Source organism: Oncorhynchus clarkii, chromosome 17 (genome assembly GCF_045791955.1).
Source record: "Oncorhynchus clarkii lewisi isolate Uvic-CL-2024 chromosome 17, UVic_Ocla_1.0, whole genome shotgun sequence".
Classification (NCBI taxonomy): Eukaryota; Metazoa; Chordata; class Actinopteri; order Salmoniformes; family Salmonidae; genus Oncorhynchus; species Oncorhynchus clarkii.
In genome coordinates, this window is record NC_092163.1 from 75,334,283 (window position 1) to 75,466,782 (window position 132,500).

Below are 132,500 nucleotides of genomic sequence, written 5' to 3' on the forward strand. Positions count from 1 at the left end.
CGCGTGTTTAGCAGATGTTATTGGTCACATGCGCGTGTTTAGCAGATGTTATTGGTCACATGCATGTTTAGCAGATATTATTGGTCACATGCACATGTTTAGCAGATGTTATTGGTCACATACACATGTTTAGCAGATATTATTGGTCACATGCACATGTTTAGCAGATGTTATTGGTCACATGCACATGTTTAGCAGATGTTATTGGTCACATACACATGTTTAGCAGATATTATTGGTCACATGCACATGTTTAGCAGATATTATTGGTCACATGCGCGTGTTTAGCAGATGTTATTGGTCACATGCACGTGTTTAGCAGATATTATTGGTCACATGCACGTGTTTAGCAGATATTATTGGTCACATGCACATGTTTAGCAGATGTTATTGCAGGTGTAGCGAAATGGTTGTGCTTTTAGTTCCTACAATGCAGCAATATCTAACAAGTAATATCTAACAATTTCACAACAAATACCTAATACACACAAATCTGAGTAAAGGATATATAAATATATGGACGAGCAATGTCAGAATAATGTCAGAGAATGACACAGACTAAGATACAGTAGATAGTATAGAATACAGTATATAGACATAGGAGAGCAGCCTATAGGCCTACAAACACAGCACAGAGGGACACAATACACGAGACAGGACATGTGGTACGGTAAATATTAGGGAGTCCAGCAGGGTCAGCAGACAGGAGGATGGTGACTAGTCACTGAGTCAGCAGACAGGAGTATGGTGGTTAGGTCACTGAGTCAGCAGCCAGGAGGATGGTGACTAGACACTGAGTCAGCAGACAGGAGGATGGTGACTAGTCACTGAGTCAGCAGCCAGAAGTATGGTGGCTAGGTCACAGAGTCAGCAGCCAGGAGGATGGTGGTTAGGTCACAGAGTCAGCAGCCAGGAGGATGGTGACTAGTCACTGAGTCAGCAGCCAGGAGTATGGTGGTTAGGTCACTGAGTCAGCAGACAGGAGTATGGTGGTTAGGTCACTGAGTCAGCAGACAGGAGGATGGTGACTAGTCACTGAGTCAGCAGCCAGGAGGATGGTGACTAGTCACTGAGTCAGCAGACAGGAGTATGGTGGTTAAGTCACTGAGTCAGCAGCCAGGAGGATGGTGGCTAGGTCACTGAGTCAGCAGACAGGAGGATGGTGACTAGTCACTGAGTCAGCAGCCAGAAGTATGGTGGCTAGGTCACAGAGTCAGCAGACAGGAGGATGGTGGTTACTTCACTGAGTCAGCAGACAGGAGGATGGTGGTTAGGTCACTGAGTCAGCAGACAGGAGTATGGTGGTTAGGTCACTGAGTCAGCAGCCAGGAGGATGGTGACTAGTCACTGAGTCAGCAGCCAGGAGGATGGTGACTAGTCACTGAGTCAGCAGCCATAAGTATGGTGGCTAGGTCACAGAGTCAGCAGACAGGAGGATGGTGGTTAGGTCACAGAGTCAGCAGACAGGAGGATGGTGGTTAGGTCACTGAGTCAGCAGACAGGAGGATGGTGGCTAGTCACTGAGTCAGCAGACAGGAGTATGGTGACTAGGTCACTGAGTCAGCAGCCAGGAGTATGGTGGTTAGGTCACTGAGTCATCAGACAGGAGGATGGTGACTAGTCACTGAGTCAGCAGACAGGAGTATGGTGACTAGGTCACTGAGTCAGCAGCCAGGAGGATGGTGGTTAGGTCACTGAGTCAGCAGACAGGAGGATGGTGACTAGTCACTGAGTCAGCAGCCAGGAGGATGGTGACCAGTCACTGAGTCAGCAGACAGGAGTATGGTGGTTAAGTCACTGAGTCAGCAGCCAGGAGGATGGTGGCTAGGTCACTGAGTCAGCAGACAGGAGGATGGTGACTAGTCACTGAGTCAGCAGCCAGAAGTATGGTGGCTAGGTCACAGAGTCAGCAGACAGGAGGATGGTGGTTACTTCACTGAGTCAGCAGACAGGAGGATGGTGGTTAGGTCACTGAGTCAGCAGCCAGGAGGATGGTGACTAGTCACTGAGTCAGCAGCCAGGAGGATGGTGACTAGTCACTGAGTCAGCAGCCATAAGTATGGTGGCTAGGTCACAGAGTCAGCAGACAGGAGGATGGTGGTTAGGTCACAGAGTCAGCAGACAGGAGGATGGTGGTTAGGTCACTGAGTCAGCAGACAGGAGGATGGTGGCTAGTCACTGAGTCAGCAGACAGGAGGATGGTGGTTAGGTCACTGAGTCAGCAGACAGGAGGATGGTGACTAGGTCACTGAGTCAGCAGACAGGAGGATGGTGGTTAGGTCACAGAGTCAGCAGCCAGGAGGATGGTGGCTAGTCACTGAGTCAGCAGCCAGGAGTATGGTGACTAGTCACTGAGTCAGCAGACAGGAGGATGGTGACTAGTCACTGAGTCAGCAGACAGGAGGATGGTGACTAGGTCACTGAGTCAGCAGCCAGGAGTATGGTGGTTAGGTCACTGAGTCATCAGACAGGAGGATGGTGACTAGTCACTGAGTCAGCAGACAGGAGTATGGTGACTAGGTCACTGAGTCAGCAGCCAGGAGGATGGTGGTTAGGTCACTGAGTCAGCAGACAGGAGGATGGTGACTAGTCACTGAGTCAGCAGCCAGGAGGATGGTGACTAGTCACTGAGTCAGCAGACAGGAGTATGGTGGTTAAGTCACTGAGTCAGCAGCCAGGAGGATGGTGGCTAGGTCACTGAGTCAGCAGACAGGAGGATGGTGACTAGTCACTGAGTCAGCAGCCAGAAGTATGGTGGCTAGGTCACAGAGTCAGCAGACAGGAGGATGGTGGTTACTTCACTGAGTCAGCAGACAGGAGGATGGTGGTTAGGTCACTGAGTCAGCAGACAGGAGTATGGTGACTAGTCACTGAGTCAGCAGACAGGAGTATGGTGGTTAGGTCACTGAGTCAGCAGCCAGGAGGATGGTGACTAGTCACTGAGTCAGCAGCCAGGAGGATGGTGACTAGTCACTGAGTCAGCAGCCATAAGTATGGTGGCTAGGTCACAGAGTCAGCAGACAGGAGGATGGTGGTTAGGTCACAGAGTCAGCAGACAGGAGGATGGTGGTTAGGTCACTGAGTCAGCAGACAGGAGGATGGTGGCTAGTCACTGAGTCAGCAGACAGGAGTATGGTGACTAGGTCACTGAGTCAGCAGCCAGGAGTATGGTGGTTAGGTCACTGAGTCATCAGACAGGACGATGGTGACTAGTCACTGAGTCAGCAGACAGGAGTATGGTGGTTAGGTCACTGAGTCAGCAGACAGGAGGATGGTGACTAGGTCACTGAGTCAGCAGACAGGAGGATGGTGGTTAGGTCACAGAGTCAGCAGCCAGGAGGATGGTGGCTAGTCACTGAGTCAGCAGCCAGGAGTATGGTGACTAGTCACTGAGTCAGCAGACAGGAGGATGGTGACTAGTCACTGAGTCAGCAGACAGGAGGATGGTGGCTAGTCACTGAGTCAGCAGACAGGAGGATGGTGACTAGTCACTGAGTCAGCAGACAGGAGTATGGTGGTTAGGTCACTGAGTCAGCAGACAGGAGTATGGTGACTAGTCACTGAGTCAGCAGACAGGAGTATGGTGAATAGTCACTGAGTCAGCAGACAGGAGTATGGTGACTAGTCACTGAGTCAGCAGACAGGAGGATGGTGACTAGTCACTGAGTCATCAGACAGGAGGATGGTGACTAGTCACTGAGTCAGCAGCCAGGAGTATGGTGGTTACATCACTGAGTCAGCAGACAGGAGGATGGTGACTAGTCACTGAGTCAGCAGCCAGGAGTATGGTGGTTACATCACTGAGTCAGCAGACAGGAGGATGGTGACTAGTCACTGAGTCAGCAGCCAGGAGTATGGTGGTTACATCACTGAGTCAGCAGACAGGAGGATGGTGACTAGTCACTGAGTCAGCAGACAGGAGTATGGTGGCTAGGTCACTGAGTCAGCAGACAGGAGGATGGTGACTAGTCACTGAGTCAGCAGACAGGAGGATGGTGGTTAGGTCACTGAGTCAGCAGACAGGAGGATGGTGGCTAGTCACTGAGTCAGCAGACAGGAGGATGGTGACTAGTCACTGAGTCAGCAGCCAGGAGGATGGTGACTAGTCACTGAGTCAGCAGCCAGGAGTATGGTGGTTAGGTCACAGAGTCAGCAGCCAGGAGGATGGTGACTAGTCACTGAGTCAGCAGACAGGAGGATGGTGGCTAGTCACTGAGTCAGCAGCCAGGAGGATGGTGACTAGTCACTGAGTCAGCAGCCAGGAGTATGGTGGTTAGGTCACAGATTCAGCAGCCAGGAGGATGGTGACTAGTCACTGAGTCAGCAGCCAGGAGGATGGTGGTTAGGTCACTGAGTCAGCAGACAGGAGGATGGTGACTAGGTCACTGAGTCAGCAGACAGGAGGATGGTGGTTAGGTCACAGAGTCAGCAGCCAGGAGGATGGTGGCTAGTCACTGAGTCAGCAGCCAGGAGTATGGTGACTAGTCACTGAGTCAGCAGACAGGAGGATGGTGACTAGTCACTGAGTCAGCAGACAGGAGGATGGTGGCTAGTCACTGAGTCAGCAGACAGGAGGATGGTGACTAGTCACTGAGTCAGCAGACAGGAGTATGGTGGTTAGGTCACTGAGTCAGCAGACAGGAGGATGGTGGTTAGGTCACAGAGTCAGCAGACAGGAGTATGGTGACTAGTCACTGAGTCAGCAGACAGGAGTATGGTGAATAGTCACTGAGTCAGCAGACAGGAGTATGGTGACTAGTCACTGAGTCAGCAGACAGGAGGATGGTGACTAGTCACTGAGTCATCAGACAGGAGGATGGTGACTAGTCACTGAGTCAGCAGCCAGGAGTATGGTGGTTACATCACTGAGTCAGCAGACAGGAGGATGGTGACTAGTCACTGAGTCAGCAGCCAGGAGTATGGTGGTTACATCACTGAGTCAGCAGACAGGAGGATGGTGACTAGTCACTGAGTCAGCAGCCAGGAGTATGGTGGTTACATCACTGAGTCAGCAGACAGGAGGATGGTGACTAGTCACTGAGTCAGCAGACAGGAGTATGGTGGCTAGGTCACTGAGTCAGCAGACAGGAGGATGGTGACTAGTCACTGAGTCAGCAGACAGGAGGATGGTGGTTAGGTCACTGAGTCAGCAGACAGGAGGATGGTGGCTAGTCACTGAGTCAGCAGACAGGAGGATGGTGACTAGTCACTGAGTCAGCAGCCAGGCGGATGGTGACTAGTCACTGAGTCAGCAGCCAGGAGTATGGTGGTTAGGTCACAGAGTCAGCAGCCAGGAGGATGGTGACTAGTCACTGAGTCAGCAGACAGGAGGATGGTGGCTAGTCACTGAGTCAGCAGCCAGGAGGATGGTGACTAGTCACTGAGTCAGCAGCCAGGAGTATGGTGGTTAGGTCACAGATTCAGCAGCCAGGAGGATGGTGACTAGTCACTGAGTCAGCAGCCAGGAGTATGGTGGTTAGGTCACAGAGTCAGCAGCCAGGAGGATGGTGGCTAGGTCACTGAGTCAGCAGACAGGAGGATGGTGACTAGGTCACTGAGTCAGCAGACAGGAGGATGGTGGTTAGGTCACAGAGTCAGCAGCCAGGAGGATGGTGGCTAGTCACTGAGTCAGCAGCCAGGAGTATGGTGACTAGTCACTGAGTCAGCAGACAGGAGGATGGTGACTAGTCACTGAGTCAGCAGACAGGATGATGGTGACTAGTCACTGAGTCAGCAGACATGAGTATGGTGGTTAAGTCACTGAGTCAGCAGACAGGAGTATGGTGGTTAGGTCACTGAGTCAGCAGACAGGAGGATGGTGGTTAGGTCACAGAGTCAGCAGACAGGAGTATGGTGACTAGTCACTGAGTCAGCAGACAGGAGTATGGTGACTAGTCACTGAGTCAGCAGACAGGAGTATGGTGACTAGTCACTGAGTCAGCAGACAGGAGGATGGTGACTAGTCACTGAGTCAGCAGCCAGGAGTATGGTGACTAGTCACTGAGTCATCAGACAGGAGTATGGTGGTTACATCACTGAGTCAGCAGACAGGAGGATGGTGACTAGTCACTGAGTCAGCAGACAGGAGTATGGTGGTTACATCACTGAGTCAGCAGACAGGAGGATGGTGACTAGTCACTGAGTCAGCAGCCAGGAGTATGGTGGTTACATCACTGAGTCAGCAGACAGGAGGATGGTGACTAGTCACTGAGTCAGCAGACAGGAGTATGGTGGTTAGTCACTGAGTCAGCAGACAGGAGGATGGTGACTAGTCACTGAGTCAGCAGACAGGAGGATGGTGGTTAGGTCACTGAGTCAGCAGACAGGGGTATGGTGGCTAGTCACTGAGTCAGCAGACAGGAGGATGGTGACTAGTCACTGAGTCAGCAGCCAGGAGTATGGTGGTTACATCACTGAGTCAGCAGACAGGAGGATGTTGACTAGTCACTGAGTCAGCAGCCAGGAGTATGGTGGTTACATCACTGAGTCAGCAGACAGGAGGATGGTGACTAGTCACTGAGTCAGCAGACAGGAGTATGGTGGCTAGGTCACTGAGTCAGCAGACAGGAGGATGGTGACTAGTCACTGAGTCAGCAGACAGGAGGATGGTGGTTAGGTCACTGAGTCAGCAGACAGGAGGATGGTGGCTAGTCACTGAGTCAGCAGACAGGAGGATGGTGACTAGTCACTGAGTCAGCAGCCAGGAGGATGGTGACTAGTCACTGAGTCAGCAGCCAGGAGTATGGTGGTTAGGTCACAGAGTCAGCAGCCAGGAGGATGGTGACTAGTCACTGAGTCAGCAGACAGGAGGATGGTGGCTAGTCACTGAGTCAGCAGCCAGGAGGATGGTGACTAGTCACTGAGTCAGCAGCCAGGAGTATGGTGGTTAGGTCACAGAGTCAGCAGCCAGGAGGATGGTGACTAGTCACTGAGTCAGCAGCCAGGAGTATGGTGGTTAGGGCACAGAGTCAGCAGCCAGGAGGATGGTGGTTAGGTCACTGAGTCAGCAGACAGGAGGATGGTGGCTAGTCACTGAGTCAGCAGACAGGAGTATGGTGACTAGTCACTGAGTCAGCAGACAGGAGTATGGTGACTAGTCACTGAGTCAGCAGACAGGAGTATGGTGACTAGTCACTGAGTCAGCAGCCAGGAGTATGGTGGTTACTTCACTGAGTCAGCAGACAGGAGGATGGTGACTAGTCACTGAGTCAGCAGCCAGGAGTATGGTGGTTAGGTCACAGAGTCAGCAGCCAGGAGTATGGTGACTAGTCACTGAGTCAGCAGCCAGGAGTATGGTGGTTAGGTCACAGAGTCAGCAGACAGGAGTATGGTGGTTAGGTCACTGAGTCAGCAGACAGGAGGATGGTGGTTAGGTCACTGAGTCAGCAGACAGGAGGATGGTGGCTAGGTCACTGAGTCAGCAGACAGGAGTATGGTGGCTAGTCACTGAGTCAGCCGATAGGAGGATGGTGACTAGTCACTGAGTCAGCAGACAGGAGTATGGTGACTAGTCACTGAGTCAGCAGACAGGAGTATGGTGACTAGTCACTGAGTCAGCAGACAGGAGTATGGTGACTAGTCACTGAGTCAGCAGACAGGGGTATGGTGCCTAGTCACTGAGTCAGCAGACAGGGGTATGGTGACTAGTCACTGAGTCAGCAGACAGGAGTATGGTGACTAGTCACTGAGTCAGCCGATAGGAGGATGGTGACTAGTCACTGAGTCAGCAGACAGGAGTATGGTGACTAGTCACTGAGTCAGCAGACAGGAGTATGGTGACTAGTCACTGAGTCAGCAGACAGGAGTATGGTGACTAGTCACTGAGTCAGCAGACAGGAGTATGGTGGTTAGGTCACTGAGTCAGCAGACAGGAGGATGGTGACTAGTCACTGAGTCAGCAGACAGGAGTATGGTGGTTAGGGCACAGAGTCAGCAGCCAGGAGGATGGTGGTTAGGTCACTGAGTCAGCAGACAGGAGGATGGTGGCTAGTCACTGAGTCAGCAGACAGGAGTATGGTGACTAGTCACTGAGTCAGCAGACAGGAGTATGGTGACTAGTCACTGAGTCAGCAGACAGGAGTATGGTGACTAGTCACTGAGTCAGCAGCCAGGAGTATGGTGGTTACTTCACTGAGTCAGCAGACAGGAGGATGGTGACTAGTCACTGAGTCAGCAGCCAGGAGTATGGTGGTTAGGTCACAGAGTCAGCAGCCAGGAGTATGGTGACTAGTCACTGAGTCAGCAGCCAGGAGTATGGTGGTTAGGTCACAGAGTCAGCAGACAGGAGTATGGTGGTTAGGTCACTGAGTCAGCAGACAGGAGGATGGTGGTTAGGTCACTGAGTCAGCAGACAGGAGGATGGTGGCTAGGTCACTGAGTCAGCAGACAGGAGTATGGTGGCTAGTCACTGAGTCAGCCGATAGGAGGATGGTGACTAGTCACTGAGTCAGCAGACAGGAGTATGGTGACTAGTCACTGAGTCAGCAGACAGGAGTATGGTGACTAGTCACTGAGTCAGCAGACAGGAGTATGGTGACTAGTCACTGAGTCAGCAGACAGGGGTATGGTGACTAGTCACTGAGTCAGCAGACAGGGGTATGGTGACTAGTCACTGAGTCAGCAGACAGGAGTATGGTGACTAGTCACTGAGTCAGCCGATAGGAGGATGGTGACTAGTCACTGAGTCAGCAGACAGGAGTATGGTGACTAGTCACTGAGTCAGCAGACAGGAGTATGGTGACTAGTCACTGAGTCAGCAGACAGGAGTATGGTGACTAGTCACTGAGTCAGCAGACAGGAGTATGGTGGTTAGGTCACTGAGTCAGCAGACAGGAGGATGGTGACTAGTCACTGAGTCAGCAGACAGGAGGATGGTGACTAGTCACTGAGTCAGCAGCCAGGAGTATGGTGGTTAGGTCACAGAGTCAGCAGCCAGGAGGATGGTGGTTAGGTCACAGAGTCAGCAGACAGGAGGATGGTGACTAGTCACTGAGTCAGCAGACAGGAGTATGGTGGTTAGGTCACAGAGTCAGCAGCCAGGAGTATGGTGGTTAGGTCACTGAGTCAGCAGACAGGAGGATGGTGGCTAGTCACTGAGTCAGCAGACAGGAGGATGGTGGTTAGGTCACTGAGTCAGCAGACAGGAGGATGGTGGCTAGTCACTGAGTCAGCAGACAGGAGTATGGTGGTTAGGTCACTGAGTCAGCAGACAGGAGGATGGTGGCTAGTCACTGAGTCAGCAGACAGGAGTATGGTGGTTAGGTCACTGAGTCAGCAGACAGGAGGATGGTGGCTAGTCACTGAGTCAGCAGACAGGAGGATGGTGACTAGTCACTGAGTCAGCAGACAGGAGTATGGTGACTAGTCACTGAGTCATCAGACAGGAGGATGGTGACTAGTCACTGAGTCAGCAGCCAGGAGTATGGTGGTTAGGTCACTGAGTCAGCAGACAGGAGGATGGTGGCTAGTCACTGAGTCAGCAGCCAGGAGTATGGTGGTTAGGTCACTGAGTCAGCAGCCAGGAGGATGGTGACTAGTCACTGAGTCATCAGACAGGAGTATGGTGGCTAGTCACTGAGTCAGCAGCCAGGAGTATGGTGACTAGTCACTGAGTCAGCAGCCAGGAGTATGGTGGTTAGGTCACAGAGTCAGCAGCCAGGAGGATGGTGGCTAGGTCACAGAGTCAGCAGACAGGAGGATGGTGGCTAGGTCACAGAGTCAGCAGCCAGGAGGATGGTGACTAGTCACTGAGTCAGCAGACAGGAGGATGGTGACTAGTCACTGAGTCAGCAGCCAGGAGGTTGGTGGTTAGGTCACTGAGTCAGCAGCCAGGAGTATGGTGGTTAGGTCACAGAGTCAGCAGACAGGAGAATGGTGGTTAGGTCACTGAGTCAGCAGACAGGAGTATGGTGGCTAGGTCACTGAGTCAGCAGACAGGAGGATGGCGACTAGTCACTGAGTCAGCAGACAGGAGGATGGTGACTAGTCACTGAGTCAGCAGACAGGAGTATGGTGGTTAGGTCACTGAGTCAGCAGACAGGAGGATGGTGGTTAGGTCACTGAGTCAGCAGACAGGAGGATGGTGACTAGTCACTGAGTCAGCAGCCAGGAGTATGGTGGTTAGGTCACAGAGTCAGCAGCCAGGAGGATGGTGGTTAGGTCACAGAGTCAGCAGACAGGAGGATGGTGACTAGTCACTGAGTCAGCAGACAGGAGTATGGTGGTTAGGTCACAGAGTCAGCAGCCAGGAGTATGGTGGTTAGGTCACTGAGTCAGCAGACAGGAGGATGGTGGCTAGTCACTGAGTCAGCAGACAGGAGGATGGTGGTTAGGTCACTGAGTCAGCAGACAGGAGTATGGTGGTTAGGTCACTGAGTCAGCAGACAGGAGGATGGTGGCTAGTCACTGAGTCAGCAGACAGGAGTATGGTGGTTAGGTCACTGAGTCAGCAGACAGGAGGATGGTGGCTAGTCACTGAGTCAGCAGACAGGAGGATGGTGACTAGTCACTGAGTCAGCAGACAGGAGTATGGTGACTAGTCACTGAGTCATCAGACAGGAGGATGGTGACTAGTCACTGAGTCAGCAGCCAGGAGTATGGTGGTTAGGTCACTGAGTCAGCAGACAGGAGGATGGTGGCTAGTCACTGAGTCAGCAGCCAGGAGTATGGTGGTTAGGTCACTGAGTCAGCAGCCAGGAGTATGGTGGTTAGGTCACAGAGTCAGCAGACAGGAGGATGGTGACTAGTCACTGAGTCAGCAGACAGGAGTATGGTGGTTAGGTCACAGAGTCAGCAGCCAGGAGTATGGTGGTTAGGTCACTGAGTCAGCAGACAGGAGGATGGTGGCTAGGTCACTGAGTCAGCAGACAGGAGGATGGTGGTTAGGTCACTGAGTCAGCAGACAGGAGGATGGTGGCTAGTCACTGAGTCAGCAGACAGGAGTATGGTGGTTAGGTCACTGAGTCAGCAGACAGGAGGATGGTGGCTAGTCACTGAGTCAGCAGACAGGAGTATGGTGGTTAGGTCACTGAGTCAGCAGACAGGAGGATGGTGGCTAGTCACTGAGTCAGCAGACAGGAGGATGGTGACTAGTCACTGAGTCAGCAGACAGGAGTATGGTGACTAGTCACTGAGTCATCAGACAGGAGGATGGTGACTAGTCACTGAGTCAGCAGCCAGGAGTATGGTGGTTAGGTCACTGAGTCAGCAGACAGGAGGATGGTGGCTAGTCACTGAGTCAGCAGCCAGGAGTATGGTGGTTAGGTCACTGAGTCAGCAGCCAGGAGTATGGTGGTTAGGTCACTGAGTCAGCAGCCAGGAGGATGGTGACTAGTCACTGAGTCATCAGACAGGAGTATGGTGGCTAGTCACTGAGTCAGCAGCCAGGAGTATGGTGACTAGTCACTGAGTCAGCAGCCAGGAGTATGGTGGTTAGGTCACAGAGTCAGCAGCCAGGAGGATGGTGGCTAGGTCACAGAGTCAGCAGACAGGAGGATGGTGGCTAGGTCACAGAGTCAGCAGCCAGGAGGATGGTGACTAGTCACTGAGTCAGCAGACAGGAGGATGGTGACTAGTCACTGAGTCAGCAGACAGGAGGATGGTGGTTAGGTCACAGAGTCAGCAGACAGGAGAATGGTGGTTAGGTCACTGAGTCAGCAGACAGGAGGATGGTGGTTAGGTCACTGAGTCAGCAGACAGGAGGATGGTGACTAGTCACTGAGTCAGCAGACAGGAGTATGGTGGTTAGGTCACAGAGTCAGCAGCCAGGAGTGTGGTGGTTAGGTCACTGAGTCAGCAGACAGGAGGATGGTGGCTAGTCACTGAGTCAGCAGACAGGAGGATGGTGGTTAGGTCACTGAGTCAGCAAACAGGAGGATGGTGGCTAGTCACTGAGTCAGCAGACAGGAGTATGGTGGTTAGGTCACTGAGTCAGCAGACAGGAGGATGGTGGCTAGTCACTGAGTCAGCAGACAGGAGTATGGTGGTTAGGTCACTGAGTCAGCAGACAGGAGGATGGTGGCTAGTCACTGAGTCAGCAGACAGGAGGATGGTGACTAGTCACTGAGTCAGCAGACAGGAGTATGGTGACTAGTCACTGAGTCATCAGACAGGAGGATGGTGACTAGTCACTGAGTCAGCAGCCAGGAGTATGGTGGTTAGGTCACTGAGTCAGCAGACAGGAGGATGGTGGCTAGTCACTGAGTCAGCAGCCAGAAGTATGGTGGTTAGGTCACTGAGTCAGCAGCCAGGAGGATGGTGACTAGTCACTGAGTCATCAGACAGGAGTATGGTGGCTAGTCACTGAGTCAGCAGCCAGGAGTATGGTGACTAGTCACTGAGTCAGCAGCCAGGAGTATGGTGGTTAGGTCACAGAGTCATAAGCAAGGAGGATGGTGGCTAGGTCACAGAGTCAGCAGACAGGAGGATGGTGGCTAGGTCACAGAGTCAGCAGCCAGGAGGATGGTGACTAGTCACTGAGTCAGCAGACAGGAGGATGGTGACTAGTCACTGAGTCAGCAGCCAGGAGGTTGGTGGTTAGGTCACTGAGTCAGCAGCCAGGAGGATGGTGGCTAGGTCACAGAGTCAGCAGACAGGAGAATGGTGGTTAGGTCACTGAGTCAGCAGACAGGAGTATGGTGGCTAGGTCACTGAGTCAGCAGACAGGAGGATGGCGACTAGTCACTGAGTCAGCAGACAGGAGGATGGTGACTAGTCACTGAGTCAGCAGACAGGAGGATGGTGACTAGTCACTGAGTCAGCAGACAGGAGGATGGTGACTAGTCACTGAGTCAGCAGACAGGAGGATGGTGACTAGTCACTGAGTCAGCAGACAGGAGGATGGTGACTAGTCACTGAGTCAGCAGCCAGGAGTATGGTGGTTAGGTCACTGAGTCAGCAGACAGGAGGATGGTGACTAGTCACTGAGTCAGCAGACAGGAGGATGGTGACTAGTCACTGAGTCAGCAGACAGGAGGATGGTGACTAGTCACTGAGTCAGCAGACAGGAGGATGGTGACTAGTCACTGAGTCAGCAGCCAGGGTTATGTCGTGGAAATTTCCTCTATTTACCAAATCATGGGAGCAAACCACACACACAAGTCAGAGTTAGTTATAAAAGTCCATCTTTAATTATATGAGCTCTATCACAACCCTGTGACTCTCAGATAAATTCAGTGTCTCTCAGTGAATTCTCTGAGAGCCCCTTCCACATTTCAAATGAGGTCCTTTATAGTAAAGACACACACACAGGATAAGACAGCATAGACATAATAAATCGTTCAGCTTTGTCTCCTTACTCAAACCCCAGAACCATAAACCAACCCTCCATATCAACAGGCATATATCAAATTGTCATTTAGATGCAACCAACTCTAAATACAACCTCCTGGACAAGCTCACAGAGAGGAGGGTGAGGCTATAGGTTAAGATAGAAACAACATAAGAGGGAGCATAGAATGATTCCAGACACTGCAACCTTCCTTTCCCCACTATGGGAAAGGTAGAGAGTGAAAGATATGTTTACACATGATGACACTTTGACCTCTCCCCTCTCAGCGGCCCAGGCAACTTAGTTTTGACATAGAACAGATAACTGCAACCTCACCACAGAATTACACAAAAATAACATTCTGATGAGAAGTAACTTACACACATATGATAAATATAAAACATCTTACATATGTTACCAACAAATTCTGAATCTTCCCTAACAGTTAGCATCCAACATTATTTAGATGATATTCTATGAGGGGGTGCAATTTTTTTGTGGAGGGTCACGTGAAAATGTTCACATAATATTTTTTATAAACAATTAACAACTTAATTATCTACCATATGTTATTGTCAAACTGTCAACAGAGTAGCAAGCAAGCAACAAGATATGCCAAATAACAGTCTAAAACCACTTGAGGGCAAAACAAAACCATATTTGACCATTCAGACCAGTAGCATGGCCAGAAATCAGATGTGTATCTGTTTTCAAACCACTTACACAGGTGTTTTGAAAGGTGTCTTAAAATGTCTGATTCCAGGAGCATGCACCAGAGCAGCTAGAGCAGGTCCTCTGCCAGATCTTACACCTGGATAAGTATTTTATGTACAGTATCAGCTAGCCACATCATATGTTATAATATTCTGTCAGTCAATGTATACAGTTCATGACGTGGCACTCAACCATTGGTTGATGCGTGCAACATCTGAGCAGGGGAACGCGAAAGAAACTCAGAGCCTTTAATGAGCCGCCATACCTGGGGCCTGTCATCAAGACCTGCCATAAAAGAAAATGTGAGGGTGTAAATTTAAACTCTGCCTGGAAAACGCCTCCATTCACCTTCTATGGCGACAATAACGCCTTTTATTTGCTGCATAATTTGGAACTATTGGCATTATTAGGACATGGAATGGAAAATATTAATCGATGTTCAATATTGAGTTTATCAATAGATTATTGGGTTAATTTAAGCAATAAGGCACCAGGGGCTGTGATAATATGGCCAAAATACTATGACCCATCGCGGAGTGCCTGGACACAGCCCTTAGCCACGGTATATTAGCCATATATCACAAACCCCTGAGGTGCCTTATTGCTATTATAAACTGGTTACCAACGCTATTAGAGCAGGGCTAGATCCACCCAGTTTATAAATATATATATCCTGCCTTGGTATAGGCACTACTGCACGCACAACAACACTGTAGCCCACCAATAATCTATGTACATAGACATGGTATCACTAGTTACTTGAATTTTTTATTTTACTAGGCAGGTCAGTTAATAAGAACAAAATTCTTATTTTCAATGGCGGCCTAGGAACAGTGGGTTAACTGCCTTGTTCAGGGGCAGAACGTCAGCTCGGGGATTCGATCTTTACAAACGTTCTGTTGCTAGTCCAATGTTCTCACCACTAGGCCTTACCTGCCGCCCCAGGTAATGTTTACATACTGCTTTACTCATCTCACATGTACATATTGTATTCCATTCTACTGTATTCTAGTCAATGCCATTACAACATTGCTCATACTAATATTTATATATTTCTTAACTCCATTCTTTTACTTTAGATGTGTGTGTTTTGTTGCGTACTGTTAGATATTACTGCACTGTTGGAGCTACTGTAGGAACACAAGCATTTCGCTACACCCGCAATAACATCTGCTAAATATGTGTATGTGAGCAATACAATTTGATTTGATCTAAACAATTTTACATAAATGACTTGTCTATTTAGATTGTTGACAGAATGTTTTAATCTTTGCAGTAGTTTACACTGTATTTGGAAAATGACTGTGCCAGTTTCATAACGACAAAATCATGGCAAATTGTTGTCCGTTTTTTTTTTATTTCGCCTTTATGTACCCCAACCTAAATATGACGATGGACCGAAATGACTCCTTGCTGTCCCCAGTCCACCTGGCCGTGCTGCTGCTCCAGTTTCAACTGTTCTGCCTGCGGCTGTGGAACCCTGACCTGTTCACCGGACGTGCTACCTTGTCCGGATCTGATGTTTTCAACTCTCTAGAGAGAGCAGGAGCGGTAGAGATACTCTGAATGATCGGCTATGAAAAGCCAACTGACATTTACTCCTGAGGTGCTGACCTGTTGCACCCTCGACAACCACTGTGATTATTATTATTTGACCCTGCTGGTCATCTATGAACATTTGAACATCTTGACCATGTTCTGTTATAATCTCCACCCAGCACAGCCAGAAGAGGACTGGCCACCCATCATAGCCTGGTTCCTCTCTAGGTTTCTTCCTAGGTTTTGGCCTTTCTAGGGAGTTTTTCCTAGCCACCGTGCTTCTACACCTGCATTGCTTGCTGTTTGGGGTTTTAGGCTGGGTTTCTGTACAGCACTTTGAGATATCAGCTGATGTAAGAAGGGCTATATAAATACATTTGATTTGATTTATAGGGCAGAGTTGTCACACCCTGACCTTAGAGAGCCTTATGATTCTCTATGTTTGGTTAGGGCAGGGTGTGATTCGGGTGGGAAAGTCTATGTTTTCTATTTCCTTGTGTTTGGCCGCGTGTGGTTCCCAATCAGAGGCAGCTGTCTATCGTTGTCTCTGATTGGGGATCATATATAAGTTGTCATTTTCCTTTTGGGTTTTGTGGGATCTTGTTTTCTGTTTAGTGTCTGTGCGCTTTTTAAAAATATATATATATATATATATTTTTTTTTTTGGGGGGGGGGGGGTCTTTGTTATTTTGTTTGGTGTCATCAATAAAAAGACGATGTACGCCTACCACGCTGCGCCTTGGTCCACTCTTCATTCTACAAACGAGAGCCGTTACAAGACTGCACATTGTTTTTTCAATTACAGTACTTATAGTAGTTACAGTTATTTGTAGTTTATTTCTCTTCTTGTTGACTTTGTATATATGTTTTTACAGTTCTACTGATATTCATTGCTAAAATTGTTTATTATTTTTTTAACCTTTATTTAACTTGGCAAGTCGGTCAAGAAAAAATTCTTATTTACAATGATGGCCTATACTGGCCAATCCCGGAATGACGCAGGGCCAATTGTGCGCCTCCCCAGACTGGATTGTTGGGAATGAGGAGCAAGAAAAGTCATTTCACTGTACTTGTGCACGTGACAAAAAGTTGAAACTAACTTGATACAGTACATAGGCGACTTCAATATAAAGGATCAGATGTTAAATGTGACTGTATACCATACAGTCACATGGAACCATATTATATACCGTGCTACCTATGATATTGCAAAACTTCAAATACATATAACTGATCTATTTCGTAGCCTACTTGATCCAATTAAATGAGAGATGTACAGTATATCACAAAAGTGAGTACACCCCTCACATTTTTGTAAATATTTGAGAATATCTTTTCATGTGACAACACTGAAGAAATGACACTTTGCTACAATGTAAAGTAGTGAGTGTACAGCTTGTAGAACAGTGTCAATTTGCTGTCCCTTCAAAATAACTCAACACACAGCCATTAATGTCTAAACCGCTGGCAACAAAAGTGAGTACACCCCTAAGTGAAAATGTCCAAATTGGGCCCAATTAGCCATTTTCCCTCCCCGGTGTCATGTGACTCGTTAGTGTTACAAGGTCTCAGGTGTGAATGGGGAGCAGGTGTGTTAAATGTGGTGTCATCGCTCTCACACTCCCTCATACTGACTGGTCACTGGAAGTTCAACATGGCACCTCAGAGGCAAAGAACTCTCTGAGGATCTGAAAAAAAGAATTGTTGCTCTACATAAAGATGGCCTGGGCTATAAGAAGATTGCCAAGACCCTGAAACTGAGCTGCAGCACGGTGGCCAAGACCATACAGCGGTTTAACTGGACAGGTTCCACTCAGAACAGGCCTCGCCATGGTCGACCAAAGAAGTTGAGTGCACGTGCTCAGCGTCATATCCAGAGGTTGTCTTTGTGAAATAGACGTATGAGTGCTGCCAGCATTGCTGCAGAGGTTGTAGGGGTGGGGGGTCAGCCTGTCAGTGCTCAGACCATACGCCGTACACTACATCAAATTGGTCTGAATGGCTGTCATCCCAGAAGGAAGCCTCTTCTAAAGATGATGCACAAGAAAGCCTGCAAACAGTTTGCTGAAGACAAGTAGACTAAGGACATGGATTACTGGAACCATGTCCTGTGGTCTGATGAGACCAAGATAAACGTATTTGGTTCAGATGGTGTCAAGCGTGTGTGGCGGCAACCAGGTGAGGAGTACAAAGACAAGTGTGTCTTGCCTACAGTCAAGCATGGTGGTGGGAGTGTCATGGTCTGGGGCTGCATGAGTGCTGCTGGCACTGGGGAGCTACAGTTCATTGAGGGAACCATGAATGCCAACATGTACTGTGACATACTGAAGCAGAGCATGATCCCCTCCCTGTGGAGACTGGGCCGCAGGGCAGTATTCCAACATGATAACGACCCCAAACACACCTCCAAGACGACCACTGCCTTACTAAAGAAGCTGAGGGTAAAGGGGATGGACTGGCCAAGCATGTCTCCAGACCTAATCCCTATTGAGCATCTGTGGGGCATCCTCAAACGGAAGGTGGAGGAGTGCAAGGTCTCTAACATCCACCAGCTCCGTGATGTCGTCATGGAGGAGTGGAAGAGGACTCCAGTGGCAACCTGTGAAGCTCTGGTGAACTCCATGCCCAATAAGGTTAAGGCAGTGCTGGAAAATGATGGTGGCCACACAAAATATTGACACTTTGGGCCCAATTTGGACATTTTCACTTACGGGTGGACTCACTTTTGTTGCCAGCGGTTTAGACATTAATGGCTGTGTGTTGAGTTATTTTGAAGGGACAGCAAATTGACACTGTTCTACAAGCTGTACACTCACTACTTTACATTGTAGCAAAGTGTCATTTCTTCAGTGTTGTCACATGAAAAGATATACTCAAATATTTACAAAAATGTGAGGGGTGTACTCACTTTTGTGATAAACTTGTACATGGTAATTTGTTGAACCGCTCCTTCGGGGATATGAACCCCTCGTGGCCAGAAAACGTGAGGAATATATTCTGCAATGGAACATTTAATGAATAGGATAACTATTCCCACGACTAATTATAAGATGTATAAACTGTAATGTCATCAATCAAATCCAACTTTATTTATACAGCACATTTCTTACAACGAATGCATTTCAAGGTTTTCATAGTCAGGCATTGAAAGACGTGTCGCTTAACATCCTTCCTGTTGGCAGGTCTCTATAGGTGACCAGGGGATTCTCGACAACATGCGAATGCTCCCGTGGAGCTCATCAGTGTAGCCATGCAGCCTATTTTGGCGGTTCATAATATCGTCCGTACTGATGTGGAATGCGAGTGGAGGAAGCCAGCCGTGGCCCAACCAGTTGCAGTCAGTGGGGGATCTGTACCTGGCCGACGACTTGAACCCTCTGTCCCAAGAGCCCACAGAGGACGATCTTCAGTGGCTAAGGTACCGTCTCCGGGGCAGGTTCAGTGGAATGGCATGGCTCCTTGAACCTGAGCCAGAACAACCGCTACCCTCCCTGTTATCCCAGTCTGTACCAGACATTGTTAAAAAAAAAACAAGGGCACCTGGGGAATGCAGGCATCCTGGTTGGCGTGGTCCTGTCGGTGGAGCAGCAGGATGCTATACGGTAGGCAAAGGTTGGACAGCACACCAACCCCGACTGGCACACCATGAGGAGAGGGAGGTTGACGGCCAGCAGTTATGGACCAGTTAGATCCAAGCGCGTTAAAGTGGGGCAGTAAAGTGATGTCTGTAAAGTGGGGCAGATATCACAAAGAGGAGGGCATCAAGGCATTCAAAATGGCTACAGGGATGGATGTGCAGGAGTCAGGGCTTTGGGTCACGAGGTCTGGGATCCCGGGTGCCTCATTGGATGGTCTGGTGGGTACGACAGCCATGGTGGAGGTCAAGTGTCCCTATGGTGCAAGGAGGCAGTGAAATCGAAATGATTTCTATATCCTCCTCTTCTGCCATGGTGGAAGTGTCTGGAGCCTCCTCTTCTGTCATGGTAGATGTGTCTGGATCCTCCTCTTCTGTCATGGTGGATGTGTCTGGATCTTCCTTTTCTGCCATGGTGGATGTGTCTGGAACCTCCTCTTCTGTCATTGTGGATGTGTCTGGATCTTCCTTTTCTGCCATGGTGGAAGTGTCTGGATCCTCCTCTTCTGCCATTGTGGATGTGTCTGGATCTCCCTCTTCTGCCATGGTAGATGTGTCTGGATCCTCCTCTTCTGTCATGGTGGATGTGTCTGGATCCTCCTCTTCTGTCATGGTAGATGTGTCTGGATCCTCCTCTTCTGTCATGGTGGAAGTGTCTGGATCCTCCTCTTCTGTCATGGTAGATGTGTCTGGATCCTCCTCTTCTGTCATGGTGGAAGTGTCTGGATCCTCCTCTTCTGTCATGGTAGATGTGTCTGGATCTTCCTCGTCTGTCATGGTGGATGTGTGTGGATCTTCCTCTTCTGCCATGGTGGATGAGCTTCCTTTTCTGGTAAATACAGGACCATTTCTCTTTCCCGTCAGGAAAATGGTACCTGCAGACCTGCAGACTACATCCAGTTTGCTGAGTAGAGTGTTGGGAGGCTATTTTATAGATGACTCTTTAACCATATCTACATGTACATACTACCTCAAATCCGCCCGACTAACCAGTGCCTGTATGTAGCCTAACTACTGTGTATAGCCTCGCTACTGTGTGTAGCCTCGCTACTGTGTGTAGCCTCGCTACTGCATATAGCCTCACTACTGTATATAGCCTCTCTACTGTATATAGCCTCTCTACTGTATATAGCCTCTCTACTGTATATAGCCTCTCTACTGTATGTAGCCTCTCTACTGTATGTAGCCTCTCTACTGTATATAGCCTCTCTACTGTATATAGCCTCTACTGTATATAGCCTCTCTACTGTATGTAGCCTCTCTACTGTATGTAGCCTCTCTACTGTATATAGCCTCTCTACTGTATGTAGCCTCTCTACTGTATATAGCCTCTCTACTGTATATAGCCTCTCTACTGTATATAGCCTCTCTACTGTATATAGCCTCTCTACTGTATAGAGCCTCTCTACTGTATAGAGCCTCTCTACTGTATAGAGCCCCTCTACTGTATAGAGCCTCTATACTGTATGTAGCCTCTCTACTGTATATAGCCTCTCTACTGTATAGAGCCTCTCTACTGTATATAGCCCCTCTACTGTATAGAGCCTCTCTACTGTATGTAGCCTCTCTACTGTATATAGCCTCTCTACTGTATGTAGCCTCTCTACTGTATATAGCCTCTCTACTGTATGTAGCCTCTCTACTGTATGTAGCCTCTCTACTGTATATAGCCTCTCTACTGTATATAGCCTCTCTACTGTATATAGCCTCTCTACTGTATATAACATCTACTGTATATAGCCTCTCTACTGTATGTAGCCTCTCTACTGTATGTAGCCTCTACTGTATATATCCTCTCTACTGTATATAGCCTCTCTACTGTATATAGCCTCTCTACTGTATATAGCCTCTCTACTGTATATAACATCTACTGTATATAGCCTCGCTACTGTATAGAGCCTCTCTACTGTATATAGCCCCTCTACTGTATATAGCCTCTCTACTGTATGTAGCCTCTCTACTGTATATAGCCTCTCTACTGTATATAGCCTCACTACTGTATATAGCCTGTCTACTGTATATAGCCTCTCTACTGTATATAGCCTCTCTACTGTATGTAGCCTCTCTACTGTATGTAGCCTCTCTACTGTATATAGCCTCTCTACTGTATATAACATCTACTGTATATAGCCTCTCTAATGTATGTAGCCTCTCTACTGTATGTAGCCTGTCTACTGTATGTAGCCTGTCTACTGTATATAGCCTGTCTACTGTATATAGCCTCTCTACTGTATAGAGCCTCTCTACTGTATAGAGCCTCTCTACTGTATAGAGCCTCGCTACTGTATATAGCCTCGCTACTGTATAGAGCCTCTCTACTGTATAGAGCCTCTCTACTGTATAGAGCCTCTCTACTGTATGTAGCCTCTCTACTGTATGTAGCCTCTCTACTGTATATAGCCTCTCTACTGTATATAGCCTCTCTACTGTATGTAGCCTCTCTACTGTATGTAGCCTCTCTACTGTATGTAGCCTCGCTACTGTATATAGCCTCGCTACTGTATAGAGCCTCTCTACTGTATAGAGCCTCTCTACTGTATATAGCCTCTCTACTGTATATAGCCTCTCTACTGTTATTTTTCGTTGTCTTTTTACTTTTGTTTTTATTTCTTTACTTGCCTATTGTTCGGCGCACGTGACAAATAAACTTTGATTTGAAGTTGAAAGTCACTGAGCTCTTTAGTAAAGCTATTCTCCTGCTAATGTTTATCTATGGTGATTGCATGGTGGTGTGCTCGAACTTACACCTGTCAGCAACGGGTGTGGCTGAAGTAGCCGAATCCACTCATTTGAAGGGGTGTCCACATACTTTTGTATATATAGTGTATGTTAGCTCATTGTTCGTATAGTCAGACTTTTCTCCATGCTAGCTAGTCCACTAGGGCTCTAGAGGTAGAGACGATACATCACACAACACAGCCACAACTGTTTGTAAGACTAGGCCTCTGTCTCTATCTCTACCTTCTTGCCCTTTGTGCTGTTGTCTGTGCCCAAAAATGTTTGTACCATGTTGTGTGTTGTTGTCGTGTGTAGCTGCCTTGCTATGTTGCCTTCCGTCTCTCTTTATGTAGTGTTGTGTTGTCTCTTCTCTCTGTTTGTAAGACAGCACAGAACCACCCTTGCTTCTGATTGACCGAGAGACCTAATGTTAGCTACAAAGGCAAATAAAAAAATGCTAAACAAGAATGCATACAAGAAATACACTATCAATTATTTACACGAGAAACTAAAAAGGCTATAATTACTCGCTAGGTTACTTGCTACTTGTCGATTACATTTTTTCCCACCCTGGACCGTGAGTGATTACGTCAACGCTTGCGACAGGATGTGTAGTTCTGTATGATAGCCACATTAGCGGCTTATCAGCATGTTATCTTTTGTGGGTAAAAGTGGCTTTTACAGGTGAATATATGAGTAAGTTACCTTGTCCAAGAGATTTGCGCAGTTATCAAAACATCACCACAGGGTAAGCCTACACAAAACACAGACCTTTTATGAAGTAAAAAAAACAACAATTTAAACAATTTCCAGGTTTTGCATCTAGGTTTTATGGGTATTGTGACTCATACTGTGGTACTCAATACATGATTTTACTCCATTAAATTATTATAAAGTCAACAAGGGTAATTTTCCTAAATAAAAATTGTGTGATGTGCTTCAGCTGCCCAAAGTGTTGAAAAATAAAGACTAGTAAAACAGTACAAGTAGTGCTATTTTGTTGAAGTGGGATAGTATTCTTCAGTGGAATAATGCCAGTAGAAGCAATGTAGCTAGTTCAAATGCAGTCCATGATCTTAAGTGCAACAAATTTGCAACATTTTGTACGAATTGGATTGTACCATTTCCTACAAATTGCACCAAAAACATTTACACAATTGGATGACATAGTACACAAAAACCGGGGACCCGTTATGACTCATTAGTACCACTTTCAAAACTACTGCCTGAAATTATTATTGTTGCAACTAATCTGAAGAACTGTGAGGTGACGTAAAGCACGGAGATGCGCGAAAACAGTGGTGCTGACACGCAGAAATCCGGAGGCGTGTCGCGTTTTTTTTTGGTTTATTTTTGTATTTTCTTTAATAAAGCTTAATTAAGATTGTCGTTATTTTTGGTTTTAGAAGTTATTTTAGTCACTGTATGCTTTATCTCTGATTTGTCTTTGGTTGGGCCTTCATTGCTTCGTGTACCTCGTTTCACGCGTTGCTGTTTTGAGTCGACAGCGTTTGACAGTGGCTCTCACGGTGAGAGTAGCGTTTGGTTAGCCATTCAGCTAGCTATCCCTCTAGTCCCCCATGTATTGCTAGCTACCGTTATTAGTAACGGGTAAGCCATTCGGAGGGGCGGTTGACAAGAGGTAGCTAACGTTAGCGAGCAAAACCGCATATCTGCATTTCGTCAATGGGCTCATGATAACAGGTGTTGTAGCTAACGTTAGCTAGCTGAATGAGCAGCTGTGAACTGACACCTGGTTGACAGCTACAGACGGAAGAAAAGGCTAAACTTGCTTGCTGCGTATTGTTGTCAGTGTGAGCTGTCCAAATTAAACAGTCGGGAACTACGGCACCGGCAGCTGTTCGCCTGTCTGTGTACAAAGCAGTCGGCACCGTTAGCTGCCTTTCGACTCGAAACAACCCCTCGTCAATAAATAAGAAGCTTTCATCTAGAGAAGACTCACTCTCTTAACGGTAAGCGAGAGGTTTTAAATATTCTACCAAACCACCGAGAGATCAGCTATTCTACCCACACAACACTGAACCAAAGGCTTTTGACATTTTTTATATATTTTTATTTCACCTTTATTTAACCAGGTAGGCAAGTTGAGAACAAGTTCTCATTTACAATTGCGACCTGGAGATGGCCTTGATCTGAAACATTTCAGAGGATTCTCAATGAATTGGGAATAAAAGCAGCACAAAACAACAACAACATTACCACTCACTCATTGTTTTGATGTTGGGTAAACATCACCAACAACAATGCAACAGGATACTTACTGTCTTCTGGTCTCAGTGTTGAGGAGTTGTGAACTACATCTAATTAAACTAGTAATGTAACTATACTGAACAAAAAAAAATGTAAATACAACAATTTCAAAGATTTTACTGATTTACAGTTCATATCAGTCAATTGAAATAAAGTAATTAGGAACTCATCGATGGATTTCACATGACTGGGCAGGGGTGCAGCCATGGGTGGGCCTGGCTGTCAAGTGGGCGGGCCTATGCCCTCTCACCCAGTGGGGAGCCAGGCCCAGCCAATCAGAATGAGTTTTTCCCACAAAATAACTTTATTACAGACAGAAACACTCAGACGAGGCTGCAGGTGAATAGGCTGGATGTGGAGGTCCTGGGCTGGCGTGGTCTGTGGTTGTGAGGCTGGTTGGACATACTGCCAATTTCTCTATAATGACGTTGAAGGCATCTTATGGTAGAGAAATGAACATTAAATTATCTGGCAACCGCTCTGGTGGATATTCCTGCAGTCAGCATGCCAGCATACATTGTTCCTGTACCCAAGAAGGCAAAGATAACTGAACTAAATGACTACCACTCACTAGCACTCACTTCTGTCATCACAAAGTGATTTGAGAGGCTAGTCAAGGATCGTATCACCCACTTCAGTTTGCATACTGCCCCAACAGGTCCACAGATGAAGCAATCGCCATCACACTGCCCACTGCCCTATCCCATCTGGACAAAAATAATACCTATTTAAGAATGTTTATTGACTACAGCTCAGCATTAAACACCATAGTACCCTACATGCTCATCATCAAGCTGGAGTGTGGTGAACCTCAGGATTGCTGAAGAAATGTGGCTTGTCACCCAAAACCCTGACAATTTTACAGATGCACAATCGAGAGCATCCTGGCTGCATCACTGATACGGCAACTTTACGTCCACAACCGTAAGGCTCTCCAGAGGGTGGTGCGGTCTGCACAAAGCATCACCGGGGGCAAAATACCTGCCCTCCTTCCTGACACCTACAGCGCCCGATGTCACAGGAAGGCCAAAAAGATCATCAAGGACAACAACCACCCGAGCCACTGCCTGTTCACCCCGCTATCATCAAGAAGGCGAGGTCAGTACAGGTGCATCATAGCGGGGACCGAGAGACTGAAAAACAACTTCTATCTCAAGGCCATCAGACTGTTAAACAGCCATCACTAACATTGAGTGGCTGCTGCCTACATTGAGACCTAATCACTGGACACTTTAAACAACGGCACTTTTAATAATGCCACTTTATAAAAATGTTTACATATCTTCCATTACTCATATCACATGTATATACTGTATTTTATACCATCTAATGCATCTTGCCTATGCCGCTCGGCCATCGCTCATCCATATATTTATATGTACATATTCTTATTCCATCCCTTTAGATTTGTGTGTATTAGGTAGTTGCTGTGGAATTGTTAGAGATTACTGCACTGTTGGAACTAGAAGAACAAGTATTTCGCTGCACTCGCATTAACATCTGCTAACCATGTGTATGTGACCAATAAAATTTGATTTGAATTGCACTTGAGACATCTGTGGCATTGTGTTGTGTGACAAAACTGCACATTTTTAAAGTGGACTTTCGTTGTCCCCAGCACAAGGTGCACCTGTGTAATGGTCATGCTGTTTAATCAGTTTCTTGATATGGCACACCTGTCAGGTAGATGGATTGTCTTGGCAAAGGAAAAATGCTCACTAACAGGGATGTAAACATATTTGTGCACAATTTGAGAGAAGTAATATGTTTGTGCGTATGGAACATTTCTGGGATCTTTTATTTCCGCTCGTGAAACATGGAACCAACACTTGTTACATTTTATATTTTTGTTCAGTGTTCATTTTGTAGTAACTTGGACTGGTGGCAGTTGAACTAAATTCAAATCTTGGTAGTATTTTCAGTAGTTCATTTTTTTGCTGTGTAGCTAACTACTGGAACCACCGACTACTTAGTTTTTTGTGTACAAAAATTGACTTTTTTACAAGTTTCAAACGGATGCAGTTCTCCCACCCCAACGCTCTACCCGCTAGGCTACCTGCTGCGTTTGCCTGGGTAGATGCTGCCTAGTTCTCTAATTCTAAACTGCAGTCAGGTTGTTGTGGAAAGGCTATGTGGTTTTAGAGAATAAACGTGCACTTTTTTTTTTCTTCTCATCCACCTCAGCTATTGGACTGGTGTCCATAGCCTAACTAGTCTTGGGTATATCAACATTAAACTCTTATGGAAATGTGATATTTCTCTAGTCAAGTTGGACTTACTTTAGCCTGTTTTTTATTTTGAATTGGAAATGATAGAAATGGTCATAAGTTTTGTTCCCTTGATGATTATTTTTTTTAAACTGAAGGGTTTACGGACTAGATGACACAGAACATTGAAAGGCCTAAATAGATGGAAGTCGTATATAGTATTGGAACAAATTAATTTGTGTATTAAAGTATTCAAAAGTTTAGTATTTAGTCCCATATTCCTAGCATGCAACCTCAGCGTAATTATATCATTTAAAATCCAAAGTGCTGGAATACAGAGCCAAAATAACACACATGGTTACTGTCCCAATGCTTCTGGAGCTCACTGTTTATACGGCAGTCAATTAGGCGGCAGTCAATTAGGCTATCCCTATCTCTCCATCAGTTTGTCTACCTGAGATCTGCTTCTGTATCTGTGTGTTTTTTCTCACAGCAGCATAAGCAACAGCATTAGCAACAGCATTAGCAACAGCATTAGCAGCAGCATTAGCAACAGCATTAGCAACAGCATTAGCAACAGCATTAGCAGCAGCATTAGCAACAGCATTAGCAACAGCATTAGCAACAGCATTAGCAGCAGCATTAGCAGCAGCATTAGCAGCAGCATTAGCAGCAGCATTAGCAGCAGCATTAGCAGCAGCAGTTTTAGCATCATTAGCATTAGCATCATTAGCATTAGCATCATTAGCATTAGCATCAGCAGCATCAGCAGCATTAGCAGCAGCAGTAGTAGCAGTCAGAGTTGCTTTCTCTAGAGAGATTTGAGGAGTTATTTATAGATCTCTGCCTAAGCACAGAGCTGAGGTACTACCGCTGCTGCTTCTCTCTTTCTCATGCATTCTTGCTCTCCCATCACTCTTTCTCCCTACTCTGCCCCTATTCTCTCTCCTCGCTATCCTCCTTGGTGTCTCTCCCATCACTCTTTCTCCCTACTCTGCCCCTATTCTCTCTCCTCGCTATCCTCCTTGGTGTCTCTCCCATCACTCTTTCTCCCTACTCTGCCCCTATTCTCTCTCCTCGCTATCCTCCTTGCTGTCTCTCCCTACACTGCTTGCTAGATGTGAATAATTGATCAGAACTGGAGGGAAGAGGTGACTAGTTCCATGTTCCTGGGTCCAGGCTTACATTGTGTGTGTGTGTGTGTGTGTGTGTGTGTGTGTGTGTGTGTGTGTGTGTGTGTGTGTGCGCGCGCGCCTGGTGTTTATTTGGCTACCCATTTAAAAAAACAAAAACATGAGAAGTAGCAAAACACAGTCACATGTAAAATGCAACGATATACAAACAATGCACTGTGTGTGTGTGTGTGTGTGTGTGTGTGTGTGTGCGTGTTGATTGCATGGCCGTGTCCGTCCATTACTGTCACTGCTGTGAAGGAGAGCATAAAGGCAGCGAGACACTCACTGAGACCAGACGTGATGGATTGAGGGAGATGAACTGGATCAGTCGTCACTCCGTCACTATCAGATGAGCCATTCGAGGTCCGAACAAGCAGTACTAAATGCAGCGATTTTTGTTTTGAGCTTTTTCTAAATGGCAGAGAATTGGATTTGGCTGCTGGTCATTTTTGTTATTTTTTTTTTTAGGGGATTGGAAGTTTGTCCATTTAGAACTACTGTGTGGTAAACCATAGTGTAGATCCTGCTAATGTCAATATGCTAACACACTAACACATCTGCTGCCATGCTGTCCCTGACCTAGCCAGCCTATATGGACAGTACAACACACTGCATTTGTCTTACATTTCATTCCTACAAACACCTCCATAAGTTCAAACAGTTGATCTTGTTTGATTCCCTGAAATGCCATCATCGATGACCAAAGCAAGGCGTTTACCAAAAAAGCCCCAGTTGGTGGTTGAAAGCCAACTAGGCCCATCTCACACCCTTATCTTCAGGTTACGTTATGCCCTGGCCTTCAATGCATACAACTATTTTCTGCACTCAAACTACTTTTTTACTCTGTGTTTCATAATGGTTGTATGGCTCCTTAATGACAGGGTTTCTCCTTAAAGCTGTGTATCTGCCAGCCCCTGTTACTGTTAACCAATAAGCATAGTGTTTTTGTTGAGAAGACCGATTTTTTTCGGGATGTTTCATAGCCTGATAAACACTGCTGAAGCTCAGCCATCTTCCATCCATCGCAGATTGGTGTCAATAGACTCTTGAGGAACATGCGGTGCTGCGGTGTGGGCTTGTTGCAGTGCTGTGGTGTGGGCTTGTTGCAGTGCTGTGGCAGGGGCTTGTTGCAGTGCTGTGGCGGGGGCTTGTTGCGGTGCTGTGGCAGGGGCTTGTTGCGGTGCTGTGGCAGGGGCTTGTTGCAGTGCTGTGGCAGGGGCTTGTTGCAGTGCTGTGGCAGGGGCTTGTTGCAGTGCTGTGGCGGGGGCTTGTTGCAGTGCTGTGGCGGGGGCTTGTTGCAGTGCTGTGGCGGGGGCTTGTTGCAGTGCTGTGGCGGGGGCTTGTTGCAGTGCTGTGGCGGGGGCTTGTTGCAGTGCTGTGGCGGGGGCTTGTTGCAGTGCTGTGGCGGGGGCTTGTTGCAGTGCTGTGGCGGGGGCTTGTTGCAGTGCTGTGGCAGGGGCTTGTTGCAGTGCTGTGGCGGGGGCTTGTTGCAGTGCTGTGGCAGGGGCTTGTTGCAGTGCTGTGGCGGGGGCTTGTTGCAGTGCTGTGGCAGGGGCTTGTTGCAGTGCTGTGGCGGGGGCTTGTTGCAGTTTGGGCTTGTTGCAGTTTGGGCTTGTTGCCGTGCTGCGGCTTTATGCATTTTGGACTTGTTGCCGTGCTGCGGTGTGGGCTTGTTGCAGTGTGGGCTTGTTGCAGTGTGGGCTTGTTGCAGTGTGGGCTTGTTGCAGTGTGGGCTTGTTGCAGTGTGGGCTTGTTGCAGTGTGGGCTTGTTGCAGTGTGGGCTTGTTGCAGTGTGGGCTTGTTGCAGTGTGGGCTTGTTGCAGTGTGGGCTTGTTGCAGTGCTGCGGTGTGGGCTTGCTGCGGTGCTGTGGCGTGGGCTTGTTGCAGTGTGGGCTTGTTGCAGTGTGGGCTTGTTGCATTGCTGCGGTGTGGGCTTGTTGCGGTGCTGTGGCAGGGGCTTGTTGCGGTGCTGTGGTAGGGGCTTGTTGCGGTGCTGTGGTAGGGGCTTGTTGCGCTGCTGTGGCAGGGGCTTGTTGCGCTGCTGTGGCAGGGGCTTGTTGCAGTGAGGGCTTGTTGCAGTGAGGGCTTGTTCATCTTTAGGGAATTATCTTTTCCCCCACTAATCAGGTGTCTTGCTTGTTTTTCTAGCATTGTTTGTTTTTATCAGAGATGGAGGGAGGGAGAGGTCTCTGCTGTGCTTCATTCAGAAAAAGAAGTGGGCAGTCGAGGTGTCCTTCCTTCCTCTCGTTTACAAAACCCTTGCAGCGATATAGAAAAGAGTAGCTACGAAGTGTACAGCTCGCTAGGACAGTGGCTGACAGTGGTCCCAGACACTAAAATAAGCTTCAGCTAGCAGTAGCTAGTTAGCTGACAGTGGAGGATGGAATCTCCTCTCTCTCTCTCTCTCTCTCTCTCTCTCTCTCTCTCTCTCTCTCTCTCTCTCTCTCTCTCTCTCTCTCTCTCTCTCTCTCTCACTAGTTTACTGTGACTTCCACAGCAGCAGCTAGTTAGCTGACAGTGGAGGATGGAATCTCCTCTCTCTCCTCTCTCTCTCCTTTCTCTCTCTCTCTCCTCTCTCTCTCTCGTTTACTGTGACTTCCACAGCAGCAGCTACAGTAGAACAGAGCTTTACCTCTTTGTCTCTCAGACACCAGATCCTTCCTACGTCCTGCAAAACCATCTCTGCATGGGAGCTGCACAACTCTAAACACAGTAAGCTGTGTGTGTGTGTGTGTGTGTGTGTGTGTGTGTGTGTGTGTGTGTGTGTTTGTATTTTCTACACACACACGTCAAAGATAAAACTCCTATTCCGTGGACTGCCTTAGCTTATAATTCCGTGGACTGCCTTAGCTTATAATTCCGTGGACTGCCTTAGTTTATAATTCCGTGGACTGCCTTAGTTTATAATTGTGTTGACTGCCTTAGTTTATAATTCCGTGGACTGCCTTAGTTTATAATTCCGTGGACTGCCTTAGTTTATAATTCCGTGGACTGCCTTAGTTTATAATTCCGTGGACTGCCTTAGCTTATAATTCCGTGGACTGCCTTAGTTTATAATTCCGTGGACTGCCTTAGTTTATAATTCTGTGGACTGCCTTAGTTTATAATTCCGTGGACTGCCTTAGCTTATAATTCCGTGGACTGCCTTAGCTTATAATTCCGTGGACTGCCTTAGTTTATAATTCCGTGGACTGCCTTAGTTTATAATTCCGTGGACTGCCTTAGTTTATAATTCCGTGGACTGCCTTAGTTTATAATTGCGTTGACTGCCTTAGTTTATAATTCCGTGGACTGCCTTAGTTTATAATTCCGTGGACTGCCTTAGTTTATCATTCCGTGGACTGCCTTAGCTTATAATTCCGTGGACTGCCTTAGTTTATAATTCCGTGGACTGCCTTAGCTTATAATTGCCTTGAGTCTGTCTCTGTTCTTCTCCTCTCTTCTGTAATGTTGGTACGACTTAGCTCTCACTTTCTGTGCTCCGTAACATCTTGATCGATCCCAAGCTACGGATAGTTTTTTTAGAAAGTACGGTTTGAAAGTCTTTGTAATTATTCTTGTGCAGACGTTAAGCTTTGAAGCTCTGTTCGCCTGCATTGGTTTTTAGATGTTGCTAGGCTGTCGTTTTTGAAAGCTGTGATTTAAAAATATATATATACAAATTAAATTGTAACACTAAGAGACTGCATGAAATCACTGACTATGTACTGTAGGCCAATGGATTGTTCTAGTATATTACTAGTGCATGAAGGCTATGCTGTGTGTGTGTGTGTGTGTGTGTGTGTTGCCACTGACTGACTCACTCACTCTTTGGCGAAGCCAGTGGTGAGGTAATGAGGAATTCCCTGCTACTGCGTCGTGCTGTGGGTGGAGGAGGGGGAGGGAGAGGGAGGGAGGGAGGTGGGGGTGGAGCGTTAACAGGAAGAGTACGTCACTTTGGAACCTGCCATTGAGAGGAGGGGCACTGAGGGAGGGAGGGAGGGAGGGAGGAAGAGAGACTGGGGCACTGAGGGGACCGAGGGAGGGAGGAAGGAAGAGAGACTGGGGCACTGGGGACGGAGGGAGGGAGGAAGGAAGAGAGACTGGGGCACTGGGGACGGAGGGAGGAAGGAAGAGAGACTGGGGCACTGGGGACGGAGGGAGGGAGGAAGGAAGAGAGACTGGGATAGAGGAGGAGCACTGAAGGGACAGAGGAAGGTAGGAAGAGAGACTGGGATAGAGGAGGGGGACGGAGGGAGGAAGAGAGACGTATAGAGGAGGGGCACTGAGGGGAAGGAGGGAGGAAGAGAGACTGGTATAGAGGAGGGGCACTGAGGGGAAGGAGGGAGGAAGAGAGACTGGGATAGAGGAGGGGCACTGAGGGAAAGGAGGGAGGAAGAGAGACTGGGAGGAAGAGGGAAGAAGGGAGAGCCAGGCGAATGAGCGGGAGGGAGAGCCAGGTGAAGGAGCGGGAGGGAGAGCCTGGTGGAGGAGCGAGAGGGAGAGCCAGGTGAAGGAGAGGGAGGGAGAGCCAGGTGAAGGAGCGGGAGGGAGAGCCAGGTGAAGGAGCGGGAGGGAGAGCCAGGTGAAGGAGCGGGAGGGAGAGCCAGGTGAAGGAGCGGGAGGGAGAGCCAGGTGAAGGAGCGGGAGGGAGAGCCAGGTGAAGGAGCGGGAGGGAGAGCCAGGTGAAGGAGCGGGAGGGAGAGCCAGGTGAAGGAGAGGGAGGGAGAGCCAGGTGAAGGAGAGGGAGGGAGAGCCAGGTGAAGGAGCGGGAGGGAGAGCCAGGTGGAGGAGCGGGAGGGAGAGCCAGGTGGAGGAGCGGGAGGGAGAGCCTGGTGGAGGATCGGGAGGGAGAGCCTGGTGGAGGAGCGGGAGGGAGAGCCAGGTGGAACGGGAGGGAGAGCCTGGTGGAGGAGCGGGAGGGAGAGCCTGGTGGAGGAGCGGGAGGGAGAGCCTGGTGGAGGAGCGGGAGGGAGAGCCAGGTGAAGGAGCGGGAGGGAGACCCTGGTGGAGGAGCGGGAGGGAGAGCCTGGTGGAGGAGCAGGAGGGAGAGCCTGATGGAGCGGGAGGGAGAGCCAGGTGAAGGAGCGGGAGGGAGAGCCAGGTGAAGGAGCGGGAGGGAGAGCCTGGTGGAGCGGGAGGGAGAGCCTGGTGGAGCGGGAGGGAGAGCCAGGTGAAGGAGCGGGAGGGAGAGCCAGGTGATGGAGCGGGAGGGAGAGCCAGGTGAAGGAGAGGGAGGGAGGGATTAGGGGCAAGGGCTGCCCGTTTGTGGCTTAGTTAGACAGAGAGGCAGAGCCAGGAGAGAGAGGCAGAGCCAGGACAGAGAGGCAGATGGAGACAGGGAAAGAGAAAAGAGGAGAGCTGGGTAAAGGGGGATACTTATTCGGTTGCACAACTGAATGCATTCAACCGAAATGTCTTCCGTATTTACCCAACCCCTCTGAATCACAGAGATGCTAGGGGCTACCTTATCGACATACCTCATTGGCGCCTGGGGAGCAGTTGTTGTTGGGGTTTAACTGTCTTGCTGCAGATTCTTCCACTTTGCCAGCTCTGGGATTCAAACCTTTCGGTTACTGGCCCATGCTCTTAACCGCTAGGCTAGCTGCTGCCCAGAAGAAGGGAGAGCCAGGAGAAAAGGAAGGAGGTAGAGCTATGAGAGAGAGAGGGAGGTAGGTAAGTAGGTAGAGAGGGAGGGAGAGCTATGAGAGAGGGAGACAGAAACAGGGATAGAGAAAAGAGGAGGAAGGGGGAGAGAGAGAGATTAGGGGCGAGGGCAGCCTGTGGGTGGCTTAGTTGGTTTGTGTATCGGGGGAGGAGGAGGGGGAGAAGAGGGAGAGGAGAGTACACGTAGATGGACAGAGTTTGAGGCAATAAGAGGCAATATGTAGCCCGGTATCCATGGAGATGTGTACTGTAGTTTGGCAGCAAATAGATGTTCCGACACCATGGTGATGAGGAAGAGAGGGGGTGCAGGTGACAGAGAGAGGGAGGGATGAGGGAGAGAGGGGGTGCAGGTGACAGAGGGAGGGAGGGATGAGGGAGAGAGGGGGTGCAGGTGACAGAGGGAGGGAGGGATGAAGGAGAGAGGGGGTGCAAGTGACAGAGGGAGGGAGGGATGAGGGAGAGAGGGGGTGCAAGTGACAGAGGAAGATAGGGATGAGGGAGAGAGGGGGTGCAGGTGACGGAGGGAGGGAGGGATGAGGGAGAGAGGGGGTGCAGATGACGGAGGGAGGGATGAGGGAGAGAGGGGGTGCAGGTGACAGAGGGAGGGAGGGAGAGAGGGGGTGCAGGTGACGGAGGGAGGGATGAGGGAGAGAGGGGGTGCAGGTGACAGAGGGAGGAAGGGAGAGAGGGGGTGCAGGTGACGGAGGGAGGGATGAGGGAGAGAGGGGGTGCAGGTGACAGAGGGAGGGAGGGAGAGAGGGGGTGCAGGTGACGGAGGGAGGGAGAGAGGGGGTGCAGGTGACAGAGGGAGGGAGGAGGGAGAGAGGGGGTGCAGGTGACAGAGGGAGGGAGGGATGAGGGAGAGAGGGGGTGCAGGTGAAAGAGGGAGGGAGGGAGAGAGGGGGTGCAGGTGACAGAGGGAGGGAGAAACGAAACGACCAAGTTCTCAGTATAGTGATTCAGGTTTTTATGCTGTACACATGACATTGCGTTACAACGTTATATTCTGTTTTGTGCTACTCGAGTGGTTTACCCTATCCAGCTGTTCCATTCTCCGTGTATCCTGCTGCTAGAATGGACGGAGGAAGAGGTATCGCTCGAGTCGTAACGAGACGGAGAGGTATCGCTCGAGTCGTAACGAGACGGAGAGGTATCGCTCGAGTCGTAACGAGACGGAGAGGTATCGCTCGAGTCGTAACGAGATGGAGAGGTATCGCTGGAGTCGTAACGAGACGGAGAGGTATCGCTCGAGTCGTAACGAGACGGAGAGGTATCGCTCGAGTCGTAACGAGACGGAGAGGTATCGCTCGAGTCGTTGCGAGACGGAGAGGTATCGCTCGAGTCGTAGCGAGACGGAGAGGTATCGCTCGAGTCGTAGCGAGACGGAGAGGTATCGCTCGAGTCGTAACGAGACGGAGAGGTATCGCTCGAGTCGTAACGAGATGGAGAGGTATCGCTCGAGTCGTAACGAGACGGAGAGGTATCGCTCGAGTCGTAACGAGACGGAGAGGTATCGCTCGAGTCGTAACGAGACGGAGAGGTATCGCTCGAGTCGTAACGAGACGGAGAGGTATCGCTCGAGTCGTAGCGAGACGGAGAGGTATCGCTCGAGTCGTAGCGAGACGGAGCTTTTTAGGGCCTTCCTCTGACTGGTATAGAGGTCCTGGATGGCAGAAAGCTTGGCCCCAGTGATGTACTGGGCCGTACACACTAATCAAATCAAATCAAATTTATTTGTCACATACACATGGTTAGCAGATGTTAATGCGAGTGTAGCGAAATGCTTGTGCTTCTAGTTCCGACAATGCAGTAATAACCAATGAGTAATCTAACCTGAACAATTCCAAAACTACTACCTTATACACAAAAGTGTAAAGGGATAAAGAATATGTACATAAAGATATGAATGAGTGATGGTACAGAACGGCATAGGCAAGATGCAGTAGATGGTATTGAGTGCAGTATATACATATGAGATGAGTAATGTAGGGTATGTAAACAAAGTGGCATAGTTTAAAGTGGCTAGTGATACATGTATTACATAAAGATGCAGTATATGATATAGAGTACAGTATATACATATGAGATGAGTAATGTAGGCTATGTAAACATTATATTAAGTAGCATTGTTTAAAGTGGCTGGTGATATATTTTACATCAATTTCCATCAATTCCCATTATTAAAGTGGCTGGAGTTCAGTCAGTGTGTTGGCAGCAGCCATTCAATGTTTGTGTTGGCTGTTTAACAGTCTGATGGCCTTGAGATAGAACTACCCTCTGTAGCGCCTTATGGATGCTGAGCAGGTGCCATACCAGGCGGTGATGCAGCCAGTCAAGATGCTCTCAATGGTGCAGCTGTAGAACTTTGTAAGGATCTGAGGACCCATGCCAAATCTTTTCATTCTCCTGGGGGGAAGAGGCGTTGTCGTGCCCTCTTCACAACTGTGTTGGTGTGTGTGGACCATGATAGATCCTTAGTGATGTGGACACCGAGGAACATGAAGCTCTCAACCTGCTCCACTACAGCTCCGTCTCTAGTGAGTCTGTCAGATGAGAGCTGGTGTGTTAATGTTGCACTGCTCCTTCTCTGTGTGTGACTGTGACCTAAGGGCTGTCTGTGGGTGTGCTGTGTGTCTGCCTGCTCGTGGGTGTGCTGAGGGATTTGAAGGGTCTGTATTTGTCAGGTGGGAAGGCTGCTGGTCTTTCTGTTTGTTGCTCTGTTGTTTTTGAGCTGGCTGCCCTGCTCTCTCCACTGTCTCCTGGCTCCTCTGTCTCTCTCCAATGTCTCCTGGCTGGTAGCCCTGCTCTCTATCCACTGTCTCCTGGCTGGTAGCCCTGCTCTCTATCCACTGTCTCCTGGCTGGTTGCCCTGCTCTCTCTCTCCACTGTCTCCTGGCTGGTTGCCCTGCTCTCTCTCTCCACTGTCTCCTGGCTGGTTGCCCTGCTCTCTCTCTCCACTGTCTCCTGGCTGGTTTCCCTGCTCTCTCTCTCCACTGTCTCCTGGCTGGTTTCCCTGCTCTCTCTCTCCACTGTCTCCTGGCTGGTTGCCCTCCTCTCTCCACTGTCTCCTGGCTGGTTTCCCTGCTCTCTCTCTCCACTGTCTCCTGGCTGGTTTCCCTGCTCTCTCTCTCCACTGTCTCCTGGCTGGTTTCCCTGCTCTCTCTCTCCACTGTCTCCTGGCTGGTTTCCCTGCTCTCTCTCTCCACTGTCTCCTGGCTGGTTGCCCTCCTCTCTCCACTGTCTCCTGGCTGGTTGCCCTGCTCTCTCTCTCCACTGTCTCCTGGCTGGTTGCCCTGCTCTCTCTCTCCACTGTCTCCTGGCTGGTTGCCCTGATCTCTCTCTCCACTGTCTCCTGGTTGGTTGCCCTGCTCTCTTTCCACTGTCTCCTGGCTGGTTGCCCTGCTCTCTCTCTCTCCACTGTCTCCTGGCTGGTAGCCCTGCTCTCTCACCACTGTCTCCTGGCTTGTTGCCCTGCTCTCTCTCTCCACTGTCTCCTGGCTGGTTGCCCTGCTCTCTCTCTCCACTGTCTCCTGGCTGGTTGCTCTGCTCTCTCTCTCCACTGTCTCCTGGCTTTTTGCCCTCCTCTCTCCACTGTCTCCTGGCTGGTTGCCCTCCTCTCTCCACTGTCTCTAGGCTGGTTGCCCTGCTCTCTCTCCACTGTCTCCTGGCTGGTTGCCCTGCTCTCTCTCTCCACTGTCTCCTGGCTGGTTGCCCTGCTCTCTCCACTGTCTCCTGGCTGGTTGCCCTGCTCTCTCTCTCCACTGTCTCCTGGCTGGTAGCCCTGCTCTCTCTCTCCACTGTCTCCTGGCTGGTTGCCCTGCTCTCTCTCTCCACTGTCTCCTGGCTGGTTGCCCTGCTCTCTTTCTCCACTGTCTCCTGGCTGGCTGCCCTGCTCTCTCTCCACTGTCTCCTGGCTGGTTGCCCTGCTCTCTCTCCACTGTCTCCTGGCTGGCTGTAGGTTGGTGGGTACTAGACAGGGGTTTGTTTTCAAATTATTTGTGTATCTGTGTAATCTGAGGGAAATACGTGTCTCTAATATGGTCATGCGTTTGGCAGGAAGTTAAGAAGTGCAGCTCAGTTTCCACCTCATTTTGTGGGCAGTGTGCACATAGCCTGTCTTCTCTCTCTCGCTCTCTATCATCAATCATACAGTATAACCTCAATCATACAGTATAACCTCGTGTCCATCCGACAGCTTGACTGATGACACTGATCTATTGTAGACTTCAGGGCAGACGGTTTTCAGCCTAAAACACCACACAGTATAGTTGACTTTGGAACAGCTAGTGGTAGGTGGGAGGGTGGGAGGGCTGGCGGTAGCTGGGTGCTGGGAGGGAGGGTTGAGGTAGCTAGGTGCTGGGAGGGAGGAATGGAGGTAGCTGGGTGCTGTGAGGGAGGGATGGAGGGATGGAGGTAGCTGGGTGCTGGGAGGGATGGACGTAGCTGGGATGGAGGTAGCTGGGATGGAGGGAGCGATGGAGGTAGCTGGGTGCTGGGAGGGATGGAGGGAGCTGGGTGCTGGGAGGGAGGGAGGGAGGGATGGAGGTAGCTGGGTGCTGGGAGGGAGGGAGGTAGCTGGGAGGGAGGGAGGGAGGGAGGGGTGGAAGTAGCTGGGATGGATGGAGGGAGGGAGGGAGGTAGCTGGATGGTAGGGAGGGAGGGATGGAGTTAGCTGGGTGCTGGGAGGGATGGAGGGAGCTGGGGGCTGGGGGGAGGAATGGAGGTAGCTAGATGCTGGGAGGGAGGAATGGAGGTAGCTGGGAGGGAGGGTGGGGTGGAGGTAGCTGTGAGGGAGGGAGGGATGGAGGTAGCTGGGTGCTGGGAGGGATGGAGGTAGCTGGGTGCTGGGAGGGAAGGAGGGATGAGGTTGCTAGGTGCTGGGAGGGAGGGATGAGGTAGCTAGGTGCTGGGAGGGAGGAATGAAGGTAGTTGGGTGCTGTGAGGGAGGGATGGAGGTAGCTGGGAGGGAGGGAGGGATGGAGGTAGCTGGGATGGAGGTAGCTGGGTGGTAGGGAGGGATGGAGGTAGCTGGGTGCTGGTAGGGATGGAGGTAGCTGGGTGGTAGGGAGGGATGGAAGTAGCTGGGTGTTAGGGATGGAGGGATGGAGGTAGCTGGGTGGTAGGTAGGGAGGGATGGAGGTAGCTGGGTGGTAGGGAGGGATGGAGGTAGCTGGGTGTTAGGGAGGGAGGTAGCTGGGTGCTGGGAGGGATGGAGGTAGCTGGGTGGTAGGGAGGGATGGAGGTAGCTGGGAGGGAGGGAGGGACTGGGCATTGCTCACATGATAGGTGGTTCAGATTGGATGGATGGCTCAATTTGTTGCAGTAATGGAGCACAGTGTTTCCTGTCTACAACTGTTGGTTTGCTACCTGCCTGGACCACCTGCACTGAGGCCAATATTAACTACCTTCGTGATTTTGATTTATTGGGTAAAAATTGGGTGCACCGAGTACAACCCAGGGGATAACACACTAAAGTGTTCCCTGGTGGAATACAGACCAGACACAGGGAAGCAACATTAGTCCCCACAGTACAAGACAGCGTCATTACAATGAACAAGTGAAAAAGGAGAGACCTGTCCTAGAGATCCTAATCTCATCAGTTGTCCTCCTGGACTCTGAAAACATCAATACATCTATATCGTTATCAGGAATACTTTAACAGCGAAGATGACCTCGTGGCCAGACCTCTGCCTGTAGCCGGTCTGATGTAGCAGAGGCATAAATGCTCATCAGTGACGCTAAGTGCCATGTATTTTAACTGGCGATATTTGGGGAAATATTTCTGTAACATTTGGTGAATGATTTCTTGAGATGTGACTCAGTCGCTGGTCTGAGTCGCTGGCTTCTAGCTGATCATATGTGAGTGTAGAGCCCCAGGAAGTGTGTTCCACCTCCCTGTCTGTCCACGTTCACTAGTTAGCTCCTCAGGCCTCTCTGTCTCCGTGTGCGTCTGCTCCTCAATCTGCTTAGTTCAGGGGTCACCTGAAACCGATCTGCTGAGACTATTCCCGACACGACACAACACAGAACAGAGTAGTGTGTGAAGGAGTCATCCATCTGTACTCTTCACTAGAATGTTTATGAATTGGATCACTTTCCGTGTGTGCTGGTGTTTTGTAACCCAGATAATGTTGTGTGTGTGTGTGTGAGAGAGAGATTGTGAGTTGAGCTCCTTAAATCTGCAGAGCTAGGTAATTGGTGAAGGAAAAAGGGTGATACTGAGAGTTGTGTGTGTTTGGGTTCTACATGAAGGGGGGCGCTACAGTGAGAGGTGTGTGTGTGTGTGTGTGTGTTTGGGTTCTACATGAAGGGGGGCGCCACAGTGAGAGAGGTGTGTGTTTGGGTTCTACATGAAGGGGGGGCGCTACAGTGAGAGAGGTGTGTGTGTGTGTGTGTGTTTTTGGGTTCTACATGAAGAGTGGCGCAACAGTGAGAGAGGTGTGTGTGTGTGTGTTTTTGGGTTCTACATGAAGGGGGGTGCTACTGTAAGAGAGAGAGGTGTGTGTGTGTGTTTGGTTCGCCAGGCAGGAAGGGGGGGTGCTACAGAGAGATGGGGGTGTTGAGGGAGCTTTCTGGTTTTCTCTTGGTGACAGAGCCTGTTGCCATGGAGCTGGGCCTCCCATTGGTGGAGGACTCGGCCAATCGCATGGCAGCACCGTCTGTTTCATCATTGATTAAAAAAAAAATGTCTCTCTCCTGCTCCCTCTGCCGTGTCGCTCTCTCCCCCTTCCCAAACTAGAAGAAGGGCAGAAATGACGTAAGGTCTATAATGGGAACGGGACCAATTTCCTGTGTTTCTTTTGCCTTTTTTTTTCCTTTTTTCTTTGAGAGGTAGCCTCCAATCCATCCAGCATACTTCTGGAGGAGACTAACCACGTTACACTTGATTTCCTTTGTCATAGAGTCGTCCCAGGTGACAACATTTGCATCACATGGAGCCCAAAACCCACTGCAGGGCAGGTAATTGTGTTGAATGTAAAGACTTGTGGACATGAGTGAATGCGGCATGCTTCGAGTCCCTCCTCTGTGGGTAGCAGATAAACAGTCATCCGTAATACTAGTGTCGTGATAACAAACAGTGTTAGGAGGACTTGTCCTGACTCCTGACACTCTATTCATAATGAACGTTCATTGACAAGTGTGGCTGGAAATAGTTGCGGTAGTCATCTTTAAAAAAAAATGATTCAAATTTGAATGAATGAATGGAGAGAAGTGAGTTTATTTGTGTTCTCTTTGATGACCCGCTGCTGTGAAGGATGACTTGGAGAAAGATTCCCCTGTCCCTGTCTTTCTCTCTCTTTCTCCATACCGGTATCTTTCTTTCTCTCTCCTCCCGCCCACATTCCAGCACTCATCAATAATGGATTGAAAGGATCCCCTCTCTCCCTCTCTGTGTCTTTCTTTCTCTCCTCTGTCTTTATAATGAACAGGGGCGGGGTGATTATGGTCAGCAGCTCTGCTATCTCTGTCCGTCTGTCTGTGTCTCTCTTTCTCCCCCTCCCTTTTTCAATCTTGACCCTCTACACACTCTCTCTCTTTTTCTCTTCTCTGTCATAGAGGATACCCCTGCTCTGCCCCTCCTCTTTTCTGTGTTCACCCACTCCCTATTCCTCTCTCTCTTCCTCTTTCAATGTGTCCTCTTAATGCTCTGCCTGCTGACGTCATCCTCCCCCTCTCTGCTCAGCTCTGACTCATTCATCTTTCTTTCAATTTTTCTCTCTCTCTTCCTCTTTATCTCTCTCTCTCTCTCACACACACAGCTCTCCCTCTCTCTGTTCCTCTCGCTCTCTGCCTCTCTATCCCTCTCTCTCTATCCCTCTCTCTCTATCCCTCTCTCTCTCTATCCCTCTCTCTCTCTATCCCCCTCTCTCTGCCTCTAACCCTCTCTCCGTCCCTCTCTGCCTCTCTCTCTTCCTCACAGCTCTCCCTCTATCTGTTCCTCTCGCTCTCTGCCTCTCTATCCCCCTCTCTCTATCCCGCTCTCTCTGCCACTCTCTCTATCCCTCTCTATCCCTCTCTCTCTATCCCCCTCTCTCTGCCTCTAACCCTCTCTGCCTCTCTCTATTCCTCTCTCTCTCTCTCTCTCTCTCTCTCTCTGTGTCTCTCTGTGTCTCTCTGTGTCTCTCTCTCTGTCTCTCTCTCTCTCTCTCTCTCTCTCTCTCTCTCTCTCTCTCTCTCTCTCTCTCTCTCTCTACTGTGCTACATTACCATTTACCTTCATCTTTCATTCAGTTTCTGCAGTACACACACATCTCTCCTCTCCATTATAAAATTAAACCTGCTAAATGGCCATGTGATTACAGCTGCAGTGTATAAATGATAACTAGCAGCTACATTGGTTCCCTATAGCTTACAGAAGCCTATATTATAGCATAAACCCCCACACCCCAGTCAGCTGTTTTCTCTCCTGACATCTGGTACTAACTATTGCTTAGATCCCTGACCTGCTACGACCAACAACAAAAAAGGCTAAATTAAACGGAAGGACAGGGAGTCAATAGCTGCACTAAATAACCCTCAGTGAATCAGCAGGCTCTGTCTGTCTGTCTTTCAAACTTGGGTTCATATGCTATTTGAAATATTACAAATCATTTGAGAATTTTCTTTAGCCTTGCCTGGAATGCCAGGTCAAAAGTGGGTGTGGTTTGCACTTCAAGGACGTGTCTATTGGTTCCACTGCTACAGGCAAGCTCAATCAAGAACAGCTGTAAGTTATTTGCAATGTTTTTTTTTACATACTATTTGCCTCTTCAGAGCTGAGTGCAGTTGGGTGGTTATGTTTGTGGGTGGTTGTGTGTGTGTGTGGGTGGGTGTGTGTGTGTGTGTGTGTGGGTGCCCTGGTCATTGATGTGGTGCTGCTGCCTCAGTGATGACACCCTTGCTGTGCCTGGGTCTTCCCCTGCTTCGGGAATCTCTGCCTGCCATACAGCCTCCTCTCCTCTCTGCATCTCTCTCTCTCACACACACACACACACACACACACACACACACACACACACACACACACACACACACACACACACACACACACACACACACACACACACACACACACACACAGCTTCCTGATGACTTTCGAGGAAATTGTGTTAAACTGCTGAGAACTGTATTACTCAACACTGCGTCCTGTTAGTCTGTCTTGCTCTGGCGTGTTAGTCTGTCTTGCTCTGGCCTGTTTGTCTGTCTTGCTCTGGCCTGTTTGTCTGTCTTGCTCTGGCGTGTTAGTCTGTCTTGCTCTGGCCTGTTTGTCTGTCTTGCTCTGGCGTGTTAGTCTGTCTTGCTCTGGCGTGCTTGTCTGTCTTTCTCTGGCGTGCTTGTCTGTCTTGCTCTGGCGTGCTTGTCTGTCTTGCTCTGGCGTGTTAGTCTGTCTTGCTCTGGCGTGTTAGTCTGTCTTGCTCTGGCGTGCTTGTCTGTCTTGCTCTGGCGTGTTAGTCTGTCTTGCTCTGGCGTGTTAGTCTGTCTTGCTCTGGCGTGTTAGTCTGTCTTGCTCTGGCGTGCTTGTCTGTCTTGCTCTGGCGTGTTAGTCTGTCTTGCTCTGGCGTGTTAGTCTGTCTTGCTCTGGTGTGCTTGTCTGTCTTGCTCTGGCGTGTTAGTCTGTCTTGCTCTGGCGTGTTTGTCTGTCTTGCTCTGGCGTGTTAGTCTGTCTTGCTCTGGCGTGTTTGTCTGTCTTGCTCTGGCCTGTTTGTCTGTCTTGCTTTGGCGTGTTAGTCTGTCTTGCTCTGGCGTGCTTGTCTGTCTTGCTCTGGCGTGTTAGTCTGTCTTGCTCTGGCGTGTTTGTCTGTCTTGCTCTGGCGTGTTAGTCTGTCTTGCTCTGGCGTGTTTGTCTGTCTTGCTCTGGCGTGTTTGTCTGTCTTGCTCTGGCGTGTTAGTCTGTCTTGCTCTGGCGTGTTAGTCTGTCTTGCTCTGGCGTGTTAGTCTGTCTTGCTCTGGCCTGTTTGTCTGTCTTGCTCTGGCGTGTTAGTCTGTCTTGCTCTGGCGTGTTAGTCTGTCTTGCTCTGGCGTGCTTGTCTGTCTTGCTCTGGCGTGTTAGTCTGTCTTGCTCTGGCGTGTTTGTCTGTCTTGCTCTGGCGTGTTAGTCTGTCTTGCTCTGGCGTGTTTGTCTGTCTTGCTCTGGCGTGTTTGTCTGTCTTGCTCTGGCGTGTTAGTCTGTCTTGCTCTGGCGTGTTAGTCTGTCTTGCTCTGGCGTGTTAGTCTGTCTTGCTCTGGCCTGTTTGTCTGTCTTGCTCTGGCCTGTTTGTCTGTCTTGCTCTGGCGTGTTTGTCTGTCTTGCTCTGGCGTGTTAGTCTGTCTTGCTCTGGCGTGTTAGTCTGTCTTGCTCTGGCGTGTTAGTCTGTCTTGCTCTGGCGTGTTAGTCTGTCTTGCTCTGGCGTGTTTGTCTGTCTTGCTCTGGCGTGTTAGTCTGTCTTGCTCTGGCGTGTTAGTCTGTCTTGCTCTGGCGTGTTAGTCTGTCTTGCTCTGGCGTGTTAGTCTGTCTTGCTCTGGCGTGTTTGTCTGTCTTGCTCTGGCGTGTTTGTCTGTCTTGCGCCACTTGTCCTGAAGGTGCAGTATGCCGTCATGTTTTCATCAGCTCCGTGTTGTTAACGAGTGAGCGGGAGACAGAAACACGCCGTCTCTACTCTGTCAGTAAGCCGTTGCAAAGTTTCTGAACAAAAAAACTAAGTCCTATTTCAACCCAGGTCTGCAAGTGTTCATTAATGCACTGACTGAATTCCTACTTCCACAGCCAGCCCGGTAGCTCTGTCCTCCCACGCTTTGAGCCGTGAGTCAGACCCCGTCAGAGAATCACTGTGCTGTGACGTCATTCCACCTTTCTCTTATCCCCAGCGGTCCTGGCTGGAGGAGCTCTCATCAACATGCTGCTGCACTGAGACGCACGGGCGGATATATTGACGGAAGGACGGACATATAGACCCACTCACCTGGCGTCTCTTCCCCGTCTCGGCTGTTTTCTCCCCACCCCCCTATATGGAGCGCGCTATGGAATACCCTCGCCCAGCGGAGTGGCACAGTCCTCCTCTGTAGAGCCCTCTCCTGGGGACACACTCCGTAAGGAATCGGCACAGAACAGCTGATCTCCTCGTCAGGTACAGTTCACTGTATTTCTCGACTCCTACCGTGTTTAGGGTTCTTTAGTTTTCTTCAGCCCAGGTCATAACCTCAACCTGTACAACCTCTGAACCGCTTGTCTTCTTTAACAGTCTCTTGAGTCCTCCTACCCTCCCTTGAGAAGATGTCCGTGAGCCTGGCTGGGGAGGACATTCAGACGGAGGGTGAGAGTGGAAGTAGTAGACCGCTCAATGATGACTCGATGAGGAAGCACTCCCCATCTCCTGAACCTTTCCAGGGACAGGAGGGCACTGGGGGCACCGGGGAGGGCATGGAGGCAGAGGAGAGCGTCACACAGGACTCACAGGTAACTGACCTCAACGGGAATGTGGTTGCTTCCCAATCATCTCTCTTTTCTCCCAAATTGTGGAATTCTTCACTTCCCTTAATGGAAGTGATGCTTTTACATTTGTGATGAGTCGTAAACGAGTACACACTTCAGGAGAAAGGAGAGATGATTCGGCAGAGATGATGGCCTCCTCGGCACTGCAGGGTTGTAATTTCCAGAAAAGTTTTTGAAGGAATCGTTCTACTACACTAGAGAATAAAATGTCTGTGAATTCTGTGTCTGTCTAGATTTGAACATATTCAGACATTTTATATTGTAATGACAAAGCATATATTATATTATATTATATATATATATTTTTTTACAGACATACTCAAAATAAAACAACGGGATGTCTTTTTCAGTTCTGTTTGAACCTGCTCTCCCATCATGCATTGCATGGTTGCATACGGCCACGATTCACACGCGCTGAAAACCTGCGACTGGAGTGTAGTGTGGATGGGTTGGCAGAGTTGGATGTGGTTATGGTTGAGAAAAAATAGCCCCTTTTTTAGCGAATGACTGTCATTGCTCACCACTGTAGTGTCAGTGGTGTAGTGCTTTTTGAGTTCTGTTATTACAAAATAATCACGGTTTTCGATTTTGTTTTCAATTCATTTTTTTAAGCATTAAAAGGATTTTAGAGCTTCCCTCAGCCATCACTTGCCTTCAATCTGACACTGACAGTGGATTGAAGAGTACAGTACATAAAGACTACTTTCAAGACTACTTTTACTAACTATCAATCGGGTACAGCTACTTCATAAACTGTCTCTATCACTCTCGTCGTCATGTTGTCATTCCTCTCTCATGAGGCCTCATATGGTGTGTATCCACCTCTGTCCGTGGCCGGAAAGAATGGGCGTAATGGATTATGGTAAATTGTAGTTAATTACCACATTTATGCGCTAAACTAGCTTGAATATTTACCTAATGTGAACTACAACTTCCAATCAGCCTAGCGTCCCACATAGTTCTTGACTTATGCCGCGTTCACGTCCTAGTCGGAACTAGGAAACTTGAGCATTTCCGACTTGCTAAATGGTTGTAAGTTATACACGTGCCGTGTTCAACCAGTTAGCAAGTCAGACATTTAAGAGTTCCGACTAGCTTTGAGTTGCTAGATTTCTGTTTCTGCTTGATCGATGCAGGCAGCCGACGAGTAGTGCTGGCTTGTGCTAGCAAGCGGTATAGCCAGCCGTTGAAGATGGCTAGCCTGTTTGAAGGTTTTTAGCTAGTTTGTTGAAGCCATGAAAGCTGTCAAACTAATTACACACAGTCAGTTGTACAACTGAATGCTTTCAACTGAAATGTGTCTTCTGCATTTAACCCAATTATCTACATCTTAACAGCTTGTAGTAGACGTGTCAGGCGGGTTGAACGAGTGTAGCTAGCTAAGCTAGCTGGCCACTCTAGCTGCTGGCTACTGTAGCTGCTACATTCATCTTGATTTCTAATGACATGACTGTTACTTAGGTGTAAAATCGGTTTGTTAAAGATTTAGACGCTGAAAGGAAGGTTAGATAGCTACCATCGAGCTACAGTCTAGGCTGACAACAGCTGGACAGTGGCCCTGCCCAGAGGGTTTTGAGTTAAAAGGATACAACTTTTGTCAGCAGGATATGATAATTGGGTAAAGGTTAGGAAAAAGGTTTATGGTTAGCTCAAATGCAAAAATAAATGAACTTTTGACGTAAATTTGACAAACTGTATCCTTTCTAGCCATGACCTGCCCAGAGAGAGATTTCAAGTTTTAATGTCACATGCACAAGTACAGCGAATTGCCTTTCTTGCAAACTCAAAACAACAACAATTAAATAATCAATAACAATGTATTACTAGAAGAAAAAAAAATAAGAATATGAAATACACATTAAAGTAAGTAAGCATACTATATACAGGAAATATTCATGTCAGATCCAATATCATATTAACATGTGACACAGGTAGATATGTGTAGGGGAGGTAGATATTTGTAGGGGAGGTAGATATTTGTAGGGGAGATAGATATGTATATGGGAGATAGATATGTATAGGGGAGGTAGATATGTATATGGGAGGTAGATATGTGTAGGGGAGGTAGATACAGTGGGGCAAAAAATGTATTTAATCAGCCACCAATTGTGCAAGTTCTCCCACTTAAAAAGATGAGAGAGGCCTGTAATTTTCATCATAGGTACACTTCAACTATTACAGACAAAATGAGACAAAAAATCCAGAAAATCACATTGTAGGATTTTTAATGAATTTATTTGCAAATTATGGTGGAAAATAAGTATTACCTTGCAGGTAACCATGCATGACAGAGGAAGAACAATGATTCCAAGTACCAGCCTCCTTTTGAAGCTTCCAGTCTGTTATTCGAACTCAATCAGCATGACAGAGTGATCTCCAGCCTTGTCTTCGTCAACACTCACACCTGTGTTAACGAGAGAATCACTGACATGATGTCAGCTGGTCCTTTTGTGGCAGGGCTGAAATGCAGTGGAAATGTTTTTAGGACGGATTCAGTTCATTTGCATGGCAAAGAGGGACTTTGCAATTAATTGCAATTCATCTGATCACTCTTCATAACATTCTGGAGTATATGCAAATTGCCATCATAGAAACTGAGGCAGCAGACTTTGTGAAAAATGTATATTTGTGTCATTCTCTCAACTTTTGGCCATGACTGAATGTGAAAATGTTGAAGTAAAAGGTTAATAAAGATACAAGGTGAACTCGGTCTGTTGTAGCTATTTATCCATTGTATTACTTTGGGATAGAAGCTTTTCAGGAGCCTGTTGAGGTCAGACTTGAAGCACCGTTAGCTCTTGCCGTGCGGCAGCAGAGAAAATAGTCTATGGCTCGGGTGGTTGGAGTCTTTGACCATTTTCCGGGCCGTCTTTTTACACCGCCTGATAAAGAGAGGTCCTGGATGACGAGCTCCCAGTGATTAATTAATTTATTTTTCCTTTATTTAACTAGGCAAGTCAGTTAAGAACAAATTCATATTTACAATGACGGCCTAGGAACAGTGGGTGAACTGCCTTGTTCAGGGGGCAGAACGACAGATTTGTACCCTGTCAGCTCGGGGGTTTGAACTTGCAACCTTCCGGTTACTAGTCCAAAGCTCTAACCACTAGGCTACCCTGCTGCCCCCCTGCCATTATGTACTGGGCTGTCCGCACCGCCCTCTGTAGCGCCACGCGATCGAAGGCGGTGCTGTTGGCATACCAAGCAGTGAGGCAGCCAGTCAATATGCTCTCAGAGGTACAGCTGTAAAACCTTTTCAGGATTTGAGGGCCCATGCCAAACTTTTTCAACCTCCTGACGGGGGAAGAGGCACTGTTGTGCCTTCACGACTGTGCATTGCATTGTGGGTTTATCGTCAACTTCAGCTTCAACAAATATCTACCAGAAACAGTATAGAAAGTTAAATAATCTGTTAGCACAGCAACCACAGTAATCTCCCTATAATTAAACAACGAAATCAAAACATTTGTTCACTAAAATATGGTTTTAACATATTTCTTTAACATTGTAAATGGTTTTGAGTACAGCTAGGCGTTCCGAGTCTTACCAGAGGTTCTTCCCTTGCAGAGGCGTACTCAGAACCACGGACACGGCAGGAAAAGAGCCAGGGTAAGGACGGCGTTATCCTGTCTGTTGTGTTGATGTTGTTGTCTACGTTTCCACATCATGATCCTAATCCTGGGATTAAAGTCCACCCGTTAGATAAAGGGTCCTACTTAGCATTACTGGACCCAGAGTTGGCTAATCCTAGTGAGCAGGTTAGATAGACCAGGAAAAGTTGCAGAGGTGAGGCCTGCTTAGCCATGAGCTCACACACAGCCTATTACGTAGGGTATTTATGGAAGTCAGCTTTCGTGTGTGTGTGTGTGTGTGTGTGCACAATCACAATTTACATGCTAGTCCCCTCCCACTGAGTGGGTTAGTCCCCTCCCACTGAGTGGGTTAGTCCCCTCCCACTGAGTGGGTTAGTCCCCTCCCACCCGAGTGGCTTAGTCCCCTCCCACCCGAGTGGCTTAGTCCCATCCCACCCGAGTGGCTTAGTCCCCTCCCACCCGAGTGGCTTAGTCCCCTCCCACCCGAGTGGCTTAGTCCCCTCCCACCGAGTGGGTTAGTCCCCTCCCACCGAGTGGGTTAGTCCCCTCCCACCGAGTGGGTTATTCCCCTCACACCCGAGTGGGTTATTCCCCTCCCACCCGAGTGGGTTATTCCCCTCCCACCCGAGTGGCTTAGTCCCCTCCCACCCGAGTGGTTTATTCCCCTCCAACCCTGTGAAATCCCAACGTTTTGATTATGAAGTCTACACAAGTTGAATTTGTTTTTATGTTTACTTATCTCAAACCAATTAAGCCTTTCCAGCATCACCTCATGTTTTGTAAAATGGTGCTGGTGTGTGACCAGATATCTCTTAGGACCAGGTTAATGTAGCCTGTGTCTGGGTTTAAATACTTGTGGTTTTTACTTAGCTGCTTGCTTCGATGTGGTATGTTTGTTTCTTTGTGTTTCAGTCTAATGCCAAGCTAAAATGCAGATTTATTTATTTTTAAACATTTTTTTGTCAAATATTGATAGTGTGCAATGAATTTGATCTATTATTGATGAACCGAAGAGATATAAATTACTCCACTGTGGTGTGTGTCTCACTAACCTATGTGTGTAGACTGCTGCTTCACTGTGGTGTGTGTCTCACTAACCTGTGTGTGTAGTCTGCTGCTTCACTGTGGTGTGTGTGTCTCACTGTGTGTGTAGTCTGCTGCTTCACTGTGGTGTGTGTGTGTCTCTGGGTGTGTTTCAGTCCAATGCCAAGCTGAAGCTGGTGAGGAGCCTGGCGGTGTGTGAGGAGTCATCAGGTCCGTTCTGTACTGACGGACCTCCAGACATTATCCAACTCCACATCAGCTGTCCCTCGGACAAGGAGGAGGAGAAGTCTTCTAAGGATGACTATGAGAACGAGGATGAGGAGGAGAAGAACAGGACTCCACGCAAGATGCTGTCACGAGGTAAGATGTCTCTGGGGGAATTGCTGAAGAGGATTCATTCGAGTAGCAAAGAGGGGCAGACCAGCTGATGGGAGACGGATAGATGTCTGTATCATTGTGTGTGTGTGTGTGTGTGTGTGTGTGTGTGTGTCTCTGTGTGTGTGTCTCTGTGTGTGTGTCTCTGTGTGTGTGTCTCTGTGTGTGTGTGTGTGTGTCTCTGTGTGTGTGTGTGTGTCTCTCTGTGTGTGTGTCTCTCTGTGTGTATGTGTGTGTGTGTGTGTGTGTGTGTGTGTGTGTGTGTGTGTGTGTGTGTGTGTGTGTGTCTCTCTGTGTGTGTGTGTCTCTGTGTGTGTGTGTCTCTGTGTGTGTGTGTGTCTCTGTGTGTGTGTGTGTCTGTCTGTGTCTGTGTGTGTCTGTGTGTGTCTGTGTGTGTCTGTGTATGGTCTGTGTCTGGTCTGTGTCCGCGTCCTTGTGCGCGTGTGTTACCAGATTGTGTGTATGGTGTCATTTTTGGAGCCATGTCAAGCATCCTGTCTTCTGTGTCTCCCTTCCGCCAGACTCCAGCCAGGAGTACACAGACTCCACCGGCATCGACGTGCACGACTTCCTGGTCAACACACTGAAAAACAACCCCAGGTAAAAAACACACACACACACACACACACAAAACCCCAGTTACGGAAGGGGAGACCTCCTATCACAGCACTCGACGGATGGAAATGGATTGAGAAACTCTAAGGGCAGAATCTTAACTGTAGATCAGCTTGGGGATTCATGTTTTTTTTGCACACATTTCTCATTGAGCTACATCAATGCATGATAGACATGGTAGTCCATGTTAAGCAGATATATTTCAAGTTAGCATTGGTCTCTAAGCTAATTGAACCAGCTAGCCTAACCCTGTGGTGGTCTGGACTGTGTTTATTAGGTGCTCATCCTGTCTCTGAGGACGAATTGGGAAAGGAGTCACTGTGGGGTGAATGGAATGAGCAGATGGCACTCAGATTGTCCTGCCACAGTCTCACTCCCTCCCTCTGTCTCCTCTCCTCTCTCTCCCTCTCCTCTCTATTGCTCTCCTCTCTCTCACCTCTCCCCTTTCTCCCCTCTCTCCCCTCTCTCCCGCCTCTCTCTCTCTCTTTACTCTCTCTCTCCCCTCTCCCCCCTCTCTCTCTCTTCCCTCCCCTCTCCCCCTCTCTTCTCTCTTCCCTCCCCTCTCCCCTCTCTCTCTCTTCCCTCTCTCTCTCCCCTCTCCCCCTCTCTCTCTCTCTTCCCTCTCTCTCTCCCCTCTCCCCCCTCTCTCTCTCTTTTCCCTCTCTCTCTCCCCTCTCCCCCCTCTCTCTCTTCCCTCTCTCTCTCCCCTCTCCCCCCCCTCTCTCTCTCTCTCTCCTCTCCCCCTCCTCCTCCCTCCCCTCTCTCTCCTCTCTCCCCTTTCTCGCCCCCCTCTCTCTCTCCTCTCTCCTCTCTCTTTCTCCCCTCTCTTTCCCCTCTCTCCCCTCTTTCTCTCTCCCCGCTCTCTCCTCTCTCTCTCTCCCCTCTATCTCTCTCCCCTCTCCTCTCTCTCTCTCTCCCCTCTCCTCTCTCCCCTCTCTCCCCTTTTTCTCTCTCCCCTCTTTCTCTCTCCCCTCTTTCTCTCTCCCCTCTCTCCAACAGAGATCGAATGATGCTGATGAAACTAGAACAAGATATCCTGGAGTTCATTAATGACGACAAGTGAGTGAGAAATTGCACCCTATTCCCTATATAGGCTCTGGTCTAAAGTAGTGCCCTATGTAGGGAATAGGGTGCCACGTGGGACGTATCCACATTCCATACTGCTACTTTACTCCGGTATATGTATAATGGGATATACATAGGGATTGTACTCTAGTTGGTATATCAGTATGGTATATTTGGCTGCCTGGGACTCTGGGATGGTGTCATCACCCTCATCTGAAGTTTATTTGGTTGTATTTCAAAAGTAAATCCGTCCCGTCTCTAACAGTTTGACTAACAATTTCATTTAGTTTTAGAAAAGGGTAACAGTCCACATCTAAGAGAGAGACACTGTACTACCACTCAAGTATCATCACTAGATGGTTCATCTCCACGTTTATCCCTCCAGTAACCAGTACACGTTGTTTATCCCTCCAGTAACCAGTACACGTTGTTTCTCCCTCCAGTAACCAGTACACGTTGTTTATCCCTCCAGTAACCAGTACACGTTGTTTATCCCTCCAGTAACCAGTACACGTTGTTTATCCCTCCAGTAACCAGTACACGTTGTTTATCCCTCCAGTAACCAGTACACGTTGTTTATCCCTCCAGTAACCAGTACACGTTGTTTATCCCTCCAGTAACCAGTACACGTTGTTTATCCCTCCAGTAACCAGTACACGTTGTTTAACCCTCCAGTAACCAGTACACGTTGTTTATCCCTCCAGTAACCAGTACACATCGTTTAATCTCCACGTTCTCCCCTCCAGTAACCAGTACACGTTGTTTATTTCTCCAGTAACCAGTACACGTTGTTTATCCCTCTAGTAACCAGTACACGTTGTTTATCCCTCCAGTAACCAGTACACGTTGTTCTCCCCTCCAGTAACCAGTACACGTTGTTTATCCCTCCAGTAACCAGGACACATTGTTTAATCTCCACGTTCTCCCCTCCAGTAACCAGTACTCGTTGTTTATCCCTCCAGTAACCAGGACACATTGTTTAATCTCCACGTTCTCCCCTCCAGTAACCATTACACGTTGTTTCTCCCTCCAGTAACCAGTACACGTTGTTTCTCCCTCCAGTAACCAGTACACGTTGTTTATCCCTCCAGTAACCAGTACACGTTGTTTATCCCTCCAGTAACCAGTACACGTTGTTTATCCCTCCAATAACCAGTACACGTTGTTTATCCCTCCAGTAACCAGTACACGTTGTTTATCCCTCCAGTAACCAGTACACGTTGTTTCTCCCTCCAGTAACCAGTACACGTTGTTTCTCCCTCCAGTAACCAGTACACGTTGTTTATCCCTCCAGTAACCAGTACACGTTGTTTATCCCTCCAGTAACCAGTACACGTTGTTTATCTCTCCAGTAACCAGTACACGTTGTTTATCCCTCCAGTAACCAGTACACGTTGTTTAATCTCCATGTTTATCCCTCCAGTAACCAGTACACGTTGTTCTCCCCTCCAGTAACCAGTACACGTTGTTTATCCCTCCAGTAACCAGTACACGTTGTTTATCTCTCCAGTAACCAGTAACCAGTACACGTTGTTTATCCCTCCAGTAACCAGTACGCGTTGTTTAATCTCCATGTTTAGCCCTCCAGTAACCAGTACACGTTGTTCTCCCCTCCAGTAACCAGTACACGTTGTTCTCCCCTCCAGTAACCAGTACACGTTGTTTCTCCCTCCAGTAACCAGTACACGTTGTTTCTCCCTCCAGTAACCAGTACACGTTGTTTCTCCCTCCAGTAACCAGTACACGTTGTTTCTCCCTCCAGTAACCAGTACACATTGTTTCTCCCTCCAGTAACCAGTACACATTGTTTCTCCCTCCAGTAACCAGTACACGTTGTTCTCCCCTCCAGTAACCAGTACATGTTGTTCTCCCCTCCAGTAACCAGTACACGTTGTTCTCCCCTCCAGTAACCAGTACAAGAAGTTTCCCCAGATGACGTCGTACCACCGCATGCTGCTGCACCGTGTAGCGGCCTACTTTGGCATGGACCACAACGTAGACCAGACTGGCAAGGCCGTCATCATCAACAAGACTGGCAACACACGCATGTGAGTGGAAGACAGATAGAACTGAGGAGACCATGTGTAGAACTTTGGAGGCCATGTGTAGAACTTTGGAGGCCATGTGTAGAACTTTGGAGGCCATGTGTAGAACTTTGGAGGCCATGTGTAGAACTGAGGAGGCCATGTGTAGAACTGAGGAGGCCATGTGTAGAACTGAGGAGGCCATGTGTAGAACTGAGGAGGCCATGTGTAGAACTGAGGAGGCCATGTGTAGAACTGAGGAGGCCATGTGTAGAACTGAGGAGGCCATGTGTAGAACTTAGGAGGCCATGTGTAGAACTGAGGAGGCCATGTGTAGAACTTAGGAGGCCATGTGTAGAACTTAGGAGGCCATGGTATGCAGGTACCATGGTAATATCACGGTACCAAAACGTCATGATACTTCTTATACCAACATTTTAGAGTACCGTAATACCGTTTCATATGATACTACCAAATGTTTCAGCCCTGTCGATCTAAGGAATCCTCGGTCTCTGGTTTTATAAAATGTTTATAAATTCATTTGAATTGAAGCAACAGCCTCCAGTCTTTTGTATGTTCAGGTCCAATCATATCCACTTCACTTTCATGTGCATATCACGTGTGGCAGCTGTGATCAGCCATCCTCTTCCTCTACCAGCCCTCACTCACCTGCATCTCTCAGCATCCTCTACCAGCCCTCACTCACCTGCATCTCTCAGCATCCTCTACCAGCCCTCACTCACCTGCATCTCTCAGCATCCTCGACCAGCCCTCACTCACCTGCATCTCTCAGCATCCTCGACCAGCCCTCACTCACCTGCATCTCTCAGCATCCTCGACCAGCCCTCACTCACCTGCATCTCTCAGCATCCTCGACCAGCCCTCACTCACCTGCATCTCTCTGAAAGCTATTCCTGGTCATCTATTCCTCCATCAGTTGTGTAAATATAATTTCTCGGTGATGGCGAGGGGTGACCCTGATGGGTCTTCTGGAGTTACATTTGGAGCAGCGTGTGGAGGTGGCAGGGTTTCATCACCTGTTATAACAATGAGCACAGACCAGTCTGAGTAGACTGTGCGAGTTCACTGTCATGCAGCCTCTGCGTGTCAGAGAGTGAAAGGCCTGCAGTTTTTACAGCAAAGAAAACTGATTGTTTCTAGTCTAAACAGTTATATAATAGTGACCCATGTTACCAGGTCTTGTTTCTAGTCTAAACTGTTATAGAAATACGACCAATGTTACCAGACACACCTTTTTCTTTTCAGCGGGATTTGCCTTTTATATAATTTCACAAATCATGTCGCGTGCTGCTTTAAACTAGTCCCGGGTCGCCAATTATTGGTTTGATAACAATCAACATAGTTCAGTCACTTTACCTAGCTGGCTAACTACCTGGTAACTTGACAGTAGGTCTAAGCAAATTTGATTGGCACAGAAAGATAGGAAAAGGGTCTGCTACTCATGAAATGTGATTCATATAGGTGTGATTCATATAGGTGTGATTCTTATAGGTGTGATTCTTATAGGTGTGATTCTTATAGGTGTGATTCATATAGGTGTGATTCTTATAGGTGTGATTCATATAGGTGTGATTCTTATAGGTGTGATTCATATAGGTGTGATTCTTATAGGTGTGATTCTTATAGGTGTGATTCATATAGGTGTGATTCTTATAGGTGTGATTCATATAGGTGTGATTCTTATAGGTGTGATTCTTATAGGTGTGATTCTTATAGGTGTGATTCTTATAGGTGTGATTCATATAGGTGTGATTCATATAGGTGTGATTCTTATAGGTGTGATTCATATAGGTGTGATTCTTATAGGTGTGATTCTTATAGGTGTGATTCTTATAGGTGTGATTCTTATAGGTGTGATTCATATAGGCCTAATGGAAGCCTAAACTATATCAAAAATATTTACATTTTTGGTGCTGCTTAAATTGTCTTTGGTGCCTAACGTTTTAACATTTGGGAGCAGTGTGTGTTTGTGGGAGCAGCGTGTGTTTGTGGGAGCAGCGTGTGTTTGTGGGAGCAGGGTGTGTTTGTGGGAGCAGGGTGTGTTTGTGGGAGCAGGGTGTGTTTGTGGGAGCAGCGTGTGTTTGTGGGAGAAGAGTGTGTTTGTGGGAGCAGAGTGTGTTTGTGGGAGCAGCGTGTGTTTGTGGGAGCAGCGTGTGTTTGTGGGAGCAGCGTGTGTTTGTGGGAGCAGCGTGTGTTTGTGGGAGCAGCGTGTGTTTGTGGGAGCAGCGTGTGTTTGTGGGAGCAGCGTGTGTTTGTGGGAGCAGCGTGTGTTTGTGGGAGCAGGGTGTGTTTGTGGGAGCAGAGTGTGTTTGTGGGAGCAGCATGTGTTTGTGGGAGCAGCGTGTGTTTGTGGGAGCAGCGTGTGTTTGTGGGAGAAGAGTGTGTTTGTGGGAGCAGGGTGTGTTTGTGGGAGCAGCGTGTGTTTGTGGGAGCAGCGTGTGTTTGTGGGAGCAGCGTGTGTTTGTGGGAGCAGCGTGTGTTTGTGGGAGCAGCGTGTGTTTGTGGGAGCAGCGTGTGTTTGTGGGAGCAGCGTGTGTTTGTGGGAGCAGCGTGTGTTTGTGTGTGTTTGAGAAAAGGAGACCGTGGGAGTGTGTGGCCTTTGCCAATATGAGCAAATCAGCCATTCTATACAGTATTTTATTATACACTGTGTGAAGTTAAATTCAATGTGTTGTATTGAGTAGAAGTGTGAATTTCAGTGACACATTTTTGCAGAACATTTAGAAAATGTGAACAAGCGCCCGGGGGACGGGTTGAACAGGATGCTAGGCAACACATTTTCCTCTTGTGGTACTACTTGGTATCGTGGTACTACTTGGTATCGTGGTACTCATTGGTATCGTGGAACTACTTGGTATCGTGGTACTCATTGGTATCGTGGTACTACTTGGTATCGTGGTACTACTTGGTATCGTGGTACTCATTGGAATCGTGGTACTCATTGGAATCGTGGTACTCATTGGAATCGTGGTACTACTTGGTATCGTGGTACTACTTGGTATCGTGGTACTTGGCCTGGTATCGTGGTACTCATTGGTATCGTATCGTTAGTAAAATGTTGGTATCGTTACAAAACTAGTCCTAACAAGAGTTTCTGACTTGTTTTTTTTCTTCAGCCCAGAACAGAGGTTCTCAGAGCATATCAAGGATGAGAGGAACACGGATTTCCAGAAGAAGTTTATCCTCAAGAGAGACGACGCCAGTATGGACAAGGACGATAATCAGGTCATTAGTCCCTTTTTTTTTTTAATTCTTCACTGTTGCTTTTTATTACTTAAATACCTAACAGTTAATTATACTTAACAGTTCTGATTCACAGATTCTTCATACATGTTATTTGTAGCTGTTTTTACCTTTGTAGGTCTTTGTAGAACACGAGGATACGATATATGAGAGGGCTGAATGTAATATATCCTGTTGACGATTATCTGAGTATATAAATCTCTCTCACAATATTTTAAATTACACGTATTCTTCCTGAGAAGATGCTCTGAATAGTATTCGGTGAATACCACTTCTTGTCCAATGATGTTTACTGATCACACCCCTTCTTCCTCTTGTCCAATCGCAGATCCGCGTGCCGCTGTCGGACGGGCGGCTCAGCAAATCCATAGAGGAGAGGGAGGAGGAGTATCAGAGAGTACGAGACCGGATCTTTTCCCGAGAAGTAAGTGGTGGAGGATAGGAGATGCTCTTAGGCACAGAACTAGGATCAGTTTACCCTCACCAAATCGTGACATTAAGCATCGTTATGGGGTAACGCACACAACTGACCCAAGTTCAGCGGATCTGGCTCCCGAGTGGCTCAGCGGTCAAAGGTACTACATTTCAGTGCTAGAGGCGTCGCTACAGACACCCTGGTTCGATCACGGGCTGTATCACAACCGGCCGTGATCGGGAGTCCCATAGGGCAGCACACAATTTGGCCTAGCGTCTTCCGGTTTAGGGGAGGGTTTGGCCGGGGTAGGCCGTCATTCTAAATAAGAATTTGTTTTTAACTGACTTGCCCAGTTAAATAAATGTCTCAGGGCAACTCTGGTCGGGCTCAACAGTGAGGATGGGGATGAACAAATGGGGATGGAAAGTTGGAGATGGGGATGGACAGTTGGGGATGGACAGTTGGGGATGGACAGTTGGGGATGGACAGTTGGGGATGAGGATGGATAGTTGGGGATGGATAGTTGGGGATGGACAGTTGGGGATGAGGATGGATAGTTGGGGATGGACAGTTGGGGATGGGGATGGACAGTTGGGGATGGACAGTTGGGGATGGGGATGGACAGTTGGGGATGGGGATAGACAGTTGGGGATGGGGATAGACAGTTGGGGATGGGGATAGACAGTTGGGGATGGGGATAGACAGTTGGGGATAGACAGTTGGGGATAGACAGTTGGGGATAGACAGTTGGGGATAGACAGTTGGGGATAGACAGTTGGGGATGGACAGTTGGGGATGGGGATGGACAGTTGGGAATGGGGATAGACAGTTGTGGATGGATAGTTGGGGATGAGGATGGACAGTTGGGGATGGGGATAGACAGTTGGGGATGGATAGTTGGGGATGGGGATGGACAGTTGGGGATGGACGGATGGGGATCGACAGTTGGGGATGGACTGTTGGGGATGGGGATGGACAGTTGGGGATGGACAGTTGGGGATGGATAGTTGGGGATGGATAGTTGGGGATGGACAGTTGGGGATGAGGATGGATAGTTGGGGATGGATAGTTGGGGATGGACAGTTGTACTTAACTTGTGTTAACTGTGTTCTATTAAGCACTGTTTCAACCATAAGTTCATTTTAATAACGTAATGGTGGAATAGAGTAAGGTGGGCAGAGTAAATAAGTTACGTCCATATTCTTGGAGGTCACGAGTGAACCTTGGTTAACTTTTTTGGGATAATAACAATATGTTCTCAATAACCTACTTCGTCAAATGAAAGCTATTAAATAAACATATTTCTGGGATCAACAAGCTACAGCTATTGGTAATTTACAGGTGTCTCTTTCCTTTTCAGTCCTCTCAAAATGGATACATCAACGACAACCGGTAAGTTCACAGTAGCTCCCAGTAACGGTATGCATCACAGTGGAGCGTTGCATGTGTGTACTTGTGAAGGGGACCCCTTCGAGTACGGGGTTAGTCTCCAGCCAGTATAGTCCCTTAGGTGTGTAGGAGAGGCAGTCGGGGGGGCCTGGTCACAGCAAAGCCCCTAAAACCCTGTTCCAAAGCCCCCAGGCACCGTAAAATTACACCACCAAATTATATTGAGATGTTTTTGAAGAGATCTAATAATTCTGGCAATATAGCATCAGTTTCAAGCACCAGGGTTTGGGTTTGCTAAGTTTGAATGTTGGGTTGAACTGACAATAGTTTTCCACTTGTAGTCCAAAGCACAACAAAAGTACATCTTTCAACCCCTCTCCCTTTCTGATAGCGATGATTATTAAACCGATGTGTTTGAGAGACAAAAATAAGTTAACTTTGTTCCCTGTTTAAAAAAAATGTATTGTCAACATTTCTGCTCTGTGTGCATGCTCTTTTCTGGGCTGGGGTTTGGATACAGTGCAACACTGTTACAAATGCTCGCTCCCTATCCCTCCCCTTGGCCCTTTCCTCCTCAGTGTTGGCGTGTCTGAAGGTCTGGACAGGTTTAAACAATGATAAAACTTTCGCCATATTACTTCCGTATTCACAGATCATTGAAGGGTAAGGGCCAGGGGGAGAGGTAGGGACTGAATTGAGAATGGCTGTTCCAAAACCTACATGGCCCCTTCTCCTATACCCACCCAGTAACCCCGGCTCTCCTATCTCTCCCTCCACTGTCCCCCAACAGACTTTCCCCTGAAGGCTACTCCTCTACCTCTCAAAAGAGGAGGCAGATCTTTAGGTACTGACACATCCGCGTGACGTGTGACTCTAGCAGTCTGTGATTGTGTTGCCATGCCGTTCTACCCCCCTGTCTAGTTGTGATTTGATATGACTGACTGATTGGATGAGTCCAGAAATGGCACCTTATTCCCTACTTAGTGTGTTTAGGGTGGTTAGGTTGCCATTTCAGACCTTAGCCACTGAATGTTGGTGTTGCTGCTTGGTGTGGGTTGGCTCAGAGCAACACCTAGGGCATGGCTGCTTTGTTTTTTTGGGGGGGGACTGGGTACTACTTATTATCCCTCTGTCATCATTACTACATCCTCCATGATCTCTGTTTCTGTTGATCTGGTTTTCTATCTCCCTCTTCATCTTTGCTCTACTACTTGAACAGTAGTTGTCTCTACTACTGTCTGTGGTGTCCTGAGGATAGATCTACTACTACTACTGTCTGTGGTGTCCTGAGGATAGATCTACTACTACTACTGTCTGTGGTGTCCTGAGGATAGATCTACTACTACTGTCTGTGGTGTCCTGAGGATAGATCTACTACTACTGTCTGTGGTGTCCTGAGGATAGATCTACTACTACTGTCTGTTGTGTCCTGAGGATAGATCTACTACTACTACTGTCTGTGGTGTCCTGAGGATAGATCTACTACTACTACTGTCTGTGGTGTCCTGAGGATAGATCTACTACTACTACTGTCTGTGGTGTCCTGAGGATAGATCTACTACTACTACTGTCTGTGGTGTCCTGAGGATAGATCTACTACTACTACTGTCTGTGGTGTCCTAAGGATAGATCTACTACTACTGTCTGTTGTGTCCTGAGGATAGATCTACTACAACTGTCTGTGGTGTCCTGAGGATAGATCTACTACTACTGTCTGTGGTGTCCTGAGGATAGATCTACAACTACTGTCTGTTGTGTCCTGAGGATAGATCTACTACTACTGTCTGTGGTGTCCTGAGGATAGATCTACTACTACTGTCTGTGGTGTCCTGAGGATAGATCTACTACTACTACTGTCTGTGGTGTCCTGAGGATAGATCTACTACTGTCTGTGGTGTCCTGAAGATAGATCTACTACTACTGTCTGTGGTATCCTGAGGATAGATCTACTACTGTCTGTGGTGTCCTGAAGATAGATCTACTACTACTACTGTCTGTGGTGTCCTGAGGATAGATCTACTACTGTCTGTGGTGTCCTGAAGATAGATCTACTACTACTGTCTGTGGTATCCTGAAGATGGATCTGCTGCTACTCTGTCCTTCTGTCCTAAAGAGAGATGCAGTAACACTACTATCACATTATCATTACCACAGTGAATTATTGTAATTTGTGTTTCTGTCAATTAATCCCATAAGGGACGGGTTGCCAATTTGGTAATTTGACTCAAAAATAACATTTAATTCATTCATCATCAGATCTTTGTGTTGGTTGTGATCAGTGATTCTGTTTGTACCACAGCTGTGACACGTAGAAACTGAAATGTCATTAGCCGACTGACCTCAGTAACGTTGAAAAGAGGGGTTTGGGGGGGGGGGGGGGGGGGGGTTTCAGTGCCAATAGTTCAGCAGACGAGCGATTGCATAATCACTGAATTGAGACTACTGTGCCTTTTTCGCTTGTGTTGTCTTAGTGCATATCCTACATTGTGTGTGTGGAGATGATGATTCATAGGTAATTCAGTATTCTCCTCTCCTCCTGACAATGTTTACCATGTCACATATACAGTAGAAACATATAGGTATTATTTACATAATTGTATTTTGTAGGGGGGAAACGCTAATGAAATCCAAAGTGCAACATTTTAGGGAAAATTATTGTGACAGAACATCTCCCCCTGTGTTGGGTGGGGAGAGTGTTGTGTTTTGAAACAGGAGAGAAAGAATGTTGTGATTTTAAAAGCAGGATCTCGCTCTCGCTCATCTTTGTCTTCACAGTGTGAGCGAGCTACCACCCTACCTTTCTTTCCTTAAAATAGGCGGTGGAAGCTGGGAGGCAGGGAGGCGGGACAGATGAATAGGAAGGAGGCAGGGAGAGAGGTGGGGAGAGGGGCAGGGAGAGAGGCGGGGAGAGGGGCAGGAAGAGAGGTGGGGAGAGGGGCAGGAAGAGAGGTGGGGAGAGGGGCAGGGAGAGAGGCGGGGAGAGGGGCAGGGAGAGAGGCGGGGAGAGGGGCAGGAAGAAGGCAGGAGAGAGGCAGGGAGAGAGGCGGGGAGAGGGGCAGGAAGAGAGGTGGGGAGAGGGGCAGGAAGAGAGGTGGGGAGAGGGGCAGGGAGAGAGGCGGGGAGAGGGGCAGGGAGAGAGGCGGGGAGAGGGGCAGGAAGAAGGCAGGAGAGAGGCGGGGAGAGGGGCAGGAAGAAGGCAGGAGAGAGGCGGGGAGAGGGGCAGGAAGAAGGCAGGGAGAGAGGCAGGGAGAGAGGCAGGAAGAAGGCAGGGAGAGAGGGGCAGTAAGAGAAAAAACGAGAGACTGGGAGAGAAAGAGGCAGGGAGAACGCCTAAAATAGCTCATCCATTAATTACTGTTTCTCTGAAATATTTATCACCAACTGCTACGTTCAAACAGATTTACACATTTCTACCTTTTTGTCTCCGTATATCTGATATTATAAGGATATTCCCTGGCTTTTGTTTTGGTTCTTTTTCAATCTTCTGTCCTAGGCTACCTCAGTCATTTCTCTGAATATCTAGAACAGACACGTTTAGCTGATCTGGTTATTTTGCGTACCTGTGTTGTCTTTAAGTGGTGTAGCTTGTTATTAGGGCATGGTTATTCCCATCAAATAGGTAACTAGGGTATTCTGCAGTCAGAGCACTCCACTGTAGTTCACTTGAGTTGTATGTTCCCTTGTTTAGTCAGAAATCCAAGCATTTGTTGTCAGCATTTTAAGTCATAAGTCTGTCACCACATTGCCCTCACAAACCTGCATTTGCCAGACTTTTTGTTCAGTGCAATGCCATATCATCCATATTTGATGACGTTAGAACAAACGAAAAGTAGGATATAAACATGGTGACAGTGAGCGACAAAGCTGTAGTTTTGGAGGTAATGGGAAGTTGATAGCCTCCTGGTCGCTGCTAGTGACATTCTAATAACGGTGCTACTGCTGCTGTCGCTCAGCCTACTGCTGCTGTCGCTCAGCCTACTGCTGCAGACGCTCAGCCTACTGCTACTGTCGCTCAGCCTACTGCTACTGTCGCTCAGCCTACTGCTGCTGTCGCTCAGCCTACTGCTGCTGTCGCTCAGCCTACTGCTGCTGTCGCTCAGCCTACTGCTGCTGTCGCCCAGCCTACTGCCTCTGTCGCTCAGCCTACTGCTGCTGTCGCTCAGCCTACTGCTCAGCCTACTGCTGCTGTCACTCAGCCTACTGCTGCAGTCGCTCAGCCTACTGCTGCAGTCGCTCAGCCTACTGCTGCAGTCGCTCTGTCGCCCAGCCTACTGCTGCAGTCGCTCAGCCTACTGCTACTGTCGCTCAGCCCACTGCTACTGTCGCACAGCCTACTGCTACTGTCGCCCAGCCTACTGCTGCTGTCGCTCAGCCTACTGCTGCAATCGCTCAGCCTACTGCTACTGTCACCCAGTCTACTGCTGCTGTCGCTCAGCCTACTCCTGCTGTCGCTCAGCCCACTGCTACTGTCGCACAGCCTACTGCTACTGTCGCTCAGCCTACTGCTACTGTCGCCCAGCCTACTGCTGCTGTCGCTCAGCCTACTGCTGCAGTCGCTCAGCCTACTGCTGCTGTCGCCCAGCCTACTGCTGCTGTCGCCCAGCCTACTGCTGCTGTCGCTCAGCCTACTGCTGCTGTCGCTCAGCCCACTGCTGCTGTCGCTCAGCCCACTGCTACTGTCGCACAGCCTACTGCTACTGTCGCCCAGCCTACTGCTGCTGTCGCTCAGCCTACTGCTGCAATCGCTCAGCCTACTGCTACTGTCACCCAGCCTACTGCTGCTGTCGCTCAGCCTACTCCTGCTGTCGCTCAGCCCACTGCTACTGTCGCACAGCCTACTGCTACTGTCGCTCAGCCTACTGCTACTGTCGCCCAGCCTACTGCTGCTGTCGCTCAGCCTACTGCTGCAGTCGCTCAGCCTACTGCTACTGTCGCTCAGCCTACTGCTGCTGTCGCTCAGCCTACTGCTACTGTCGCTCAGCCTACTGCTGCTGTCCCTCAGCCTACTGCTACTGTCGCTCAGCCTACTGCTGCAGTCGCTCAGCCTACTGCAGCAGTCGCTCAGCCGCAGTAGCACCGACCAGTGTGGTTGCTATGATCTGAATAACAGGTATGTGTCCGTGTATTTTACTGTGCGCGCGGTGTGGTTAGCATGTTACTCCTGGTGTCCCATTGTAAAGGAAAACCTCTTTTATGGCTGTGTTTTATTTCCAGAATGGACCTGTTGTTGCCTTGTCACTCAGGATCTGTACTTTATTCAATGTACTCCTGTCTTCTTTTTCACCTCGGTGTTGATTGGATGAAACATCAGCGATCTGCATGTGTGTTTCTCTGTGATGTGGGTGGCAGTTTGGTGAATGTCCTGTACACTACAGGGGTGTGGTTCGGTTGATTGCCCAATGTTCTGGTTGATTTATTTACCGGTCAGCCAACATCTTTGTGTTTTGGTTTGTTGAACGCCCCATGTTCTCCTCACATGTCAAGGTGTTGTTCTTAACCTGATCACCCTCTGTCTCCACTTCTCTGTCTCCACTTCTCTGTTCCTCTCTGTCTCTCTGTCTCCACTTCTCTGTTCCTCTCTCTCTACCTCTCTCTACCTCTGTTCCTCTCTCTCTCTCTCTACCTCTGTTCATCTCTCTCTCTCTACCTCTGTTCCTCTCTCTCTCTCTCTACCTCTGTTCCTCTCTCTCTCTCTCTACCTCTGTTCATCTCTCTCTCTCCACCTCTGTTGCTCTTTCTTTCTCTCCCTAACACGCCATCACCCTCTTTTCCCTGCTGTTTCCACCTCTTCCTCATCTTCCCCTGTTTCCCTCCCTCTCCCCTCCGCCCCTGTTTCCCTCCCTCTCCCCTCCTCCCCTCCTCCCCTGTTTCCCTCCCTCTCCCCTCCTCCCCTGTTTCCCCTCCTCCCCTATTCCCCTCCCTCTCCCCTCCTTCCCTGTTTCCCCTCCTCCCCTGTTTCCCCTCCTCACCTGTTTTCCTCACTCTCCCCTCCTCCCCTCTCCCCTCCTCACCTGTTTCCCTCACGCTCCCCTCCTCACCTGTTTTACTCACTCTCCCCTCCTCCCCTCTCCCCTCCTCACCTGTTTCCCTCCCCTGTTTCCCTCCCTCTCCCCTCCTCCCCATAGGGGTAACCTTGAGAGCTCCAGCCGTGCGTCCAGCAGTCGTCAGAGCAGCACTGACAGTGATATGAAGTGCCTGGAGCCAAGACCCTGGAGCAGCACAGACTCTGATAGTTCAAACAGGACCCTACGGCCCCCGGTCACCAAGGCTTCCAGCTTCTCCGGCATCTCCATTCTGACCAGAGGAGATAGTCTGGGCAGCAACAAGAGCTCTCAGAGCAGCTGCAGGGGCTCACGCACTGGTATGTACCAGACAGACATCCCAATGGGGATTGTATAATGAAAAATGCCTCCTGTAGTTGGAAATTAAAATGTTGTGACCATTGTGCTCTGGGCAGTTCATTCTAGTAATTGAATTTCTCAATGTGAAAATACTGAATTCAATTGAAATGGCAACACACGGAAGTGTTGCAACCTAGAAGTGTTTAAGCACTCTAGTGTCTTTAGAGGTCACTGACACAGAACAGGTCAGGTGGAAACAGACGGAAATCCTTTTCAAGCCCCTTCATCGTTTTGAAAACAAATCAAAAGGGGAAAGAACCTGAAGAGAGTACAGACAAGAGTGCAGAAATACTGTTTCTGTATTTTGACTTTGTCTTGACTCTTGTGTTGTCTTGTTGTGTTATAGGACTCCCACTGGTGAGTCCAGACATGTGTCCCCAGCCCCCAGTCCCCCAGCCTGGCCCCTGCCCCGGGGGTCGCAGTCTGCTGCCCTGCCCCTCCCAGGTCCAGACCCAACCCCCCCAGACCGCCCTACTGCCCACCCCACAGCAACACCCCATGGGCAACTATAACCATAACAACATGACTCAGGTGAGAGAGAAGCTCATGTCATGAATCCTTTTTTATTTAAATACAGTTTCAGCTTAGAAAAATGAAAAGACATGAAAATGTTCCTGCTTTTTTCCTAACCTAACATCTGTCTGCATCTCTCCCTGCTCCCCCCTCCCTTCATCTCTCCCCCCTCCCTTCATCTCTCCCCCCTCCCTCCATCTCTCCCCCCTCCCTCCATCTCTCCCCCCTCCCTCCATCTCTCCCCCCTCCCTCCATCTCTCCCTGCTCCCCCCTCCATCCATCTCTCCTCCCTCCATCTCTCCCCCTCCCTCCATCTCTCCCCCCTCCCTCCATCTCTCCCTGCTCCTCCCTCCATCTCTCCCCATCTCTCCCCCTCCCTCCATCTCTCCCCCTCCCTCCATCTCTCCCCCTCCCTTCATCTCTCCCCCTCCCTCCATCTCTCCCTGCTCCTCCCTCCCTCCATCTCTCCCCCCTCCCTCCCTCCATCTCTCCCCCTCCCTTCATCTCTCCCCCTCCCTCCATCTCTCCCCCTCCCGCCATCTCTCCCCCTCCCGCCATCTCTCCCCCTCCCTCCATCTCTTCCCTCCCTCCATCTCTCCCCTCCCTCCATCTCTCCCCTCCCTCCATCTCTCCCTCCCTCCATCTCTCCCCTCCCTCCATCTCTCCCTCCATCTCTCCTCTCCCTCCATCTCTCCCTCCATCTCTCCTCTCCCTCCATCTCTCCTCTCCCTCCATCTCTCCCTCCATCTCTCCCTCTCCCTCCATCTCTCCGTCTCCCTCCATCTCTCCCTCTCCCTCCATCTCTCCTCTCCCTCCATCTCTCCCTCCATCTCTCCTCTCCCTCCATCTCTCCCTCCATCTCTCCTCTCCCTCCATCTCTCCTCTCCCTCCATCTCTCCCTCCATCTCTCCCTCCATCTCTCCTCTCCCTCCATCTCTCCCCTCCCTCCATCTCTCCTTCCATCTCTCCTCTCCCTCCATCTCTCCCTCCATCTCTCCTCTCCCTCTATCTCTCCCTCCATCTCTCCTTCTCCTATCATTTCTCCCCCTCCCTCCATCTCTCCCTCCATCTCTCCCTCCATCTCTCCCTCTCCCTCCATCTCTCCTTCTCCTATCATTTCTCCCCCTCCCTCCATCTCTCCCTTCATCTCTCCCTCCATCTCTCCCTCTCCCTCCATCTCTCCATCTCTCCCTTCATCTCTCCCTCTCCATCCATTCTCCCTCATTCTCTCCCTCCATCTCTCCCTTCATCTCTCCCTCTCCATCCATTCTCCCTCATTCTCTCCCTCTATCTCTCCCTCTGTTAGCCGGTGGGGTCTCTGCAGCCCTCTCAACCTGTGTCCTACTCCTCCTCCTGTCCCCAGGTCCTCCTGCCTGTCTCTTCCCCCCAGCAGTACATGGTAGTACTACCATCCATATCTTTATAATGTACTGTTACTGAGCCCAGTCTCTCCTCCCTCCAAGCAGTACATGTTACTAGTACCCTTCATACCTTCTCTCTCTATATACAGTAAATATAACAACTATACAATATGGTACCAAACCTTCCATATCTTGGCTTTCTCTCCCGGTCTTGTTAGTCCCTATTGGACTGAAGTGGCAATATGACAATCATCATCACAACTCTATATTCACACCTACGTCTTCACTACTAACAGCTTCTGGTAGTCATTATGCTGTGCAGAAGATAGAAAGATTTCATTTTTAGGGACAAATATCTTCAAATGATATCATCATATCCAGTTTAACCTACAATCAGTTTATTGGTTACTGTGTCGAGCCCACCAGTAACTGTTTGTAATAACCATTTCTCCCCCTCAGGGTGAGGAGCTGTCTCCCCACTTCAGCCAGATGACTCTGAGTCGACAGAGTTCCAGCGAGGCCCCGGAGCCCTCCGCCATGTACCAGACCCAGGGGCCCACTGTCCTCACCCAACACCCTCCACCCCAGACGGGCTATATCATGGCCACCACGGCCCAGCCCCTGTCCCCTCAGTCTGGCTACCAGCCTAACACCAGACACCTCCATCATCATCCTCCTCCTCCTCCACCCCCTCCTCCACCCCCTCCCTCCCAGACCATCATGCAGCCCCCACCGCCGCAGGGGTACATGCAGCCGTCTCCCCCTCAACAGGTATGATACTGGCTTCGCAATCAATCATCAACGGTTGTCCCAAAATGCTTTATACTCGGTCTGAATCAATAAGAAGTAGAATTTGGATTTAAAGTTTCCTTTCTTCCTTTGTCATCACGCGTTAGACTGAAGGTACATTTACAGCCCGGGAACATTTGGCCCCAAAAAAACGTTGTTTCACAAACTTTACCAATAAATGTGAGAGAGTTTCGATTGTTGTGAGAGTACTGAGTACTGTGTCACTGGCTGTGAAGTCTTCTCTCTCTCTCTCTATCTCGCTCTCTTTCTCTCTCCTCGTCACCGTCCCGCAGCCCAGTAACAAACTGCTTGAATCCAAAAAAAAGATTCATTTAAATCCTGGAGGCGGAAACCTCCGGCGTTGACCCTACACCCTGGGGGGATAGTTCCCACAAAAGGAGCTTTAGGGGGCAAGTAGGAGTTTGGCAAATAGCTCCACTACTGTCTCTTGCTGGCTCTGTGAGGTAGTGGCAGTGTGTTCACCTCTCTGTGAGGTAGTGGCAGTGTGTTCACCGCTCTGTGAGGTAGCTAGTGGCAGTGTGTTCACCGCTCTGTGAGGTAGCTAGTGGCAGTGTGTTCACCGCTCTGTGAGGTAGCTAGTGGCAGTGTGTTCACCGCTCTGTGGGGTAGTGGCAGTGTGTTCACCGCTCTGTGAGGTAGCTAGTGGCAGTGTGTTCACCGCTCTGTGAGCTAGTGGCAGTGTGTTCACCGCTCTGTGAGGTAGCTAGTGGCAGTGTGTTCACCGCTCTGTGAGGTAGCTAGTGGCAGTGTGTTCACCGCTCTGTGAGCTAGTGGCAGTGTGTTCACCGCTCTGTGAGGTAGTGGCAGTGTGTTCACCGCTCTGTGAGCTAGTGGCAGTGTGTTCACCGCTCTGTGAGGTAGCTAGTGGCAGTGTGTTCACCGCTCTGTGAGGTAGCTAGTGGCAGTGTGTTCACCGCTCTGTGAGGTAGCTAGTGGCAGTGTGTTCACCGCTCTGTGAGGTAGCTAGTGGCAGTGTGTTCACCGCTCTGTGAGGTAGCTAGTGGCAGTGTGTTCACCGCTCTGTGGGGTAGTGGCAGTGTGTTCACCGCTCTGTGAGGTAGCTAGTGGCAGTGTGTTCACCGCTCTGTGAGGTAGCTAGTGGCAGTGTGTTCACCGCTCTGTGAGCTAGTGGCAGTGTGTTCACCGCTCTGTGAGGTAGCTAGTGGCAGTGCGTTCACCGCTCTGTGAGGTAGCTAGTGGCAGTGCGTTCACCGCTCTGTGAGGTAGCTAGTGGCAGTGCGTTCACCGCTCTGTGAGGTAGCTAGTGGCAGTGCGTTCACCGCTCTGTGAGGTAGCTAGTGGCAGTGCGTTCACCGCTCTGTGAGGTAGCTAGTGGCAGTGCGTTCACCGTTCTGTGGGGTAGTGGCAGTGTGTTCACCGCTCTGTGAGGTAGCTAGTGGCAGTGTGTTCACCGCTCTGTGAGGTAGCTAGTGGCAGTGCGTTCACCGCTCTGTGAGGTAGCTAGTGGCAGTGTGTTCACCGCTCTGTGAGGTAGCTAGTGGCAGTGTGTTCACCGCTCTGTGAGGTAGCTAGTGGCAGTGTGTTCACCGCTCTGTGAGGTAGCTAGTGGCAGTGCGTTCACCGCTCTGTGAGGTAGCTAGTGGCAGTGTGTTCACCGCTCTGTGAGGTAGCTAGTGGCAGTGTGTTCACCGCTCTGTGAGGTAGCTAGTGGCAGTGTGTTCACCGCTCTGTGAGGTAGCTAGTGGCAGTGCGTTCACCGCTCTGTGAGGTAGCTAGTGGCAGTGCGTTCACCGCTCTGTGAGGTAGCTCGTGGCAGTGCGTTCACCGCTCTGTGAGGTAGCTCGTGGCAGTGCGTTCACCGCTCTGTGAGGTAGCTAGTGGCAGTGTGTTCACCGCTCTGTGAGGTAGCTAGTGGCAGTGCGTTCACCGCTCTGTGAGGTAGCTAGTGGCAGTGCGTTCACATTTAAGAGAATAGCCATAGCCTACAGTGTATGGATCTTGACAGAGGGAGATATCCCTAGACTAGAGCAGTGTTGCTTTACTGTTCCCTGTATGTATCATGTCATTCGGGATAGCCACTAGCTATAAGGCAGCAGGGCTCACCTCATACAGACCTGCCTCTCTCTCTCTGAGCTAAACTCAGATGGAAAGGCAGCAGGGCTCACCTCATACAGACCTGCCTCTCTCTCTCTGAGCTAAACTCAGATGGAAAGGCAGCAGGGCTCACCTCATACAGACCTGCCTCTCTCTCTCTGAGCTAAACTCAGATGGAAAGGCAGCAGGGCTCACCTCATACAGACCTGCCTCTCTCTCTCTGAGCTAAACTCAGATGGAAAGGCAGCAGGGCTCACCTCATACAGACCTGCCTCTCTCTCTCTGAGCTAAACTCAGATGGAAAGGCAGCAGGGCTCACCTCATACAGACCTGCCTCTCTCTCTCTGAGCTAAACTCAGATGGAAAGGCAGCAGGGCTCACCTCATACAGACCTGCCTCTCTCTCTCTGAGCTAAACTCAGATGGAAAGGCATCAGGGCTCACCTCATACAGACCTGCCTCTCTCTCTCTCTGAGCTAAACTCAGATGGAAAATAAACCCCAGGAAGAGTAGCTGCTGCCTTGGCAGGAACTAATGGGGATCCATAATGAATATAAATGCTACCTTTGAACTTCCATCAACCTCTAAGAGTTGATTTCTAGTTTGCGCCCTTTTATTAATTTGGTTGGAAGGTTTCTTATTGTACTACCTATGAACTGACTGTATTTCTCCCTCCCTCTGCTCCTCCAGATATCTTATTACCCCCCTGGGCAGCAGTACCCCAGCACAGGGCAGCAGTACCCCAGCACAGGGCAGCAGTACCCCAGCACAGGGCAACAGTACCCCAGCACAGGGCAACAGTACCCCAGCACAGGGCAGCAGTACCGGCCTGGACCCATGTCTCACCAGGTGTCCTACCCTGCTCAGCCCATGCCCCAGCCCATGGCTCAGCCCACACAGCAGTCTGGTCAGTACCACTACAGTACCATCTTTCTCAATTCAAGATGAGTCTTTCTGTGTTTTTAAAGTGCTGTACAGTTTTATACTGAACAAAAATATACAGTATTCAGACCCCTTGACATTTTTCCACATTCTGTTACGTTACAGCCTTATTCTAAAATGGATTAAATTAAACAATTTCCTCAGCAATCTACACACAATACCCCATAATGACACCACAATACCCCATAATGACATCACAATACCCCATAATGACAAATAGAAATACCTTATTTACATAAGATTCCCCTTTGCTATGGGACAGGATTATGTCATCCTTGATTGGCCACAGATTAGACATGATTTGGAAAGGCACACACCTGTCTATTTTAGGTCCCACAGTTGACAGTGCATGTCAACATGAGGTCGAAGGAATTGTCCATAGCCGATACAGCATCTGAAGGTCCCATTTCATTGAAGGTCCCCAACACAGTGGCCTCCATCATTCTTAAATGGAAGAAGTTTGGAACCACCAAGACTCTTCCTAGAGCTGACCGCCCAGCCAAACTTGAACAATCGGGAGAGAAGGGCCTTGGTCAGGGAGGTGACCAAGATCCTGATGGTCACTAAGACAGAGCTCCAGAGGTCCTCTGTGGAGATTGGAGAACCTTCCAGAAGGACAACCATCTCTGTAGCACTCCACAATCAGGCCTTTATGGTAGAGTGGCTAGACGGAAGACACTCCTCAGTAAAAGGCACATGACAGCCTGCTTGGAGTTTGCCTAAAAGGCACCTAAAGACTCTCGGACTATGAGAAACAAGATTCTCTGGTCTGATGAAACCAAGACTGAACTCTTTGTCCTGAATCATGTCTGGAGGATACCTGGCATAGTGGTGGCAGCATCATGCTGTGGGGATCATTTTCAGCAGCAGGGACTGGGAGACTAGTCTGGATTGAGGCAAAGATTAACGGAGCAAATTACCAGAGAGATCCTTGATGAAAACCTGATCAGGACCTCAGACTGGGGTGTAGGTTTACCTTCCAACAGGACAAGGACCCTAAGCACACAGCCAAGACAATGCAGGATTGGCTTTGGGACAAGTCTCTGAATGTCCTTGAGTGGCCCAGCCAGAGCCTGGCCTTGAACCCGATTTAACATCTCTGGAGAGACCTGAAAATAGCTGTGCAGCGACGCTCTCCATCCAACCTGCCAGAGCTGGAGAGGATCTGCAGAGAAGAATGGGAGAAACTCCCCAAATACAGTTGCACCAAGCTGGTAGCGTCATACCCAAGAAGACTCGAGGCTGTAATCGCTGCCAAAGGTGCTTCAACAAAGTACTGAGTAAAGGGTCTGAATACTTATGTGATATTTCAGTTTTTATTTTTCATAAATTTGTAAAAATGTCTAAATCTTTTTTTTTTGCTTTGTCATTATGGGGTATTGTGATGTCATTATGGGGTATTGTGATGTCATTATGGGGTATTGTGTGTAGGTTGATGAGGAAAAAAAACATAAATCTAAACAATTTTAGAATAAGGCTGTAACCTAACAAAATGTGAAAAAAGTCAAGATGTCTGAATACAATCCAAAGGCACTGTAAACGAAACATGTAAAGTGTTGGTTCCTGAAATGAAAGATTCCAGAAATGTTCCATACGCTGATGTCGATGTCTATATTACTGTAGACACTGTTAACACTCCATATTACTGATGTCGTGTCTTTGGCAATGCCGGATTAAGTGATATGCCATGCTATTCTATAAAATAATTTATTTTGAGCTAATCATGTAAATGTAATTAACTAGAGAGTCGGGGCACCACAGAAAAATATTTATAGAGCTGTTATCCTCCGAATAAACTCTTAAAGACCTAGTAATATTTTACATCAATAGCAGTCAATATTAATCGTCATCTTAATTCAGTCTCATCTGAAAGTTGTAAATTCTTGGTTATCTGCACGAACCCTGGCTAACAAGTTGAATCAGCAATACAAAATTGGGGTTAATTATTTATTTACTAAATACCTATCTAATCACACAGAATTACACATACACAGAATGAATCATACATTGATTACAAATTACGTCATAAAGGAAAACGTCCCTAGCGGGCGGAACAGATATGACAGCTGGTTACACAAAAGAAAAGGGGCTGGGTTTGAGTGAAAGAGCGGGAAGACTGAGGAAAAAAGGGACGAATCTGTGCTATCGTAAATACAGTATCTTATGCATTCTAAATTACCGCCCATTTGGAAAAGGAAAATGCAATAAATATTTAATCTGAGCTGCGCTTCAGTAGGTTGATGGTAGATGGAAGGCCATGTTGCCAAACCGAGTCCTTTGTCCTTTGAAGAATGTCTCTGGTGGTCAATTGGATACTCTGTAGTAACGTTGTAGTAACGTCGTTGTGTGATAGATGGGATACTCTGTCTGTTCCTTCCTAACCTTTGTTTGCAGCTGCTGTTGCTCAACGGCTAGGAGGTATCACTTCTGTAGTGAATAAGAGTTAAAAGTTCATACCATTCGCAACCAAAGCTCACACTGATGTTGGTTTCGTTCTGTAGTTATTATCTGAACCATTCTGACATTGGACCGTCGTCCTCACATCCTCGGAACAGGAGGTTATATTGTCATCAAGACTTTATATAGGAAGGGAGAAAAGGGATGTGTTTCATAGTTTACAACCTATGTCTCTTCACGTGGGCGGGCCACTGAGTCGGGCCTAATTCACTCATGAAAACCCAAATCTCACATTTTAGAAGCTAAAATCACATTTCATCCCATCACGAAAATGACATTTAATCTTTTCACAAATAATTTCATATTCAAACATTTAAATTGAACAACAATTCCATGTGAATCCGATAACTCTGATGTGTAGACTTTCCACTGTAGAGTTTATGTCATCCTATCATTGATGAGAATGTCTCAGATGACAACCGAACTGACATCATATTCATTAAGTACAAACGCATATGTTCAACTGGTCGGATTACCAGAATATAGTTAATTTCCCCCCACCTTCTGATGTTCCCAGAATCTCTATGTTAACCAAAGGATTTTCAATAGTCACATCAGTAGGGTAGAGAGAGGAAAAGGGGGGGTAGCTTTATGACTGTCATAAACCTACTCCCAGGCCAACGTCATGACACTGACCTTCATATAAGGAACTGGCTTGCATACTTTCAGGATGTAATTATGTTGGACTTATCCACTGCCGTATGAATAAAACCTAGCACTCATCGAACATGGAAAGTGGGGTGGGGGGTGTGTATGTATATTTGGAATGGGTGGGAGGGGATGTACTTTTTTATTTAAAGTGGGGTGGGGGGTGTGTGTGTATATTTGGAATGGGTGGGAGGGGATGTACTTTTTTATTTTTATAAATGGGGGGGGGGGTGAAATATAATTGTATTTTTTATGATTGTATTGCTCTTGTGACCCAATAACAAAACTATATTTTTTCCCCCTGTACACACACAAAAAAAACATATTTTTCTGATCTATTTTGCACAAATATGTTTACTTCCTTGTTAGTATTTCCCCTTTGCCAAGATAATCCATCCACCTGACAGGTGTGGCATTTCAATAATCTGTTTAAACAGCATGATCATTACACAGGTTCACCTTGTGCTGCGGACAATGAAAGGCCACTCTAAAATGTGCAGTTTTGTCACACAACACAATGCCACAGATGTCTCAAGTTTTGAGGGGGCATGCAATTGGCATGCTGACTGCAGGAATGCCCACCAGAGCTGTTGCCAGATATTTTATGTACATTTTTCTACCATAAACCGCTGAATTTGTCACTACGTCCAGCCGGCCATCTGAGAAATGCTCACTAACAGGGATTTAAACCAATTTGTACACGTCATTTGAGAGAACTAAGCTTTTTGTGCATGTGGAATACTTCTGTGATCTTTTATTTCAGCTCATGAAGCATGGGACTAACACTTTACATGTTGCGTTTATATTTTGGTTGGGTGTGATTACATCTGACCATATCCTTGTTCATACAACACCAATTTGTTCTACTTGGATGGGGCTACACGATACACTCCCTGCATCGCGTAACAGTCTGTTCACACCTTTTTTTTACCAGGTTTTAAACATTAAAAAAACCAAAAAAATGTATTGGACATGCTTTTGACCAAAGCCAACTCAATTTCTACACTTCATATTAAAATGAGGTTACACTCACAGTTTGAGAATCTGACTAAGCAGGACCGGTGAAAGCCAGGACTACTGTACACTGTATTTCACTGTGTATATTTGCTGAATAAACATTTATCAACAGTGTGTTGTGTTTTGAGTACAGAGACGTTCAAGGCATAGAGGCACCGAAGTGCTGATTGCCTGATTTGGCAACATAGAATACACTGTGTACGGTAGCTGTTCACTCACCCAGTCAACATGATCAGACCCTTGCCGTGTCAACAGAAACAACGCCAACAGAGCTCTAAAATAACACAAGGATCAAGGTTAGCTAAATACTGGTTCCCAGGAATAAATGGCTATTTTAGTCACCACGTTGTGTAGTTGGGGACAGAAGTACTGATGCAACGAGTCCTGAAAAGTTACCTTGATTACACTCGGAATGACCCTGAGCATAGAGGCAGCAACAAGCCTACCCTCTGCCGGACAGTCATGTTCTGCTTCCTCATATAGGCCCATGGTCTTCCATGACGTTCCCCATATAGGCCCATGGTCTTCCATGACGTTCCCCATATAGGCCCATGTTCTTCCATGACGTTCCCCATATAGGCCCATGTTCTTCCATGACGTTCCTCATATAGGCCCATGTTCTTCCATGACGTTCCCCATATAGGCCCATGGTCTTCCATGACGTTGTGTACAGTCCTTTCTTTCTAGACAGTCTGTGTTAACATGAACATGAAATCAATCTTATTGATACGTCCCTACGTGCATCATTTAAATAATGTATCTTAGTGTTTTACAGTGTATTCTGAAGTTTTTAGCTTACTGTATGTGGATTTGTGTAAATTCTGCGTCTGTATATCCTGTTTATCGCCTGTCTGTATATCCTGTTTATCACCTGTCTCTATATCCTGTTTATCGCCTGTCTCTATATCCTGTTTATCGCCTGTCTGTCTATCCTGTTTATCGCCTGTCTGTATATCCTGTTCATCGCCTGTCTGTATATCCGGTTTATCACCTGTCTCTATATCCTGTTTATCGCCTGTCTGTCTATCCTGTTTATCGCCTGTCTGTCTATCCTGTTTATCGCCTGTCTGTATATCCTGTTTATCGCCTGTCTGTATATCCTGTTCATCGCCTGTCTGTATATCCTGTTTATCGTCTGTCTGTATATCCTGTTTATCACCTGTCTGTATATCCTGTTTATCGTCTGTCTGTATATCCTGTTTATCGTCTGTCTGTATATCCTGTTTATCGTCTGTCTGTATATCCTGTTTATCGTCTGTCTGTATATCCTGTTTATCGTCTGTCTGTATATCCTGTTTATCGTCTGTCTGTATATCCTGTTTATCGTCTGTCTGTATATCCTGTTTATCGTCTGTCTGTATATCCTGTTTATCGTCTGTCTGTATATCCTGTTTATCGCCTGTCTGTATATCCTGTTTATCGCCTGTCTGTATATCCTGTTTATCGCCTGTCTGTATATCCTGTTCATCGCCTGTCTGTATATCCTGTTTATCGCCTGTCTGTATATCCTGTTTATCGTCTGTCTGTATATCCTGTTTATCGTCTGTCTCTATATCCAGTTTATCGCCTGTCTGTATATCCTGTTCATCGCCTGTCTGTATATCCTGTTTATCGTCTGTCTGTATATCCTGTTTATCGTCTGTCTGTATATCCTGTTTATCGTCTGTCTCTATATCCAGTTTATCGCCTGTCTGTATATCCTGTTTATCGCCTGTCTGTATATCCTGTTTATCGTCTGTCTGTATATCCTGTTTTAGTGGCAGCTCCATTTCACTGAGTCAAATTCCTATACATTCAAATGTATTTAGAGTATAAATGTGATTCTTCCATGTGCCTTGCGTGTCACCAGTAGGACCAGGGTTGATAGGTGTGTGGCATACCCAAAATACACACACACACCTGTGTTACCATGACCATGTCCTACATAACCAGCAGCTCTCCAGACCATGATGCCCAGCCAGCAGCCCCAATTCCAGGGAATGATAGGAGTATCCCAGCAGCCCCAGAACCAGGCCCTCCTCACCTCCCAGGGGCAGAGCATGCATGGACAGGTGACGGCCATGATGGTCCAGTACCCACAGATGCCCTCATATCAGGTACATTTATGGTTGTGTGTTTGTGTGTGAGATTGCTACATCTTGTATGCATTTAGGAGTTCCTCAAGGCTCAGTTCTCGGACCAAAACTATTCTTATGTAAAAGCAACGAGTGGGATGTAACTGTTGTAATCCGAACCCGGGTCTCTCGCTCGGGAAACCAGCTATTAGACCAAGAGGATATTCCCTATTGGGCAGAGGGTGTCAACTCCCCTTGGCTACATGTTCATGTGTCTTGCCTCCTAGCAGGTCCCTGTGGCCAGTGACTCTCAACAGGTGATCCAGCAGTACCAGCAGCAGGTCATGGTGCCAGTCAGCCAGTCTGTGCAGACTGTCCAGGGGCCCATGCCCGTATACTACAGCGTCATCACTCCCACACAACAGAACAGCACAAGGTAGGTACATTTTTTTAAAATGTTATTTTTAAGTGGTTTTATAAAGCGTGCTCTGAAGTGCTGGATATATTGTATGGGGAGAACTACTCCCAACATATTGCCTCCAGCAGACCTGTTGAGCTACAACCCAGATAACTTGTTCTAAATAAGTGTCACTTATAATCTCACTTCTGGAATTACAATAATAAACTACACTTAAAATATATATATATATATATATTTAAAAAAACATTACAGAGGAAATGGCCTATACTCCAGAAGCAGACTGAATCCGTTCATTCCTGAATGAAGTTGAATGTAACTCTTAACAGTAACAAGCCCTCCTGCTGACCGCCTGGCTAAGCAGTAATTGTAAGATACTCTGGGGAAACTGAGCTGTAAGTGAAGTAATTAAAGACGATTGAATTAGGATAGAAAGTCACATGACTGGAATCAATAAACAACCTATTTAAACACTTGAATCTTTATTTTTCTTTGACACATCGCTTCCACACTCTCGCTAAACAAAATATGACCGTTGTGATTGAAGCCTAGCAGCTTATTGATGTGATATGCCTACCGTCTGTGGATGACTGCCAAGTGCTTACAGTGCGTGTGTCTGTGTGTTTCTCTCTGTGTGTGTGTGTGTGTGTGTGTGTGTGTGTGTGTGTGTGTGTGTGTGTGTGTGTGTGTGTGTGTGTGTGTGTGTGTGTGTGTGTGTGTGTGTGTGTGTGTTTCTGTGTGTGTGTGTGTGTCTCTGTGTGTTTCTCTGTGTGTGTGTGTGTGTGTGTGTGTGTTTCTCTGTGTGTTTCTCTGTGTGTCTCGTGTGTGTGTTTCTGTGTGTGTTTCTCTGTGTGTTTCTCTGTGTGCGTCTCTGTGTGTCTGTGTTTCTCTGTGTGTGTGTTTCTCTGTGTGTGTGTTTCTCTGTGTGTGCGTCTCTATCTGTGTGTGTGTGTGTGTGTGTGTGTGTGTGTGTGTGTGTGCGCGTCTCTGTGTGTGTGTGCGCGTCTCTGTGTGTGTTTCTCTGTGTGTGTGTTTCTCTGTGTGCGTCTCTCTCCAGTCCATCAGTAGGGTACCTGCAGCCCAGCTCAGAGCAGTACCAGGTGAACCCGTCTACTTCTCCCTGCAACCCTCCACAGATACAGCAGCAATATTCAGGTGAGAGTTCATCTGTTTTCCCGAGCTCTAACTTTATCGATTAGGTTTGGTCAACAACGTTGGCCCTGTGTCGTAGCCCTTATGACGAAGGGTTCACTTTAAAAGTGTAACCTTTTCCCTACAATGCTTTAACTTTGTGTGTGGTGCTACAGGGGTGGCCCCCCCAGGGCCTGGGGTGATGGTCATGCAGCTTAGTGTCCCCAACGGACCCCAGCCTACCCACAATCCTCCTCTGGTCCAGTGGAACCCCTGCAAGTACTACAGCCTCGAGCAGAGACCCAGTAAGCCTGGAGAACTCTACAAATCTGACAACACACAACAGGTACTGTATACAGCACTACTTTAATACTACCATACAGTACTACAACAGGTACTATCAAATCAAATGTATTTATATAGCCCTTCGTACATCAGCTGATATCTCAAAGTGCTGTACAGAAACCCAGCCTAAAACCCCAAACAGCAAGCAATGCAGGTGTAGAAGCACGGTGGCTAGGGAAAGCTCCCTAGAAAGGCCAAAACCTAGGAAGAAACCTAGAGAGGAACCAGGCTATGTGGGGTGGCCAGTCCTCTTCTGGCTGTGTCGGGTGGAGATTATAACATAACATGGTCAAGATGTTCAAATGTTCATAAATGACCAGCAGGGTCAGATAATAATAAGGCAGAACAGTTGAAACTGGAGCAGCAGCACAGTCAGATGGACTGGGGACAGCAAGGAGTCATCATGTCAGGTATTCCTGGGGCATGGTCCTAGGGCTCAGGTCCTCCGAGAGAGAGAAAGAGAGAAGGAGAGAATTAGAGAACGCACACTTAGATTCACTATATACAGCATTACTATAATGCTACACTACAGTACTACAACAGGTACTGTATACAATACTACTATAATACTACCATACAGTACTACAACAGGCACTATATACAGCACTACTATAATAATACCATACAGTACTACAACAGGTACTATATACAGCATATATACAGTGCTACCATACAATACTACAACAGGTACTATATACAGCACTACAATAATACTACCATACAGTACTACACCAGGTACTATATACAGCACTACTATAATACTTCCATACAGTACTACAACAGGTACTATATACAGCATATATACAGTGCTACAACAGGTACTATATACAGCACTACTATAATACTACCATACAGTACTACAACAGGTACTATATACAGCATATATACAGTGCTACCATACAATACTACAACAGGTACTATATACAGCACTACAATAATACTACCATACAGTACTACACCAGGTACTATATACAGCACTACTATAATACTTCCATACAGTACTACACCAGGTACTATATACAGCACTACAATAATACTACCATACAGTACTACAACAGGCACTATATACAGCACTACAATAATACTACCATACAGTACTACACCAGGTACTATATACAGCACTACTATAATACTACCATACAGTACTACACCAGGTACTATATACAGCACTACTATAATACTTCCATACAATACTACAACAGGTACTATATACAGCACTACAATAATACTACCATACAGTACTACACCAGGTACTATATACAGCACTACTATAATACTTCCATACAGTACTACAACAGGTACTATATACAGCATATGTACAGTGCTACAACAGGTACTATATACAGCACTACTATAATAATACCATACAGTACTACAACAGGTACTATATACAGCACTACTATAATACTACACTACAGTACACCAAAAGGTGTACTATAATACTACACTACAGTACACCAAAAGGTGTTATATACACAGAATTTCTGTACTTCCTGTTTACTCTATACCTCTCCCTCACTTACAGAATCCCGTGGACTATTCATAAGGAGGACAGCGTAGGATTCTCCAATGCTGACATGACATTTTAAATGAAAAAATACTAATTTGTGATATATTTGTTGACTATCTGTATTGTGAACTACAGTATGTCTCGTCCTCTCCTCTATCCATGTCCTCCCCTCTCTCTCCCTCCCCCATCCCCCCTCCAGACGAGTACACAGATGCAGAGCAGTCCTCTGTCCTCCCCCACCCAGTCTCCTACCCCCTCCCCCTCAGGCAGCGTGAGCAGTGTCTGTCCAGGCCTCGGCCCTCTGCCCCTACTGTCACAGTTCCCCCGGCCCGGACCAGGGCCCGCACAAGGTAACACCACACAGAGACGGAGACAAACAGATGCACACCGTAACACTTACCATGCACACACCGCATACACAGACACACACACACAAGTGGCCTCCCGAAAGGTGCCCTGGTCTAAGGCGCCACTACAGCCGACTATGACGGGAGTCCCATAGGGAGGCGCACAATCAGCCCAGCGCCGTCCGGGTTAGGGGAGGGTTTGGCCGGGGCTCGCCACGCTTTAAGCAACTCCTTGTGGCCGGGGCGCATGCAAGCGGACTTTAGTTGTCAGTTGAACAGTGTTTCCTGGTTAAGTGAGCAGTGTGTTAAGAAGTAGCTTGGCGGGTCATGTGACGCAGGAAACGTGCCTCTACCGACCCCGTTGGGGAGTTGCCGTGATGACACCAGATCGGAACAACCATTTTGGATGTCACGAAATAAGGGGAGAAAAAAAATTAAAAATAATTTACACACACACACACACCAGTTTGACATGACATGACAAAAAGATGTGCACATGCCACCTTACTGAACAAATGTCACTGTGAGCCGGTAGCAGTCACGCTCATACACACACACACACACACACTCATACACACACACACACACACTCATACACACACACACACACTCATACACACACACATGCTCATACACACACACACACGCTCATACACACACACACACACACACATACACACACACACGCTCATACACACACACACACTCATACACACACACACACGCTCATACACACACACACGCTCATACACACACACACGCTCATACACACACACACGCTCATACACACACACATGCTCATACACACACACACTCATACACACACACATGCTCATACACACACACACGCTCATACACACACATGCTCATACACACACACACACATGCTCATACACACACACACACATGCTCATACACACACACACACTCATACACACACACATACACACACACACTCTCATACACACACATGCTCATACACACACACACTCATACACACACACATGCTCATACACACACACATGCTCATACACACACACACGCTCATACACACACACACGCTCATACACACACACACACACTCATACACACACACACACACACAGGCATCTTTGACTACGGTGAGCCTCTTTCACCCCCTTCACACAGTGACCCCATCACACAGTGACCCCATCACACAGTGACCTCATCACACAGTGACCCCATCACACAGTGACCCCTTCACACAGTGACCCCTTCACACAGTGACCCCTTCATGATGAGCTGTCCATGTTGTTTCTGACCAGCCACCAGCAGGCCCTGAGAACCTAACTCACCTTACCCACATGGCTGCGCTGACCCCAACCCCCCCCTTACACACACACACACACCTCACGCTTGCTTGCCTACGTTATCTGGCCCTTTCACCTACTCATCTGTCCTCACACACCTGACTTGGGTTGCAAAGGGAGGGTATATTACTGGAAACCTAAGTTTAGACATTGTTTTTGCTTTCAGGTTTTTGGGGGAAATGTTATAAGGCGACACGACATCAAGTGGAATTTTTTGGGTACTTCAGATTATCACTGTCCCTCTGTGTCGCCTCATCTAAAATACTGTATATACAATATTTAAATAAGATGTTTTAAAAAGTAAAACATTGAACGACAAAGCAGTAAAATATTATCCTAAATTATAAACCATCAACTTTGTGAATACCAATTCATTGGTGTTTAATATGAGGGTTTCAGCATTTAAATTACCTTTCTTTTTCTACACACTTGTCTTTATTTTACTTTGTCTCTGTGGGCAGCTGTGAAAGAAGTCAATAGTTGTAAGAGTTGCAGAGTTAATTGAAAATAATGGCATTGTTGATTTTAGATGCTTTTTTTCATTCATTAGTCTATTTTCTATTGAATCATACGGTCTATTTACTAGAATCTCATGGACAATAAGGAGACAAAAATAATAATAATTAATACTATATATGAATACATGTTTGTTTTTTTGTATACTTTATTCAAGTGTAAATTACCAAAGTTAACATAGAAAACCAGTGAATTACCACTATTACTTAGCTTGCTCGACACACACACTCCAGTGGAGGCTGGTGTCATTTTTTTTAGGAGGATGCAAGACCCACGATATACAGTGCATTCGGAAAGTATTCAGACCCCTTGACTTTTTCGACATTTTGTTACGTTACAGCCTTATTCTAAAATTGATTATTGATTATTATTTTGACGGCATAAAAAAGCCAGACTACGGTTTGCAACTGCATCATGTTGTGGGGGTGCTTTGTTGCAGACGGGTGCTCTTCACAAAATAGATGGCATCATGAGGTAGAAAAATTAGGTGTATATATTGAAGCAACATCTCAAGACATCAGTCAGGAAGTTAAAGCTTGGTCGCAAATGGGTCTTCCAAATGGACAATGACCCCCAAGCATACTTCCAAAGTTGTGGCAAAATGGCTTAAGGACAACGAAGTCAGGGTATTGGGGTGGCCATCACAAAGCCCTGACCTCAATCCTATAGAACATTTGTTGGCCGAACTGAAAAAGCGTGTGTGAGCAAGGAGGCCTACAAACCTGACTCAGTTACACCAGCTCTGTCAGGAGGAATGGGCCAAAATTCACCCAACTTATTGTGGGAAGCTTGTAGACGGCTACCCGAAACGTTTGACCCAAGTTAAACAAATTAAAGGCAATGCTACCAAATACTAACTGAGTGTATGTAAACTTCTGACCCATTGGGAATGTGATGAAAGAAATAAAAGCTAAAATAAAGCATTCTCTCTGACATTTCACATTCTTAAAATAAAGTGGTGATCCTAACTGACCTAAAACAGGGAATGTTTACTAGGATTAAATGTCAGGAAGGGTGAAAAACTAAGTTTAAATGTATTTGGTTAATTAAGGTGTATGTAAACTACAGACTTCAACTGTATATGCACCAGTCTGGCTCGTTGCGAACTGTGTGAAGACCATTTCTTCCTAACATAGACCGTAATTCATTTGCCGGAATTGTACTTAATTATGACATAACATTGAAGGTTGTGCAATGTAACAGCAATATCTAGACTTAGGGTTGCCACTCGTTCGATAAAATACAGAAAATACAGAATGGTTCCGTTCACTGAAAGAATAAACGTTTTGTTTCAAAATTATAGTTTCCGGTTTTGACCATATTAATGACCTAATGCTCGTATTTCTGTCTGTTTATTATATTATAATTAAGACTATGATTTAATATTTGATAGAGCAATCTGACTGAGCGGTGGTAGGCAGCAGCAGGCTCGTAAGCATGGTTGAAGCACAGTGCTGTCAATGACTTCAAGCCCATCAACTCCAGAGATTAGGCTGGCAATGAGGAACTGAAACGTTAGCTTTTTTACATGGCACATATTGCACTTTTACTTTCTTCTCCAACACTGTGTTTTTGTGTTATTTAAACCAAATTGAACATGTTTCATTATTTATTTGAGGCTAAATTGATTTTATTTATGTATTATATTAAGTTAAAATAAGTGTTAATTCAGTATTGTTGTAATTGTCATTATTTCAAATATATATATATATAAATATAAATCGCCGATTTAATCGGTGTCTGCTTTTTTTGGTCCTCCAATAATCGGTATCGGCGTTGAAAAATCATAATTGTTTGACCTCTATTAAAAATGATAACTTTTAAATATTTAATTTTTTACATTTGTATTATTCACTGAGGAGGATGGTCCTCTCCTTGCGCTTCTGAGGAACCTACACACAGGTTTGTTAAAACACAGGTCTGTTATTCCTGGCATTGAGAGATGAGTCCCAGCCAACTCCTGGTTCTCGCTCTTTCACCCACTTCCACAGTTACCCCTTCACACAGTGACCCCTTCACACAGTGACCCCTTCATGATGAGCTGTCCATGTTGTTTTTGACCAGCCACCAGCAGGCCCTGAGAACCTAACTCACTTTACCCACATGGCTGCGCTGACCCCGCCCTCCCCCCCCCACACACACACACACACACACAGACACACACACACACACACACATCACACCACCTTGCCTAGCTTGCTCTTTCACCTACACATCCATCTTCACACACTGCCTCAGCTGACTGTTTACACTCTACACACACAGACACACAGTTATCCTGGCCTTTCACAGACACAGTTATCCTGGCCTTTCACAGACACAGGTATCCTGGCCTTTCAGACACACAGTTATCCTGGCCTTTCAGACACACCTTTATCCTGGCCTTTCACAGATACAGTTATCCTGGCCTTTCACAGACACACAGACACACAGTTATCCTGGCCTTTCACAGACACAGTTATCCTGGCCTTTTACAGACACACAGACACACAGTTATCCTGGCCTTTTACAGACACACAGACACACAGTTATCCTGGCCTTTTACAGACACACAGACACACAGTCATCCTTGCCTTTCACAGACACACAGTCATCCTTGCCTTTCAGACACACAGTTATCCTGGCCTTTCACAGACACACAGACACACTGTTATCCTGGCCTTTCACAGACACACAGTTATTCCTGCCTTTCCCAGACACACAGTCATCCTTGCCTTTCACAGACACACAGACACACCGTTATCCTGGACTTTCCCAGACACACAGTTATCCTGGCCTGTCACCGACACACAGTTATCCTGGCCTGTCACCGACACACCTTTATCCTGGCCTTTCACCGACACACAGTTATCCTGGCCTTTCAGATACACAGTTATCCAGGCCTTTCACAGTCACACAGTTATCCTGGCCTTTCACAGTCACCAAGTTATCCTGGCCTGTCACAGTCACCAAGTTATCCTGGCCTTTCACAGACACACAGTTATCCTGGCCTTTCACAGACACACAGTTATCCTGGCCTTTCACAGACACACAGTTATCCTGGCCTTTCAGTCACACCGTTATCCTGGCCTTTCACAGACACACAGTTATCCTGGCCTGTCACAGTCACCAAGTTATCCTGGCCTTTCACAGACACACATTTATCCTGATCTTTCACAGACGCACCGTTATCCTAGCCTTTCACAGACGCACCGTTATCCTAGCCTTTCACCTAAAAACAGACAAACCGTTATCCTGGCCTATCACAGACACACAGTTATCCTTGCCTTTCACCTACACACAGACACACAGTTATCCTGGCCTATCAGACACACAGTTATCTTGCCTTTCACTAACTCACAGACACACCGTTATCCTAGCCTTTCACAGACACGCAGTTACCCTGGCCTGTCACAGTCACATAGTTATCCTGGCCTTTCAGACACACAGTTATCCTGGCCTTTCAGACACATAGTTATCCTGGCCTTTCAGACACACAGTTATCCTGGCCTTTCAGATACACAGTTATCCTGGCCTTTCACAGACACACAGTTATCCTGGCCTTTCAGATACACAGTTATCCTGGCCTTTCACAGACACATCTCTCCCCAACTTGCCCAGCTAACCCTTTAAACCCATGTTCACTTTTTGATTCTGGCTCACACACATTTCATATTTCAGTTTGTGTCCTGTGCCGTGTGTGTGCAGGTGACGGGTGCTACTCTCTGTTGGGCCAGCCTCTCCAGTACAGCCTCGGTCCCTCTCCTCTCATCCACAGCCAGACCAATTACAGCTCACATCAGGTACTGTGTCTCTCTTTCTCCTTCCCTCCATCCCTCTTTCGTCTCTGTTCCGGGCCTCCTATAACTAGCCTATAACCTATAACTAGCCTATAACTAGCCTATAACCTATAACCAGCATATAACTAGCCTATAACCTATAACCAGCCTATAACTAGCCTATAACCTATAACCAGCATATAACTAGCCTATAACTAGCCTATAACCTATAACTAGCCTATAACTAGCCTATAACCTATAACTAGCCTATAACCTATAACCAGCATATAACTAGCCTATACCTATAACTAGCCTATAACTAGCCTATAACCTATAACCAGCCTATAACTAGCCTATAACCTATAACCAGCCTATAACTAGCCTATAACCTATAACTAGCCTATAACCTATAACCAGCCTATAACTAGCCTATAACCTATAACTAGCCTATAACTAGCCTATAACCTATAACTAGCCTATAACCTATAACCAGCCTATAACCTATAACCAGCCTATAACTAGCCTATAACCTATAACCAGCCTATAACTAGCCTATAACCTATAACCTATAACTAGCCTATAACCTATAACCAGCCTATAACTAGCCTATAACCTATAACTAGCCTATAACCTATAACCAGCCTATAGCTAGCCTATAACTAGCCTATAACCTGCTTGACCCTGGTGCTGTTGGTGCGTTTCAGAGCCAGGTAGGAATGAAGCATGGGGCGAGAGGGAAGAGACAGACGCTGAAGTCTCAATCTACAGACCTGGGGACCACTGACGTAGGTAAGACATCAGACTTCTTCATTACAGTGCATACTCTAGATCTACAGACTATCTTATGCTTTCACCATCACACACACACACACACACACACACACACACGCACATACACACACGCATATACCACACATACACACACACACATACCACACGTACACACATACTACACACACATACCACACACACACATACACACATGCCACACATACACACATGCCACACATACCACACACACACACAAATACCACATAAACACATACCACACACACACACATACCACACACACAAATACCTCACACACACACATACCACACACACATACCACACATACACATACCACACACACACACACATACCTCACACACACACATACCACACACACACATACCACACACACACATACCACACACACACACATACCACACACACACACATACCACACACACAAATACCTCACACACACATACCACACACACACACCTCACACACACATACCACACACACACATACCACACACACACATACAACACACAAATACCTCAACACACATACCACACACACACATACCTCACACACACATACCACACACACACATACCACACACACAAATACCTCACACACACATACCGCACACACACATACCACACACACACATACTTCACACACAAATACCTCACACACACAAATACCTCACACACACATACCACACACACACACATACCACACACACAAATACCTCACACACACATACCACACACACATACCTCACACACACATACCACACACACACATACCACACACACAAATACCTCACACACACACATACCACACACACACATACCACACACACAAATAACTCACACACAAATACCTCACACACACATACCACACACACACATACCACACACACAAATACCTAACACACACATACCTCACACACACATACCACACACACACATACGTCACACACAAATACCTCACACACACAAATACCTCACACACACATACCACACACACACACATACCACACACACAAATACCTCACACACACATACCACACACACATACCTCACACACACATACCACACACACACATACCACACACACAAATACCTCACACACACATACCACACACACACATACCACACACACACATACCACACACACAAATACCTCACACACAAATACCTCACACACACATACCTCACACACAAATACCTCACACACACATACCTCACACACAAATACCACACACACAAATACCTCACACACAAATACCTCACACACACATACCACACACACACATACCACACACACAAATACCTCACACACAAATACCACACACACACATACCACACACACACATACAACACACAAATACCTCAACACATACCACACACACACATACCTCACACACACATACCACACACACATACCACACACACAAATACCTCACACACACATACCACACACACATACCACACACACACACATACCTCACACACACATACCACACACACAAATACCTCACACACACATACCACACACACACATACCACACACACAAATACCTCACACACACAAACCACACACACACATACCACACACACACATACCTCACACACACAAATACCTCACACACACATACCACACACACACACATACCACACACACACATACCACACACACAAATACCTCACACACAAATACCTCACACACACATACCACACACACAAATACCTCACACACACATACCACACACACACTTACCACACACACACATACAACACACAAATACCTCAACACACATACCACACACACACATACCTTACACACACATACCACACACACATACCACACACACAAATACCTCACACACACATACCACACACACATACCACACACACATACCTCACACACACATACCTCACACACACATACCACACACACACATACCACACACACACATACCTCACACACACATACCACACACACATACCACACACACACATACCTCACACACACATACCACACACACAAATACCTCACACACACATACCACACACACACATACCTCACACACACATACCACACACACAAATACCACACACACACATACCACACACACACATACCTCACACAAATACCTCACACACACAAATACCTCACACACACAAATACCTCACACACACATACCACACACACACATACCACACACACACATATCTCACACAGACATACCTCATACACAAATACCTCACACACACATACCTCACACACACAAGTACCTCACACACACATACCTCACACACAAATACCCCACACACACATACCACACACACACATACCACACACACACATACCTCACACACAAATACCTCACACACAAATACCTCACACACAAATACCTCACACACACATACCTCACACACAAATACCCCACACACACATACCACACACACACATACCACACACACACATACCTCACACACAAGTACCTCACACACAAGTACCTCACACACACATACCACACACACACATACCACACACACACATACGTCACACACAAATACCTCACACACACAAATACCTCACACACACATACCACACACACACACATACCACACACACAGATACCTCACACACACATACCACACACACATACCTCACACACACATACCACACACACACATACCACACACACAAATACCTCACACACACATACCACACACACACATACCACACACACACATACCACACACACAAATACCTCACACACAAATACCTCACACACACATACCTCACACACAAATACCTCACACACACATACCTCACACACAAATACCACACACACAAATACCTCACACACAAATACCTCACACACACATACCACACACACACATACCACACACACAAATACCTCACACACAAATACCACACACACACATACCACACACACACATACAACACACAAATACCTCAACACATACCACACACACACATACCTCACACACACATACCACACACACATACCACACACACAAATACCTCACACACACATACCACACACACAAACCACACACACACACATACCTCACACACACATACCACACACACAAATACCTCACACACACATACCACACACACACATACCACACACACAAATACCTCACACACACATACCACACACACACATACCACACACACACATACCTCACACACACAAATACCTCACACACACATACCACACACACACACATACCACACACACACATACCACACACACAAATACCTCACACACAAATACCTCACACACACATACCACACACACAAATACCTCACACACACATACCACACACACACTTACCACACACACACATACAACACACAAATACCTCAACACACATACCACACACACACATACCTTACACACACATACCACACACAAATACCTCACACACATACCTCACACACACATACCTCACACACACATACCACACACACACATACCACACACACACATACCTCACACACACATACCACACACACATACCACACACACACATACCTCACACACACATACCACACACACAAATACCTCACACACACATACCACACACACACATACCTCACACACACATACCACACACACAAATACCACACACACACATACCACACACACACATACCTCACACAAATACCTCACACACACAAATACCTCACACACACAAATATCTCACACACACATACCACACACACACATACCACACACACACATATCTCACACAGACATACCTCATACACAAATACCTCACACACACATACCTCACACACACAAGTACCTCACACACACATACCTCACACACAAATACCCCACACACACATACCACACACACACATACCACACACACACATACCTCACACACAAATACCTCACACACAAATACCTCACACACAAATACCTCACACACACATACCTCACACACAAATACCCCACACACACATACCACACACACACATACCACACACACACATACCTCACACACAAGTACCTCACACACAAGTACCTCACACACACATACCACACACACACATACCACACACACAAATACCTCACACACACATACCACACACACAAATACCTCACACACAAATACCTCACACACAAATACCTCACACACACATACCACACACACACATACCACACACACACATACCTCACACACAAATACCTCACACACACAAATACCTCACACACACATAACACACACACATACCACACACACACATACCTCACACACAAATACCTCACACACACACATACCCCACACACACATACCACACACACACATACCTCACACACAAATACCTCACACACACAAATACCTCACACACACATACCTCACACACACATACCATACACACACATACCTCACACACACATACCACACACACAAATACTTGATCTTTATTTGTCCTTTATTATACCAGGCAGGTCAATTAATAATACACTTTTATTGACAATGACTGACTGGAATAGTTCTGAATGTATTCATTCAGTTGTTGTATGGAAGTTATATTAGTGTCTTGTCTGACCTCTGTCTTCCTGTCTCCAGTGGTGAGTCGAGTGCTGGAGGTGACAGATCTCCCAGAGGGCATCAGTCGCCCTGAGGCTGAGAAGCTCTTCAACCAGCTGTCCATGTGCGGTGCGAAGATCCAGTGGCTCAAGGACCCGGTGGCGGGGGGCCGTGGAGGCTACGGTGGCCCAGGAGGGCATCGTGGTCCTGGGGCTGGGAAGGGGCCTGGAGGGGGGAAGGGCGACGGCAGCGACCCGGCTCACCTCTACACGGTGGTGGCTGTGTTCCCTTCCACCATGGCTGCACAGAGTGCTTCCTTCAAACTCAACAACAGTGGGGCGAGCCTCTTCAAACTGAGGGCCGCCAAAAAGAACTATGACCTAAGAGTCCTGGAGAGGGCCAGCTCCCAGTGAAAAGGAAGAGGAGGGGAGAGGGCCAGGTCCCAGTGAAAAGGAAGAGGAGGGGGAGGGGGCCAGCTCCCATTGAAAAGGAAGACGAGGGGGAGAGGGCCAGCTCCCAGTGAAAAGGAAGAGGAGGGGGAGAGGGCCAGCTCCCAGTGAAAAGGAAGAGGAGGGGAGAGGGCCAGCTCCCAGTGAAAAGGAAGAGGGGAGAGGGCCAGCTCCCAGTGAAAAGGAAGAGTCCTGGAGAGGGCCAGCTCCCAGTGAAAAGGAAGAGTCCTGGAGAGGGCCAGCTCCCAGTGAAAAGGAAGAAGAGGGGAGAGGGCCAGTTCCCAGTGAAAAGGAAGAGGGGGGGAGAGGGCCAGCTCCCAGTGAAAAGGAAGAGGAGGGGAGAGGGCCAGCTCCCAGTGAAAAGGAAGAGGAGGGGAGAGGGCCAGCTCCCAGTGAAAAGGAAGAGTCCTGGAGAGGGCCAGCTCCCAGTGAAAAGGAAGAGGAGGGGAGAGGGCCAGCTCCCAGTGAAAAGGAAGAGGAGGGGAGAGGGCCAGTTCCCAGTGAAAAGGAAGGGGAGGGGAGAGGGCCAGCTCCCAGTGAAAAGGAAGAGTCCTGGAGAGGGCCAGCTCCCAGTGAAAAGGAAGAGTCCTGGAGAGGGCCAGCTCCCAGTGAAAAGGAAGAGGAGGGGAGAGGGCCAGCTCCCAGTGAAAAGGAAGGGGAGGGGAGAGGGCCAGCTCCCAGTGAAAAGGAAGAGGAGGGGAGAGGGCCAGCTCCCAGTGAAAAGGAAGAGGAGGGGGAGAGGGCCAGCTCCCAGTGAAAAGGAAGAGGAGGGGAGAGGGCCAGCTCCCAGTGAAAAGGAAGAGGAGGGGAGCGGGCCAGCTCCCAGTGAAAAGGAAGAGGAGGGGAGAGGGCCAGCTCCCAGTGAAAAGGAAGAGGAGGGGAGAGGGCCAGCTCCCAGTGAAAAGGAAGAGGAGGGGGAGAGGGCCAGCTCCCAGTGAAAAGGAAGAGGAGGGGAGAAGGAACTTCTGAAAAGTAGGACTGAGGGAACTGAACAGTTTGGACGGACAGGAAAGGAGGACAAGACGTCACATTAAGGGGGACAAGTGAACACAGAACACAAACTGAGAAGATGGTGTTTGCGAAATATGAAAATATATTTTCATTTTCAATTGTTTTGTTTTATATTATTGATACCTAAAGAGCACATAAGATACGCGAGCATGTGGATCACTGTTGCTGTGTATTTGTGCTATCATCCACGTCCATGCACAGACAGGCAACAGGGTCACGTGGCACTCCTGAACACACTGGACAGTCAACCTCAGTCCATCCTTCCCCTTCTCTCTCGCTCTCTCTCTCTATCTCTCTCTCTCTCTCTCTCTCTCTCACTATCTCTCACTATCTCTCTCTCTCTCTCTCTCTCTCTCTCTCTTTCTCTCTCTCTCTTTCTATCTCTCTCTCTTTCTATCTCTCTCTCTCTCTCTCTCTCTCTCTCTCTCTCTCTCTCTCTCTCTCTCTCTCTCTCTCTCTCTCTCTCTCTTTCTCTCTCTCTCTTTCTATCTCTCTCTCTTTCTATCTCTCTCTCTCTCTATCTCTCTCTCGCTCTCTCTGGCTGACTTATTTAAACGTTCATATGCACAGTTGCTCTCTTTCTTTTATCTTTCTCTCCTACCCCAACTCTCTCTATTTAGCCAATTGTCTCATACTCTGTCATGCTCTCGTTCTCTCTGCACATTCTCTAACTGCTCTCACCTGCTTTCTGTTGGCCTTTATACTGCTGTTGTGGGTTTCTGTATATCGCTGTTTTTCTCAGAAGAGTATTGTTATTTTTTGGTTCTATATATATTTATATAAGTGACTTATGGAATTAAATTAATTATATATTCAGTGACCTTTTCAGTGGATAAGTTTACCCCGTTCTACCTACCTCACCAGCCCAACTACCCCCTCCTCACCTACCTCACCAGCCCAACTTACCCCCTCCTCACCTACCTCACCAGCCCAACTTACCCCCTCCTCACCAGCCCAACTTACCCCCTCCTCACCTACCTCACCAGCCCAACTTAACCCCTCCTCACCTACCTCACCAGCCCAACTTAACCCCTCCTCACCTACCTCACTAGCCCAACTTACCCCCTCCTCACCAGCCCAACTTACCCCCTCCTCACCTACCTCACCAGCCCAACTTAACCCCTCCTCACCTACCTCACCAGCCCAACTTACCCCCTCCTCGCCAGCCCAACTTACCCCCTTCTCACCAGCCCAACTACCCCCTTCTCACCAGCCCAACTTACCCCCTTCTCACCAGCCCAACTTACCCCCTTCTCACCAGCCCAACTTACCCCCTTCTCACCAGCCCAACTTACCCCCTCCTTACCTACCTCACCAGCCCAACTTACCCCCTCCTCACTAGCCCAACTTACCCCCTCCTCACCTATCCTACCAGCCCAACTTACCCCCTCCTCACCTACCTCACCAGCCCAACTTAACCCCTCCTCACCTACCTCACCAGCCCAACTTACCCCCTCCTCACCAGCCCAACTTACCCCCTCCTCACCTACCTCACCAGCCCAACTTAACCCCTCCTCACCTACCTCACCAGCCCAACTTACCCCCTCCTCACCAGCCCAACTACCCCCTCCTCACCTACCTCACCAGCCCAACTACCCCCTCCTCACCTACCTCACCAGCCCAACTTAACCCCTCCTCACCTACCTCACCAACCCAACTTACCCCCTCCTCACCTACCTCACCAACCCAACTTACCCCCTCCTCACCTACCTCACCAGCCCAACTTACCCCCTCCTCACCTACCTCACCAGCCCAACTTACCCCCTCCTCACCAGCCCAACTACCCCCCCCCCTCACCTACCTCACCAGCCCAACTTAACCCCTCCTCACCTACCTCACCAACCCAACTTACCCCCTCCTCACCTACCTCACCAACCCAACTTACCCCCTCCTCACCTACCTCACCAGCCCAACTTACCCCCTCCTCACCTACCTCACCAGCCCAACTTACCCCCTCCTCACCAGCCCAACTTACCCCCTCCTCACCAGCCCAACTACCCCCTCCTCACCTACCTCACCAGCCCAACTTACCCCATTTTCCCATACGCCACCAGCCCAACTAACCCTGTCCTAGCCTCCCTCACCACCCCAACTAACCGTGTCCTAGCCTCCCTCACCAGCCCAACTAACCCTGTCCTAGCCTACCTCACCACCCCAACTAACCCTGTCCTAGCCTACCTCACCAGCCCAACTAACCCTGTCCTAGCCTACCCTTGCATCCCCACCTTACCCTATTCTCCCGGTGCCATGACCCCACTCTCCCCTCATTGTGCTTCTGTTTTTCGGTGACAGCTGTGCAGAGCGTACCAGAATAAGTAGTTAAAAGTGCATAATGATTGCATAATGTCTATTGTACATTTGATTTAATCAGTTATTTATTTTTTTTGTTTAAAAAAAATCTATATTAAAAGCAGAGAAAAAAAATCTATACACATTGTTCCTGTGTCTGTTGCAATGATTTGAACACATCCGGAGGATTTGGATGTGAGTGGAATTTATTTTATCAATTTGATTTATATCTAATCTCCGTAAATACACACAAGTTCAAATCACAGGATGTATATTTCTGTTTACACAACACATTGTTCCATCTATGCCATGGTGTAACGGATGTGAAAAGGCTAGCTTAGTTAGCGGTGGTGCGCGCTAAATAGCGTTTCAATCGGTGACGTCACTTGCTCTGAGACCTTGAAGTAGTGGTTCCCCTTTGCTCTGCAAGAGCCGTGGCTTTTGTGGAGCGATGGGTAACGATGCTTCGTGGGTGACTGTTGATGATGTGTGCAGAGGGTCCCTGGTTCGCGCCCGGGTATGGGCGAGGGGACGGTCTAAAGTTATACTGTTACATTGGCATTAAATAGAACATTGTGTACTATATATTTTTATGTTCTAACCCTTCTAGAATCCTAAAGTGAGTCATCTGTTGTCATCACGCTAGTGTCGTCATCTGTTGTCATCACGCTAGTGTCAACATCTGTTGTCATCACGCTAGTGTCGACATCTGTTGTCATCACGCTAGTGTCGACATCTGTTGTCATCACGCTAGTGTCGACATCTGTTGTCATCACGCTAGTGTCGTCATCTGTTGTCATCACGCTAGTGTCGACATCTGTTGTCATCACGCTAGTGTCGTCATCTGTTGTCATCACGCTAGTGTCGTCATCTGTTGTCATCACGCTAGTGTCGTCATCTGTTGTCATCACGCTAGTGTCGTCATCTGTTGTCATCACGCTAGTGTCGTCATCTGTTGTCATCACGCTAGTGTCGTCATCTGTTGTCATCACGCTAGTGTCGTCATCTGTTGTCATCACGCTAGTGTCAACATCTCCAGCATCACTGGACCACTGTAATGACTTTGTACCCTTCCGAGGTGTGTGTGTGTGTGTGTGTGTGTGTGTGCACCAGAAGTCTGCAGAAGAATAGTAAACCAAGTCAAATGTGGATAAGTGAGGACAATTCACCTGTTCTCACTTATAAAAAGTATGTTTAGGGATTAGAATCAGGGTTTGGGATTAGGTTCAGGGTTTGGGGTTATGGTTAGGTTTGGGGTTAGGTTCTGGGTTAGGGATTAGGTTCAGGGTTTGGGGTTATGGTTAGGTTCAGGGTTTGGGGTTAGGTCCAGAGTTAGGGATTAGGTTCAGGGTTAGGGATTAGGTTCAGGGTTTGGGGTTATGGTTAGGTTTGGGGTTAGGTTCAGGGTTAAGGATTAGGTTCAGGGTTCGGGGTTATGGTTAGGTTCAGGGTTTGGGGTTATGGTTAGGTTCAGGGTTTGGGGTTAGGTTCAGGGTTTGGGGTTAGGGGTTAGAATCAGGGTTTGGGGTTAGGTTCAAGTGTTAGGGATTAGGTTTGGGGTTACGGGTTAGAATCAGGGTTTGGGGTTAGGTTCAGGGTTAGGGATTAGATTCAGGGATTGGGATTAGGTTCAGGGTTTGGGGTTATGGTTAGGTTCAGGGTTTGGGGTTAGGTTCAGGGTTAGGGATTAGGTTCGGGGTTTGGGGTTAGGGGTTAGAATCAGGGTTTGGGGTTAGGTTCAAGTGTTAGGGATTAGGTTTGGGGTTAGGGGTTAGAATCAGGGTTTGGGGTTAGGTTCGGGGTTAGGGATTAGGTTCAGGGTTTGGGGCTATGGTTAGGTTCAGGGTTAGGGGTTAGAATCAGGGTTTGGGGTTAGGGATTAGAATCAGGATTTGGGGTTATGGTTAGGTTCAGGGTTAGGGGTTAGAATCAGGGTTTGGGGTTAGGGATTAGAATCAGGGTTTGGGGTTATGGTTAGGTTCAGGGTTAGGGGTTAGAATCAGGGGTTAGGGGTTAGAATCAGGGTTTGGGATTAGGTTCAGGGTTTGGGATTAGGTTCAGGGTTTGGGGTTATGGTTAGGTTCAGGGTTTGGGGTTAGGTTCAGGGTTAGGGATTAGGTTCAAGTGTTAGGGATTAGGTTTGGGGTTAGGGGTTAGAATCAGGGTTTGGGGTTAGGTTCAGGGTTAGGGATTAGGTTCAGGGATTGGGATTAGGTTCAGGGTTTGGGGTTATGGTTAGGTTCAGGGTTTGGGGTTAGGTTCAGGGTTAGGGATTAGGTTTGGGGTTAGGGGTTAGAATCAGGGTTTGGGGTTAGGTTCAAGTGTTAGGGATTAGGTTTGGGGTTAGGGGTTAGAATCAGGGTTTGGGGTTAGGTTCAGGGTTAGGGATTAGGTTCAGGGTTTGGGGTTATGGTTAGGTTCAGGGTTAGGGGTTAGAATCAGGGTTTGGGGTTATGGTTAGGTTCAGGGTTAGGGGTTAGAATCAGGGTTTGGGGTTAGGGATTAGAATCAGGGTTTGGGGTTATGGTTAGGTTCAGGGTTAGGGGTTAGAATCAGGGGTTAGGGGTTAGAATCAGGGGTTAGGGGTTAGAATCAGGGTTTGGGATTAGGTTCAGGGTTTGGGATTAGGTTCAGGGTTTGGGGTTATGGTTAGGTTCAGGGTTTGGGGTTAGGTTCAGGGTTAGGGATTAGGTTAAGGGTTTGGGGTTAGGGGTTAGAATCAGGGTTTGGGGTTAGAATCAGGGTTTGGGGTTATGGTTAGGTTCGGGGTTAGAATCAGGGTTTGGGGTTATGGTTAGGTTCAGGGTTAGGGGTTGGAATCAGTGTTTGGGGTTAGGGGTTAGAATCAGGGTTTGGGGTTAGGGGTTAGAATCAGGGTTTGGGGTTATGGTTAGGTTCAGGGTTAGGGGTTAGAATCAGGGTTTGGGGTTAGGAATTAGAATCAGGGTTAGGGGTTAGAATCAGGGTTTGGGGTTATGGTTAGGTTCAGGGTTAGGGAAAATATGATTTTGAATGGGAATCAATTGTTGGTCCCCGAAAAAATTCCTCACAAGTATAGTAATGCTCCAGTTTGTGTGGGTGGGACAGCTGAGCACACACCCTGTGTCTCAGCTGACTGGTAGAAATGAGAACCCTGTGTCTCAGCTGACTGGTAGAAATGAGAACCCTGTGTCTCAGCTGACTGGTAGAAATGAGAACCCTGTGTCTCAACTGACTGGTAGAAATGAGAACCCTGTGTCTCAACTGACTGGTAGAAATGAGAACCCTGTGTCTCAACTGACTGGTAAAAATGAGAACCCTGTGTCTCAGCTGACTGGTAGAAATTAGAACCCTGTGTCTCAGCTGACTGGTAGAAATGAGAACCCTGTGCCTCAGCTGACTGGTAGAAATGAGAACCCTGTGCCTCAGCTGACTGGTAGAAATGAGAACCCTGTGCCTCAGCTGACTGGTAGAAATGAGAACCCTGTGTCTCAACTGACTGGTAGAAATGAGAACCCTGTGTCTCAACTGACTGGTAGTAATGAGAACCCTGTGTCTCAACTGACTGGTAGAAATGAGAACCCTGTGCCTCAGCTGACTGGTAGAAATGAGAACCCTGTGCCTCAGCTGACTGGTAGAAATGAGAACCCTGTGTCTCAACTGACTGGTAGAAATGAGAACCCTGTGCCTCAGTTGACTGGTAGAAATGAGAACCCTGTGCCTCAGCTGACTGGTAGAAATGAGAACCCTGTGTCTCAACTGACTGGTAGAAATGAGAACCCTGTGTCTCAGCTGACTGGTAGAAATGAGAACCCTGTGTCTCAGCTGACTGGTAGAAATGAGAACCCTGTGCCTCAGCTGACTGGTAGAAATGAGAACCCTGTGTCTCAGCTGACTGGTAGAAATGAGAACCGCAAATATGGCTGGGACAATGCTGGGAGAAAATGCCCCAAAAACTATACAGACAATGACTTCATCAAACAACACTGTTTCACGACGCATCAGTGACACGGCAGGAGATGTTCTGAAACAATTACTGCTTCGCATACAAGCCAGTGAATTCTATGCGTTACGGCTGGATGAGTCAACAGACGTGGCGGGCCTGGCACAGCTCCTGGTATATGTCTGTTACGTTTATGGGGGGTCAATTAAGGAAGACATCCTCTTCTGCAAACCACTGGAAACCAGGACAACAGGAGAGGATATTTTTAAAGTACTGGACAGCTTTGTGACATCAATTGAACTTTGGTGGTCAAGATGTGTTGGTGTCTGTACTGATGGTGCAAAAGCCATGACAGGGAGACATAGTGGAGTGGTAATGCGCGCGCAAGCAGTTGATCCCGACGCCACTTGGGTACACTGCAGCTTCCACTGAGAGGCTCTTGGGTACACTGCAGCATCCACTGAGAGGCTCTTGGGTACATTGCAGCATCCACCGAGAGGCTCTTGGGTACACTGCAGCATCCACCGAGAGGCTTTTGCTACCAAGGGAACTCCTGACTGCTTGAACAATGTTTTGGACACTACAGTGAAAATGGTTAACTTTGTTAAAGCAAGGCCCCTGATCTCTCGTGTATTTTCTGCATTATGCAATGATATGGACAGCAACCATGTAACGCTTATATAACATACAGAAGTGAGCTAGTTATCAAGGGGCAAAGTATTGACACGTTTTTTTTAAATTGAGAGACGAGCTTAAAGTTTTTTTTACTGACCATCATTTTCACTTGTCTGACCGCTTCCATGATGACGAGTTTCTCACACGACTGGCCTGTCTTTTTCACGCCTGAATGATCTGAATCTTGGATTACAGGGACACTCCACAAAATTAAATTAAATGTGCCTGACAAAATTATAGATTATTATTATATTATTATTTGTGCCCTGGTCCTATAAGAGCTCTTTGTCACTTCCCACGAGCCGGGTTGTGACAAAAACTCACACTCATTCTTATGTTTAATAAATGTATAGTATAGTGTGTGTGTGTGGCAGGATTACAATGATGGCAAAAAAACAACATTTGAGAGTGCGCTGACCCCGGTGCAGGAGGGGGTAAGCAGCTGGAGGTTGAATGTTTGAAGGGGTAAGGGACTATAAAACGTTTGGAAACCACTGTTCTAGACGATTCTGTGCTTCCAACTTTGTGGCAAAAGTTTGAGAAAGGCCCTTTTCCTGTTTCAGCATGACAATGCCCTCGTGCACAAAGCGAGGTCCATACAGAAATGGTTTGTCGAGACCGGTGTGGTAGAACTTGACTGGACTGCACAGAGCCCTGACCTCAAACACCTCTGGGATGAATTGGAACACCGACTGCGAGCCAGGCCTAATTGCCCAACATCAGCGCCCAACCTCACTAATGCTCTTGTGGATGAATGGAAGAAAGTCCCCGCAGCAATGTTCCAACATCTAGTGGAAAGCCTTCCCAGAAGAGTGGAGGCTGTTATAGCAGCAATGTTCCAACATCTAGTGGAAAGCCTTCCCAGAAGAGTGGAGGCTCTTATAGCAGCAAAGGGGGGGACGTACTCCATATTAATGCCCATGACTTTGGAAAGAGATGTTCAAAGTGCAGGTGTCCACATACTTTTGGTCATGCAGTGTATGTTCTAGGATAACTAAGGCCCATACAATGGAGACTCATCAATCATTTGTGTGTATCAAAGGACTTAGCAGAGCTACCTCAACTCTGCTCAATGTTTGACATAATGCCACCACCATAGCATGAAAGACAGCTTCCCATATTGCATTGAGAAATTGATTAGGGTTTGAGGCCAAACCAAAAGACTGAGATCCAGACCACCTGGTACAAGGCAATTTTACGTAGGCCTACCACAGTGTGAGACTATGCAAAATCAATAAGGTTTGCATCTGTAAGTGTAAGCTAACTATGTACAGTCATGGCCAAAAGTTTTGAGAATGACACACATATTAATTTCCACAAAGTTTCCACAGTCTTTAGATATTTTTGTCAGATGTTACTATGGAATACTGAAGTATAATTTCAAGCATTTCATAAGTGTCAAAGGCTTTTATTGACAATTACATGAAGTTGATGCAAAGAGTCAATATTTGCAGTGTTGACCCTTCTTTTTCAAGATCTCTGCAATCCGCCCTGGCATGCTGTCAATTAACTTCTGGGCCACATCCTGACTGATGGCAGCCCTTTCTTGCATAATCAATGCTTGGAGTTTGTCAGAATTTGTGAGGTTCTGTTTGTCCATCCGCCTCTTGAGGATTGACCACAAGTTCTCAATGGGATAAAGGTCTGGGGAGTTTCCTGGACATAGACCCAAAATATCAATGTTTTGTTCCCTGAGCCACTTAGTTATGACTTTTGGCGTATGGCAAGGTGCTCCATCATGCTGGAAAAGGCATTGTTCATCACCAAACTGTTCCTGGATGGTTGGGAGAAGTTGCTCTCAGAGGATGTGTTGGTACCATTCTTTATTCATGGCTGTGTTCTTAGGCAAAATTGTGAGTGAGCCCACTCCCTTGGCTGAGAAGCAACCCCACACATGAATGGTCTCAGGATGCTTTACTGTTGGCATGACACAGGACTGATGGTAGCGCTCACCTTGTCTTCTCCGGACAAGCTTTTTTCCAGAAGCCCCAAACAATCGGAAAGGCGATTCATCAGAGAAAATGACTTTACCTCAGTCCTTAGCAGTCCAATCCCTGTACCTTTTGCAGAATATCAGTCCGTCCCTGATGTTTTTCCTAGAGAGAAGTGGCTTCTCTGCTGCCCTTCTTGACACCAGGCCATCCTCCAAACGTCTTTGCCTCACTGTGGGTGCACATGCACTCACACCTGCCTGCTGCCATTCCTGAGCAAGCTCTGTGTACTGGTGGTGCCCCGATCCCGCAGCTGAATCAACTTTAGGAGACGGTCCTGGCGCTTGCTGGACTTTCTTGGGTGCCCTGAAGCCTTCTTCACAACAATTGAACTTCTCTCCTTGAAGTTCTTGATGATCCGATAAATGGTTGATTTAGGTGCAATCTTACTGGCAGCAACATCCTTGCCTGTGAAGCCCTTTTTGTGCAAAGCAATGATGACGGCATGTGTTTTCTTGCAGGTAACCATGAATGACAGAGGAAGAACAATGATTCCAAGTACCAGCCTCCTTTTGAAGCTTCCAATCTGTTATTCGAACTCAATCAGCATGACAGAGTGATCTCCAGCCTTGTCCTTGTCAACCCTCACACCTGGGTTAACGAGAGAATCACTGACATGATGTCAGCTGGTCCTTTTGTGACAGGGCTGAAATGCAGTGGAAATGTTTTTGGGGGGATTCAGTTCATTTGCATGGCAAAGAGGGACTTTGCAATGAATTGCAATTCATCTGATCACTCTTCATAACATTCTGGAGTATATGCAAATTGCCATCATAGAAACTGAGGCAGCAGACTTTGTGAAAATTAATATTTGTGTCATTCTCAAAACTTTTGGCCAAGACTGTAGAAGTGTGAAATATGCAGAATCCTAAACAACGTCCTCCAAATGCACATTCACTTAATTTATAAATCCTCTGCTCTCAGAACGAACACCAACCTCAGAGACAAACTGTACAAAACATCTGACATATTCACACAAAACACTATCAGTGCCCTGCCACCCCCTACAGGCCATTTCCCATGCATACACTGTTTCTGCTGGCCCCCATGAAAAAAAGTACTACTGAATTAATACACAAAACCTATTAGTGCAGTAGTGCATTTGGAAAGTATTCATACCCCTTGACTTTTTCCACAGTTTGTTACGTACCAGCCTTATTCTAAAATGGTTTAAATATTTTTTTTCCCTCATCAATCTACACACAATACAACATGATGACAAAGCGAAAATAGGTTTTTAGACATTTTTGCAAAAACTGAAATATCACATTTACATAAATATTAAAACACTTTACTCAGTACTTGGTTGAATCACCTTTGGCAGCGATTACAGCCTTGAGTCTTCTTGGGTATGACGCTACAAGCTTGGCACAACAGTATTTGAGGAGTTTCTCCCAGTCACTGCAGATCCTCTCAATCTCTGTCAGGCTCAAATCAAAGCAAATCAAATGTTATTTTATTTGTCACATGCGCCGAATACAACAGGTGTAGTAGACCTTACAGTGAAATGCTGAATACAACAGGTGTAGTAGACCTTACAGTGAAATGCTGAATACAACAGGTGTAGTAGACCTTACAGTGAAATGCCGAATACAACAGGTGTAGTATACCTTACAGTGAAATGCCGAATACAACAGGTGTAGTAGACCTTACAGTGTAATGCTGAATACAACAGGTGTAGTAGACCTTACAGTGAAATGCTGAATACAACAGGTGTTGTAGACCTTACAGTGAAATGCTGAATACAACAGGTGTAGTAGACCTTACAGTGAAATGTTGAATACAACAGGTGTAGTAGACCTTACAGTGAAATGCTGAATACAACAGGTGTAGGTAGACCTTACAGTGAAATGCTGAATACAACAGGTAGACCTTACAGTGAAATGCTGAATACAACCGGTGTAGTAGACCTTACAGTGAAATGCTGAATACAACAGGTGTAGTAGACCACACAGTTTAATGCTGAATACAACAGGTGTAGTAGACCTTACAGTGAAATGCTGAATACAACAGGTGTAGTAGACCTTACAGTGAAATGCCGAATACAACAGGTGTAGGTAGACCTTACAGTGTAATGCTGAATACAACAGGTGTAGTAGACCTTACAGTGTAATAATGAATACAACAGGTGTAGTAGACCTTACAGTGTAATGCTGAATACAACAGGTGTAGTAGACCTTACAGTGAAATGCTGAATACAACAGGTGTAGTAGACCTTACAGTGAAATGCTGAATACAACAGGTGTAGTAGACCTTACAGTGAAATGCTGAATACAACAGGTGTAGTAGACCTTACAGTGGAATGCCGAATACAACAGGTGTAGTAGACCTTACAGTGAAATGCTGAATACAACAGGTGTAGTAGACCTTACAGTGAAATGCCGAATACAACAGGTGTAGTAGACCTTACAGTGAAATGCTGAATACAACAGGTGTTGTAGACCTTACAGTGAAATGCTGAATACAACAGGTGTAGTAGACCTCAGTGAAATGCTGAATACAACAGGTGTAGTAGACCTTACAGTGAAATGCTGAATACAACAGGTGTAGTAGACCTTACAGTGAAATGCCGAATACAACAGGTGGAGGTAGACCTTACAGTGTAATGCTGAATACAATAGGTGTAGTAGACCTTACAGTGAAATGCTGAATACAACAGGTGTAGTAGACCTTACAGTGTAATGCTGAATACAACAGGTGTAGTAGACCTTACAGTGTAATGCTGAATACAACAGGTGTAGTAGACCTTACAGTGAAATGCTGAATACAACAGGTGTAGTAGACCTTACAGTGAAATGCTGAATACAACAGGTGTAGTAGACCTTACAGTGAAATGCTGAATACAACAGGTGTAGTAGACCTTACAGTGTAATGCTGAATACAACAGGTGTTGTAGACCTTACAGTGAAATAGTGAATACAACAGGTGTAGTAGACCTTACAGTGAAATGCCGAATACAACAGGTGTAGGTAGACCTTACAGTGTAATGCTGAATACAATAGGTGTAGTAGACCTTAGTGTAATGCTGAATACAACAGGTGTAGTAGACCTTACAGTGAAATGCTGAATACAACAGGTGTAGTAGACCTTACAGTGAAATGATGAATACAACAGGTGTAGGTAGACCTTACAGTATAATGCTGAATACAACAGGTGTAGTAGACCTTACAGTGAAATGCTGAATACAACAGGTGTAGTAGACCTTACAGTGAAATGCTGAATACAACAGGTGTAGTAGACCACACAGTGAAATGCTGAATACAACAGGTGTAGTAGACCTTACAGTGAAATGCTGAATACAACAGGTGTAGTAGACCACACAGTGAAATGCTGAATACAACAGGTGTAGTAGACCTTACAGTCTAATGCTAAATACAACAGGTGTAGTAGACCTTACAGTGAAATTATGAATACAACAGGTGTAGTAGACCTTACAGTGAAATGCTAAATACAACAGGTGTAGTAGACCTTACAGTGTAATGCTGAATACAACAGGTGTAGTAGACCTTACAGTCTAATGCTAAATACAACAGGTGTAGTAGACCTTACAGTGAAATTATGAATACAACAGGTGTAGTAGACCTTACAGTGAAATGCTAAATACAACAGGTGTAGTAGACCTTACAGTGTAATGCTGAATACAACAGGTGTAGTAGACCACACAGTGAAATGCTGAATACAACAGGTGTAGTAGACCTTACAGTGAAATGCTGAATACAACAGGTGTAGTAGACCACACAGTGAAATGCTGAATACAACAGGTGTAGTAGACCTTACAGTCTAATGCTAAATACAACAGGTGTAGTGGACCTTACAGTGAAATGATGAATACAACAGGTGTAGTAGACCTTACAGTGAAATGCTAAATACAACAGGTGTAGTAGACCTTACAGTGAAATGCTAAATACAACAGGTGTAGTAGACCTTACAGTGTAATGCTGAATACAACAGGTGTAGTAGACCTTACAGTGTAATGCTGAATACAACAGGTGTAGTAGACCTTACAGTGAAATGCTGAATACAACAGGTGTAGTAGACCTTACAGTGAAATGCTGAATACAACAGGTGTAGTAGACCTTACAGTGAAATGCTGAATACAACAGGTGTAGTAGACCACACAGTGAAATGCTGAATACAACAGGTGTAGTAGACCTTACAGTGAAATGCTGAATACAACAGGTGTAGTAGACCACACAGTGAAATGCTGAATACAACAGGTGTAGTAGACCTTACAGTGAAATACTGAATACAACAGGTGTAGTAGACCTTACAGTGAAATGCCGAATACAACAGGTGTAGTAGACCTTACAGTGAAATGCTGAATACAACAGGTGTAGTAGACCTTACAGTGAAATGCTGAATACAACAGGTGTAGTAGACCTTACAGTGTAATGCTGAATACAACAGGTGTAGTAGACCTTACAGTGAAATGCTAAATACAACAGGTGTAGTAGACCTTACAGTGAAATTATGAATATAACAGGTGTAGTAGACCTTACAGTGTAATGCTGAATACAACAGGTGTAGTAGACCTTACAGTGTAATGCTGAATACAACAGGTGTAGTAGACCTTACAGTGTAATGCTGAATACAACAGGTGTAGGTAGACCTTACAGTGAAATGCTGAATACAACAGTTGTAGGTAGACCTCACAGTGAAATGCTGAATACAACAGGTGTAGTAGACCTCACAGTGAAATGCTGAATAAAGCAGGTGTAGTAGACCTTACAGTGTAATGCTGAATACAACAGGTGTAGTAGACCTTACAGTGAAATGCTGAATACAACAGATGTAGTAGACCTTACAGTGTAATGCTGAATACAACAGGTGTAGTAGACCTCACAGTGAAATGCTGAATACAACAGGTGTAGTAGACCTCACAGTGAAATGCTGAATACAACAGGTGTAGTAGACCTCACAGTGTAATGCTGAATACAACAGGTGTAGTAGACCTTACAGTGTAATGCTGAATACAACAGGTGTAGTAGACCTTACAGTGTAATGCTGAATACAACAGGTGTAGTAGACCTTACAGTGAAATGCTGAATACAACAGGTGTAGTAGACCTTACAGTGTAATGCTGAATACAACAGGTGTAGTAGACCTTACAGTGAAATGCTGAATACAACAGGTGTAGGTAGACCTTACAGTGAAATGCTGAATACAACAGGTGTAGTAGACCTTACAGTGTAATGCTGAATACAACAGGTGTAGTAGACCTTACAGTGTAATGCTGAATACAACAGGTGTAGTAGACCTTACAGTGTAATGCTGAATACAACAGGTGTAGTAGACCTTACAGTGAAATGCTGAATACAACAGGTGTAGTAGACCTTACAGTGTAATGCTGAATACAACAGGTGTAGTAGACCTTACAGTGTAATGCTGAATACAACAGGTGTAGTAGACCTTACAGTGTAATGCTGAATACAACAGGTGTAGTAGACCTTACAGTGAAATGCTGAATACAACAGGTGTAGTAGACCTTACAGTGAAATGCTGAATACAACAGGTGTAGTAGACCTTACAGTGAAATGCTGAATACAACAGGTGTAGTAGACCTTACAGTGTAATGCTGAATACAACAGGTGTAGTAGACCACACAGTGAAATGCTGAATACAACAGGTGTAGTAGAGCTTACAGTGAAATGCTGAATACAATAGGTGTAGTAGACCTTACAGTGTAATGCTGAATACAACAGGTGTAGTAGACCTTACAGTGTAATGCTGAATACAACAGGTGTAGTAGACCTTACAGTGTAATGCTGAATACAACAGGTGTAGTAGACCTTACAGTGAAATGCTGAATACAACAGGTGTAGTAGACCTTACAGTGAAATGCTGAATACAACAGGTGTAGTAGACCTTACAGTGTAATGCTGAATACAACAGGTGTAGTAGACCTCACAGTGAAATGCTGAATACAACAGGTGTAGGTAGACCTTAAAGTGAAATGCTAAATACAACAGGTGTAGTAGACCTTACAGTGTAATGCTGAATACAACAGGTGTAGTAGACCTTACAGTGTAATGATAAATACTTACCCATTCTACTTAGCAACCTCTTTTGACCTGCTGTTAAGGAGGCCCTCTACATAATACTGGAGGCCATTGTTGGTAAGAATAACATTGTTTTATAAAATGTTTTTCTGTGTTGTTTTATGTGACCTCTGTTAGCAGATGATTGCTAATGGCTTAAGTTAGAATTGGTTGTCTGTTGTGGTTGTCTTTCTTTTCTAAAATGTTAGGTGGTTGTCTGTCTTTTCTAAAAGGTTACGTGGTTGTCTTTCTTTTCTAAAAAGTTACGTGGTTGTCTTTCTTTTCTAAAAAGTTATGTGTTCGTCTTTCTGTTATGTGGTTGTCTTTCTTTTCTAAAAGGTTATGTATTTGTCTTTATTTTCTAAAAGGTTAGGTCCTTGTCTGTCTTTTCTAAAACTTTAGGTGGTTGAGAAATGTGTCCGTAACAAAGATCTGTAGATAGTTAAGTCAAAGCTGAATGAAGACGATGCCACAAATGGATTAAATATGTTGCCATTAATGAATTTCATAAATATAATTCATTTAATAAAACAAATTACAATTCAGTTTGTATAAGCTTATGTATTGTTTGATGAACATGGAGGAATTGTGTAGGAATGTGGGAGGTTTTAAGTAGTAGATACCCCAAAGCTTAGTAGTTACACAGTAGTCGTTTAAGGAAGAATTATGTTGTGATTTGACTAGGAAATATGTAGTGTTCACCAATAGATATGTCCCAATTTACAACCCATTAGTACTTTAAATCACTACATAAATCACTACTGGTGTCCTACACAGATGGCAGTAGTAATTCAATAGGGATTGAGTAGGCATACAGCAGTATTGTGTAGTAATTCTATAGTGAACATGTAGGTTTTAAGAAGTAGATACCCAAACGCACAATAGTCACCCAGTAGTCATTAAAGCTGCAATCAGCAGTTGAAACAATAACCACGTGTACTCCACAACACTTTTTTTTCAGTTAAAAATAATCATAATTATGCAGTAATTTGAGTTGGAAATGTGCAGTGTTCACCAGTAGTGAAACGTCTCCAATGTATCACTCATTACTACTAAATGACTACTGGTTTACTACACATCTCAATAGAATAGCACTGAGAGCACACATCGCTGCACACAAAAGCACTATGAGAGGCGTGGTGGTGTAGGTGTGGGTAATGATAGGGAGTAGGTGTGGGTAATGATGGGGAGTAGGTGTGGGTAATGATGGGGAGTAGGTGTGGGTAATGATAGGGAGTAGGTGTGGTGGGGAGTAGGTGTGGGTAATGATGAGTAGGTGTGGGTAATGATGGGGAGTAGGTGTGATGGGGACTAGGTGTGGGTAATGATGAGTAGGTGTGGGTAATGATGGGGAGTAGGTGTGGGTAATGATGGGGAGTAGGTGTGGGTAATGATGGGAGTAGGTGTGGGTAATGATGGGCGTAGGTGTGATTGGGACTAGGTGTGGGTAATGATGGGGAGTAGGTGTGGGTAATGATGGGGAGTAGGTGTGGGTAATGATGGGGAGTAGGTGTGGGTAATGATGGGGAGTAGGTGTGGTGGGGAGTAGGTGTGGGTAATGATGGGGAGTAGGTGTGGGTTATGATGGGGAGTAGGTGTGGGTAATGATGGGGAGTAGGTGTGATGGGGACTAGGTGTGGGCAATGATGGGGAGTAGGTGTGGGTAATGATGGGGAGTAGGTGTGGGTAATGATGGGGAGTAGGTGTGGGTAATGATGGGGAGTAGGTGTGGGCAATGATGGGGAGTAGGTGTGATGGGGACTAGGTGTGGGTAATGATGGGGAGTAGGTGTGGGTAATGATGGGAGTAGGTGTGGGTAATGATGGGGAGTAGGTGTGGGCAATGATGGGAATAGGTGTGATGGGGAGTAGGTGTGGGTGTGGGTAATGATGGGGAGTAGGTGTGGGTAATGATGGGGAGTAGGTGTGGGTAATGATGGGGAGTAGGTGTGGGTAATGATGGGGAGTAGGTGTGGGTAATGATGGGGAGTAGGTGTGGTGGGGAGTAGGTGTGGGTAATGATGATTGCCAGGGCCAGTGGTTAGTAGACTGGCGACGTAGAGCACTGGAGTGGGGCGTGACAGCGGGAACCCGATTACCCAACATTTACCGGGATTTACTGGCCAAAACCACTCCCTTTTCCCGGGATAAAGATGATTTTTATTAACAGCATGGCTTGAAATGGAACTGTTAAATTATATGCAATGTCAAAATCCTGCTTCTCTCTATGGCCTCTGCATGATGAATCAACACTCAGTTTGGGGACAGACAGCGCATCTCAGTGTGGAGTGCCTTTCACAGTGAATGTAGACCTTTCGCAATCAGCCCCGCAAAAATGTACCATTCTGCAAAACATAGTGATTTAAAGCAACGATAATCGAGTGACAGGCTGTTTTAAAACTCTGCAGCTGCAATAAAATAAAAATGTTTTCTTTACAATTAAAAACAAGGTGACCCCCAAAAAGCCAGATGGAGATGGGTAAATGGAGACAAACATTTATATCACTGTAGCATAGACTATGCTGCAGAAAATGTAGGGCTACCTGTCTGTCACAAGAAGAGATAAAAGAAACCATGATGAGATGGGAAAAGGCTACCTAAGTATGATTCTCAATCAGAGACAACAAACGACACCTGCCTCTGATTGAGAACCATACCAGGCCAAACGCATAACCACAACATAGAAAGAGGAACGTAGACCACCCACCCCAACTCACGCCCTGACCATACTAAAACAAAAACCTAACAAAAGAACCAAGGTCAGAACGTGACAAGAATGATGACGAGAAGGACAACTTGACAGTGTTTTTTAACTGTTGAAAGCCAGGAATGAATGAAATAACAATAGAAAAACAAAGAGGTGGAAGGCTGATAACATTAAGGGAAATATTATGGAAGATATATATATGCCTCAGCCGTATAATTATACAAATAGGTACCTATTATATTTGAAAATTATAATCAAAGTAGCTAGCCTATACTTGTAACTTTGTAGGCCGCATGTGCTGCAACAGAATCGCATGTTCTCTTCTGCTTCACCGTGGTTTTAATGATGTGCGTAATTCCAGTCCTTATAATACAATATAATACAATATAGTACAGTAATACAGTGCACAGTCAAAATGATCAGCCTACGGAAACTTGTGTCATTTATTTACCGAAGAGCATATAGCTAGCTACATCTATGGGTTTTTATGTTTTTCTGTCGTGCGTAATGTGCAGTAGTCTTTAATCATATACAGTGCCTTGCGAAAGTATTCGTCCCCCTTGAACTTTGCGACCTTTTGCCACATTTCAGGCTTCAAACATAAAGATATAAAACTGTATTTTTTTGTGAAGAATCAACAACAAGTGGGACACAATCATGAAGTGGAACGACATTTATTGGATATTTCAAACTTTTTTAACAAATCAAAAACTTAAAAATTGGGCGTGCAAAATTATTCAGCCCCCTTAAGTTAATACTTTGTAGCGCCACCTTTTGCTGCGATTGCAGCTGTAAGTCGCTTGGGGTATGTCTCTATCAGTTTTGCACATCGAGAGACTGAAATTTTTTCCCATTCCTCCTTGCAAAACAGCTCGAGCTCAGTGAGGTTGGATGGAGAGCATTTGTGAACAGCAGTTTTCAGTTCTTTCCACAGATTCTCGATTGGATTCAGGTCTGGACTTTGACTTGGCCATTCTAACACCTGGAAATGTTTATTTTTGAACCATTCCATTGTAGATTTTGCTTTATGTTTTGGATCATTGTCTTGTTGGAAGAGAAAATCTCCGTCCCAGTCTCAGGTCTTTTGCAGACTCCATCAGGTTTTCTTCCAGAATGGTCCTGTATTTGGCTCCATCCATCTTCCCATCAATTTTAACCATCTTCCCTGTCCCTGCTGAAGAAAAGCAGGCCCAAACCATGATGCTGCCACCACCATGTTTGACAGTGGGGATGGTGTGTTCAGCTGTGTTGCTTTTACGCCAAACATAACGTTTTGCATTGTTGCCAAAAAGTTCAATTTTGGTTTCATCTGACCAGAGCACCTTCTTCCACATGTTTGGTGTGTCTCCCAGGTGTCTTGTGGCAAACTTTAAACAACACTTTTTATGGATATCTTTAAGAAATGGCTTTCTTCTTGCCACTCTTCCATAAAGGCCAGATTTGTGCAATATACGACTGATTGTTGTCCTATGGACAGAGTCTCCCACCTCAGCTGTAGATCTCTGCAGTTCATCCAGAGTGATCATGGGCCTCTTGGCTGCATCTCTGATCAGTCTTCTCCTTGTATGAGCTGAAAGTTTAGAGGGACGGCCAGGTCTTGGTAGATTTGCAGTGGTCTGATACTCCTTCCATTTCAATATTATCGCTTGCACAGTGCTCCTTGGGATGTTTAAAGCTTGGGAAATCTTTTTGTATCCAAATCCGGCTTTAAACTTCTTCACAACAGTATCTCGGACCTGCCTGGTGTGTTCCTTGTTCTTCATGATGCTCTCTGCGCTTTTAACGGACCTCTGAGACTATCACAGTGCAGGTGCATTTATACGGAGACTTGATTACACACAGGTGGATTGTATTTATCATCATTAGTCATTTAGGTCAACATTGGATCATTCAGAGATCCTCATTGAACTTCTGGAGAGAGTTTGCTGCACTGAAAGTAAAGGGGTTGAATAATTTTGCACGCCCAATTTTTCAGTTTTTGAAATGTTAAAAAAGTTTGAAATATGCAATAAATGTCGTTCCACTTCATGATTGTGTCCCACTTGTTGTTGATTCTTCACAAAAAATACAGTTTTATATCTTTATGTTTGAAGCCTGAAATGTGGCAGAAGGTCGCGAAGTTCAAGGGGGCCGAATACTTTCGCAAGGCACTGTATGTATTGGATAACGGCACAACCATTTGCGCATTTTTGGGGGTTTGGGCTCATTAATTTAAATGTCGTTAATGTAGGGCTCATCAAATGTATTTAATATATGTCTCATCAGGCTCAGGTAGCTTCAGGTTAGAATGTCCCATGCTGATCAAAGCTCCAATCAAATCCAGATATATTCATAGTATGTACTTTGTAACGCTTTTGAATGACACTTCCTGTTTCTGTCGGGAAATACCGTGTTTCCTGGGAGAAAGTGATTTATTCTCGGCTTGGAACATTTCTAAAATAATCGGAAAATATTCAACCCCAAGTATGTCAACACAACCAAATATCAACATTTGAAGGAAATGTATATTTTCTGCCACAGATTTAATCTGGCTTTAATTCTATTTTGTCTATTTTGTCTATTTTGTCCCGGTTTTTTGCCGTTGTTGACCACCTATGCAGCTCAGTTGTTTAGTGGCAACTAAAAGTTTCTCGGATTTGCAACATTTTAAGGTCTGTTCAGAAACGTCATATTGTCCCAGTCCTATGAAGTGCGAATTGACGCCGCGTAATAGTGGTGCCACACATCTTCGATGTAAATTCGGCCCAGTGTCTGGTTTTATCGAAGTAGTTGAATGGTTGTGGTTGATAAAACAATATCATTGCTGAGTGGATATATTAGGCTGAACATTTTAAATTCAGGCAATAAGAATAATAAGTGGGTTAGTTAATTAACGCTGTTAAATTTCCAACTGTCTGTGACACGTGACACATCTGTCACTATCGCAAATTGTTGTAGCGTTATTTGCTGGAGCGCAAAATCACTGTACATATACAGTCATGTACAACATTATCGCCACCGTTGATAAAGAGGAGCAAACAAGACAGTGTAAAATAAATAAATAATACAAATACTGAGATATATTGTATGCTCAGAATAAAATAAAATAAAATATATATATACGAATACAATTGCTCAGAGAAAGAAATGTTGTTTAACAACACAACACATCTAAAGAAGATAAGGGTCCAAATGATTGGATCCCCTGTTTTCAATTCTCCAGCACCCTGCCCTTGCAAGGATAATGACACTGAGCCTTTTTTTCTAAAAGGTTTTATGAGATTGGAGAACACATCGGAAGGGATCTTAGACCACTCCTCCATACAGCATATTTCCAGAACCTTGATATCCTTTGACGCAGCATATGGACTGCTCTCTTCAAGTCCTCTATTTTCGTGTCATAATTAATGACCATAGCACCGGTTCCAATCCAAGTGCCAATGCCATTTAGCAACCACTAGGCTGTGCTATGGTCAGCATGGTCAGACGGTGCCTGAACACCCAATGGCAGTGTTAGCTAATAAAGCCTGTTTTAAACTAACTGCAGCCCTTTCCTCTCACTAACTCACTGAGCCCTCATATCACTAACTCACTGAGCCCTCATATCACTAACTCACTGAGCCCTCATATCACTAACTCACTGAGCCCTCATATCACTAACTCACTGAGCCCTCATATCACTAACTCACTGAGCCCTCATATCACTAACTCACTGAGCCCTCACATCACTAAATCATAGCCGTCATATCTTCTCCCTCATCATAGCCCTCATATCTTCTCCCTCATCATAGCCCTCATATCTTCTCCCTCATCATAGCCCTCATATCTTCTCCCTCATCATAGCCCTCATATCTTCTCCCTCATCATGGCCCTCATATCTTCTCCCTCATCATAGCCCTCATATCTTCTCCCCCAGCATAGCCCTCATATCTTCTCCCTCATCATAGCCCTCATATCTTCTCCCTCATCATAGCCCTCATATCTTCTCCCTCATCATAGCCCTCATATCTTCTCCCTCATCATAGACCTCATATCTTCTCCCTCATCATAGCCCTCGTATCTTCTCCCTCATCATAGCCCTCATATCTTCTCCCTCATCATAGACCTCATATCTTCTCCCTCATCATAGCCCTCATATCTTCTCCCTCATCATAGACCTCATATCTTCTCCCTCACCATGGCCCTTATATATTCTCCCTCAGCATGGCCCTCATATCTTCTCCCTCATCATAGCCCTCATATCTTCTCCCTCAGCATAGCCCTCATATCTTCTCCCTCATCACAGCCCTCATCAAGACAAAGAAGATGATTGTGGACTACAGGAAAAGGAGGACCGAGGACGCCCCCATTCTCATCGACGGGGCTGTAGTGGAGCAGGTTGAGAGCTTCAAGTTCCTCGGTGTCAACATCCAACAACAAACTAACATGGTCCAAACACACCAAGACAGTCGTGAAGAGGGCACAAAGACAGTCGTGAACAGGGCACAAAGCCTGTTCCCCCTCAGGAGACTGAAACATTTTGGCATGGGTCCTCAGATCCTCAAAAAGTTATACAGCTGCACCATCGAGAGCATCCTGGCCTGTTGCATCACTGCCTGGTATGGCAACTGCTTGGTCTCCGACCGCAAGGCACTACAGAGGGTAGTGCGTATGGCCCAGTCCATCACTGGAGCCAAGCTTCCTGCCATCCAGGACCTCTACACCAGGCAGTGTCAGGGGAAGGCCCTAAAATTGTCAAAGACTCCAGCCACCCCAGTCATAGACTGTTCTCTCTGCTACCGCACGGCAAGCGGTACCAGAGTGCCAAGTCTAGGTCCAAAATAATTATTAACAGCTTCTACTACAAAGCCCTCAGAATCTGAACAGCTAATCAAATGGCTACCCAGAATATTTGCATCCCCCCCCCCCCCCCCCCCACCCCTCCATTTTAGGCTGCTGCTACTCTCTGTTGTTATCATCTATGCATAGTCACTTTGATAACTCTACCTGCATGTACATATTACCTCAACTAACCGGTACCACCCGCACATTGACTCTATTGTTTTTTTACTGCTGCTCCTTAATTATATGTTACTTTTATTTTGTATTTTTTACTTATCTATTTAAAAAAAAAAAATAACACTTATTTTTCTTAACTGCATTGTTGGTTAAGGGCTTGTGAGTAAGCATTTCACTGTGAGGTCTACTACACCTGTTGTATTCAGCATTTCACTGTAAGGTCTACTACACCTGTTGTATTCAGCATTTCACTGTAAGGTCTACTACACCTGTTGTATTCAGCATTTCACTGTAAGGTCTACTACACCTGTTGTATTCAGCATTTCACTGTAAGGTCTACCTACACCTGTTGTATTCAGCATTTCACTGTAAGGTCTACCTACACCTGTTGTATTCAGGATTTCACTGTAAGGTCTACCTACACCTGTTGTATTCAGCATTTCACTGTAAGGTCTACCTACACCTGTTGTATTCAGCATTTCACTGTAAGGTCTACCTACACCTGTTGTATTCAGCATTTCACTGTAAGGTCTACTACACCTGTTGTATTCAGCACTTCACTGTAAGCTCTACACCTGTTGTATCATGTGACAAATACAATTTGATTTAATTGTATGTGGAAAACATTCACAAAACCCTGTTTACTTTTCAAACCTCAGGTTGTCAATGTAGGGTTACATACTACAGATTTTAATATGGACAGACAGAGTGTCTGTCTGTCTGTCTGTCTGTCTGTCTGTCTGTCTGTCTGTCTGTCTGTGTCTGCACGCAATATACGATACATTTATTAAACATAAGAATGAGTGTGAGTTTGTCACAACCCGGCTCGTGGGAAGTGACAAAGAGCTCCTATAGGACCAGGTCACAAATAATAGAATAATAATAATCAATATTTTTGCTCTTTACTTAGCTACATATGAAACCTAATTTGTTAATCAAATATGGTGAATTAATGAGAAGGGTATGCTTGAAAGGACATGCATAACTCTGCAATGTTGAGTTGTATTGGAGAGAGTCTCAGTCTTTTTCCACACACAGTCTGTGCCTGCTAGTGATGGCTGAGAATCCACTCTCACATAGGTAAGTGGTTGCAAAGGGAATCAGTGTCTTAACAGCGCGATTTGCCAAGGCTGGATACTCTGAGCGCAGCCCTATCCAGAAATCTGGCAGTGGCTTCTGATTAAATTCAATTTTCCCAGAACCTCTTGTTACAATTTCAATCAGGCTCTCTTGTTCAGATATCTGTAAGTGGACATTTTGTTTGTGTCATCGGTTTCGGGAAAGTACCTGCGTAATTGTGCACCCAACTCACTCAGGTGCTTCGCCTTATCCCATTTAACATTGTCCGTAAGCTTGAGTTCACTTGCACTATGTCACTCCACTATGTCTCCCTGTCATGGCTTTTGCGCCATCAGTACAGATACCAACACATCTTGACCACCAAAGTCCATTTGATGTCACAAAGCTGTCCAGTACTTTAAAAATATCCTCTCCTGTTGTCCTGGTTTCCAGTGGTTTGCAGAAGAGGATGTCTTCCTTAACTGACCCCCCCATAAACTTAACAGACATATACCAGGAGCTGTGCCAGGCCCGCCACGTCTGTTGACTCATCCAGCTGTAACGCATAGAATTCACTGGCTTGTACGTGAAGCAGTAATTGTTTCAAAACATCTCCTGCCATGTCACTGATGCATCGTGAAACAGTGTTGTTTGATGAAGGCACTGTCTGTATAGTTTTTTGGGCATTTCCCCCCAGCATTGTCCCAGCCATATCCGCGGCAGCAGGAAGAATTAAGTCCTCCGCAATGGTATGGGGCTTTCCTGTCCCAGCCACTCGGTAACTCACCATATAAGACGCTTCTAGCCCCTTCTTATTAATGGTATTTGTTACTTTTATACATGTCTTACTACTCGAAAGTTGTCTTAATTCTCGCTCAAAAAACTCCTGTGGCTTATTTTTCAAATTGTTTCTAAATGTCTGCGCAAGAGTGAAGGTTCCAATGGTCCAACGTCCCTGTCTGTTGTTCGGTGCTTTCCCGGGTAAGGGGGCAGTAGATCTTCGGCTGCATCAGATTCACAACAGTCAGTGTCCATGCTAGCTGGGCTAACAACAAATGTAGAATTACTGATGCTAGCATTGGATGTGTTCGTGGAAGCAGAACAACTTGTCGTCGGCAGGTGCAGTACTGCTGGTAGTAGCAGTACCACCAGTAGAGCTGGTGTGTGTCTCCATGGATGCAGGCCTAACCTTTTTTAACCACTTATCAATTTGCGAGCAAACGGAATGAGCAGCAGCTACGTTTTTATTTTATTTTTTATCTCACCTTTATTTAACCAGGTAGGCTAGTTGAGAACACCTTTATTTAACCAGGTAGGCTAGTTGAGAACACCTTTATTTAACCAGGTAGGCTAGTTGAGAACACCTTTATTTAACCAGGTAGGCTAGTAGAGAACACCTTTATTTAATCAGGTAGTCTAGTTGAGAACACCTTTATTTAACCAGGTAGGCTAGTTGAGAACACCTTTATTTAACCAGGTAGGCTAGTTGAGAACACCTTTATTTAACCAGGTAGGCTAGTTGAGAACACCTTTATTTAACCAGGTAGGCTAGTTGAGAACACCTTTATTTAACCAGGTAGGCTAGTTGAGAACACCTTTATTTAACCAGGTAGGCTAGTAGAGAACACCTTTATTTAACCAGGTAGGCTAGTTGAGAACACCTTTATTTAACCAGGTAGGCTAGTTGAGAACACCTTTATTTAACCAGGTAGGCTAGTTGAGAACACATTTATTTAACCAGGTAGGCTAGTTGAGAACACCTTTATTTAACCAGGTAGGCTAGTAGAGAACACCTTTATTTAACCAGGTAGGCTAGTTGAGAACACCTTTATTTAACCAGGTAGGCTAGTTGAGAACACATTTATTTAACCAGGTAGGCTAGTAGAGAACACCTTTATTTAACCAGGTAGGCTAGTAGAGAACACCTTTATTTAACCAGGTAGGCTAGTTGAGAACACCTTTATTTAACCAGGTAGGCTAGTTGAGAACACCTTTATTTAACCAGGTAGGCTAGTTGAGAACACCTTTATTTAACCAGGTAGGCTAGTTGAGAACACCTTTATTTAACCAGGTAGGCTAGTAGAGAACACCTTTATTTAACCAGGTAGGCTAGTTGAGAACACCTTTATTTAACCAGGTAGGCTAGTTGAGAACACCTTTATTTAACCAGGTAGGCTAGTTGAGAACACATTTATTTAACCAGGTAGGCTAGTTGAGAACACCTTTATTTAACCAGGTAGGCTAGTAGAGAACACCTTTATTTAACCAGGTAGGCTAGTTGAGAACACCTTTATTTAACCAGGTAGGCTAGTTGAGAACACATTTATTTAACCAGGTAGGCTAGTAGAGAACACCTTTATTTAACCAGGTAGGCTAGTAGAGAACACCTTTATTTAATCAGGTAGTCTAGTTGAGAACACCTTTATTTAACCAGGTAGGCTAGTTGAGAACACCTTTATTTAACCAGGTAGGCTAGTTGAGAACACCTTTATTTAACCAGGTAGGCTAGTTGAGAACACCTTTATTTAACCAGGTAGGCTAGTAGAGAACACCTTTATTTAACCAGGTAGGCTAGTTGAGAACACCTTTATTTAACCAGGTAGGCTAGTTGAGAACACCTTTATTTAACCAGGTAGGCTAGTTGAGAACACCTTTATTTAACCAGGTAGGCTAGTAGAGAACACCTTTATTTAACCAGGTAGGCTAGTAGAGAACACCTTTATTTAACCAGGTAGGCCAGTAGAGAACACCTTTATTTAACCAGGTAGGCTAGTAGAGAACACCTTTATTTAACCAGGTAGGCTAGTTGAGAACACCTTTATTTAACCAGGTAGGCCAGTTGAGAACACCTTTATTTAACCAGGTAGGCTAGTTGAGAACACCTTTATTTAACCAGGTAGGCTAGTTGAGAACACCTTTATTTAACCAGGTAGGCCAGTTGAGAACACCTTTATTTAACCAGGTAGGCTAGTTGAGAACACCTTTATTTAACCAGGTAGGCTAGTTGAGAACACCTTTATTTAACCAGGTAGGCTAGTTGAGAACACCTTTATTTAACCAGGTAGGCTAGTTGAGAACACCTGTATTTAACCAGGTAGGCTAGTTGAGAACACCTTTATTTAACCAGGTAGGCTAGTTGAGAACACCTTTATTTAACCAGGTAGGCTAGTTGAGAACACATTTATTTAACCAGGTAGGCTAGTTGAGAACACCTTTATTTAACCAGGTAGGCTAGTTGAGAACACCTTTATTTAACCAGGTAGGCTAGTTGAGAACACCTTTATTTAACCAGGTAGGCTAGTTGAGAACACCTGTATTTAACCAGGTAGGCTAGTTGAGAACACCTTTATTTAACCAGGTAGGCTAGTTGAGAACACCTTTATTTAACCAGGTAGGCTAGTTGAGAACACATTTATTTAACCAGGTAGGCTAGTTGAGAACACCTTTATTTAACCAGGTAGGCTAGTTGAGAACACCTTTATTTAACCAGGTAGGCTAGTAGAGAACACCTTTATTTAACCAGGTAGGCTAGTTGAGAACACCTTTATTTAACCAGGTAGGCTAGTTGAGAACACCTTTATTTAACCAGGTAGGCTAGTTGAGAACACCTTTATTTAACCAGGTAGGCTAGTAGAGAACACCTTTATTTAACCAGGTAGGCTAGTTGAGAACACCTTTATTTAACCAGGTAGGCTAGTTGAGAACACCTTTATTTAACCAGGTAGGCTAGTTGAGAACACATTTATTTAACCAGGTAGGCTAGTTGAGAACACCTTTATTTAACCAGGTAGGCTAGTTGAGAACACCTTTATTTAACCAGGTAGGCTAGTAGAGAACACCTTTATTTAACCAGGTAGGCTAGTTGAGAACACCTTTATTTAACCAGGTAGGCTAGTTGAGAACACCTTTATTTAACCAGGTAGGCTAGTTGAGAACACCTTTATTTAACCAGGTAGGCTAGTTGAGAACACCTTTATTTAACCAGGTAGGCTAGTTGAGAACACCTTTATTTAACCAGGTAGGCTAGTTGAGAACACCTTTATTTAACCAGGTAGGCTAGTTGAGAACACCTTTATTTAACCAGGTAGGCTAGTTGAGAACACCTTTATTTAACCAGGTAGGCTAGTTGAGAACACCTTTATTTAACCAGGTAGGCTAGTTGAGAACACCTTTATTTAACCAGGTAGGCTAGTTGAGAACACCTTTATTTAACCAGGTAGGCTAGTAGAGAACACCTTTATTTAACCAGGTAGGCTAGTTGAGAACACCTTTATTTAACCAGGTAGGCTAGTTGAGAACACCTTTATTTAACCAGGTAGGCTAGTTGAGAACACCTTTATTTAACCAGGTAGGCTAGTAGAGAACACCTTTATTTAACCAGGTAGGCTAGTTGAGAACACCTTTATTTAACCAGGTAGGCTAGTTGAGAACACCTTTATTTAACCAGGTAGGCTAGTTGAGAACACCTGTATTTAACCAGGTAGGCTAGTTGAGAACACCTTTATTTAACCAGGTAGGCTAGTTGAGAACACATTTATTTAACCAGGTAGGCTAGTTGAGAAACGTTTGGCTACATACGGACTGTTAATGTAATTCCTGCGAGAGAGTAACGGTTAATGTGATTGGATGTTAATTATTTAACTTGGCTACCTGTATTTAAAATTGTGTTGTTATTTCGCTGAACACTAACATAAACTCACTCACTTTTGTACATAGCCTTGGTCTGTACAATTGACTTTATTTTAGCGCCCATAAACGTAATACTTCCAGATCAAGTTGTAATGTCAATACCATTGTAAAGCACAATTTCTCCCCTTTCCAACAGAATTCATGCCGAGACCTCCACGCTGCCCGTTTCTGCATGATTGAAGAAGGCAATGAGCTCCTTCGGGTCTTTTTAAACATGGCGGGTGGGGGAACAAAACTAATGCGTGAGAAGGAGAGGAGATGTGTGGGAAAATGCCCTCTTTTTCACTCCATCTGTCCAACTTATCACCGTATCGCCTCTTAAAATGTAAATAAAACACTAGAAAGAGTTCATATAATGTGTCATTACATACCTATTGGAAGGTTTGTGTCGAATTTGAATCGGGTTTTTAGGGCGGTGCTAAAGTGATCTTAGAAGGAAACAGCGGCTTTGAGAATGAGGATCGCATGCAATGATGACGCAAAAAAATGACTAGGTATCCCCCCCTTACCCCCGTCACTGTCCATGTCTTGTTTTTAAACAATGATAGAAGTGCTACACCTGGTGGAGAGAGATTGTAAGACAGAAATAGTTGCTTTATACGTGCTGTACGTTACGACATGACACGTCACGATATAACGGAGGGTCCGTTTTTCAACTTTTCTCCAATACTATAGAGGGGGCGGCAGGGTAGCCTAGTGGTTAGAGTGGAGGGGCGGCAGGGTAGCCTAGTGGTTAGAGTGGAGGAGCGGCAGGGTAGCCTAGTGGTTAGAGTGGAGGGGCGGCAGGGTAGCCTAGTGGTTAGAGCTTTGGACTAGTAACCAGAAGGTTACAAGTTCAAACCCCTGAGCTGACAAGGTACAAATCTGTCGTTCTGCCGCTGAACAGGCAACTGCCTGGAACCCACTGTTCCTATGCCGTCATTGATAATAAGAATTTGTTCTTAACTGACTTGCCTAGTTAAATAAAGGTAAATCAAAAATAGAGCCGTTACCATGTCGATCAACGCTTGAATAGAAAGTTCACACCCCTGATTTTGAAGTCGACACAGTCCCATTCGTTTTCTTTGAAGCCTTGTTTGAATGTTGCGGTTGCGCACATTTGTACAGAATGGGGTGAGTTTACGTTAGATGTTTAATTTTATTTCTGGCAATGAAATGAGGCTACTCAGGCGACAAAAAAAAAACACCCAAATTTATAGCCCCGTTAGAAAATATAAAGGGACTGTTTGAAAATGTGAAGAATTTATTTTAAAATGTGATTCACATTTGTATTTTGGCGTGCCCCCGACAACATTGTGCGTACCGCAGTTCGGTAATACCTGCTGTTGGGAATTGCATTATTATGGGCTGGGCTTTAGTGTCTGTGTCAGACAGACAGCTATCATTGCTTTAAATTACATTCAATCTTACAGGAATGAAAAACAAAGTTAATTTTAAATGTATAACATGGTCTCAATCCTTTGAACCTTTGGGTTATAAGACCTTTAGAAAACCTGCTTCTTACTTCTGGTATCATATTCTCAATGAAAATAGACCTGGGGGGGTGAACCTCTAGTATAAAACATTTATAGCAGATGTTATTGAAATTGTCATTAGATTTTTCTTCAGACCTAATTGTCTTTCAATGCCATGTAAAAAAAAATCTACAGAAATGATCAAAATAGTGGTCACCAAACTTTTCTGAGTGAAGAGTACTTTCTGAGTCAAAATACAAGCAAATGTCTACTGTTCAGATTTGTAACAAAAATCATGACTTAAAATGTAAGCCTATGCAACATTAACACATTAACTTGTATTTTTAATTCTGTACATGGGAATTTAATGGCAAAAGTTTATTTGCGTGTGCATTACGTCATCACGCACAGCCTTTTCTCAGCACAAAGTCAACTTGATGGAAACGCATCTCTGGTGGGAAAATGGTCATATCGTTTTGTACAGATTTTTGAATATTCGCGTGAAAATCTGTCGCAAATTGGGATGGAAACCTAGCGTATGACAATACCTCTTACGCAATGCGCCTTCAATTTATTTTCAAACAGCGTTCCTAACCTGCTGCATGCATCCTGTCCTAGGACGTGGTGGCCTGACTCCAGGCCAGGTTTTGCGTTATAGCCTACCTTGAATTCCACTAAGGCGTATAACATTCAAACAATCAACATCCCCAGTGCCACATATGCTGCTGCCCAAGAAAGAAAAAAGTTCAAACGTTTCTACAAGTTTTATAAATAAAAGTCAAATGAGACCCCGTATAATTTTCAGACCACCCTATGACAGATCATTGTCTTATGATGCATATGATAGTGAATTATGATTGACGTTTACAGTAACATGTTTTGTTATGTAATGATTATTGTTCTACTGTTATCTGGTTTAACCGATTATTTATTCTATTCGAGTGCATTTCAAGGTCTTCAGCCAGTGGAAGAAACTGTTAACTACGCCACTAAGAAAACTCCACCAACCAGACAGCATGGTCTTTTTTTCTCTCAAGAAAAACAAAAAAGTGAACTTCCTGTTTCGGGGTGGTCCACAGACTTTGAAAAAAAAGTGAGGGAGGGAGGGGGGGAGGAGAAGAGAGGTCTAGCGTTCCCCCATTGACTGAGCAACCAACTTCGCGTTTACGGGACTTTGGTTACATAAAATGGGGTTCGTTCAATGTTGTCCTGCACACTGATTTCGTGAAATTTGTGAATAAAGTAACTATGGAAAGACTATGGAAAGAAGCTCCTAAAAAAAGTGGATAAAGACGTGGTTTGAACACGGGAGGTAGAATAGAGAAGATACAGGTTAATTCCGGCTGCCCCATCTGTGTGCCAGAAGAACGCAGAGAGAGAGATTGGACATTCTGGAACCCCCAGCGGGACGGTCTCGTTTTCAGCCACCGAGCTTCCAAAAGTCTCAAAGCCCTGAGGATCAAGTCAACAAACTGATGCAGACTTCTTCAACTTTTCATAAAAGGTACAGTTGCTTTGCTTTATCCTATTCAGTTTCTGTTTCTAATTCCAAGTAAGCTAAAGTCGTTGATAGAAGAGATTTTTGAATTTAGGCCTAATAGTGGTGGTAAAAGTGTGTTTGTTTATATGCAAGTTCAATTTGGACTTAGCAGTTATGTAATATGTTATGTTGAGTATATTAAAGGTATTGTCAGATTGGTGTCACTTCGGGGGATGATGGTCGAAATGGATTGTTCAATCTAATAGACGATGGCGGTGCGTGCAGTGTTTACATTGAGTAAACAAAATTATCAATGTTAGCCAAATTCAGTGGCTTTCGTTATTTAAATTGATTGATAATAGGCTATTGCCTTCAGTGGAGAACATCTGAAATATATTCAGTGCACTGTGCATTTCAATACCTTATTTAGACTATTGAAGAATGCCTCTCGTTTTAAAAAAAAACTTTGGACATTCCCAACGTGCCTTCTCTTCTTTTCTGAACTTGTAAATTATATTTTAAAGTTTTGATTGTTGAAAATAGCCTTTTAAGAATCAATGCATGTCTTGGAGTTGGTCTATACATTAGGGAGATGTTGCTTCTCGTGCCGATGACGCATTGGCACGAGCGTAAAGCAACAACAAAAATAAATCACTGTCGAGAATTTTGGAATTGCACGTCTCCCACCACCACCCAAACATAATATGTGGTAGTTGAGGTTTCCATCCTCTATATTCGGCCTGTGCCACAGCCACACCCACTCAAAAGCCATCGGTCTGGCCTGCCTGTGTGTGTCTCTATGTCGGCGTTACAGAATTCCATGGAGGGTCGTGGTGGCGCTTGAGAACAGCTGTTTCTTGTAACCTGAAATACTTCAGGTGCCAATATCGTTTCCAAATGTGCTTATGTCAGGACACCCACAGCAAAACGAAATCATTATAGTAGCCTACCACAGGATTCTGAAGGCGAGTCTTTGAAAAGTGAAAGATGACCCAGTAAATGTTTTATTTTCATACGGAAAATAGCCTACAGAGAGGTGAAGGAAGTTACTTGAAAAATAATGCATTTATTTTCGAAGTTGATTAGATTTGTAGACATATTTCATAAACGCCAAGTCCTTTAGAGTGGTCTTGTTTTTTAAATGTGTTTTTTTATTTCTTTCATTCTGTGTGTCTTTTGAGAAAATGGGCGCAAACCGCTAATATGAAATAACGCGTAACACTTGTTAATCTCAGTAATTACTCTTAAATAGGTTATAAAAATTAATCTGCTAATGTGGTCAGATTAAGACCATTAGACAACATTAGACTAGTGTTGAGGGTTTGTCAAATCCAGATTGAGCTCAACAGCCAATCACCTTTTTTATCCTTTATTAACAAGGAGAGCCAAAATAAATGTGTCAATCAACACACTTCACACCACTCTCACAATATAATTCAACATCTATGCTTAAGGGCATAGATGTTTTCCTGTTCTGGTCACACAGTCAGGAAAAAAATATGTGTACTTGCATGTGGAGCGTCATCCAGGACAGGAGGATTTACTGACCCTGCAATTTAACAAGAACGATCTCCTGACTTTATGGGACAAGATGGGACATTATTACTATAAGAGAAATGGAAAGGGATTGAGATTGACAGAAGAAAAGAGAGGAGAGGACAGAGTGGATAGATGGAGAGAAAAGGCAAGATGAGAGGACAGAGGGGATAGATGGAGAGAAAAGGCAAGATGAGAGGACAGAGGGGATAGATGGAGAGAAAAGGCAAGATGAGAGGATAGATGGAGAGAAAAGGCAAGATGAGAGGACAGAGGGGATAGATGGAGAGAAAAGCCAAGATGAGAGGACAGAGGGGATAGATGGAGAGAAAAGCCAAGATGAGAGGACAGAGGGGATAGATTGAGAGAAAAGCCAAGATGAGAGGACAGAGGGGATAGATGGAGAGAAAAGGCAAGATGAGAGGATAGATGGAGAGAAAAGGCAAGATGAGAGGACAGAGGGGATAGATGGAGAGAAAAGCCAAGATGAGAGGACAGAGGGGATAGATGGAGAGAAAAGCCAAGATGAGAGGACAGAGGGGATAGATGGACAGAAAAGGCAAGATGAGAGGACAGAAGAGAAGAAAAGAGGACAGGAGATATTTGCACGTGTCCCATGACTGGTCTGGTTGGTGTGAAAACCTCTGCAGGGGATCTTCCTCCTCCCCCCTGGTATTTATCAGTGTAATAGCCCTGTGTTACGGCCAAAAGGGCCCCCGTTAGGAAAGCATACAGGAAGGAACTATTTTCCTCGTTATGCTGCTAGCTGCCTCTCAGACCAGAACGTTTTATCACAGTCAAGAGGACGTTTGTTTTCTCATTTACCTCAGTTTATCTATCTATTTATCTATCTATTTATCTATCTATCTATCTATTTATCTATCTATTTATCTATCTATTTATCTATCTATCTATCTATATATCTATCTATCTATCTATTTATCTATCTATTTATCTATCTATTTATGTATCTATCTATTTATCTATCTATCTATCTATCTATTTACCTATCTATTTATCTATCTATCTATTTATCTATCTATCTATTTATCTATCTATTTATCTATCTATCTATCTATCTATCTATCTATCTATCTATCTATCTATTTATCTATCTATCTATTTATCTATCTATTTATCTATCTATCTATTTATCTATCTATCTATCTATCTATTTATCTATCTATCTATTTATCTATCTATTTATCTATCTATTTATTTATCTATCTATTTATCTATCTATTTATCTATCTATTTATCTATCTATCTATCTATCTATCTATCTATCTATTTATCTATCTATCTATCTATCTATCTATCTATTTATCTATCTATCTATCTATTTATCTATCTATCTATCTATCTATCTATCTATCTATCTATCTATCTATCTATCTATCTATCTATCTATCTATCTATCTATCTATCTATCTATCTATCTATCTATCTATCTATCTATCTATCTATCTATCTATCTATCTATCTATCTATCTATCTATCTATCTATCTATCTATCTATCTATCTATCTATCTATCTATCTATCTATCTATCTATCTATCTATCTATCTATCTATCTATCTATCTGTCTGTCTGTCTGTCTGTCTGTCTGTCTGTCTGTCTGTCTGTCTGTCTGTCTGTCTGTCTGTCTGTCTGTCTGTCTGTCTGTCTGTCTGTCTGTCTGTCTGTCTGTCTGTCTGTCTGTCTGTCTGTCTGTCTGTCTGTCTGTCTGTCTGTCTGTCTGTCTGTCTGTCTGTCTGTCTGTCTGTCTCTGTCGTCCGTCGTCCGTCCGTCCGTCCGTCCGTCCGTCCGTCCGTCCGTCCGTCCGTCCGTCCGTCCGTCCGTCCGTCCGTCCGTCCGTCCGTCCGTCCGTCCTTCTTTCTTTCTTGATATTTAACCTATTTATTTACCCAGACGGCTAAGTGAAGAACACATTAAATAAAAAAATAATCAATGTTATTTTTAACTGTATTATCATTGATAAATGGTTTGATCATCAATATAGATTAGAATGTTGTTATAAACCTAATTATTATCAACACACATATTGTGACTTAACGGGTTCAATATTTATGTAAACGTAGGGAACTGGTCTTGAATTCTGATTGTAGTTTTCAACCAGGGAGCGTTAGACATATTCTGGGGATTGTGTTATTCTGGAAGTCACCGTAGGTCTTCCTAAAAAGAAACCAAAGAATATTTAATCAAAGCGAATACCGGTACTCAAGGCTAAAGCATAGATGTAAAAGAAACAAGCTTTTGGATGCGGGCAGTTAGCATTGCAGAGAACACACAGGAGTCCAGACTACACCAGACCGGACTACACCAGACCGGACTACACCAGACCGGACTGGACTAGACCTGACCAGACTACACCTGACCAGACTACACCTGACCAGACTACACCAGACCAGACTACACCAGACCAGACCAGACTACACCTTACCAGACCAGACCAGACTACACCAGACCAGACTACACCTAACCAGACTACACCAGACCGGATTAGACCAGACCAGATTAGACCAGACCAGACTACACCAGACCAGACTACACCTGACCAGACTACACCAGACCAGACTACACCGCACCAGACTACACCTGACTACAGACTACACCAGACCAGACCGGACTACACCAGACCAGATTAGACCAGACCAGACTACACCAGACCAGACTACACCAGACCAAAATAGACCAGACTACAGACTACACCAGACCAGACTACACCAGACCAGACCAGTCTACACTAGACCAGACCAGACCAGACTAGACCAGACCAGACCAGTCTACACTAGACCAGACTAGACCAGACTAGACCAGACTATACCGGACCAGACTAGACCAGACCAGACTATACCAGACCAGACCAGACTACACCAGACCAGACTACACCAGACCAGACTAGACCAGACAAGACTAGACCAGACCAGACCATACCAGACCAGACTATACCAGACCAGACCAAACCAGACCAGACTACACCAGACCAGACTAGACTAAAATCAAATCAAATCAAATTTATTTATATAGCCCTTCGTACATCAGCTGATATCTCAAAGTGCTGTACAGAAACCCAGCCTAAAACCCCAAACAGCAAGCAATGCAGGTGTAGAAGACTAGACCTGACCAGAGCAGACCACTTCCAGGCAGAACAGGCCGACTGCAACAAGTGGTGTGTTTTTGTACAGCAGATTCCATTTTGGTCTGTCTGCTTAGCGTGGAACACGTCACGTGACTCACGGCATTGGTCCCGTCTCTCCTCCCACCTCTGAGAGGAGACAGAGAGACAGAGAGAGAGAGGGACCACCCTCACTGGGATCAGAGGCCCTTTCACACCCTGTGAACCTGAAACAATCAGCTGTCTGTCTCCGGCTCATGGGCCTTCAGAGGGGCTGCAACACTGGGCAGCTACAGGGAGCAGTGTGTGGTGCAGAGAGGGACTGGGACTGGCTGTAACACTGGGCAGCTACAGGGAGCGGTGTGTGGTGCAGAGAGGGACTGGGACTGGCTGTAGCACTGGGCAGCTACAGGGAGCAGTGTGTGATGCAGAGAGGGACTGGGACTGGGACTTGCTGTAGCACTGGGCAGCTACAGGGAGCAGTGTGTGATGCAGAGAGGGACTGGGACTGGGACTGGCTGCAGCGGAAGCACCAGGGGATAAACATCTGTGCATGCAGACACTCACTCACAATGAGATGGACCCCTCTCACTTTCTTTATCCCATTAAACCTTCCCTTTCTCCCTTCATCTGTTTAGCTCCCATGTATGTGAGGATAAGAGAAAACATAAGGGAAGAAAGTTGTATTTGATTTTATTCTGTTAATTTCTTTTCTTTTGTGGGGGTTTTGACATTAAGACTGTCAGACGTTTTGCACTGTGGTGTTTCTGTTCATACATCTATTCACTGTTGTTCAGTCAGTCTGTTCCTCTCTCTGTCTTGTTATCTCTCTCTCTCTCTCTCTCTCTCTCTCTTTCTACCTCATTGAATGGCTCCTGTCAATCAATGGATAGCTGTTGTTCCAGTTTGTTTTGCTTGCTCTGATATAATGACCAAGTCAGTGATCACATTCCTTGAATACCTGCTCAACTTCATGTGCAAAGATCATCTGCATACTAACTCATCATATTAACCTCTTCACCATAAAACCTTGATGACAGAGGCTTGTCGTTAGTCTGCTTCAGGTGGAGGAGGGAGGGAAGGAGTGGGGGAGGGGGAGCCCTCTAGGTTACAGAGAGCTGCTTTTCCATTCCACCAAACTACCAGGTGGGTGGTATAGAGGAGACGGACCCACTGGTTGGCCTCTAGGTTACAGAGAGCTGCTTTTCCATTCCATTCAAACTACCAGATGTGAAACAGTTTAAGGGACTCAGGGGGTATGCTAATTTCGTATAGAGCAACCTAACTCATTTTATTAAATTAATCAAAACAGGAAAACATTTTATTTGTCTAGAAATTCAAAATGAAATGATCTCAACTGAAAAAATTTCCTTCTGTGTGCTACCTATATCCCCCCCACTAGAATCCCCTTATTAAGGATCAGACTCTTTTTTTCAATTTTCGCCTAAAATGACATACACAAATTGAAATTCTTGTAGCTCAGGACCTGAAGCTAGGATATGTATATTCTTAAAATATATATTTTTTTTAAATAAATATTTTTTTAATGAATATTCGAAACATACAATATACTTGCAGTGAAGCCGCTCAATAACTACATCATACCAGTCATCCAACAGACTCCCATTCAGAGCGACACACAGAAGCATCCAGGGTCAATGCCCTGCTCCAGGGCACCTTGACAGATCTCCCACCAGGCCAAAAAACGTGAACCCGAACCCTTCAAGATCCCCCCCACAGTTCCCCAATAGCTGTCCCTCAACCATTCGAGACCCCCCCCCCCCCCCCCCACCCAGGAAAAAAATAAAAAATACAATGAATTCCATTCCCCACCTCCAAGAACCCCCCAATGCACCAACATCCAAGAGAATGAACCCCCACCTCCAAGAACCCCCCAATGCACCAACATCCAAGAGAATGAACCCCCACCTCCAAGAACCCCCCAATGTACCAACATCCAAGAGAATGAACCCCCACCTCCAAGAACCCCCCAATGCACCAACATCCAAGAGATTGAACCCCCACCTCCAAGAACCCCCCAATGCACCAACATCCAAGAGAATGAACCCCCACCTCCAAGAACCCCCCAATGCACCAACATCCAAGAGAATGAACCCCCACCTCCAAGAACCACCCAATGCACCAACATCCAAGAGAATGAACCCCCACCTCCAAGAACCCCCCAATGCACCAACATCCAAGAGAATGAACCCCCACCTCCAAGAACCCCCCAATGCACCAACATCCAAGAGAATGAACCCCCACCTCCAAGAACCCCCCAATGCACCAACATCCAAGAGAATGAACCCCCACCTCCAAGAACCACCCAATGCACCAACATCCAAGAGAATGAACCCCCACCTCCAAGAACCCCCCAATGCACCAACATCCAAGAGAATGAACCCCCACCTCCAAGAACCCCCCAATGCACCAACATCCAAGAGAATGAACTAAAGAGAAAAAAGGACAAGACAGAAGAAAACAGTAAACAACAATGCTAAAAAAAATAAAAATCTTAAAACAAAGGACATCAAGGACAACTAAAATCAGAACAGCAATGCCAACTGTATATGTTTGTCTGCATGTCTGGCACTATTACATGTGTGTGTTCTTGTGTGTGTTTATCTGAATGAGAGTGTGTGTATATGCATTTGTAGAAACACCTGCACGGCATCAGCCTCAGGCAAACCGGCATTAGTTGTAAAAACACTGCCACTTAGTGTCATTCAAATGTAGTTTATATTACGTTTTATTTTGACTAAAATAAATAAAAAAAAATACTTTTATCTTTGACCATCATTCTATCTCTCCACTCCCACTTGTCTCCAATTCCACATCCCAACCCTCAGCTTCCCTCAGCCCCTCCCACCTGTCTGCAGTTCCACATCCCAACCCTCAGCTTCCCTCAGCCCCTCCCACCTGTCTGCAGTTCCACATCCCAACCCTCAGCTTCCCTCAGCCCCTCCCACCTGTCTGCAGTTCCACATCCCAACCCTCAGCTTCCCTCAGCCCCTCCCACCTGTCTGCAGTTCCACATCCCAACCCTCAGCTTCCCTCAGCCCATCCCAGCCCATCCCATCTCTGCTGGCCACCCACTTCGGGTTTCTACGCAACACATATCTTTCAACTATGCTGTGATGTTTAACGTACAATTTCAATATATCTAATCGAATAGAATCCACAGATTGCGAGTTGAAGATAAATACTTATAGGTAAACTGCAGGGTAATGTAAAAGTTGTATTTTTTAAGAATCCAATACGTAATATTGTAAACTTATCATAATTAGGTTTTAGTCCAGAGAGTACAGAAAATGTATCTAGATCTTCAATGAGACATGGGATCTAGCTTGCGGACTTTATATAAAACTTGAGTCATCGGCATACATGGACACCTTTGTTTTTAAGCTTTGGATTTGTAGTTCTCTAATGTTGTTATTGGATCTGATTTTAATAGCTAGCATTTCGATGGCCATAACGAATAGATATGGTGACAGCGGACACCCTTTTTTTAACTCCTCTTGACATTTCCAAACTCTCTGAGAATAGCCGTTATTTACTATTTTACACCTGGGGTTGCTATACATTATTTTTTTACCCATTTTATAAGAGAATTACCGAAATTGAAAAAAATCCAGGCATTTGGATTTTATTTATAGTCTTACTTTATCAAAGGCCATTTCGAAATCCGGGTTCTGCTCACCAACCAAGAATTCACAAAATGGGAC

The 132,500-nt window shown here is 46.3% G+C and overlaps 1 protein-coding gene across 4 annotated transcripts; it reads left to right on the forward strand.

Annotated features, from left to right (window-relative positions):
- Window positions 1–23,446: 23,446 nt before the first annotated feature.
- Window positions 23,447–91,793, forward strand: LOC139371425 (R3H domain-containing protein 2-like). Of its 4 annotated transcripts, XM_071111825.1 has the most exons (25): window positions 23,447–23,845; window positions 43,996–44,255; window positions 44,370–44,584; window positions 48,188–48,229; window positions 49,413–49,617; window positions 50,154–50,232; window positions 51,247–51,306; window positions 53,220–53,360; window positions 56,474–56,582; window positions 56,929–57,024; window positions 58,376–58,407; window positions 59,195–59,248; window positions 64,530–64,765; window positions 65,152–65,336; window positions 66,625–66,717; window positions 67,139–67,450; window positions 70,234–70,450; window positions 76,543–76,703; window positions 76,949–77,097; window positions 78,137–78,234; window positions 78,387–78,556; window positions 80,265–80,415; window positions 85,947–86,041; window positions 86,722–86,806; window positions 91,420–91,793. In XM_071111825.1, the coding sequence occupies exons 3-25, from the start codon at window positions 44,402–44,404 to the stop codon at window positions 91,791–91,793; spliced, it is 3,327 nt and encodes a 1,108-aa protein (XP_070967926.1). In that variant the 5' UTR covers window positions 23,447–23,845; window positions 43,996–44,255; window positions 44,370–44,401. The 4 variants fall into 4 exon arrangements, with proteins under 4 accessions (XP_070967926.1, XP_070967927.1, XP_070967928.1 ...); XM_071111826.1 differs by lacking the exon at window positions 59,195–59,248 and having other exon boundaries at window positions 76,540–76,703; XM_071111827.1 differs by lacking the exon at window positions 59,195–59,248 and having other exon boundaries at window positions 76,540–76,703; window positions 76,952–77,097.
- Window positions 91,794–132,500: the final 40,707 nt, after the last annotated feature.

Excerpts from the sequence above, each read along its gene's own strand:
- LOC139371425 (XM_071111825.1), top strand. The coding sequence starts at position 44,402 with ATGTCCGTGAGCCTGGCTGGGGAGGACATTCAGACGGAGGGTGAGAGT. Across the intron at positions 53,361-56,473 it reads AAGACTGGCAACACACGCAT|CCCAGAACAGAGGTTCTCAG; the intron begins GTGAGTGGAAGA and ends TTTTTTCTTCAG. Across the intron at positions 86,042-86,721 it reads CCAATTACAGCTCACATCAG|AGCCAGGTAGGAATGAAGCA; the intron begins GTACTGTGTCTC and ends GGTGCGTTTCAG.